Below are 144,179 nucleotides of genomic sequence, written 5' to 3' on the forward strand. Positions count from 1 at the left end.
GCACCAACATGGATTTGTTAAAGAGCAATTGTGTCTGACCACCTTGATTGAATTACTTGATGAGTTAACAGGGAAAATTGATCAAGATAGTGCAGTAGATCTTGTATATTTGGACTTTCATAAGACATTCAACAAAGTGTCACACAGGAAGCTTTTTAAGAAGATGGAATTCCATGGAATTAAGGGGAAAGTAGTGCTATGGATACAAAATTGGCACAGTGACGGGAACCAAAGGGTGGTGGTGGATGGATGTTTTTCAGACAAGGAAGTGGTTTGAAGTGGTGGTCTCCAAGGGTCACTTTTGTGCCTGTTACTCTTTTCAATTTTTATAAACAGCCTAGACTCAGGTGTAGGGAGCAGTATTATAAAGTCTGCAGATGATATGATATTTAGCAAAGTAGTAGATAGTGATGAGGATCATTATTGGCTTCAGGATAATATAGACAGGATGGTGAAATGAGCGGAAACTGGCAGATGGAGTTCAATGTGGAGAAGTGTGAAGTGATGCACTTTGGGAGGACTAATATGGAAAGACGATGTGCTATAAATGGCACAATTTTGAAATGTGTAGATGAGCAGAGAGACCTTGGTATCCGTGGACACAAATCCTTAAAGTTGGAAGGACAAGTTGATAAGGTGGTTAAAAAGCAATCTGCGTTACCTGGGTTTTAAAATAGTGGAATAGCATATAAAAGCAAAGAGATCATGTTAGAACTTTATAAATCACTGGTTAGGCCTCAGTTGGAGTATTATGGACAGTTCTGGGCATGATACTTTAGAAAAGATATAAAAGCCTTAGAAAGGGTACAGAGGAGAGGCATCAGGGATGAGCGACTTCAATTATAATGAGAGGTTGGAAAAGTTAGGACTGCTCTCCTTGGAACAGTGAAGGTTAAGATATGACCTAATAGAGGTTTTCAAGATGATGAGAGTTTTGATAGAGTAAACAGAAAAAAATTATTCCCTTTGGCAAGTGGGTGAATAACTAGAGGTCATAGATTCAAAATCATTGGCAAAAGATCTAGAGGGAGATGGAAAGAAAGTTTTTCATTCAGAGAGTTCAAGGGATCTGGAATGCTCAACTTAAAAATGTGGTGGAAGCTGATTCTGTAAATAATTTTCAAAGGGAGTTGATCGGGTACTTGATGACGAGGAACTTTCAGGGTTACTGACAAAAGGTGGGATGTGGGACTAAGTACAATGCTCTTTCAAAGAGCCAGCACTGCATGAGGGGCTGAAAGGCCTCCTGTAAGGTTCTATGATTCTATGAAGACGATGTCAAAGCACTGTTGCAAAAAATTACGTTTTTGTCCATGCCTTCATTTTTTTTTAATCACTTAGTGTGCCACTTAGTATAACTTAGTTTTAAAGATACACATTCAAAATGGAAGTTACACTATTGAGCCTGTCTGTTCAAAAGCTGCTCTAAGTGGCTGCCATAGTAACTGTTTGAAGGAAATGTATTTTGACATGCTAATATTTTAATTGCAAAGTTGTTGTATGTCAATGTTCCACTTCAGCACTTCTTGATTACTATTCATATGAGTTGCCTATTAGTTGATAGCTACTCAAGTGTTAGCTCGATTCCCTGTTGGGATGCTTTGTGATAGCATATCTATCCTGTAAATTTCATCGAGATGGGCTGCTGAGAATTAACCAAAATGCAACTGCTGTTAGATCAAAGAGGAATCCTGGGTATAAATATTACAGAATTATCCCATTCTTTATTTCATTTTTTGCCTTGCCATGAAACATAATGAATTGATTTAAATTCTGTTGGCTTGTGCTCAGATAATGCCTGCAATGACTACATGCTGCAGAATAAGACCGTTATTTCCTTTAGAGAAGTATTTCACTAACCAGGTTCAGCCAGAAGGTTTCAAAGGATCCAGTCTGGCTAGCTTGTCTATTTAACTCTTGTGAAGTGGTTCCAGATTGCTGTATTTCAAATGGTTCAATATCTTATTTGTATTGCTCCTTTCGCAAGTATTTCTATCCATGAATAAACCTGTTTGATAGTTTTGGCTATTATGGAAAGTGTCTGGTGTGGCTGATAATATTAATCTCTGAAGTGATTTGAGGTGCAGTGGAACTTCCAGCAGTTTCCAATAGAAAGAAAAAGGTTTGCAGGTAACATTGCATTTTGGTTCATAGGGACTGACTTTGCTTATGGAAGCAGGCTTTTTGCGTTGGACCTGAGGAATATATATCTGGAGTGAGCTCAAATTGTAGTGAGCATCTTGATGTTCATTGAAGGCTTAGGGCTGGATTTTATCAGCCTTCTGGGGAATGGTGTAGCGTTGGGCCGGGGGGGCTGTAAAATGATGAGGGGTGGGGGCGGGGACGTGGAGTGCCATTTTGCCAGGGCAGGGAAGGTGGAGGACGGCCCTCCTGCCGAGAGGCCAATTGAGTCACTTAAATGGTGGGGAGGGCCCTCTGTCATGCGGGGAGATTGCCAAGTAAATCCTGGCAGCCTCCCTGAGGTCGGGGCAGCCCTCCTATTCGGGCACTCTTTGAGCCCAAGGCAACGGCACCACCTGCCCTCAAAAACACAACCCCCATATCGTCGGGCCCTGCCTGACTGGCCCTGATGCCCCCAGACCCCACTTACCTGGTTGGGAGGTAAGCGTCCTTCCATGGCATCCTCTTCTTCCAGTTGCAGTCCAGCCATCACTCTCAGTGGCACCTGCGAGCTGCCAGCCCTCCAATTGGCCAGCAGCTTTTGGGGCAGGCGGCCGTCGTTTAAAGGGGTTTCCATCCAATGGGCTGAATTTTACGCCACCCCAATGGGTCAGATGGTGGCTTAGGGGTGGCGTAAAATTAGGCGGGAGGCTCCGGAATGCCTAGCCGCGCCGCTTCCACCTCCGGTCAAGTTTATGGCGTTGGGTGGGGGGGTGGGAAACGGCCCCCCGCCCGAGGCCAATCGAGGCCCTTAAGTGGCCACTTAACAGCCACTTGAGGGCCCGCGCCCGCCTCCACGGGTACTTTACCTGTGGCAAGCGGATGTGCTGGGGATGTGAAAGGTCACCCAGCGATAGCTGCCAGCCTTTCCCCACCCCAGGGGGGCCATGGCAGTCAGGCACAGGGTGCCCGATTGAGGGCCACCCCCGCCTCCCAACCCACCCCCGGGACCCAAGACGCCCCCCCCCCCCCTCTTCTCCCAAACAACCACTCTAGCCTCACCAGGGAAGGACCGATCCGCCTGGTGAGGCTACCCCAACTTACCTTCCCTCCAGGCTCCCTGGTGTCAGCAGGGCTGCTGGTCCCGGTGGCACTGCTAGGACTAAGAGCTGCCGGCCCGCTGATTGGCCGGCAGTTCACTGAGGTGGGACCTCCTCCCTCAAGCGGGTTGAAGTCCCACCTCAGGACAATTAAAGCCCGGAGACCGGTAAAATGCGGGACGAATCCCCGGGCTAGCCAGAAGCGGTTTTGCCACCAACTTTCACGTCGGTGGTGAATTCCCGTCCGCCTAAGGTAAAATCCAGCCTAAAGTTCCACCCCAAACCACCCGAGAAGTTCGACTAAACCAGTGAAAAGATTTTTCTTCGTGTCTCTGTGCATTGCAAGATTAAATATTTATTTTTCATTCTTTCATGGGATGTGAGCATCACTGGCAAGGTTAGCATTTGTTGCCCATCCCTAATTGCTCTTGTGAAGGTGGTGGTGAGCTGCCTTCTTGAACCGCTGCAGTCCATCTGGTGCAGGTACACCCACAGTTCTGTTAGGGAGTTCCAAGAATTTGATCCAGTGACCGTGAAGGAGTGGCAATATATTTCTAAGTCAGGATGGTGTGTGGCTTGGACAGGAACTTGCAGGTGGTGGTGTTTCCATGCGTCTGCTCTCCTTGTTCTTCTAGGTGGAAGAGGTCGCGGGTTTCGAAAGTGCTGTCGAAGGAGGCATGGTGAGTTGCTGCAGTGCATCTTGTAGATGGTACACGCTGCTGCCACTTTGCCTCAGTGGTGGAGGGAATGAATGTTTAAGGTGGTGTATGGGGTGCTGATCAAGCAGGCTGCATTGTCCAGGATGGTGTTGAGTTCCTGAGTGTTGTTGGAGCTGCACTCATCCAGGCAAGTAGAGAGTATTCCATCACACTCCTGACTTGTGCCTTGTAGATGGTGGAGAGGCTTTGTGGAGTCAGGAAGTGGGTTACTTGCTGCATAATTCCCAACCTCTGACCTGCTCTTATAGCCACAGTAGTTATGTGACTGCTGCAGTTCAATTATCTTAACTCTCCCTGACAAGAGCTGTGCTATATACCAAAAACCTTGTTTTCAGAGTGTGCTGCTGTGAACGCTACGCACAGGTAACACGATGGATATTAGGGTCTTAAAAGCGGTGGCTAATGAGATAGTAGATGTGTTGGTGTTAATTTTTCAAAACTCACTAGATTCTGGAAAGGTTCCATCAGACTGGAAAATAGCAAATATAACCCCTCTATTCAAGAAGGTGAGGAGACAGAAAACAGGTAACTATAGGCCAGTTAGTGTGTCGTCTGTCATGGGGAATTTGTTGGAGTCGATCATTAAGGAAGTTATAGATGGGCACTTAGAAAAACTCAAGGTCATTGGGAATAGTCAGCATGGCTTTGTGAAAGGGAGATCGTGTTTAACCAATTTATTGGACTTTTTGAAGGAGTAACATGTGCCATGGATAAAGGGTAGCCCGATGACAAACTGTACATGGATTTCCAGAAGGGATTTGACAGCCAGGCGCTGCCGCTGCGCTGCGCAACACCTATGCAGTCATATTCAGCTGGCCTCTGACACCGGAAATATCAGAGGAATGTATGATGGCATTAAGAGGGCTTTTGGGCCAACCATCATGAAGATTGCCCCCCTCAAATCTAAATCAGGGGACACAATCACTGACCAACGCAAGCAAATGGACCGCTGGGTGGAACACTACCTAGAACTGTACTCCAGGGAAAATGTTGTCACTGAGACCGCCCTCAATGCAGCCCAGTCTCTGCCAGTCATGGATGAGCTGGACGTACAGCCAACAAAATTGGAACTCAGTGATGCCATTGATTCTCTAGCCAGCGGAAAAGCCCCTGGGAAGGACAGCATTACCCCTGAAATCATCAAGAGTGCCAAGCCTGCTATACTTTCAGCACTGTACGAACTGCTTTGCCTGTGCTGGGACAAGGGAGCAGTACCACAGGACATGCGCGATGCCAATATCATCACCCTCTATAAGAACAAGGGTGACCGCGGTGACTGCAACAACTACCGTGGAATCTTCCTGCTCAGCGTAGTGGGGAAAGTCTTCACTCGAGTTGCTTTAAACAGGCTCCAGAAGCTGGCTGAGCGTGTCTACCCTGAGGCACAGTGTGGCTTTTGAGCAGAGAGATCCACCATTGACATGCTGGTCTCCCTTCGACAGCTACAGGAGAAATGCTGTGAACAACAAATGCCCCTCTACGTTGCTTTCATTGATCTCACCAAAGCCTTTGACCTTGTCAGCAGACGTGGTCTCTTCAGACTACTAGAAAAGATTGGATGCCCACCAAAGCTACTACGTATCACCACCTCATTCCACGACAATATGAAAGGCACAATTCAGCATAGCGGCGCCTCATCAGACCCCTTTCCTATCCTGAGTGGCGTGAAACAGGGCTGTGTTCTCGCACCTACACTGTTTGGGATCTTCTTCTCCCTGCTGCTCTCTCATGCGTTCAAGTCTTCAGAAGAAGGAATTTTCCTCCACACAAGATCAGGTGGCAGGTTGTTCAACCTTGCCCGTCTAAGAGCGAAGACCAAAGTACAGAAGGTCCTCATCAGGGAACTCCTCTTTGCTGACGATGCTGCATTAACATCTCACACTGAAGAGTGTCTGCAGAGACTCATCAACAGGTTTGCGGCTGCCTGCACCGAATTTGGCCTAACCATCAGCCTCAAGAAAACGAACATCATGGGACAGGATGTCACAAATGCCCCATCCATAAATATCAGCCACCACACTCTGGAAGTGGTTCAAGAGTTCACCTACCTAGGCTCAACTATCACCAGTAACCTGTCTCTCAATGCAGAAATCAACAAGCGCATGGGAAAGGCTTCCACTGCTATGTCCAGACTGGCCAAGAGGGTGTGGGAAAATGGCACACTGACACAGAACACAAAAGTCCAAGTGTATCAAGCCTGTGTCCTCAGTACCTTGCTCTACGGCAGCGAGGCCTGGACAACGTACGTCAGCCAAGAGCGACGTCTCAATTCATTCCATCTTCGCTGCCTTCGGAGAATCCTTGGCACCAGGTGGCAGGACCGTATTTCCAACACTGAAGTCCTCGAGGCGGCCAACATCCCCAGCATATACACCCTACTAAGCCAGCGGCGCCTGAGATGGCTTGGCCATGTGAGCCGCATGGAAGATGGCAGGATCCCCAAGGACATATTGTGCAGCAAGCTCGTCACTGGTATCAGACCCACCGGCCATCATTGTCTCCGCTTTAAAGACGTCTGCAAACGCGACATGAAGTCCTGTGACATTGATCACAAGTCGTGTGAGTCAGTTGCCAGCATTCGCCAGAGCTGGCGGGCAGCCATAAAGGCGGGGCTAAAGTGTGGCGAGTTGAAGAGACTTAGCAGTTGGCAGGAAAAAAGGCAGAAGCGCAAGGAGAGAGCCAACTGCGTAACAGCCCTGTCAACCAATTTTATCTGTAGCACCTGTGGAAGAGTCTGCCACTCTAGAATTGGCCTTTATGGCCACTCCAGGCGCTGCTTCACAAACCGCTGACCACCTCCAGGCACTTACCCATTGTCTCTCGAGACAAGGAGGCCAAAAAGAAAAAAAAGAATATGACAAGGTGACACATAAAAGGTTATTGTGCAAAATAGGAGCTCATGGTGTAGGGGGTGACATATTAGCATGAATAGAAGATTGGCTGGCTGGCAGAAAACAGAGAGTATGCATAAATGGGTCCTTTTCTGATTGGCAGGATGTGACGAGTGGAGTCCTGCAGGGGTCTGTGCTGGGGCCTCAACTTTTTACAATTTATATCAATGACTTAGATGAGGGGAGCGATGGCATGGTAGTTAAATTTGCAGATGACACAAAGATAGGTAGGGAAAGTATGTTATGAAGAGGACATAAGGAGGTTGCAGACCGATATAGATAGGTTGAGTGAGTGGGCAAAAATCTGGCAGATGGAGTATAATGTGGGAAAATGTGAAGTTTTTCACTTTGGCAGGAAAAAAAAAGCAGAGTATTACTTAGATGGAGAACGACTGCAGAACTCCGAGGTGCAGAGGGATCTAGGTTTTCCAGTGCATGAGTCACAAAACGTTAGTACAACAAGTAATAAAGAAGGTTAATGGAATGCTATCCCTTATTACGAGAGGAATTGAAAATAAAAGTAAGGATGTTATGCTTCAGTCAGGGCATTGGTGAGACCACATCTTGAATACTGTGTGCAGTTTTGGTCTCCTCATTTAAGGAAGGATGTGAATGCATTGGAGGCGGTTCAGAGGAGGTTCACTAGATTGATACCTGTAATGAGCAGGTTGTCTTATGAGGAAAGGTTGGACAGACTGGGCTTGTTTTCACTGGAGTTGGGAAGAGTGAGGGGGGGACTTGATTGAAGTACATAAGATCCTGAACAGTCTTGACAGGGTAAATATGGAGGGGATGTTTCCTCTTGTTGATGAGTCCAGATCTAGGAGGCACTGTTTGAAAATTAGGGGTCGCCCTTTTAGGACAGAGATGAGGAGAACTCTCTGCCTCAGAAGGTGGTGGAGGCGGGGTCATTGAATAATTTTAAGGCGGGGGTAGATAGATTCTTGTTAGGCAAGGGAATCAAAGATTATTGGGGGTAGATGGGAGTGTGGAATTCGAGACACAAACAGATCAGCCATGACCTTATTGAATGGCGGAGCAGGCTAGAGGGGCCGAATGGCCTACTTCTGCTCCTAATTCGTATGTTCGTATACTGTCTCTCAATGTGTTCACTACTTTATTACACTTTGCAGCCACTTCACTAAACCAGATCAGCAATAATTAAGCAAGAGTTGCCGTCAACAATGTGTAAATACTACTTAGTAGCACCAGTACTTGAAGATAAATCCAAGTTTACACACATTTAAAAGGAACATATAGCGACCATGTGAGCCGCATGGAAGATGGCAGGATCCCCAAAGACACATTGTACAGCGAGCTCGCCACTGGTATCAGACCCACCGGCCGTCCATGTCTCCGCTATAAAGACGTCTGCAAACGCGACATGAAATCGTGTGACATTGATCACAAGTCGTGGGAGTCAGTTGCCAGCATTCGCCAGAGCTGGCGGGCAGCCATAAAGACAGGGCTAAAGTGTGGCGAGTCAAAGAGACTTAGTAGTTGGCAGGAAAAAAGACAGAGGCGCAAGGGGAGAGCCAACTGTGCAACAGCCCCGACAAACACATTTCTCTGCAGCACCTGTGGAAGAGCCTGTCACTCCAGAATTGGCCTTTATAGCCACTCCAGGCGCTGCTTCACAAACCACTGACCACCTCCAGGCGCATATCCATTGTCTCTCGAGATAAGGAGGCCCAAAGAAAAGATAGTGACAGCATTTAAACAGATAAAATAATGCAGTCCATAATTTATGTGCAGGCAATAATTGGCTGTGTGGGAGTGGTAATTTCTCTGGTGTTTTGTTTCTGTTCAAAACTGGAAATCTGTTTGAATTTAGCAAGTTTTTAACAGCCATGTACTTGATAAAAACAAGGTGACATTATCAAGAGTGTATTTGTCCCAGATAAGATTATGACTAACTCTGAGTAGTTCATTCGGGCAAATGGAGGAAACAGCATACAGTATCGTAAATACTTACCTACTATACTTGTGATACATTAGTAGCAAAAGATGCACCTGTAAGGGTTAGAATACCTTACTTTCTATTGCAACATTTGAAGATGGTTGTGATTGTTGGAGGCCAATCATCTCAGCCTCAGGACATCATTGCTGGTGTTCCCCAGGACAGTGTCCTATGCCAACCATCTTCAGCTGCTTCATCAATGCTCTTCCCTCCATCATAAGGTCAGAAGTGGGGATGATCGCTGATGATTGCACAGTCTTTAGTTCTATTCACAGATCCTCAGATACTGAAGCAGATCATGCCTGCAAACAGTAAGACTTGGACAACATTCAGGTTTGGGCTGATAAGTGGTGAGTAACATTTGTGCCATATGTTAAGAAAGTGCTTGCATTATTTTTAATATTTTAATTTTTTTGAGAAAATGTGTTAAAACTGAAAAGATTCCATGGATATGTTTTTTTTTACCAAGATTACCTACAGGATAAGATGTTGTTTGAAAGCCACCTATGCTGGAGGCCACCTGTGATTTGGGCTCACAAAACAGCAGAAGCCTTGGTGACCTGGAAACAAAATGGTTACAGAGAAGCCACATGTCAAGGTTCATGGAGGTCAGGAGGTCGACTCACTGTTTGGGGTTTGCACATTGGTTTCAGTTTTAGTTGGACAGTTGGTGTTTCCCTGCCAAGGAGAAAATAAATCACCCGGCTCACCTCCTTCTCTACCTTTTTGAAGAAATCCTGCCAAGATCCAGTGTGGAAAAAAAATCCCTGGTGCCATATAGCTCCTGAGGAGTTGAAAAAAAAATCCTGCAATTCAAGTGTCTGTTGGCAGAAAAACCTTGGTGCCACATTTCTCCTAGAAAGCCTACTAGAATAATTCTCAACATCTCCAGAACGATCTTCTGAAACGATCCTAGTGACCCATCTCCGTATACCCGGATGCCGGACCAAAAAAGGAACAATTGACTTTTTTCATCAAGAATTAGCAAGTATTTGGCCAAAGTAGATTTTTTTTGTCTTTTTTTTTGTAACAGACCTCTGCAGAGTGAATTTCTGTCTTTTTCCAGTGCGTGTGAGTGCAGATGGGGAATTTTTAAAAAGGGAACTTTCATATTTTAATCGGTGTGTTAATGCTTTGCTTTGTTACTGGTTACATCTTGTTTTTTAATAAATTGATAATTTTGTTGTTTATTAAAGAAACCTGGTTGGTGTATTTTGTTCTAGGATAAAAGAAGAGTATATGATTGGCTGTATCGGTAATTGGGTAAACATTTAAATAGATGTTGTGACCTGTGGAGAAGTGGAACTAGAAAAGACTGTGCACTCCTCCTGCCTTGGTTGTAACACATAAGTGCCAGGTAATAACCATCTCCAACAAGAGCGATTCCAAGTATCTCCCCTTGAGATTCAACAGGATTACCATCACTGAATACCCAACATCAATATTCTGGAGGGGATCACCATTCACCAGAATCTTTATTGGACCAGCCACATAAATATGGTTGTAGAGGAGCAGGTCTGAAGGTGGGTATTCTGTGGTGAGTAACTCACCTCATGACTCAGCAAAGCCTTTCCACCATCTACAAGGCACAAGTCAGGACTGTGGTATGAACATAAGAAATGGGAGCAGGAGGAGACCATACCCTGGGAGGAGACCCTGGGGCCTATTCTGCCATTCAATGTGATCATGGCTGATCTTCTGCCTCAACTGTATAAAATTTAAACAGTTCTAGCATAACTTCCCCGTCCTTATATTCTATGCCGCGGTTGAGAAAGGAAAGTATCCCATATGCCTTCTCAACCACCTTATCTACCTGTCCTGCAACCTTCAGGATCTGTGGACATGCACTCCAAGGTTCCTCCGTTTCTCTGGACTTCTCGCTATCCTTTCATTTCATGTGCATTCTCTGTCTTGTTTGCCCTCGCCAGTTGCATTACCTCACACTTCTCTGGACTGAATTCCATTTGCCACTTTCTGTCCACCTGACCAGTCCATCTAATATCTTCCTGCAATCTACAGCTTTCTTCCTCATTATCAGCCACACAACCCGTTTCAAGCCGCCCGCTTGATTGGCACCACATCCACCGCCTTAAATATTAATTCCCTCGACCATTGGTGCACAGTGGCTGCAGTGTGTACTATCTACAAGATGCACTGCAGCAACTCACGAAGGCTGCTTCAACAGCACTTTCCAAACGCATGACCCGTACCACCTAGAAAAACAAGGACAGCAGGCACGTAAGAACACTATCACCTGCAAGTTCCCCTCCAAGTCACAAAACATCCTGACTTGGAAATATATCTGCGTTCCTTCATTGTCGGTAGGTTAAAATCCTGTAACTCCCTATGTAACAGCACTATGGGAATACCTACACCACACGGACTGCTGTGGTTCAAGAAACCAGATCGCTACCTCATTCACAAGGGTAATTAGGGATGGGCAATAAATGCTGGCCTTGCCAGCAATGCTCAAATTCTATGAACGAATAAAAAGAAAATATTTCTTGGCTATTGATTATTAGATTGTATCGGTAATAGCTAAAGAAGGTAGAAAATATTTGAAGGAAACTGGAAGACGGTTCACATGGCTAATACACGGAAGAGAGTTCATTTGCACAATTGGTGGCATAATGAAGCCAATGCATCCAGAGCTAAATATTTTAAATTTAAATTAATTAACCATTAAAATTAAGAAAATGAAACAAAGATTAGATTGAAAGATTTTGAGCTGAAATAGATGCACCAATGTAGCAAACTAACAGTGTTCTTAAAGCCAGGAATTGAGTCTGTCCAAATCGCACCAGTGAGAAAACAATGGAGCTTGAAACATTCAGAAAATTGGAGAATTTCTGCAGTAAAGGATAAATGTAAAAAAAAAATCTCAGATAAAAGGGATTATTTCAATTTTGTGTGCTTATCTAAACATTTATTTGAATCCTGAAATACCTAAATCCAATCAATCTTCCTTTTTTTTGAAAATTGTACAATATAATTGGGTTTTCCTTTAATTGTTCATTTCTAACATTTCAATCGTATACTCAATATTGACAGTCAACAGTTATGAATCAGAAATCAGGGACAAGGTATCTTCACTTGCAGTGCAGGCAGGGATTATAATGGTGTGGTGGTACAGTAATGTGTAATGCCATCAAGCCATTTCATCTGCTCAGGAACTTAAAAACTAACAGATCAGTTTTGACCACTATCTAAAAGCACATTTTGTGCACGGCAACTGAGTCACAAAATCGTGGTACATACCACATTAGGGTTGTCAATCTCCAGAACTGTCTTGGAGTCATTAGGAGTTTCATGAAGTATCTAGGAATTAAGGGCTAATCTACTGGACATTGCTGTGACTAACCTGGGAAAAATCATGGTAGCATTAATTAAAGTGAGTTTCTTTTTCATTTTCTTTAAACATTCATGTTTATTAGGTAGAAAAATATTGGAAATAGGGAAAAGACTGTTTATATATGAATAGGTGGGAGATCATCTGATGAAGCTTTCAGGAATATGTCCAACCATAGTTGGTAACCCTAGTTGCATGTCAGTTATCTGGGCCATCCTGCTTGTCACACCTGAAGTAAGAAATTAATATAGCAATGGAAAGTTACTAGAGAAAACCTTAAAAGTAATGTTAAAGAAAACAAAACGGAATGAGAGATGAGGAAATCAACATATTTCGCTTTAGCTATAATGATGTCTCTAGACATCACTGAGACTGATATAATCATTAATACTGCCCAGGCAGTCTCATTCTGCTTGGCGTTAGAGCCAATTTTTTAAAAATTCGTTCATGGGATATGGGCCAGCATTTATTGCCCATCCCTAATTGCCTTTGAGAAGATGGCGGTGAGCTTCTTTCTTGAACCGCTGCAATCATGTATGCTAGGTACACCAACAGTGCTATTAGGAAGGGGGTTCCAGGATTTTGACCAGCGACAGTGAAGGAACGGCAATGTAGTTCCAAGTCAGGATGGTGTGTGGCTTGGAGGGGAACTTGCAGGTGGTGGTGTTCCCATGCAACAGCTGCCCTTGTCCTTCTAGGTGGTAGAGGTCGTAGGTTTGGAAGGTGCTGTCGAAGGAGCCTTGGTGAGTTGCTGCAGTGGATCTTGTAGATGGTACACACTGTTGCGTTGATGGTGAAGGGAGTGAATGTTTGTAGATGGGGCGCCAATCAAGCGGGCTGCTTTGTCCTGGATGGTGTCGATCCTGAGTGTACGCACCCATCCAGACAACTGGAGAGTATTCCATCACACTCCTGACTTGTGCCTTGTAGATGGTGAACAGTCGGGAGGTGAGTTATTCACCGCCAGATTGTTAATTTTTTTGGTAAAGCTAATAGTAGAATTAGAGGAAGGAAAACATAATGAAAAGTTGTCCATGTACACATAGAAGAGTTGGTACCTGGAAAGTGGTATGAACTGGGTTGAGAACGTTGGTGGCATTTCCCTTTTAATAAGTCCTTTGGCCAGCCAGTTTAAAGCTCTGTCTGCCTGTGGAGGAGGGGCGCGGCTGGCCCAGTGGCTGACGTCAGTTCCGGCAGTCTCACGCCTCGCGCAGTAAAATGGCGGCGCAGTTAACGGACGCGGAATTGTATTCCGAATTGAAAAAATTGGGTTTAGTTCCGGGCCCCGTGACCGAGAGCACGCGCCCCGTCTACCTGAAGAAGCTCAAGAAGCTGCGCGAGGAGCGCGGTGCGCGGCCTAAAACCAGGAACGGCGGCGGGACAGGCCTGGGCCTCGGCGGGGCCAACACCACCACCACCACTCCTCCCCCTGCAGCTCCGAGCAAGCTGCTGGGCTTCAGCTCGGACGAGTCGGACGCCGAACCCAACGGCCGAAGCGAGGCTGGCAAGAGGGCCGGCAGAACGGATAAAGCTTCGGCCGACTACCCCCGCCCGCGGCCTAGTCACAGCAAAGGGAGGAGCACACCTCAGAGAATAGTGAACAGCAACAATAACAGCAGCAGCGGAGACGGGGCTTCGGCCGGGAAAAGCAACTCCACCCCCTGGTGGAGGCCGAATCCGAGCGGTGGGATCCAGCAGGCGCCGGAGGAAGAGGAACAGTCTCTGGGAACCGAGCTCTACACCAATAGCAGCAGTCGAATATCCTATGTAAGAGACGGTAATTACTCCGACTCCGAGGATGAACGTGAAGAGCGGAGCCGGAGGCTCAACTCCAGGCGGTGTCAGTCCAAGAAGTTGCTAACCAGGTCGGGCACCGTTAACAGTCATAACCCGGAGGCGATGGTGGAAGAGAGCGGCGCGGGCAGGAGAGGCGGCGCCAGGCGGATCCACGACGTCGCCGGCGGTCCTTACTGTCTAGACACAAGGAGAGACCAGCTGGAGGAGGATCAGAGGGAGAAAGACGCCACAACAGAGCCCACCATGTTATTGCGGTTCCGTAATTCCTCTTCCAAAAAGATTGGCCCAGGAGTACTGACAGCAGAGAGCGAGAGTGTTTATAAGAGTAGCACCAGAAACAACAATCACGTCGGCGCGACAAGTCTATCCATTCACAACAGCAATGTTATCAGTAGTAGAAGTAGCCCCTCGCCCTCCCTTCTGATCAATGCCAATCACTCAAACCATACGGGCAGTAACCACATTTACAGTACTTACAATCGTAAAAGCCCTAGAGAGCCTGAGGAGGAACTGCTGCAGCAGTTTAAAAGGGAGGGGGGTTCGGCAACTGGTGGATTCAGTGCACACTACCTATCCATGTTTCTTTTGACTGCTGCATGTCTGTTTTTCCTCATATTGGGACTTACCTATATCAGGATGAGGGGCTCAGGAGGAACAGAGGAAGAAGTTCTTAACGGTAAGTGTTGCAACAAAAGGATCCGGGTATCCAGTGTGGTAATTGCAGTGCGCCAGACTAATCTTTTAATCTGTTCAGAAAAAATGTTTGTCTGTCTTCTGGCTATAGCACAGTAGGTGTATTGCATTACCAGTTTCTCACCTGATTATGGTGAGCTGGTTCTTGTCCTTGCACAGTTTGATTTGTAACCATGATTATAACAATAGTTTTAAAGTCTAATCATATTTAATCAGATTAAATGTCAGTTAAATGTTTTGCAAGATGCAGTCTGACACAGCAATTCATGCATGTATTTTGTATTAAAAAAATTAAAATTGCATTGAAAAACTGCACCCTACAGCAGGTCTGATCCCATACAAGCTTCCCTTTCTGGCTGTCCAAATATGGCAACATAATAGTCTTAACAATATGGTTCCCTTTGTACCATCAGTGAGTTTTATTATGGTATTCCCAATATAGCTTTACATTCTTTGGTCTAATTTCTAGTGAGAATCAAACATTCCAAGGACAGATGAGTGCTTTCATCTTTCCTTTTAACATAGTTGTAGATAGTCTTTCAGTTTATGTTAAAAACTAGGAGAGTAAGTTCCTTGTGCTTAAACATAAGGGAGCTTTTATAACCTGGCACTATATTTTTCAGCTTCACAAATTGTTACAATATTCATTCTGTCTCTTTTGGACTACATTGTGTAGTATTTTAACAGGCATTTCTGCCCCCATAGTATATGCACATCATTTCTGACATTGCCTTCACTGTCTCCTGAGCAAAGGGAGACTTTTCTTCTGCAATTTATGACCATATGCAGAGGAAATCTCAATGTTAGCTGCATTTTGGTAGAAAAGTTTCAGAAAAATACCCAGACTTTGTGTATACATTTGAACTGTTGTAGGATGTGCTCTTCCTATTTCCCATTGAAACAATTTTTGGTTGATTTTTTTCTAGCAACACAAAGCATTGTAAATTATCAATGTTTCATATTCAATTATTTTTGTCAGCTGTTATGTAATTCTAGGCTCTGGTCACTACTTCGCTGTGTGAAATAAGTTTCTCAAGTCTCTGCTTGGTTACCATCTTGTTTATATCTGTGCAAAAACCTGTAGTGGTCCCACCTATTTTTCATCTATATGCTGTGCCTTGGTAATGTTATCCCAAAGACATGGGGCCAGAATTTGCTGTAGCAGGGCATCTAATGGTAGCTGCTTTCCTACTTCCTCCTGTACCCTTCAGCTCAAAATAGAATTTGTCCACAAAGTTAGTGCAAGCTGATAAAAACACAGTGAGGGAAACGGGACGTCTGGGACCAGAGTGAACAGGATGACTGATATGATATCTCCTTAACTAATAGGATTTAGGGATTGGGAAATAAACACAGGAAAGATTGAGAAGGAAGGAGAATTGAAGACGATGAATTCAATGTCAAATCTGATCTGTTGCAGAAAGAGAAGGAAAGAAAGATTGGATTGAGAGAAAGGAAAAGTAAGAATATTTTGTCATTTTTAAAATCCCCTGAAAAGTTAAACCTGAAGGAATGAGACTCCATATGTGTAATAGTTACTTTTTGGTGCCAGAGGTTGATTGGCAGTCATTAACACATCACATCATTAAATGGGCTTATGCTTGTAATACCAAGACATTCTGTGGTTAGATTAATGGGCAGATACAGCAATATACTTTAAGAAAAAAGCAGGGCAGCTAAAGACGCGATTCCATTTTCACGGGGCTATCTTCAATTTTTGGATAACAGCAACTTGCATTTTTATAGGACCTTTAACGTAACACAATGCCTTAATGCACTTTACATGTGGTATCAAACAAAAATTTGACATGGACCCACAATACCAGATGACCAAAAGCTTGGTCAGAGGTAGATTTAAGGAGTGTCTTAAAGGAGGAAAGAGAGGTGGAGGTAGGCGGAGAAATTTAGGGAGGGAATTCCAGAGCATAGGGCCTTGGCAGCTGAAACCATGGCCACCATTGGTGGACCAATTAAAATTTGGAATTCCCAGGAGACCAGAAATGGCAGAACACAGATCTCCGAGCTGTGTGGCTGGAGGAGATCGCAGAGATAGGGAGGGATGAGGCCATGAAGGGATTTGAAAGCAAGGGTGAGAATTTTAAAATTGAGGCATTTGGGGCCATTGTAGGTCAGCGTGGTAGAAACTGGAGTGAGCTAGACACCCAGCTGTACCTCACTACCACCTCTCAACCCTCCACTGTCTCTATAAATTGTCAAACTGCTTGCCCGCCATCCAGTACTGGATGAACAGAAATTTCTTCCAACTAAATATTGGGAAGACCAAAGCCATTGTTTACGATCCCTGCCATAAACTCTGTCTCTAACTATTGACTTCATCCCTTTCACTGTCTGAGGCTCAACTAGGCTGTTTGCAACTGTGGTGTCATATTAACTTAGAGATGTAGTTCTGACTACATATCAGCGGCATCTCTAAGACCTCCGCTGACCTACAACGGCTCCTGGTTAAGCAACGCCTCAATCAGTGAGATAGGGAGGGATGAGGTCATGAAGGGATTTGAAAGCAAGGGTGAGATTTTTAAAATTGAAGCCTTGCTTAACCAGGAGCCGTTGTAGGTCAGGGGAAATAGGTGAGTAGGACCTTGCGTTAGGACACAGGCAGCAGAATTTTGAGTGATCTCAAGTTTACAGAGGGTAGAACTAAGGAGGCCAGCCAAGAGTCCATTGGGATAGTGAAGTCTAGAAGTAACAAAAGCATGGATGAGGATTTCAGCAGTAGGTAAGTGGAGGTAGGGGTAGAATCGGGCGATGTATGGAGGTGGAAATAGGTGGTATTAATCATGTGGATACGTGGTCGGAAGCTCACCTTGGAGATTTAGCTTCAGACAGTTGGCAGGCAGAAGGATGGAGTAAGTGGCAAGGGAACAAAGTTTGAGGTGGGGACTGAAAATATTTGCTTTTCACCACGCATCAGCTCACCTGAAATTGTTGTATGATTTACCCATAAATAAGGTGAACACCATTAGCCCCCTCTTCATTTTCACAGCAGCTTCTGGCATATTGTATCAGGTTCCATGGATACCCTGGCGACACCCAGCTCAACTTCACCAATGCCTCTGACTTGTCAGGTTGCTTGTCTTTGGCCCCTGCCACAAATCTGTTCTTGAGCTTCTGATTTTACCCTCCTTGTTTACTGTTTCCGGGTGAACCAGACTGAAACCTTGGTGTTCTATTTGGCCCTGTGCTGAGCTTCCTACCCCATATCCTTTCAATTCCAAGGATGCCTACTTCCTCCTCCATAACATTCCATGCCTCCATGCCTGCATCAGCCCATCTGCTAAAACCCTTATTCATGGCTTTTGCCATCTCAAGACTCTTAGTATTCAGATGCTTTCCTGGCTGGCCTCCCATCTTCCACACTCCATAAACTTGCATTCATGCAAAACTCTTTTTGTATCCAATCCCATGCCATGTCTTGTTCAAGCATCTCTCCTGTCCTCACTGATTTACATTGGCTTCTGGTCCGCTATTGCCTCAAATTTAAAATCATGTTGAAGTCCTGCCATGACCCTGCTTCCATGCTTATCCCTAATTCCGTAGCCTCCAAAAATTCCAACTCTGACTTCTTGTGTATACCTTACTCTCTTCCTCCCATTATTGGCAACAATGCTTTCAACTGTCTAGACTTTAAGCTCTGGGATTCCCTCTTTAAACCATTCTTTCTCTCCACCCCTGTCTGCTCCTTTGGGATCCTCAAAATCTACGTTTTTGACCAAGCCCAGCCTAATATCTCCTCCTTTGGTCAGATTATGCTCCTGAGAAGTGGCTTGGAGTGTTTTCCTAAATTAAAGGCAAAATGTAAATGTATGATCTTGTTGCCTATGGGAAATGCCACAAGCAAGTTACTAGTATGTCCAAAATGTAAATTTGGTGAATGAGACATTCTTTATACTCTTTCTCCTCTCTTTTTCTCCCCTCCCCCCCCCCCCCCCCCCACCAAAAAAAAAGGTTACTGTACCATCTAAGTGGCACAAGAACAAAAGGCAGTGCTTGATCCCTGGAATTGCTATAATTGGCATTCTAATAACTGAATTATTTTGTCTCCCTCCTGTTCACTCCACTCTTTTTCTATTTCTCCTTCTCCCTATGCTTCTACCTCTGACTTGTCTCTTTGTACTTCCACGTTAACCCTGCCAGTCTTGTGTACTGCATGTGTCTGTTTCTTCCATTTCAGTGCAAGATTCAGGCAATACTTAGGGAGCTTCAAAACATGGTAGAAACTTGAGTGAGCTATACGTCCAGTACACCCAGCTGTACCTCACTACCGCCTCTCTCAACCCTTCCACTGTCTCTAAATTGTCAAACTGCTGGTCTGACATCCAGTACTGGATGAGCAGAAATTTCTTCCAACTAAATATTGGGAAGACCAAAACCATTGTTGACGATCCCTGCCACAAACTCCGTCCCTAGCTACTGACTTCATCCCTTTCACTGTCTGAGGCTCAACTAGACGGTTTGCAACTGTGGTACCATATTTAACTTAGAGATGTAGTTCTGACTACATATCAGCGGCATCTCTAAGACCTATTTTCACCTCTAAAACCGCCTCAGGTCATCTGCTGAAACCCTCATCCATGCCTTTGTTACCTCTAGACCCGATTATTCCAATGGATTCCTGGCCAGCCTTCCACGTTCTACCCTCTGTAAACTTGAGGTCACCGAAAACTCTGCTGCTCGTGTCCTAGTTCAACTCATTCACCCGTCATTCCTCTGCTCACTGGCCTACATTGATTCCTAGTTAAGCAATGCCTCAACTTTCCAAATCCCTCCATTTTCCTATCTCTTTATCAGCCCTACAGATCTCATATCTGCACTCCTCGAACTCTGGCCTCTTAAGCATCCGCAATTTTAATCACTCTACCTTTGGTAGCCCTGTCTTCAGCTGCTAAGGCCCTAAGCTCTCAAATGTTTTTTTATTTCTTCATTTAAGAGTCTCCTTAAAACCTACTTCTTTGACCAAGCTTTTAGTCATCCACCCTAACATCATCTTATGTGGCTCAGTGCCAAGTTTTATTTGATAATGCTTCTGTGAAGCACCTTGGAACGTTTTACTGCATTAAAGGCACTATATAAATACAATTTGTTATTGTAACCCTGGCTCCCTGTCCATGTTCCCTGTAAAAAAAAAATTGTGTTCTGTTGTGGCAGTTTTTTACAATGCACAGTACCTTTAAATTCTTTTGCGTGGCCTAGCGGTGTGGTATTTAACTGGGGCAAGGCCTATGAGGTACCTACCAGGCTCCTGTGCAGCCACACATATGTGCTGCTTAACAGGAATATTGTTCACTCTATAGTTCCCTAAAATCTTTCGGATAAGTTGTTAAACTGAGGCTTCATCTGGCCTTTCGGGTTATTTGAAGAGTACTGGAATTTTCCCTGATGTCCCGGCAAGTATTTATCCTTCAACCAACATGGCTTAAAAAGCATTATCTGGTCATTATCTCATTGCTGTTTGCAGGATTTGCTTTATACAAATTGGCTTTTGCATTTGCTACATTGCAACAGTGACTCCACTTAAAAGTAATTCATTGATTGTAAAGCGCCTTGAAACGTCCACAGGTTGTGAATGGCACTATATAAATACAAGTTACTTTTTTTGAGTAGCACCCTGATTGGGTAGTAGTGGAGAAGGTTGTTTGTGAAAGTGCTTCAAATACTCCCAGGTGTCTGGCAGTACCATGTGGTGCTGTGGGCACCTGCTAATATTGACCCTGTCGTCATGAATGCTCATTATGTTGAGACATTCTAGCAAAGTTGATGAACTTTATGTTGGGATTCCATTTTGTTAGCACTGTTCTTTGCAGTGTATGTATTTAATGTCAAAGTTTATTTTAGATAAAATTTCATGTTATATGTGCAGACATAGTATAATTTCAATCTTGACTGAATTGACTAATTGGGAAAGTAACATTTTTGAAGTAAATTGGTTAGATTAATATTGCACACTATTGCCTGTGTGCTACCAATAGCCTGATACAGTAGTCTACCAGTAAGCAAGAAGTAGGAAGTAAAGTTCATGCAAAGTGATGATTGAATATCCAATTTCTGATATTGAAAATCAGCCAAATACTCTTGCAGTTTATCAGGTCATGAGCGGCCCTTCTCCTCAAAATAATTATTTCCATGCATCTCTCGGTGCCTCAATCTAATATCTTTGGCAATTAATTGGAAATTGACTAGCATATTTAAAATTGAGGTTACATTTGGCAACAATTCCTTGCGTGATGATGGAGTAAACTCCAGCTCACCATAATGGCTCAATTTGACTAAAAGTGTTAAACCAGAATAAGGAGCCATTCTGAGTACAATGTTGGGTATGTGGGTGAGAATTTGTATATATGTATTTATATATCCTTGAAACTGCTTCTCTATGTGTAATATTCTGACATTCAAGGCCAGGCACACACAATTTATGTAAGTAGTATTGAAAAGCTTGCTGAGAATTGATTGTTCCTGCTAATTTTTGACATCATTACTTGACAAATGGATGCACTCTGGCATTTAGATTATCATGCTTTATATCATTTCAATCAATCATTTAACTCAGATTTTAGTAAGATGTAATGCACATGAGAAATGTTGGCACTATATTCATATGAACTGTGGAAACAAGTACAATTAAATATTTTAAACTTCCAAACTTAGGTGTGCTTTGAGAATATTTTGAGTTTTATAGCACTTGGGCCGAAGCACAGTAGTATTAGAACTGTTGTAGCGTGAACTAGTTGATTTTTTTATGAATTTCATTAGTACAATATTTAAGTATATACACTATTTGTTTTAGTATTTTTCTTTAAGGGCATTAGTTCATTTGGAATTCTAAAACACTTTTTCTTAGGAAAAATGGAATTTATATCAGGAAGGGGGGTTGATGGTTCTTTACTCTTGCCTTAAGTCTTGTCAGCTTAATTCAGTGGTACTTGCTCTCTGAGTAAGGTACTGTTGGTCCTAGCCTGTGTCTTAAGCGTCAGTATAGTACAGAGGGAGTGCTGCATTGTTTGAGTTGCTGTTTGTTAAGTAATTAAAGCGAGACCCCGTGCTTTTTTGGATGTAAAATATACCATGTCACTTGTACCTGTTAAAAATAACCAGTGTCGTGTCATTTGCAATATTTTATTTTTGACCTACCCTGAGGCTAACTGTACTGGGGAGTAGGGAGTTCTTCCAATGTCCTGGCCCATCATTCATTCTCTCAACCAACACCAGTGGAAATTCATCTCATTGCTGTTTATAGGATGTTGCTGTGTGTAATTTGTCTGCTGCAAATGCTTACAAAGTAACACTAGCTACATTTCACAACCAATGAATTACTTTTGAATGGTTTTGGAGTTTCCTGAAGTTATGAAAAATGTTGCATAAATGTAAAGTCTGTCATTTTAGAATTGTAGAATTGGCTTATACTTAGAAATATTTCTGTACTTAAGGTGGATTGCCACAGAAAGAATAAAGTGGCTCAAGTCATAACATCTTGGCTTCAAATAAGTTTAAACAAATGTACTAAACAATTCAGTTGTGGAAATTCTGCTTAGACGAGTGCATTTTATAATGTAGTAGTCTGAGACACATTTTGCAGTACATTATAAACAGGCTTCACAATGCTGAGATACTGAAGTGTCGCTGTCACTCAGTCATCACTGAAATTCATTTTGTAACTGTGTTGAAGTAGGTATAGTTTTGATACTGGCTCTTGATGCTTAGAGTTGTCCTATAATAGATCACTGGTGTATCATGCTTTTATTAATTCCTGAAATTGTTGAGTGTACTCTCCTTTATTCATCCTTGTTAGTAAAATAACTTTTTAGGCTTCATGTGTTTCTGTGCGTAATACATTTAGTGGTGTATTTTTGTAGTTTTAATTTTCCTGACTGTGGTGAAATCGGTGAAATATATTTGACTATAATTTGTCCAGGACTGTTCCATAGTTACATAATGTGCACAATTCACCTTCATTCTCAAGTGGAAAAAGCTAATGAGACTTCACAGCATTCTAAATGTTACAGTTCGCACATGCCCAGTACAGGTGTGGTTTCTTATCAGAGTTCTTCCTTCCCTGTCGCCAATGAGTCTAGACAAAGGATCCCTTTAAAACCACGCAGAGAGATTGCTCACTCTTCAGTCTCATGCCTACTTCCTTTTTCCCCTGAGAGAAGCTGCTGCCACAGTGACCAGATCATAAAGTGCTGTAGTTTAACATTGCACAAGGTAGTTTTCACAGCATAATGTAAAATAACTTTTTATGTTTTGAGCTTGTCCCAGTAAACTTATCGTACTACACTTGTCTAAGGAGGCTGTAAAAGAAATCTTATCACATTTCTCCTTTTTCTGAAGCTACAATTATCATTGCAATGAATCATCATAATTCAGCATTGAAGGGGACCATTCGGCCCATCATGCCTGTCCCACTAACCTGCACTTCCCCCTGTAGCTCTATATATTCCCTTCATTTATTTATCCAATTCCCTTTCAAAAGTTACTATTGGATCTGCTTCCACCATCCTTTCAGGCACTGCATTCCAGATTGAACAACTCACTGTTTTGATTTTAAAAAAATATCCTTATGTCTTTGTCTTATATGTCTTAAGTGTGTGTCCTCTGGCTACTGACCTTCCTGCTGGAAACCATTTCACTTCACTCACCTACTCTATCAAAACGGTATATGATTTTGCACATCTTTATCAAATCTCCTCATTACCTTCTCTGCTGGAAGGAGAATAATCCTAGCTTCTCCAGTCTCTCCACATAACTTAAATTCCTTGTCCCTGGTATCTAGTAAATCTCTTCACCCTCTCTAAAGCCTTGACACCCTTCTGAAAATGTGCCCACAATACTCCAGCTGATGCCTAACCAGTGTTTTATTAAGGTTTAGGACAACTTCCTTGCTTTTGTGCTTTATTCCTTAAATAATAAAGCGAAGGATCCCATATGTTTTTACATCCTTCCAAACTGGTCCTGCCACCCTCAAAGATTTGTTTACCTACACCCCCAGGTCTCCCTGGTCCTGCAGCCCTTTAAAACGATGTCAATTAGTTTATATTGCCTCTCACTATTCCCAGCATTAAATTTCATGCCATACATCTTTCCATTTCAACAGTCTGTTAGTTCCTCATTGTTTCCTATATTTACGAGTTTCATGTCATTGGCCTACTTTGACATTATACCCTGTAAACTAAATCCAGGTCATTAATATAAATCAGAGTAGTGGTCCAAATTCTGACCCCTAGTGAGCACCACTGTACACTTCCCTCCAGTCTGCAAAACCGCCATTCACCACCACTTTGCTTTCTGTTCCTTAGTCAGTTACGTATCCACAATGTCGCTGTCTTTTTTTTTTAATCCTATGGGCTTTAAATTTGCTAACAATTCTATGATGTACTTTATCAAACACCTTTTGAAAATCCATATTTACAACATCAACTCTCTCTGCAACTCCATCAAAATTTCTGTTCCGCTTTCATAGGTGCTGTCAAAATGGAGGTTACACAGTTGGGATAGTTCATTGTTGGGTCTATGATTGAGCACTGGAAGATTGCAGGGCTTTTTTTTCCTTGTGAGGAAATTGAGGTGGTATTGTTACACATTGGTGCCACATCTATTGATTTTCATGTTTATTGAAAGTTAGATGGTTGTACAACTGTTAACATCTCCCTCCATTCCTTTTATTACCCCCCCCCCCCAATCAGTTTACGCTAGCACTATTCCTACTCACCTCATCACACCACCAGCCAAGTGCATGCTGGTGTTTTTCTCCTCCTTCCCCAACCCAGATCTCACATTGGAACAGAGGTAGGCAATTCAGCAATTGAGCCTGTTCTGCCATTGTGAGATTGTAGCTGATCTGTATCTCCATCCACCTGCCTTGGCTAAATATCATCTTATACCCTTATCTTATTCTCCTCTGCACCTCATTCCAATTCATTGGGTCAATCTTGGTCATTATTGGATGATCAGCTTGGTGAGTCTGAAAACAGTTTTCCCTGCGCTTCTTTCCCCACCCCCCTCCCCTCCCCATATTGTACCATCTAACTGATCCTTGAATGATTCCAGAAGTTTTGTTTCCATTCCAGGTAGTAATTACTCCTTGCACGAAGCAATTTTTTACAACATCACTCCTAAACTTGGTTTTTGCTAATGTTATGTTCTGTTTCTGGAATAATACTGTAACTTGAAATTGTTTAAAGAAAGGGCACTTTTTGATTTATTTAGTTCAGTCAGATTCTCATTCATTTGCTTCCTTTCAAGATTAAAGTGTCTGAGTTTTCCTAACCTTTCCTCATAACTCAGTTCTCTGATACTAAGGATCAGCCTCCTGGTTCTTCCACCTTTCGAGGCGTTTTGTTTCTTTTGTGTCTGTGACCGGAATTAAAGACTGCAGTCAGGTTGTTCCCTGACTGGAACACCATTCAGAATCAACATGACTACCTTGGACTGATTATCAGAATTTGCAATCTAATAATTTTGTTCTTTGCTGCATCCCATGGTTCTGTGATCTCTTTCAGTCTGTCTCCTTTTATACTTCAATTTTGTGAATTGAGTAAGCGTGCCTTGCACTTTTTTTCTTCCAATGTGTATTTCATCTGCTATGGATGGATCTGCCAATTTAGACAGTTTATCTGAAGCCTTCTGTTGTCCCAAAAATTACAGCACGGAAGAAAGGAGGTTGTTTGCTAGACAAATCCCACTGTCCCATGCTCTCCCATAGCCTTGTGTCTTTTGCTGCTTTGAACACTTTATAAAGTTGAATATGGTGCAGTAGTCTCTGCCTCAAATGCTTCTTGTGCAAAGTGTTCCATGTTCCCAAAAAGTCTCTGTATAAAGACATTTCTCCTAAATTCTTCTTACTCTGACAGTTTTAAGTTAATGGCCTCTCTTCATTGACTACCAAAATAGAGGAAATAATCTTTCCCTAGTCAGTCCATTAAAGTTACGAAGGGTTTTAAAAGCCTCTATTAAAGCTCCACTTGGTCTTCTCTATTCTAGTGCAAATTGTCACAGTATCTATTATTTCCCATCCCCTTACTTAATGATGAGACTAGTTCTTTCTCTTCCCGCTCCCTTAAGTTTTTTTTTATCTTCTCAAACATGATCAACTTGCTTTACACTGAATCTAAATCATTTATGTAAATCTGAAATAGGAGGGAATCTCAGCACTGATCCATGGGACATTCCGCTAAACTCATTCCTGGCTTGCTAACAAGTTTCCTTTCTGAGAGCTGCTTATCCATCTCCAAGTTTTACATAAGATATCCACTGTTTTAAGAGCCTTATATCTGGTTCAATATTTTTTGGAAGCATCAAATAACTTTCCAATATCCACTTGAGAGTCACATCCTCAAATGGTCAAGGGGATTGGTCAAGCATGATCTCCCCTTTCTGAGATTATCACTTAGTAGATTATTTTCCAATAGATACTTGGGTTTGATCCTAATGGTTCCATTATTTTGCCAGTCATTCATGCAAGACTAATTGATCTGTAGTTACCTGTATTTGTACTGTTGCCATTTTTTGTTTTGAAAATAGCTATGAAAGTGGAGTGTTTCTAATCTCATGGGACAGTTTTCTATTCAACTCCACTGTGATGACTTGAAATTTTGTGTCTCCATTTCTAATCTCACCATGAACCAAGTATGCACTGTCTATTGAGATTTATTGGTTTAGAAAGAATGGACCACCATCCTTATAGTGTCATATCCACAGGACATGTCATGCTTAACTGGCAGTTAAGCAACTTTTGAAGTATAGTCACTGATGTAATGGCAGCCAAAAAGTACACAGCAAACTTCCACCAAACAGCAATGAAATAAGTTGCCATATAAAATGTTTTCCCATAGTAATGTTGGGTAAAAAATAAATACTGGCCAGAACTGGGCCAGTGTGGAGTTTGCAAGTTCTCACTGTGTCTGCGTGGGTTTTCTCCGGGTGCTCCGGTTTCCTCCCACATGGCAAAGACTTGCAGGTTGATAGGTAAATTGGCCATTATAAATTGCCCCTAGTATAGGTAGGTGGTAGAGAAATATAGGGACAGGTGGGGATGTGGTAGGAATATGGGATTAGTGTAGGATTAGTATAAATGGGTGGTTGATGGTCGGCACAGACTCGGTGGGCCGAAGGACCTGTTTCAGTGCTGTATCTCTAAACTAAACTAAGAACAGGGAGTTTCCCTTGTTGCTCTTCAAATAGTGTCATAGGGTTCTTTGCATCCACTTGAGAATAAAACCCTGGCTGAATGTCTCATCCAAAAGTGCTTATGATAATGTAGCACTGTGCTGAAGTGCCAGCTTAGGTTATGTGCTTGAGTTTGTTAGAGTGTAGCTTGAATGCATAACCATCAAACCCATGGCCCTCTGAAGTATGGCTGATGTGCCAGCCTAGGTCTTTTATGTGGAAGTGATATTACTTGCTATAAACATTTCTATTTTTGTTTCAGATTTTCAGTACTTTGTTTTTATGCCAGCTTCTGTAACTAATAATCATGTTGGAAGGCGCAATTCTTGTGTCTGTTCTAATGAGTTCTTTTTAGGAGGTCATCACTTAGTACATTAACGTTTTAGTTCTGTTTTAACCCCATTGTTTTTTTTATTGATGTAGCTTGCACAGAAATATTTTGGTTCCTTTTGTAATGCGTGCCAATCAGTAAATTAATACTAGTAATAACGGACTGTACTGTTTAAGTGTTGCTTCGTTCGGGCAACTGGTAGAACAGCAGAACAGAAAGATGAATGAAATTGTATTCCCATAGTTAGTGAATCGAGCACCTAGCCCCTACATTCTTATATACATGTAATGCATTGACAACCTTGTTGAATGTACAGTGCATGCACGTGAACATCTTTGCTATCGACAGCACATTATGGGTATATCTTGGCAGGACAAAATCACAAATGCGGCAGACCTCTCAAAAGCAGAGTTCCCAAATGTGTTGGTACTAATCAAACTGAGGCGGCTTTGGTGGATCAGACACATCCACAAGATGGAAGATGGTCACATATCCAAGGACCTTCTGAATGGTGAGGTAGCTGGGGCCAGATGACCAGAGGGGCGCCCAAAGCTCTGCTTTAAGGATGCTTGCAAACAGTGACATGAAGGCCCTAAATGTTGACTATCAAACCTGGGAGTCACTAGCTGGTGAAAGGGGGAAATGGCAACACATGCTGTGCACTACCATGGCGACCAGTTGCTACAGCAGCTTTGCAACGAGCACCATTGTCGAAAACTCAGTGTCACTTGGCAGCTGCACATGAAGCACTTGTGGCAGAACCTGCTGTCAAGGATTGGCCTTCACAGCCATCAAAGGAGCACCAAAAGCAGACACCCTACCTAAATAGATCGTTTGCTGCATGTCCATCTTTTGTAAATGGAAAGATGCCAACCAACCAGCACATGTGGAATTTCTCTGTAATCTAACTTTATATAAAGCTACAGTAATTGCATTACAAAGAAGTGCAGTGCTTTTCAGTGAAAGTCCAATGTCAAATAACAATTGAAAAATTCCATAAATTGGCTAACATTGAAACATTCCATAAATGTGTTTAACTTGAACAGTTAAAATATTAATTTACTTTAAATGATTGTCTGAGGGTTGTGGCTTGAAACATTTCTCCAAGACTTGAGCATGTAATCTTGTTGACATTTCAGTGCACTCAAGGAGGTCCTGCATTATTTCAGGTGTTACATTTTGATGAAATGTTAAGTCAAGGCTGTGTCCACCTATTTAGCTGTACCTGGCACTATTCAAAGAAGAACAGGAAGTTCTTGTGTTGTGGTTATATTCTTTTCTCGCCAACAAAACATGTTAACTGGCTATTTATCACAGTGTTTGTGGGGCCATTCTGTGCAAGTTGGCGCTGCAGGAATGATTGCTACATTTCCCTACAAAACAGTGATTGCGGTTCAAAAGTAATTAATTGGCTGTGAAGTGCTTTGAATGTTCAGAAGGTGAAAGGAAATGGCAGTTCTTTCTTGGCTGAACTTCATCTCTTGACATTAGAGGCAGTGAATGTTTCAATTTTAATGCTAATTCGGGGCATTAGATACATGCTTCCTCATTGAGTTAGAACTTGAGCCTGAGAGGAAGCCCTTTGCAGTATTCAATTTCCCTTTCTTGTTCCCTATTGTGATCTGATGATTTTTCTGTTATCTATCTATTAGAGATTAGACTGCAACATTCCATCTTCATGAATGCTGGTTGTTACTGGTAGTAATAATAGTTGCCTATATATAACCCAGTTAGAAAATTTTGGCTGGAGTGTAATTTTATGTGCTTATGACAAGGTTTTTGAAAATGCTGACAATGTTGTTGAAGTTGATTCAATTAATAAGTAATTTGAAATATTGGACAATGCTTGAATATAAAATGTTGGCTTTCTGTTTCCAAATTCCTTAAAGATAGAGAGATGCAAAGTGAGTTTTTTGAATTCATTCATGGGATGTGGGCATTGCTGGCTCGGACTGCATTTATTGCCCATCCCTAATTGCCCTTGAGAAGGCGGTGGTGAGCTGCTGCCTTGAACCACTGCAGTCCACGTGGGGAAGGTACACAGACAGTCCTGTTAGGAAGGGAATTCCAGTATTTTGACCCAGCAACAAGTGAAGGAATGGCGATATAGTTCCAAGTTAGGATGGGGTGTGGCTTGGAGGGAAGCTTGCAGGTGGTGTTCCCATGCATCTGCTGCCCTGCGCTTCTAGTTGGTAGAGATTGCGGATTTGGAAGTTTCTGTCGAAGGAGCCATGGAGCATTGCTGCAGTGCATCTTGTAGATGGTGCACACTGCCGCCACTGTGTTGGTGGAGGGAATGAATGGCACCCCATTTACGAACAATCGAGCAGCGGCTTTGTCCTGGATGGTGTCGAGCTTCTTGAGTGTTGTTGGAGCTGCACCCATTCAGGCCAATGGAGAGTATTCCATCTCACACCTGATTTGTGCTTTGTAGATGGTGGCTAAACTTTGGGACTTTGACCTTTGTTGCTGGGTCAAAATCCTGGAACTTCCTAACAGCACTGTGGGCGTGCCTACCTCACATGGACTGTAGCAGTTCGAGAAGGCAGCTCACCACTACCTTCTCAAGGGCAATTGGGGATGGGCAATAAATGCTGGCATAGCCGGTGACACCCTCATCCCATGAATGAATTTTTAAAAAAAAAGTCTGGAGGTGAATTACTCGCTGCAGGATTTGTAGCCTCTGACCTGCTCTTGTAGCCATGGTATTTATACTGCTACTCCAGTTCAGTTTCTTGTCAATGGTACCCCCCCCCCCCCCACCCCCACCACTGCCTCCGCAGGATATTGATAGCGGGGAATTCAGCGATCGTAATGCCATTGAATGTTGAGGGGAGATGGTTAGATTCTCTCATTTTATAGTCATTGCCTGGCATAAGTGGGCAACAAGATTGCAGATGGAGTATAATGTAAGGAAGTGTGAAGTTATTCACTTTGGCCATAAGAATAGAAGAGCAGACTATTTTTTTTTAAAAGGTGTGAAACTTGTAAGTGTGCACAGAGGCTTCGGTGTGCTTGTCCAAGGAACGCAGAAAGTTAGCATGCAGGTACAGCAAGCAATTAGGAAGGCCAATTGGCATGTTGGCTTTTTTGCAAGGGGATTGGAGCGCAGGAATAAAGAAGTCTTGCTACAATTGTACAGGATTTTGATGAGACCACATCTGGAGTACTGCGTGCAGTTTTGGTTTCCACATTTAAGAAAGGATATACTTGTATTGGACGCAGTACAGCGAAGGTTCACTAAGTTGGTCTCTGGGATGAGGTGGTTGCCCTCTGAGAGCCTGAGTAAATTGGACCTATATTCTCTGGAGTTTAGAAGAATGAGAGGTGATCTCATTTGAAACATACAAGATTCTGAAGGTGCTGGATAGGGCACATACTAAGTTTGTTTGCGCTGGTCAGGCAATCTAAGTTGGGGGACAGTCTCTGGATAAGGGGCAGATCATTTAGGACTGATGAGAAATTACTTCACTCAAAGGGTTGTGAATCTTTGGAATTCTCTACCCCAGAGGGTTGTGGATGCTCCATTGTTGAATACATTTAAGGCTGTGTTAGATGGATTTTTGGTGTCTCAGAATCAAGGGATATGGCAAGCCGGAGGGCGGCGCAGTGGTTAGCACTGCAGCCTCGCAGCTCCAGCGACCTGGGTTCAATTCTGGGTACTGCCTGTGTGGAGTTTGCAAGTTCTCCCTGTGTCTGCGTGGGTTTTCTCCGGGTGTTCCGGTTTCTTCCCACAAGCCAAAAGACTTGCAGGTTGGTAGGTAAATTGGCCATTATAAATTGCCACTAGTATAGGTAGGTGGTAGGGAAGTATAGGGACAGGTGGGGATGTTTGGTAGGAATGTAGGATTAGTATAAATGGGTGGTTGATGGTCGGCGCAGACTCGGTGGGCCGAAGGGCCTGTTTCAGTGCTGTATCTCTAAACTAAACTAAAGCAGAGTTGAAGCCTAAGATCAGCCATGATCGTATTGAATGGCGGAGAAGGCTTGATGGGCCATATGGTCTACTCCTATTCTGTTGTGTTCAAAGCTACCCTATTTTACATAAAAGTTGCAAATATTAAAAACATTTGAAAGACTGAGTTATTCAATTTGTTAAAATTGTAAATTTTTTATATTTGTTGTCTGAAGCTACACTTTTTCGCAGCCTTATTTAGTTTCCCTTTCAGCTTTATAGAGACTCCAGCTGGTTTAGTACTTGTCTTGATTTTAAAGAAGTGGTGTGATCCAGTCAAATGTATCTATTATATATGTGGCTGAGCATAGTTGCTTAAGGTTAAAGAAAACTTGGGCAAAATTTGAAGCTTGCTGGTTAATTCTACAAGAGAGGGAACATAAATATGGTTTGTGTGTTACCTGTTTTATTTTCTGTCTTTTTAGTCCACTTCCCTCCCTTTTAATAAAAACAAGAAATGCTGGAACCACTCAGCAGGTCTGGCAGCATCTGTGGAAAGAGAAGCAGAGTTAACGTTTCGGGTCAGTCAGTGACCCTTCTTCGGAACTGGCAAATATTAGAAATGTCAACGGTTATAAGCAAGTGAGGCGGGGGTGGGGCAAGAGATAACAAAGGAGAAGGTGTAGATTGGACGAGGCCACATAGCTGACCAGAAGGTCATGGAGTAAAGGCAAACAATATGCTAATGGTGTGTTGAAAGACAAAGCATTAGTACAGGGTGTTAACAGACTGAAGATTGAACAGCAGCAAGTACAAACATGAGAAAAAAACAGTGGGTAAGCAAACTGAACAAACTAAAATGAAATGAAATGCCGATTAGGCACACTATAGCCTGCCGGACTGAACATTGAGTTCAATAATTTCAGAACATGATGGGGCCCCCCATTTTACTTTGATTTTTAGTTATTTTTTCTTTTTTACATTTTTTACAATGTTTTTTTGTTTCATTTCATCTTAGTTTGTTCAGTTTGCTTACCCACTTTTTTTTATCATCTTTGTACTTGCTACTGTTCAACCTTCAGTCCGTTAACACCCTATCTGTAAAAATGCTTTGTCTTTCAACACGCCATTAACATATTGTTTGCCTTTGCTCCATGACCTTTTGGTCAGCTATGTGGCCTCGTCCAATCTACAGCTTCTCCTTTGTTATCTCCTGCCCCACCCCCACCTCACTTGCTTATAGCCTTTGACATTTCTAATATTTGCCAGTTCCGAGGAAGGGTCACTGACCCGAAACGTGAACTCTGCTTCTCTTTGCACAGATGCTGCCAGACCTGCTGAGTGGTTCCAGCATTTCTTGTTTTTATTTCAGATTTTCAGCATCCGCAGTATTTTGCTTTTATCCCTCCCTTTTAATGTGTTCAGAAGAGCACTCCTTGGTAGGGTACAGATGTACTGGTGTAATTTACTTTTCTGTATCTTGTGTGTGGCTGTTGTTGATGTGCAAGCTTTGAGTGCTGGCAGCCTATTCAACCATGAAGGTGTTGCATCTGGGCCCAGTCACTCCCAATGTTGAGACAAGATAGTGGTCAGCAACAGATCTATGGATTTTTATTTCCCTCACCAGTGAGTTTTGTGTATGAAAACTCGTGCACTAAATCTCTCATCAGGTGGCTCAGCATTTAGCGCACTAATTTTGGAAGGGATATTGGTGGTACAGACACTAACCTTTTAACACTCCAACCTGGATTAAAATTCAGTCTAGACTGATGGAATAAAAGTCATGTCTGTCAGCTGGAAATGCATTTGGATCGCCTACATCCAGTTACTCATGGTCACAGCACAAAACTCTCCCTAATTTGGCTCAGATTGGCAATCTTCTAGAGAAACCACAGAAGAGGAAGACGGGCTTGTATTTTTCTGACCTCAGGATGTCCCAAGTGCTTTATAGCCAGTAAAGTACTTTTGAACTCTAGTAAAGGTTATAATATAGGAAATGTCACGGCTAATTTGCGCACAGAAAACTCCCAAAAACAGCAATGTGATAACCACCTGATAATCTGTTTTTTTAGTGATGTTGATTGAGGAATAAATATTGACAAGGGCACTTGGGGATAAATCCCCTGCTTTTTGAAATTGTGCCATAGGATCCTCTATGCCCACCTGAGAGTTGACTGGCCTTGATGGCTTTAATGTTTCATCCAAAAGACAGTACCTCGAACATCGTAGCACTCATTCAGTACTGCACTGGAGTGTTAGCCTAGATTTCTGTGCTCCCGTCTCGAACGGGACGTGTATCCACAACCTTCTGACTCGGGCGAGAGTGCTACCAACTGAGCCACAGCTGACCTGCCTGAAAGGGTGACAGAAGCAGATTCAACAGTAACATTTTTTTAAAAAAAGGAATTGGATATATACTTGAAAAGTAAGATTTTGACAGGCTATGGGGAAAGATTAGGCAAGTGAGACTAATTGAATTTCAGAAGGGGCGGCATAGGCACCATGGGGCAAATGACCTCCTTTTGTGCTGCAAGTTTCTGTTCTATGATGAGAGCACTGGCTTAAGCAGTAATGTACAAGAACATAAAGTAAGAAATAGAAGCAGGAATAGGCCATAATGACCCCTCGAGCCTGCTCTGCCATTCAGTAAGATCATGGCTGGCCTGCTGTGTCAACTCCACTTTCCTGCCCATGCCATTTTTTTTATTTCTCTGGATGTGAGCATTGCTGGTTAGGCCAGCATTTATTGCCTATCCCTAATATCCCTTAGTGTCCAACAATCAGTCTCCGTCTTGAAATATATTCAATGACGGAGCATGCGCAACCCTCTGGGGTTGAAAATTCCCCAAGTTTCAAAGAAAAAAGAAAATTACAGCACAGGAACAGGCCCTTCGGCCCTCCAAGCCTACGCCGATCCAAATCCTCTATCTAAACCTGTCGCCTATTATCTAAGGGTCTGTATCTCTTTACTTCCTGCCCATTCATGTATCTGTCTAGATACATCTTAAAAGACGCTATTGTGCCCGAGTCTACCACCTCCACTGGCAATGCGTTCCATGCACCCACCACCCTCTGCGTAAAGAACTTTCCACGTATATCCCCCCTAAACTTTTCCCCTTTCACTTTGAACTCACGTCCCCTTGTAATTGAATCCCCCACTCTGGGGGAAAAAGCTTCTTGCTATCCACCCTGTCTATACCTCTCATGATTTTGTACACCTCAATCAGGTCCCCCCTCAACCTCCGTCTTTCTAATGAAAATAATCCTAATCTACTCAACCTCTCTTCATAGCTAGCGCCCTCCATACCAGGCAACATCCTGGTGAACCTCCTCTGCACCCTCTCCAAAGCATCCACACCCTTTTGGTAATGTGGCGACCAGAACTGCACGCAGTATTCCAAATGTGGCCGAACCAAAGTCCTATACAACTGTAACATGACCTGCCAACTCTTGTACTCAATACCCCGTCGGATGAAGGAAAGCATGCCGTATGCCTTCTTGACCACTCTATTGACCTGCGTTGCCACCTTCAGGGAACAATGGGCCTGAACACCCAAATCTCTCTTCACATCAATTTTCCCCAGGACTTTTCCATTTACTGTATACTTCATTCTTGAATTGGATCTTCCAAAATGCATCACGTCGCATTTGCCCTGATTGAACTCCATCTGCTATTTCTCTGCCCAACTCTCCAGTCTATCTATATTCTGCTGTATTCTCTGACAGTCCCCTTCACTATCTGCTACTCCACCAATCTTAGTGTCGTCTGCAAACTTGCTAATCAGACCTCCTATACTTTCCTCCAAATCATTTATGCATAATCACAAACAACAGTGGTCCTAGCACGGATCCCTGTGGAACACCACTGGTCACACGTCTCCATTTTGAGAAACTCCCTTCCACTGCTACTCTCTGTCTCCTGTTGCCCAGCCAGTTCTTTATCCATCTAGCTAGTACACCTTGGACCCCATGCGCCTTCACTTTCTCCATCAGCCTACCATGGGGAACCTTATCAAACGCCTTACTGACCATGTATATGACATCTACAGCCCTTCCCTCATCAATCAACTTTGTCACTTCCTCAAAGAATTCTATTAAGTTGGTAAGACATGACCTTCCCTGCACAAAACCATGTTGCCTATCACTGATAAGCCCATTTTCTTCCAGATGGAAATAGATCCTATCCCTCAGTATCTTCTCCAGCAGCTTCCCTGCCACTGACGTCAGGCTCACCGGTCTATAATTACCTGGATTTTCCCTGCTACCCTTCTTAAGCAAGGGGACAACATTAGCGATTCTCCAGTCCTCCGGGACCTCACCCGTGTTTAAGGATGTTGCAAAGATATCTGTTAAGGCCCCAACTATTTCCTCTCTCACTTCCCACAGTAACCTGGGATAGATCCCATCCGGACCTGGGGACTCGTCCACCTTAATGCCTTTTAGAATACCCAACACTTCCTCCCTCCTTATGCCGACTTGACCTAGAGTAATCAAACATCTGTCCCTAACCTCAACATCCGTCATGTCCCTCTCCTCGGTGAATACCGATGCAAAGTACTCGTTTAGAATCTCACCCATTTTCTCTGACTCCACGCATAACTTTCCTCCTTTGTCCTTGAGTGGGCCAATCCTTTCTCTAGTTACCCTCTTGCTCCTTATATATGAATAAAAGGCTTTGGGATTTTCCTTAACCCTGTTTGCTAAAGATATTTCATGACCCCTTTCAGCCCTCTTAATTCCTCGTTTCAGATTGCGCCTACAATCCCGATATTCTTTCAAAGCTTCGTCTTTCTTCAGCCGCCTATACCTTATGTATGCTTCCTTTTTCCTCTTAGCTAGTCTCACAATTTCACTTGTCATCCATGGTTCCCTAATCTTGCCATTTCTACCCCTCATTTTCACAGGAACATGTCTCTCCTGCACGCTAATCAACCTCTCTTTAAAAGCAGCCCTTTGAGTGAAGAAATTTCTCATCTCAGTCCCAAATGGCTGATCCGTTATTTTGAGATTATGACCCCCTAATTCTAGACACTCCAGCCAGGGGAAATAGCTTCTCTGCAACTATCCTGTCAAGCCCCCTCAAAATAATGTTTCAATGAGATCACCTCTCATTTCTTCCTCTAAATTGCAGAGAACATAGGCCTATCTGCTCAGAACAACCTTGTCATCCCTGGAATCTAGTGAACTTTTGTTGTACCCTCTCTAAAAACAAGTATATCTTTCCTTGCATAAGGAAACCCAAACTCTGCACAGTATTCCAACTGTGGTCTCACCAAAGCCCTATATAATTGCAGCAACACTTCCTTACTCTTATACTCCAACCCCTTTCTCTAAATACTAACATACTGTTAAATTCCAGAAAGCTTGTTGTGGAAGGATAATGCTAGAGCCTATCTTTACTCAGTTTCACATTTATTGTACAGAGTAAAAGGATTAGAAACGTAGTTCCTCACTCAAACCCTCCTCCAGTTTCAGTAAGAGTCTCCTTATAAGTGCTCAAGAAAGACCCCAGTTAACACCCTCCACATGTATATAATTAAACAATTGATACATAATTAACAGATTCTCTTTTCTTTTGTAATAGAGTAATATATTTAAACATTTCAAAATAAATTCCATGTTATGTACAAAGTATTAACATGTTCAAAGAACATTTCAAAATAAATTCTATTAGGTACAAAGTATTACATTAGGAGATGCTCTAAATGCTGATCCGATAGTTGATAACTTAAATGGGTAGATGTAAATTTGGAGATTTCCTTTCTGTCCAGCATTTGTTTCAATCCAGTAAGGTCAATACGTAGTCATTTCTCTCTCTCACTTTTTGTAGAGTGTACATTGTCCCACAAAGAATGATTATCCACATAACATTCAATGGGTGTCCTCTCTTCAGTATGTCCCTTGTTCAGAATTTCGCCTAAAATATTTGACAAATAGAATCAGATATTCACTGCCTCCACAAGAGCCAATGTTTCGCAGCTGAAGTGCTTTTAACGACCCTTTTTATTTTCTTAGCTACCCAAGCTAAAGGACAACATTTTCCATTTTCATGCATCAGGAAGAGTAGCATTTGAAGCATCAAGTAAAAATGACTAGCCTCATATTCTTTGGGTCAGCAAAGGTTGGGAACTTCAGTACACATTTCTCCAGATTTAATTTTTTTAATGTTTTATTTGTCCTTTAAAACGTCCTCAACTTTCAGGTGCATCATCATCGTATTTGGCTTCACATCAAAACTAGCATCAGGTCTAAGCTGAGTGCACAACCAATTTAATTGACCAATCAAGCTTCACAATTTCTCAGTTTCTACTTTAGATATATCCTCTTTCTGAGATGACCTAGCACGATTTGCTGGGATGGGAGTAACACTCTCTTAACAGGAGTGAATATTTAAGGTTATTCCAGACTTAGTCTGCTTAATATCTAAACCAATATATTTAAAGGCCCCAAAAGCCTGACTCCCAATCTTAAGTTCTGCCCTGATCTTAATATATTTCTCAATTCGCAGTACCACGCCATAAATCATTAGTGTGCATCATGAAGATGCCTGAAAGTGTCCCTTTATGACATCAAAACATGATGGGATCTGCTTTTAGTTGGACACAAGCAATTTTCAACAAAACTGATCTTTCTGAGAAATGCCACCTCGGAAACACCATTAAGGCCGTAGATGAATTTGTTCAGTTTCCATAGTTTTCCTCCTGCATCTGCTGCCTCTTTAGGTGGTTTCAGAAATACTTTATCACCCTGCAGAAATGTGGCTTTTATGTCAATGAATCTATACTCCCAATATGATTATGTGGCCAAAAGAGCTAAAAGGATTTAAGATTACTTTTCCAGCTGTGGGAGAGTCCACTCTGACATCGGTATCACCCAGTCGCTGTTCAAAACCCCTTGCAACTAGCCTTGCTTTAACCATACAAGTCCCATTGGGATGGACTTTTTCAGTACAAATCCATCTATGTGACGAGGCTGGCTGGCCCCTATCTTGTACCTCAATAAACACCAAACACTCTCCAAGTCTCTCATTCCTTGATGTTTTGCTTCTCTTAATAGTTTATCCTCAAGTTTATGGGCTGCCACAAACTTCACGATCATGAGGACTTGTGCTTCTAATTCTATTCCAAGTCTGCTCTCTAGTCTTCATTTCATTGTGGAATTTGTTCAAACTACAGCCTCTATTAGCACTGTGATGTCTTTCAGCACTACTGCTTTAAGATCTCCCTCGCGCACTTTCGGAGGCTCTTTTTCCAGTATGGGATCGTTTCTTGATGCAAGAGTCACTTCCAGACCCACTATTAGAACTTGCATTTCACTTTCTTACTCTCCATTCTTTCATCCCATTCTGCCAATCCATGGACCTTGCTTCTTGGCCGTCATGAACATTCCACCAATATTTAAACTTTCCAGTAGATTTTCCTGCATGTCCCTCCATTTATTAGACCTCTCTAGAATATATGTTACCCAAGTACCTACTTGGGGCAATTGTCTATCCAACCCTTGATGTACCTCATTCTGTTCCTCAGGACGTTCACCACAAAACACATGTTCATTTGAGGTCCCTCTATCAGCTGCTCAGATTCTGAGATTTTGTAATCAACCCCGATTAATTGTGAGGAATGAACCTTAACCGTTTGATTTCCATGCTTGATAACTACTGTCTTACCATCACGACCTATTACATTACCAGGGCCCTTACATTCCATATGACCCTCTCTCGGTATAATACGCCAAATCTCCTAAATTAAATTCCGCCTCAGATAGCCTGATATGCCTCAGAGCTCTCAAATTTTCTCAGATCTCAGCCTTGATGAAAGCCCTGCAGGTAAAGCATTCAAATATGCAGAAAAATTGAACTATTGTACCTTCTAGAGCAGATGGACTGTTGCACAGTACAGTAGGGAATTTGGGTTTCCGCCCATAGACCAATTGATTGGGACTATATCCCCCAGCCATCTGAAGCGAATTCTTTGCATGGACTACCAATGCCAGGACCGTTGTCAACTTGCATTTGGTTGGTCAGCTAAGATTTTATGCAGTATTTCATCAATCACTGCACTATTCCTTTCACATTGCCCATTGCTGAAAGGACTTTCAGCTGCAGTATTGGTAACCAGAATATTTATGTTTTCACACATGTCTCTGAACTCATCATTGGCAAATACCTCTCCATAATCTGTCATAATCTTAGCTGGTGCCCCAAGTGCAGTCCCTATCCATTTCTCCATGATTTTATCTAAAATCACCCTTTTGTCCTTGCTGAATATTATTATAGAAAGACCAAATCTAGTTGCTAGGTCTATAAAATGTAGAATGGAAATATTCTTAACTTTATCCCATATCTTTAAATCCATGGAAGCTACCTCATTAAGGTCACGTGCCAATGGAAGGCTTACAGAAGGACGTGATGACGTTCTCCAATGCTTTTTGCACTTTTCACTAATCTCTATTATCCTCGTATACTCTTCATCCATCACACCTGCGTCCTTTAGCCGGGTTTTTAATCTTTGACAAGAAGGGTGAGCAACGTTTCTAATTTTAATACCATTTGCTTTTTATCTCTGATTCTTATCACCTGATGCCATTAATTCCTCTTTAACACTGACTAAATCTTCAGGTTTTGTTAAGGGGATACAATAATGCCCTGACTGGATAAACTGCAAATGCACTGCCTTTCCATATCAAGTTTCATTTGTGCCCTTTTCATTGAAGGTTTGCTCAACAGTAAAGGTATCTCACTGGAGACTACATCAGTACTGATGGTGGCTTACTCCAACTATTTTACATGGAATTACTACTTTCTTCAATTACTTCAATATGTTGTCACCAAACCTAAAGCTTGTAGTACTTTTATAGTCCTTAACCTTGCGTCAATCTTCACTGGATAATGCTGGAGCCTATCCTTACTCTGTTTCACATTTATTGTACAGGGTAAAAGGGTTACAAATATGTAGCTCCTCACTCAAACCCTCCCAGTCTCGGTGAGATTCTCCTTAAAAAGTGCTCAACTAGGGCGGCGCAGTAGTTAGCACTGCAGCCTCACAGCTCCAGCGACCCGGGATCAATTCTGGGTACTGCCTGTGTGGAGTTTGCAAGTTCTCCGTGTCTGCGTGGGTTTCCTCCCACAGCCAAAGACTTGCAGGTTGATCGGTAAATTGGCCATTATAAATTGCCCCTAGTATAAGTAGGTGGTAGGGGAGTATAGGGACAGGTGAGGATGTGGTAGGAATATGGGATTAGTGTAGGATTAGTATAAATGGATGGTTAATGGTCGGCACAGACTCGGTGGGCCGAAGGGCCTGTTTCAGGGCTGTATATCTAAATCTAAGACCCCAGTTAACACCCTCCGTCTACACATAATTGAACAATTGATACACAATTAACACATACCATTAACTTTGCTCATCGCATGCTGTACCTGTATGTTATCTTTCTGTGATTTGTATTTGAGGACATACAAACCCTTTTGCATATCAACATTTACCAGTCTCTTGCCTTTTTTTTTAAAAAAAACTTTCCTACTCCGCCTACCAACTACCAAAGTGGATAATTTCACATTTCCCAGTGCTGCTGACCCTGTGGGTTTTGTCATTGGATCAGCGCTCACTGCTCCTCTATGCTTCTCCCTGTAGAATGTCACTTCACTTGTGAGCAAGTTGTTTGCCATCCATGAACTTTTTGTAGATGATTGCATCGACATTATGGCCTTAACAGAAACCTGGTTGAGGGTGATGACATCTTTCCACTTACTGAAGCCTCCCTGCCTAGCTATAGCTTCCACCACTTGCCCCATCAATACTGTGGTGGTATGGTGCTAATCACCAGATTGCACCTTGGCCTGACCCCCTACTCATCTGGCACTTTCTGCTGCTGAAAGAGCTATCCAGTTAGTCCCATTACTTGCTCTTTCCCCATATAGCCCAGCAAAATCTTGCTGAAACTGTCCCTCTCGCCTCTCATTCAAAATCAACATTCTCTACCACCCTCCCAAATACAATAAACATTTTTCTCATTTACTGCTTTCCTCACTCAGCTTCTGCGTGGACGACTTCTCATCCTTGGTGATTTCAACCTCCATCTCAAGTCGTCATGTCCTCTCTCTTCTGAGTTCACTTTCCTCTTATCCTCCCTAAATATATCTCTCCATGTCAACCCACCAACCCATATTCATGGCTACCCCTTTACCTTGCCTTGCTAGTCCCATCGTATCAATCACATCTCTGATCACTTCCTTGTATCACTTTGTAACCCAAATCCCCCCCTTCCATGCCCCAACCCTACCACCTCCTGTATTCATCTCTGGCAAAAAAAAACCTATTCCCCAATTCACTTACGACTGCACTTTCAAATCCCCACTTGTCTAGCCTTTGGCCCTGTGTTTGCCTCGGCATTTCTGCAGCTATTGATTTGCTCAAATACACCCTCACCTCCATCTTTGCCCCAGTCCCCAATAAAATCATTACATTCTCTTACCCTGACCACCCCCTTAAGTCCAAGAGACACAGAAGTGAAAGGATATGGTGGATAACTGGTTTAGCCATCCATGCCAGATCTGTCTGGACTATATAAAGCATTCTGGGGTCCTGCTCTCTCTCCTGCTAAAACGGCTCACTATTCTTTGATAACCCCGGCTTCTTTTCTCTACTGCAAACTGTCTTAAATCCCGCTTGCCTGTCTCCTGTTCCTTCACCTCCAACAATAGGTGTGAGGAGCTCCTGCGAGATTCTGTCACTAAGATCAGACCATCTGATCAGCTGCCTCTGCCACGTCCCTCCCTTCCACAGGGCCAAACTTCCTCTAAAGCTCTCACTGCCCTAGCCTGAAGTTGCAGCTTTCTCTTGTTTCTCTCCTATCTGCTCAGCATGTCCATGAGAACCGTTGTCCTGCTCAGTCAACCTTATTCCTACTAAACTGCTGACCACTCAACTCCAACCCAACCCCCCCCCCCCCGGCTGCTTCCCATGTTAGCCAATATTGTTAATGGTTCTCTTTCTTCAGGTTTTGTCCCCCTCCTTTTAAATATACTGTCCTCAAAAATCCAATCCTTGACCCCACCGTCTTTGCAAATTACTGCCCCATCTCCAACCTCCCTTTCCTCTAGACGTGTTATCGCCCCCAAATCTGTGCCTATCTTTCCCAGAACTCCATGTTTGAATCTCTCCAATCTTATTAAAGCTGCAAGTGGCATCCTACATGACTGTGACAAAGGTAAACTATCCCTCCTTATCCTTCTCAACCTGTCTGCAGCCTTTGGCACAGTTGATCTCTCAATCCTCCTCTAACACCTCTCCCCTGTCGTCCAGCTGGGTGGGACTGCTGGTTCCATTCTTATCTGTGATCATAGCCAGAGTATCACTTACAGTGACTTTTCTTGCCGCCTCACCGTTGGCTCTGGTGTTCCCCAAGGATCTACCCTTGGCTCCTTTTTATTTGTCTTCTACATGCTGCCCCTTGACGAAATCATCCGAAATCATGATGTTTGTTTTCACATGTACATTGATGACACTCAGCTGTGCTTCACCACCACTGCTTTCGACTCCTCCACTGTTGCTAAATTATCAGACTGTTTATCTGACATCCAGTACTGGATGAGCAGAAATTTCCTCCAATTAAATATTAGGAAGACTGAAGCCATTGTTTTCTGTCCCTGCTCCAAACTCTGTTCCCTAGGTACTGATTCCATCCATCTCCCTGGCAACTACTAGAGACTAAACCAGACTGTTTGCAACCTTGGTCTCCTATTTGACCCTGAGATGAGCTTCCGACCACTTATTTGTGCCATCACTAAGACTACCTATTTCTACCTCTAACATTGCTTGACTTTGCCCCTGCCTCAGTTCATCTGCTGGACCAATTATCTAGTCATTTACAGTTATGCCTTATTCAATATTTCATAATGGCTTTGATTATTTATCTTTGAATCATGTCATTGAGTTTTAGATGGTTGAGAGTGGATTATTTGCTTTTCTATGTTAAACATGTTCCAACACATGGCTTACTTTTTCACCCTGCTCTGAGTAGGCAAAATATTGCCTGTTTAACCACATCTGGCTTTGGGGATGGAACTGTTATATTGATTTCCAGCAAGTTGGGATACTTTTGTTAGAGAATTTCTGGGATAAATGTGGTAACGGGCGCATTATCATTGTCTTTAGTGTCTTCTGACAGTCCTACAATAAGTATGTCACTTGTTGGCACCTCAGGATTGTCAATTTCATTTGCTACTTGTGCTCATGCTCTTATTTTTCTGTAGTGTGAAAATGGTTTATTGCTCTGTCCCCAACTCCAATTTCAATGTCACCAAGTATATTTGTCCTGTTGAGTATCTACTCCATATGCATTGTAATCAGGTAAATAGTGTCTCCTGTCAGATCAATCGCCTACGTCATCAGTGCATCTGAACATTTGCCAGCTTGCAAGTATGAATCTGCGCATGCGTACGGCAGTGTCATCACATCATAACGCCACGCGTATTGACTTTCGAGTGTTGCCTCACCCCTCAATGATCACGATTGCTGCCTCCGTTCACCCAGCAGGACCCCACTCCTTCCTGCGATCGCCACCTCAGTCACCGCTTCTTTTCCCTGCTTCCTCCTGCGATCGCTTCCTCAATTGCCACTTCTCTTCCGTGCTTCCTTTCAGGCCTGTCTGCTTGCCGCTTCATCCCGCCATTATCTCCCGCTCACTTCCTGCCTTGCTACTTCCTTTCGCCACTCGCGCCTCCTCCCTGCCACTTCTCCGGGCAGCAAGGCCAGGATGGAGCGGCTAGCAATTGGGCACGGGAGGGAGCGGCGAAGGGAAGCTGTGCTCGTGCGAGTGAGCGGGAAGCTGAATGTGGCGATTGAGGCAGGAGGGTGTGGGGAAGAGAAGTGGTGATCGCGGCAGCAATCGCAGGATGGAGTAGTGTACTGTTGCCGGGGAGGGGGAGGAATTGGGGCCATGGTCGCAGCTGTGGAAGGGTGAGGGATTTGGGTTCAATTCTTTTCTTGTGTCAAATTGAGCAGCACCATATTTTTTACTGGCAGCTGCCTGAACATCACAGTGACATTTCAATCAATGAGGCTGCATTTGCTCATGTACCGGTACTGCACCAGTACTACCTAGTGGTTGTGTTGTCAGCAAATGCAGCCTATAATTTGACAGTTGCAGACATCATCTTGAGAACAGTGGTGTCAAGTCACTCCATTATACAGTCTGGATGCTTTTTTTTTAATAGACATTGACTCCCATTGTTATTTGCTGTTTATTTGCAGTGTTATTTAGCTATTTGTGTGGTAGAGTCCAGGAAAGAAACAATGAAAATCCCTCACCAGGTCTGTATTTTTGTGTCTTGCACCCACATACTCGTTCAATCTCTTTGGAGACTGACTAAGTTAACATTGGGTACAGTGAAGTTTGATTTGAAACACAGAACAGTAAGATTGAGAGTCAATTGATGAGAATAACTTCTGGTTGTGTATTGTTACAAAAATAAAGAACGTACAGGGGCTAGCTCACTGTGGTGGGTTGTCTAACTCAGTTTAGGAGTACAATCTCTGTGCCATGTTCTACCTCAGCAACTCTCTCTTTGCTGTTTCTTGTTTGATTCTTGGTGTTTGTGTTTTCATTTCTTTAAAGCTTCTTCCTCTGACTAGCTGAAGTCAACGGCCGCATGCTAGGGTGTCTTCTCAAATAACTAGATGTATTTGCAAATTGTATAATCTGAGAAGCAGCTTCCCGTCTCACATTTTAATCACCTCTCATCTGCTTATGGATCCAATATGCAGCATGTGTGTAAGACCCCTTTTATGTTTTTAGGGATATCTGCATTGCAACTGTAACTCCAATTATATAAAGTTTTAAAGTATAAGTTGTGAAATCTTAGTATTAAAATAATTACTATGTGCACTAGAGAGGATGAAGTTGGATTAGAAGGGGGGCATTTGGGATTAATTGTTTAATTGTTCATTTTGGTAATTTCAATAGACTGGAAGGTCCTACATTCAAGCTTTAACCTCTGCTTAATTAGTTAATCTTTGCTAGGATGACTACAGGAAAGTTACAATTGGCTTTAGCACCCCTAGTTTCAGTAGAGAAAAAATGGCAGCTGTTCCTGATAACAATTGTATGACTAGCTGGAAAATGTGTGCCAGCATTCACTGTATACTCACTCACTCACTCCTAACATGGCCACTTGGATGAGGTGCCAGAGGACCGTCAGATCCTCTGGAACCATCATCCAAAATAATTCAGTGTCTTCAGTAGGTGAAAGGAAGAACTTAGTTATGCACAGTGTTACGTAAAAACATATGGTAACAATGTTCTGTAGTATTCAAGCATATAATTGAACTTTAATTCAGTACAGTTTATAAGATTCAAACCAAATGCAAGCAGTTTTGGCAGATTTTGATGAATGTTCTTGCATTTTAAAAAAAGGTGTAGAAAAGCCGAAAGGAAGTTTTACTTTCTCTTTTGGATGTCATTGCTCCACGCATTGTGAAATTCCCATCAATTTAACAAATAATTCTCCTCTCAAACTGTTTCAGTAAGAGATTTCCTGCTCTGTAGTGTTCTCCTCCACCTATTGAGCTCTAGAAGAATCAAGGGAAATGGAAAATGGAGTGTTAGCAGAATGGAGCAAATCAAACTGAAAAAGGTTATAACCATGTACAAACCATCTTAAATCGCACACATTTGAGTTAATGCATTGTAATATTGAAATTGAATCTTTAATTAGACAGTCACATATGTTGGTGTATTTACACGCTGCACATTGATATGGTGTGAGGTCATATTTGCAGTTTCACCATGCTCTCTATCTTATCTTGGCCAACTGGGAGAGGTGGACGTCCGTAGGAAATTGCAGGGAGATCTCAATCTATCAAAAATTAATACCCCCCTCACTCTCTGTTAACTATCTCTATCTCTGTCAATTTTTTCTTTAAAGGTTGAAGTAAGGAAGGTAGGACAAATCAACCTGAAGTACTCTTGCCCTGGGAGCTGACAATGATATCTAATTGTCAAGTTGATCTTGTACAATTGGACTTTTAAAAATATAGATTGTATTTTTTTTTTATGCTTTTGCTGCTGAGCCAGTAACCTATTCTTTAAATGTTCATTGTCATTCATGATTTTTTTCTTTTTCAGTAAAATCTCAGCCATTTGGAATAGATGATAAGGTAAGTGTTACTCACCTATAAATATTGCTTGTCACTTGAAATATTTTTCCCAAAGTAAAATTGTGTATGTGGAAATAAAAACCCATTGTCTCTCCAAAGAGCCACCTTTTCCACACTTATGTAGTTTGCAAAAACAAAGCATTTTTCATATGACATGGATTAGATTTACATCCTGATCAGTTTTAAGCTGCTGAGGACTTAATCTCATTTCATTTTCTGGGAAAATCATCACTGTCTGTTGCCAGGTAAAGATCCCAATAAATGTGGCTCTAAACACACTTAACGTCCATTATTGATACTGAGGGTAATAGGTTAATGTTGTTGCTTCAGTAAAACATAATTGATGCATGACATTTTCTTTAACTACTTTAACTGAAAAAATACCAACTGTAGAGTTGGAACTATTCTTGAAAATATGGGTTGTTTTGAGAGAACACTATGAACTTGATAATGCTGAAAGATGAGAGCAATGTAAAGAAGTGAATTAAGTGCATCATGCAAAGAGTATGAGAGCACATCAGCTTAAATTCTAATCAGTTCTCTCTTTCACATCTCCACCCCCCCCCCCCCCCCCCAAACTTTAGTGTATTGTTACAAATATACCATTATCACTTAATGGCACTCTCTTTTATGTCTTCAAAATGTGCCCATTTAGGGATATTGAGGGTGTGCTGAGATTTGTAATGATATTCTACAATTATATGAAGAAATATAGCATTTTTCTTTGCATATTGCATCTCTTTATTGGGACATTTTCTGGCTTTTACTCTTAGCAATTACTGATGTCAGGTTCCTGTTTGGGGAAAATTGGATAAAAATGTTTTAAGAAGTACTTTTTTAACCTACAGTTTACACATTCAGCCTACCTGCTTATGTATTTTCCAAAACAGTACACTGCAAGTATAGTTAGATATCATGTACTTAAGTATTGCTTGAGCTCAGGAGAAGAGAAGTGAGTGTAGAGAAGATGCACCTATTAATGCTGTGGAAAGGAAAATTGCATCTGAACTTTTACTGTGTGACTTGAGTGTTTTTTTAAAATCTCTGGAGTTCTTCGCAATTGGTTTCCCCTCTAAAATGCAGCCTCAGTTTTCCTTCAAAAAAGAACTAGCATTGTGTGGAGTGGTTGCAAGCTGTAGAGAACTGCCAGATAATTAATTTTTGAACTGTATTTCATTTAGGGTGAAGAAAGAAGGGTAATTTTGATTATTCTTCATAGACTGCATGATCATCTAGCAAAAATAGCAGGTAAGATCTTAACGTTTTTGAACATTTATTTGTATCATTTGAATCATTGGCTTTTATATGGATACTGTGGCATAGTGGTTATGCTACTAGACTAGTAATCCAGGCCGCTCCATGGCAGCTGAGGAATTTAAACTGAATTAGAGCCATACTCATTTACAGCACAGAAGATGGCCATTCGGCTCATCGAGTCCATGCCAACTCTCCGCCGCTCCCTGGCTTGATCCCCATAGTCCTGCAAGTCTGTTTCTCTCAGGTGGCCATCCAACTTCCTCTCTCAGTCATTGATCGTCTCTGCTTCCACCATCCATCTGGGCAGTGAGTTCCAGGTCATTACGATCAGCTGTGTAAAAAAAAAAAGTGCTTCCTCATATTCCCCCTGCATCTTTCGCCCAAAACTTTAAATCCGTGTCCCCTGCTGTAGTATTTATTAATGGGAACAGTTTTTACTTGCCTAACTTATCTATGCTTGTCATAATCTTGTATACTTTATTAAATCTCCCCTCAATCTCCTTTGTTCTAAAGAGAACAACCCCATCTTTTCCAACCTAACCTTGTAAGTAAAATCCTCCATTCCTGGAATCATTTTGGTAAATCTCTGCACCCTCTCAAGGACCCTCGCATCCTTTCTGAAGTGTGGTGACCAGAATTAGGTGCAGTACTCCAGTTGGGGCCTAACCAGAGCTTTATAAAGGTTCAGCATAATCTCCCTGCATTTGTACTCATTGCCTCTATTTATGAAGCCCAATATTCCATATGCTTTAAGAACCACTTTCTTGATATGTCGTGCCACCTTCAAAGATCTATGCATATGCAACCCCAGGTCCCTCTGTTCCTGCACACTCTTTAGAACTATGCCATTAAGTACATATTGTCTCTCCCTATTCCTTCTACCAACATGCATCACCTCGCACTTGTCAATATTAAATTCCATCTGCCATCACTCTACCCATTCTGCTAGTCCATCTATGTCCTGTTGAAGGTTCACTTTGCCACACCTCCAATTTGGTATTGTCAGCAAATTGAAATTCTACTCTGTATTCCGAGATTAAAGTCATTTATATATAGCAAAAAAAAGCAGTTGTCCCAACACTGACCCTTGGGGAACACCACTGTCTACCATCCTCCAGTCTGAAAAGCAACCATTTACTACGACTCACTGTTTTCTGTGCTTAAACCAATTTTTTTTATCCAATTGGACACTGAATCTCCTATTCCATGAGCCTCAATTTTCTTAACCAGCCTTTTATGTGGTACCTTTATCAACTACTTTATTAAAATCCATATAAACAACATCCACTGCATTCCTTTCATCAACCTTCTCTTACTTCATCGAAAAATTCATTTAGATTAGTCAAGCATGATCTGCCCTCGACAAATCCACGCTGGCTATCCTTAATTAACTCTAACCTCTCCAAGTATCCATTGATATTTTCCCTGATTATTCTAAAACCTTGCCCACCACTAATAAACTAACTGGCCTGTAATTGCTGGGACTGTCCTTACACCCTTTCTTGAATAAGGGTGTCACATTTACCCCACTCGCCAATCCTCTGGCCCCTCCCCGGCATCCAGGTAAGATTGGAAGATTATGGCAAGCCCTTCCGCTATCTCTGCCCCAATTCCTTTAGCAACCTGGGACGCAAGCCATCTGGACCAGTTGACTTATCTACCCTAAGCAAAGCCAGCCTTTCTGGTACTACTTTCCCTCGCACCCCACTCTCGATTTTTATCCTATCCATTGCCTCTGCTGTCTCTGCTTTTACTGATCTATTTTGTCTGCCTCCATTTCCTTAGTGAACACTGATGCAAAGTATTTAAGTACTTGTTGCCCTGTACGTCTGAGCAAATATTACCATATTTGTCCCTTATAGGCCCCACTCCTCTCACTACTCGCTTGCTATTTACATGCCGATAAATGATTTTTGGGTTCCCTTTTATGTTGACTGCAATTCTATTTTCATATTCTCTTTTTGTCAGTCTTATTTCCCTCTTCACCTCACTTTTCAACTTATTGTATATGGCCTGGTTCTCACTTGATGAGTTCACCTGACATGCAGTGTGCACCTTTTTTTTTTTTGTTTCATCATCTCTATCTCCCTCATCAACCAAGGAGCCCTATTTTTGGTTCCCCTACCTTACACCTTTGTTGGAATGTTCCTAGCCTGTACCTGAAGCATCTCTTAAAGTTAGCCCATTGTTCCAATACAGCTCTTCCTGCCAGTCTTTGATTCCATTCTACCTTGGTTAGATTCCTTCTTATCGCATTGAAATTAGCCCTCTTCCAATCTAGACATTCTACCTTATTTTGTTCCTTGCTTTTCTGAATTACTAATCTAAACTTTATGATATGATGGTCACTATAACTCAAGTGTTTCCCCACAGACACTTGGCCCACCTCATTTCCCAGCACCAGATCCAGCAATGCCTCTTTTCTGGTTGGGCCGAGAACATACTGATCAAGGGAGTTCTCCTGAATACATTTTAGAAATTCCTCTCCCTTCTTAGCTTTTACTCTAAAATTAATCTAATCAATATTTACTTCACTAAAGTCCCCCAACTACTGAGTAGTTCTTGCAGATCTCTGTGATTTCCCTGCAGATTTTGAGATTCTACTCTGTATTCCAAGATCCAAGTCATTAAAGCAAATAAAAAGCAGTGGTCCCAGCACTGACCCTTGGAGAACACCACTGTCTACCATTCTCCAGTCTCAAAAGCAACCATTTACTACAACTCGCTGTTTTCTGAGCTTAAGCAAATTTTTTATTCAATTGAACACTGACCCTCCTATTCCATGAGCCTCAATTTTCTTAACCAACCTTTTATGTGGTACCTTATCAAATGCTTTATCTCCCTCTCACTATTTGGAGGCCTATAGAATACCCCTAGTAGTCTGATCATACCCTTTTTGCTCCTCAACTCTAACCAAATGGATTCTGTCCTTGCCCCTTCAAGGACATCCTCCCTCTCCAGCACTGCAATGTCTCCCCTAATAAGACTGCCACCCCACCTCCCTTTTTTTTTTTTTTGCTTCTTTATCTTTTCTGAACATTTTATATCCTTGTATATTAATAGTCCAGTCCTCACCATTTATAAGCCGTGTTTCCGTTATTGCCACGACATCAAATTCCCATACTACTTACTATTTGTGCTTGTAGCTCACCAACCTTATGCACCACACTTTGTGCATTAACACGCATGCATTGTAATCCTGTCTTAGCATTCCTGAACTACTCCCTTCTCTAGTACAGTCTAACACACTCATTCTGACCCCACCTAATACTTCGCTATTTCCTACTCTGTTATCTCTCTCCCAATTCTCTCTGCACCTTGGTGTTCCTCTCTTGTATTATCTCCTGGTTCCCACACCCCTGCCAAGTTAGTTTAAACCCTCCCCAATAGCACTAGCAAATCACCTGGCAAGGAAATTTGTCCCAACTCTGTTCAGGCGCAACCCAACCAGCCTGTACAGGCCCCATATTCTCCAGAACTGATCCCAGTGCCCCAGGAACCTAAAGCTTTTCCTCCTGCACCATCTTTCCAGCCGCACATTCTTCTGCACTGGTCACCTATTTCTATACTCACGTGGTAATGAGAGTAATCTGGAGATTAGTACATCTAAGGTCCTGCTTGCTAATTTCTTATCTAGCTCACTAAACACTTCCTGCAGGACCGCATCCCTCCTCTTACCTATGTCATTATTACTAGTGTGGACCACGACTGCTGGTTGTTCACCAACCCCCCCCCCCCCCCCCCCTTTCCAGGGTGCTCTGCGGCCATTCATTGACATCCTTGACCCTGGCACCAGGGAGGCAACACGCCATCCTGCATTCACGTCTGTGCCCACAGAAAAGCTTGTCTGTTCCCCTGACTATCTAATCTCCTTTCACTATTGTTCTTCCAGTCTTCCTTGTACCCCCACTGTACAGCTGATCCACCCATGGCGGTGTGGCCTTGTCTGTGGCTGCACTCTCCAGATGATCCATCACTTTCCAAAGTATTCAGAACTGAATACCTGTTGAAAAGTGAGATGCACTCGGGGGTCTCTTGCACTACTTGCCTGTTTCTTGTTGACTGGTGGTCACCCATTCCCTCTCTGCCTGCATACTCTTGAGCTGTGGGGTGACCACATCTATAAATGTGTTATCCACAAATCTCTCAACTTCATGGATGCACCGCAATGACACCAGCTGCTGCTCAAATTCTGAAACCCGGAGCTCAAGCTGCTGCAACTGATGACACTTCCTGCACATATGGTTATCCAGAACACACAAAGCTGGAATAAATAGCTAGTATTGGTAACGATCATGAAACAATTGGATTGTCGTAAAAACAAAACTGGTTCACTAATGTCCTTACCCTGTCTGACCTGTATATGACTCCAGATCTACAGCAATGTGAATCTTAACTGCCCTCTGAAATGGCCTAACAAGCCAGTCAGTTGTATTCAAGAAGGTGGCTTACCACCACCACCTCGATGGCAATTTAGGATGGGCAATAAATGCTGACCTTGACCGCATCCCGTGAATGAATATTTTTTTTTAAATTGTCACAACGCATTTTTGGCTGTAGTCAGCTAACAGATGTATTGTACAAATATGAATAACTGATGAGATTAGTATTTGTACTTTGGATTTCAAAGCCGTGATGCAGACTTGCAACTAAGATTATGTGAGGTACTTTAAATGTTTGATATGAATTTACATCTGACCAATTTGTTTTAATTTGACCAACATTCAGGAGTACATAGGCAAGTTAACAGTTCCTGTTACCAAAAGCCCAGTTCTGATGCACAATGTAGTTCTTAAGTTTTTCTATAGTGTACGCGCTAAATTCCTCCTTTAGGACGTTAATGGTCATTTCTGTGTGTGCAGGAAGTTTTCATAGGCAATCATGTATAAGAGAATATTGTCTAAATTGGATCTAATTTACAGTAACTCCACACTAAAATTATCTGATCTGAAGACGTTTTTCTGCCACTGCATTTCTGACATATTTTGAAAATATTCTGTTTTATTGTAAGAGTGGTAATCTACTTCATTATCAGTCGATCAGATAATGTGATTGATGTTAAATTTAACTTCCGAATTAATGGAATTCCAGATCAATTCGAATTTGTCTTCCCGGTGCAGCTACACTGAATATCTAGTAAACTACCTCACTTCACAGTACTGTAATATGTAGCAACATTTCTGGCTTTCCTGGTTAGTGTGCATTGTGATTCACGATCTCTGAGTACTGAGAAAATACTGAAAATTTTAAGTTAAATTTTCAACTAAATTATGCATAATTTACCACCCACCAACATGGGTGGTAAACTTATTCACAATCTGGTGTGGTGGTGTTGGGGAGCTAAATAGATGGTAGCATGTTTTGGGTGCTACATGATATGATAACTCCACACCCAGAATATTTTCCCCTGCACACTTCGCCTCATTCTAGTGGTAAACAAGATAACAGCAGCAACACAAGACTGCTGCAATACCATGTGCTCTACCAGTGCTCTATAGCTTTGTATATGCTTTGTCCTTACTGTTTTGCATTATAGCCTTGATCCATTTCCAGAGATAAAAGGTAATTTCTCAAATGTACCAAATAGTTGAACCCAGGTTAAAAATGCCACAAATTACCAGAATGTATCTTTGTAATTTCCTTGCAGAGTACTTAACAATTATTTGATGTAAACTGTGGCAAACATTATAGCCCTCATGAGACCATGTAGTGCAATCAGCCTATAGATTTTAATGTTCACCGAGTGGTAAACTTGCAGTAACAGATTGATCCTCCCCATTCTACATCTCGCCCTATAATCAGTGTTATGACCGAGGTGAGGGTAATGCAGCGTCAATTCAGTCCCAATACTCCACAGGTCGCAGCATATTATTAAAGATTTCCCACCTACCAGAAATTAGCCAAATTAAACACTTTAGTAACCCCCAGAATAAAACGGACCAAACCCCAAGTATCTTTAAATAACACATTAATTAATTAAACTAAATCTTAAACATTATTAAAATAAACCTATGTCTACAGACCTTATAACTTATTTAATCTAAGCCTTCCAATGCGTGCACATGCACGCATTCAAAACTAACAATGGATAACCGGTTTTTAAAAAAATAGTATTTCTAAGGAATAAAATAAGTAGCTGGGTTGTAAGTCCTGGTGAGTTACATTCCTGGTTGGTGAGCTGTCCCAGATTAGAACAATCAGATGCCACTCAAAGTTTTCAGGTGAGTTCGATGAAACAGTCTTTTAATAGACATTTGAAGCACTTCGGTTGCAGCAGGTATCACACAGTTCTTTTAACAAGGAGTGTAGCCACAGGTCTATTTGGATTCTAAAATTAGTAGTTTTTCAGTCGAAACTTTACTGAGAATTCCAGCAAACACAAACAAATGACAGAGTCCCTCTTGAAGGCATATGTTTTTTTTTCCCCCAGGTTTTTTTATTCTCTCCTTAGGCAATACAGAGCTGAAGATAAATGTAGATTTTCCTGTTAAGAGAAATAGATAGCTTCTTCCTTCAGAGCACGCTTTGCTGGACCCTAGTTCAAACCAGTTGAAGCCAGTTTTGATTCACAGTTAAAAGTTATAGTACAGCATGTGACCACCTCTCTCCTGCTGTGGCCTAGGAAACAGCTGCTGGTGTGCTGTGCTCAGTCTTAAAGGCACACTCTTTTCAAACAGAGAAGAAAAAACAGTTCTGTGACACCAAGAACCTCTTGTTGACTGTCTTTTTTTTAAAAAAAGCATCTATCAAGTTCTGCTATCGCCAGATGTTTCAATGTCCATGAAATCTATTTTAGTTTTGAAAAAAAGATTCCCAAGTTTTAACACAAATAAATGGAAGTTCTGTAACACAATTTCAAAATTTGCAGGTGTGAACTGAGGACGATACTGATAGACCTGAGTACATAGGCTGGTGGAACGGGCGGACACGCAGCAGATGAAATTTAATGCAGAGAAGTGTGAAGTGGTTCATTTTGGTAGAAAGAATGAGGAAAGGCAATATAAAACATACAATTCTAAATTTGGTGTTGGAGCAGATGGACCTGTGGGTGTACGTGCACAAATCGTTGAAGGTGGCAGGGCAGGTTGAGAAAGCAGTTAATAAGGCATACGTGATCCTCAGCTTTATAAGTAAGAGCATAGGATGCAAAAGCAAGGAAGTTATGGTGAACCTTTATAAAGTATTGGTTCAGCCGCAACTGGAGTATTGTGTGCAATTCTGGGCACCACGCTTTAAGAAGGATGTGAAGGCATTAGAGAGGGTGCAGAAATAATTTGAGTGGTTCCAGGGATGAGTTGTTTTTATGATAGAAAACCTGATAAAGGTTTTTTGTATAATAGGCAGTAATTACATTTTGATAGCAAATGTCAGTTTAAAAAAAAAAGACCTGTTTGTAGAAGTAACATACTGTATCTTGGGCTTTTCTAATGGATCAGCTGGTTATTATTGTGACCAGAAAGGTATTAAAGTTTTATCTGAGTTATGCTGATTGCCTGAGCTTGGTTAGGATTGCAACAGAAGCACTACAATTGTTTCAGTACCCCTAGTCTTGGGAGGGGGTGGGGCTGGGGGCAATTATCCAAGGCTTCATACCTGATCAGTATAAAGTTATAACTGCGAGAAAATCAATTCTGTGAACAACAGATGAGAAATGGATCAGCTCAGTAATGCTGTCTGTCCCTGTGGTAAAATAACCTGCATCAGAATCTCGTTACATGTATAATGAGTTCCTCAAAATCTTCACACCAATACTTAATATGGTTGTTAATTTTTTTTTGTAATTGTCAATTCTCTTTCTGGCTTAATTTTAAAGGGGTTAGTTTATGTTGATTCCTGTGAACATCTCAAATTTAAAAATGCTCTTTTCAGTTCAGTGTTGTAAAGCACCCCTCTTGGACTCTTGTTTTGTTTTGGAGCTGGGCCTGCTGTAGACTACATACCTGTTTTCCTAGTCATGCAAATAATGACTTTTAGTAACCAAAGCTTTGCTTTGAGTTTTCGGCTATCTTGGGCAATTTCCTCTTCTCTGGGGTTCAATTTTTAAATAATTGTAATAGAAACTGTTGGCTCACTTATCATAAATATTCTGTACTTAACACAAGGTTGGTTTTTGCTTTCTATCAAATTATGGGGTACTTTTATTATTTATGACAACACAAATTGATTTTATTTCAGTAAGTTAATCTTTGTTAAATGTTAATCAGTTGTTTGATAACCTTCCCTCATGCCTCATTGGATTAGTTTTTAAAAAGCTGCATGGTGAAATTTATTTGCAAGTGTGATTACTAACTCCAGCCTGACCTATGTACTTCAAATTTTGATGCAACAACTTTCACACCAGTTTTTTTTGGAAAGTGTGCCCATTATTTTGTTATACTGAGATATTTGCTCTTTTTCTAATTGTATGCTTATGCATTGAATCCACAGCCACTTCTGCATGGGACTTTTCTGATGGACGTTGTTCACATTTCTAGTTACTTTGGATTTTTTTGGGCTAATTTTCTTTGATTTTCTCCGTCTATTTTGAAAGCACTAACTATTGCCAGAGTATTATTTCTCAGGCACCCAGACATCTTGTACCTCCCCTAAGTGGCTCTTTTTTCCCCCCATATGTGAATCTAAACAATGAATGTGGATGGGTATTCAACTGTGGGGGACATCACAGTAAATATTGTCCACGCCAGAGGCTGAATTTTATTAATGTGCCACACATTACCGAGGCCTCGCTGCTGGTGGTAAAATGCACGGGACCGTGTTGGTGTCGGGGGGTTGTGGCGGCCGCTCCTGCAAGTATTTTATGTGCCCCCCCCCCCCCCCCAACCAGGACCCCCGACGTTGAGGGGCTGGTAAAATTCAACCCTAGATGTCAAAAAAATGCACATTCCATTAGGAATCACTAGATAAGGAATCAGAAGCCTGATTTGTGACAGAGCTCTTTCTCCCTTCACACCCCCAACAGTTCCAGCTCCGATGCGCTGAAGCAAATTTTAGTACCTGAAATGCTGCTTGGCTGAGATTCACTAACTAGTTTAGTATTGACCAGAAATTAAGCCTGGAATCTTTTATCTGAACGTCTGAGTGCTACTTTTACCCATTAAACCATTGGAGCTCACATTATTGAGGTTAATGCTGATGTATTGAACATTGATTCAGTTTTGGCAAGTAAAAATTTATTTCATTATCTAAAAAGTTTGATCGTCCATGACATTATGTCTATGCAAAACTTTTCAAAGATGTTTGGATTTGCACATTGATCCTTTGCAAGCCCAGATATAAGCATTGCTGATTGTATCTAGCCATGTATGATAAAATTACTATCAAATTTAGCACCTAAATGCTGTGGGTTGGGTGTTTGGGATAAGAGGGTATGTGGCAGATAGTATTGGATTGCAACCTGGGATTAAGTATGAGTACATTATTTATAAAGGAATTTTTCTTTAAAAAGAGAGGCCATAATTTTGTGTGGGAAAGAAGTGGAGCTAAGTGAAAAACAAGAATGAAAGACAGCAGTTAATGGGAGAATTAAAATAAGTGACCAGAAAACTCAGGTGATCAAGTAAATGAATTTTTAAAAATTCGTTTCATGATGTGGGCATCGCTGGCCAGGTCAGCATTTATTGCCCATCCCTAACTTCCCATGAGAAGGTGATGGTGAGCTGCCTTCTTGAACCACTGCAGTCCATGTGTGGTAGGTGCTATTAGGAGGGGAGTTCCTGGATTTTGACCCAGCGACAGTGAAGGAACGGCGATCTTGTTCCAAGTCAGGATGGTGTGTGGCTTGGAAGAGAGCTTACAGGGTGGTGGTGTTCCCATGCATTTGCTGCCCTTGTTCTTCTAGGTGGTAGAGGTCGTGGGTTTGGAAGGTGCTATCGAAGAGGCCTTGGTGAGTTGCTGCAGTGCATCTTGTAGATGGTGCACACTGCTGCCGCTGTGCATCGGTTGGTGGAGGGAGTGAATGTTTGGATGGGGTGCCAATCAAGTGGGTTGCCTTGTTCTGGATGGTGTTGCACTTCTTGAGTGTTGTTGTCTGGGCTAATAGAGATGAATTGAAGGATATGAAAGAAGTTTAAAAAATGTCTAGAAACTGTGAAGTAGTAATTTAAAATGTCAAGAAAAAGATTGAACTACTTTTATATTTTTGACCTGTTTAAAACGTCTGCAGAATTGAAGTCGAAGGCATTCAAAACTGTCAGCACAATGGGTGTTGCACCTTGTAATTGCAAAACAGTGTGTCTTTTTTCTATTTAATTCTATTTTGCATCATTAGCCTTTTTAAAAAGGCTCTATACCAACCTGATTTGTATTGCTGATGTTTTTCTCTAATTCCAGGAGACTATGATTGTGGAGATCATGTCCGTTATAAAAACAGAAGTCTGTCTGTCCAAGATGCTGCTGAATATGTAACTGTAAGTTATTTCAGGCCTATCTTTTGTTTTATTACATAAATTGATTAAGCCAGTTCTGTGCTGCAGAATGCTTTGCTCTTCTACAGTTATGTAACTGCTGAGAGACTAGAAAAGCTGTAACCTTTAAAATGGAAGAAAAAAATTACTGTAATTGTTTTTGCCAAATGTTGGAAGTAGCATCTATATTACATGACCATCACATCCACTTGCGAACTAATCATAATTCGTGCCCACAGCAGATCTATTTAGAGTTCACTTCTTTAAAAAAAAAAGTTTTGATCGGGAACTCTCGTGTGAACAATAGTCATGAAGGTTTCCTCGAAAAATTGCATGCAGGCTTTATAACTAAGTTGAAATTAAAATGACTACTCATGAAATTATTGATCAGAATAAATGCACAGATATGAAAATTATAAGCAATTGGATTCGTGTCCTGATCTAATTAGAATGGAAATGACTATTGGAAAGTAGCTGCAACCATGATATATTCTGTTGGTATTTAAGATAATATTTTTATGAAGTGGGCAAGTGAGACCAAGGCAGAGTAGAAGAACTAAGCAGCTAGTGCAGGAGTCCCCTGGGTCCATCTCCCTATCTAACACATTTTCCACTTTGGATGCTGTTGGGGGAGATAGCTTCTCGGGGGAATGCAGCAAGAGCTGGGAAAAGGAGTGGGAGAGCTATAGTGATAGGGGATTCTATCGTAAGGGGTACAGATAGGTGTGTCTGTGGCTGCAAATGTGACTCCAGGATGGTATATTGCCTCCCTGGTGCTAGGGTCAAGGATGTCATAGAGCGGTTGCAGGACATTCTGAAGGGGAAGGGTGAACAGTCAGAGGTAGTGGTACACATTGGTACCAACGACCTAGGTAGAAAGAGGGATGAGGTCCTCCAACAAGAATTTAGGGAGTTAGCAGATTAAAAAGCAGGACCTCAAAGGTTGTAATCTCTGGATTACTCCTGGTGCCATGTGCTTGTGAGTATAGGAATAGGAGGGTAGAGCTGATGAATGCATGGCTGAGGAGATGATGCAGGAGGGGAGGGTTTTAGTTTTCTGGATCACTGGGTCTGTTTCTGGCAAAGGTGGGACCTGTACAAGTTGGACGGGTTGCACCTGAACCGGAACGGGACCAACATCCTTGATGGGAGGTTTTCTAGTGCTGTTGGTGGGGGGGGTGGGGGTGGGGTTAACTAATTTGGTAGGGGGATGGGATACAGAGTGGAGGTACAGTAGGGGGTGGTGCACAGTCAAATATAGAAGAGAAACTGAGTCAGTTTGGAAGGCAGAGCAAATATAGACCTGTTAAGGCACAAGTGAAAAATGCAAGGTTGGATTGCATCTATTTTAATGCAAGGAGTCTTGCTAGTAAGGCAGATGCATTGAGGTCGTTGATTAGCACATGGGAATATGTTATTGCTATCACAGAGACATGTTGAGGGAGGGGCAGGACTGGCAGCTCAATATTCCAGGGTATAGAATCTTCAGGGGTGACAGGGGAGGGGGTAAAAGAGGAGGTGGCATTGCACTGTTGATTTAAGGAGTCAATTACTGCAGGAAGGAGGGATGGTATCCCTCCAATCGCTGTCCTCCAATGAGGCCATATGGGTAGAAGTTAAAAACAAAAAGGGGGCAATCACTTGGCTGGGAGTGTACTACGGGCCTCCAAACAATCACGGAGAGATAGAGGAGCAGAATATGTAGGCAAATTTCAGAGGTGTAAAAATAATAGGGCATTTCAACTTCCCCAATATCAACTGGGATAGTCTTAGTGCAAAAGGCTTAAAGGGGGCGGAATTCTTAAAATGCATACAGGAGAGCTTTTTGAGCCAGTATGTAGAAAGTCCTGCAAGAGAAGGGGCAGTACTGGACCTAATCCTAGGGAATGAAGCTGGACAAGTGGGAGAAGTGTTAGTGGGGGGGGCATTTCAGGGATAGTGACCATAACTCTGTAAGACTTAAGGTAGTTATGGAAAAGGACGAAGATGGACTGGAAATGAAGGTACTGAATTGGGGGAAGGTTGATTTCAATATGATGAAACAGGATCTGGCCAAAGTGGACTGGGACCAGCTACTAGTAGGAAATTCTACATCAGACCACTGGGAGTCATTCAAAGGGGAAATAGTAAGAGTTCAAAGCCAACATGTACCCGTTAAAGTGAAGGGTAGGATCAACAAGTCCAGGGAACCCTGGATGTCAAGGAATATAGGGGATTGGATAAGGGGGGGAAAAAAGGAGGCTAATGGCAGATTCAGAGCGCTGAAAACAGTGGAGGCACTAAAGGAGTATAGGAAGTGTAGGGGGGTACTTAAAAAAAAAAAATAAATAAAGTAATTAAGAGAGCGAAGAGGGGACATGAAAAAACACTGGTGGGCAAGATAAAGGAAAATCCTAAGGCATTTATAAGTATATTAAGGGCAAGAGGATAACCAGGGAAAGAGTAGGGCCCATTAGGGACCAAAGTGGCAATCAGTGTGTGGAGTCGGAGGACAAAGGTGAGGTTTTAAATGATTACTTTTCATCTGTGTTCTCTATGGAGAAAGACGATGTAGGTATAGAGATAAGGGAGGGGGATTGTGATATACTTCAGCATATTAGCATTGAAAGGGAGGAAGTATTAGCTGTTTTAGCGGGCTTAAAGGTGGATAAATCCCAGGCCCAGATGAGATGTATCCCAGGCTGCTATGTGAGGCAAGGGAGGAGAAATCAGGGGCTCTGACACAAATTTTCAAATCCTCTCTGGCCACAGGAGAGGTACCAGAGGATTGGAGGACAGCGAATGTGGTACCATTATTCAAGAAGGGTAGCAGGGATAAACCAGGTAATTACAGGCCGGTGAGTCTAACATCAGTGGTTGGGAAACTATTGGAAAAGATTGAGGGGCAGGGTTAATCTCCACTTGGAGAGGTGGGGATTAATCAGGGATAGTCAGCATGGTTTTGTCAGGGGGAGATCATGTCTAACTTGATTGAATTTTTCGAGGCGGTGTCTGGATGTGTTGATGAGTGTAAACCAGTTGATGTAGTCTACATGGACTTCGGTAAGGCTTTTGATAAGGTCCCACATGGGAGATTAGTTCAGAAGGTAAGAGCCCATGGGATCCAGGGCAATTTGGTAAATTGGATCCAAAATTGGCTTAGTGGCAGGAGGCAGAGGGTAATGGTCGAGGGTTGTTTCTGTGAGTGGAAGCCTGTGACCAGTGGTGTACCACAGGGATCGGTGCTGGGACCCTTGCTGTTTGTAGTGTACATTAATGATTTAGACGTGAATATAGGCGGTATGATCAGTAAGTTCGCAGATGATACAAAAATTGGTGGTGTCGTAAATAGTGAGGAGGAAAGCCTTAGATTTCAGGACGATATAGATGGGCTGGTAAGATGGTTAGAGCAGTGGCAAATGGAATTTAATCCTGACAAGTGTGAGGTGATGCATTTTGGGAGGACTAACAAGGCAAGGGAATATACAATGGATGGTAGGACCTTAGGAAGTACAGAGGGTCAGAGGGACCTTGGTTTACTTGTCCATAGATCACTGAAGGCAGCAGCACAGATAGATAAGGTGGTTAAGAAGGCATATGGGATACTTGCCTTTATTAGCTGAGGCATAAAATATAAGTGCAGGAAGGTTATGATGGAGCTGTATAAAACGCTAGTTAGGCCACAGCTGGAGTACTGTGTACAGTTCTGGTCACCACACTATAGGAAGGATGTGATTGCACTGGAGAGGGTGCAGAGGGGATTCACCAGGATGTTGCCCGGGCTGGGGCATTTCAGCTATGAAGAGAGACTGAAAAGGCTAGGGTTGTTTTCCTCAGAGCAGAGAAGGCTGAGGAACATGATTGAGGTATACAAAATTATGAGGGGCATTGATAGGTTAGCTAGGAAGAAATGTTTTCCCTTAGTGGAGGGGTCAATAACTAGGGGGCATAGATTTAAGGTAAGGGGGAGGGGATTTGAGGAAAAATGTTTTTACCCAGAGTGTTTGGAATCTGAAACGCACTGCCTGAAGAGGTGGTAGAGGCAGGAATGCTCACAACATTTAAGAAGTATTTAGATGAGCACTTGAAATACTGCAGCATACAAGGCTATGGGCCAAGTGCTGGAAAATGGGATTAGAATAGTTAGGTGCTTGATGGCCTTCACAGACACGATGGGCCAAAAGGCCTGTTTTTGTGCTCTATAACTCTGACTCTAAAATATTGTGCATTAGAACCTTTTGATTGCCCATGTAAATCTAATCATTTTAGATAAGTAACCTGCATATAATCGATTAGGTTTTGGTTGTTCAGAATTGACTTTAATCTACTGTCAGCCTCTAATTTATTTTAAAATGGAGAAGCAGTCAAGAGCATACACTGAGTTTGGATTTTATGTGATTAAAGGCAATTTTCATTGCTTTAAGATATGTTTCATTGTTGCTCACAAAAAGATGGGCATTTTGATTTTTATTACAGTACTGTTTAACATTCATACAAATTCTTCCTGTCCTCCTCCTGATAGAATAAAATATCCAATTTTTAAAAAAAAGTTTTTTTTGTCTTGAGGTAGGGCTTTTTGATAAATGGGGGAGAAAACAAAATCAATGTTAATCAAGATTGGAGCTGTTGTGAGAATTTGAATTTTGTCCACTCTTTACAACCACTTTCGTCAATCATTTGACCTTTACTCTTTCTTTAACAACACTGAATTGTTATTCATTTGTGACAGTTTGTTTGCAATTTTGTGACCCACGTTCTTTAAACAAAGCTTGTAATCTGTGTATCGCTCATTATTCTACATTCAGTACAGTGCTGTGAACTCTCAAAGACAAATTTTTTGTGTACTCATGGTTTATGATCTAATTGATGTGATTCCTCCTGTAATTTGCTTGTATAATAGTAGAAACCTGATATTGGTGCAGTAGTGCCACTTGGTTGTTTGCAGTGATTTTTGGCTACCTTGGAAAAGCTGCATAGTATATTGAATATTGCACAATGAAGTCACTCGTTATTGGGTATGATTGAGCAAAGTGGTGGTGGATTTTTGGTCTCCCATGTTCAGTAGATTTTTTTTTTTAGGGGGATGGGGGTGGTGAGAGAAATCAGGTTCTCTCTTTAGTTCTGTACCTAACTGGTTAATAAGCATATATTACTGATTTAAACACTACAAATGTGGTCGATGGCCTGCTAAGGTTGAGCTCTGAATTCTAAAGGTATATGTCTTATATAATTTAAGATGTTTTTTTATTGATTTATGCAGGTCCTTGATCCCAATCATGAAGAGAAATTTAATGGTTCACTACAGTGGATTTTACAGAGTACAGATGACTTTGGTATAAAGTGAGTGAGTTTGTGCATTTTCCTGGTGGATCGTGAGCCCAAAACCCATTTGCAGTTGCAAAACGAATCTTTGGAGAAACAGGACTATAATAATTGGGTCTTGTGTTTAATGCACAGGTTGCTTGGCAGTGACTCTAATGTAGAGGTAAATGATGTGAGTAAAGTACAGTACCTGGAATCTACCCATCCACAGATGTCATTCATCTGCCGCTTTCGCCGTGCATTTTTAACTGTCCTGCACAGAATGTTTATATTCCTTGTGGGTGAGTCTCACAAATGCAATCATTTTCCAATGCTGTTAAGTATCTTGTACATAGTGCTAAAAATCCGTCCTATTTTTCTGGTGTCTGCTTTATCTGTTTAATGTGAAGGAGTATATTGGATAAACTGTTGTACTTAAAGGCAGAAATATACAACAATAATTTTGTGGGATACCCAGATTGTATGACAGACATCATTTTGTAATGAATAGTAGCAACATTTACAGAATAATAGAAATTAATTGCACGTTACCTGCCTGACCATCTTTACTGTATTTAAATTGCGTATTTTCATTTCAAAAGTGGGCCTCACCATGAACTTTTTTGAGCAGACTAATTGGGGAAATCATTAATAAATTTGACCTGGAAAATATGTTAATGAATTTACACCATTGTCTTTACATCCACTTTTTCGCCTCCCTTGTTGGGGTTATGGTTCCAATGATCCCAGCATTCCTCTAATACCTCACAAAATGAGCCCCTCTCTCTGTCAGTGACCATATTTGTTTTGGCCCAACCCACACTTAATTTGCCAAGAGGAATTGTTGGACAGTGATCATGTTTCCTTGCTCTGACCCAGAACCTACTGAGAATAATTCTTGGACTCTCACTAACTCCCTCAGCTAATTTAGCCTGGTGTAGGAATCAAATGTCTCCTTGCACCATCCTGGTGATCTACTTTCCTCCTCATCTATTTTATATCTTCACTTTACTACCCTCAATCTTTTTGTACGTGCTAATGTTTTTCAGCAAGAGAGTTGGAAATACTATTGGGAGGTAATACTTTTCTGGCTTCCTTGAATTCTGAAACAATTCCATTCCCACTACTGAGAATAGAGCACATGAAGCTGGGATTGCAATCCTTGCTTCCCTCCCACCCCATTCCTATCCAGTAGTGTACACTGACTCATTATAAGAACAGAAAGGAGAAATGCCCATCAGGTGACTAAGGATGTTGGAGGGTGGGGGTGGTGCCGCAGCCAGTGGGCAGTATGCAAGCAAGGGATTTCATTGTTTATTGATGCTTGGGTGATGAGGAAGCTGGAGGAAGTCGAACTTGAACATGCTTTCATATAGAATCATACAGTAGTACAGCACAGAAGGAGGCCATTCAGTCCATTGAATGTGTGGCAAGTTTTTCAAAGAGCAAGCTAGTTAGACCACTCCCCTGCTCCTTCCCTTGTCTCCAATATTTTTCCTCCAAGTAATTTGCAATTCCCTTTTGAAGGCGACTATCAAAGCTGTATCTGCCACCCTTTCAGGCAGTGCATGCCAAATCCTAACGACTTGTTGCGTTAAAAATAGTTTTTCTTCATGTCGCCTCCGGTTCCTTGCCAATCACTTTGTATCTGTGACTGTTGGTTATCGTCCTTTCAGCCATTGGGAACAGTTTTCTATTTATCTAAAACCTTCATGATTTTAAACACCTCTATCAAATCTCTTAGCCTTCTCTGTTCTCGGGAGAACAGTCCCAGCTTCTCTCAGCCCTGGGACCATTCTGGGTAAATCTCTTCTGTACCCTCTCCAAAGCTGCCTTGTCCATGAGGAAGAACAGCGCAAAGTTACTAACATATAGCTACTATTTACAGGCATGATGCTAAAGTAATGCAAACCTGACCCCATGGCCATAAGGGAAATACTTGACACCTCCTTATTTTCTCCCCTTCATCCCTCTCAGCCCCCTGCTCAAATTACTTCTGGGTGCCCTAAGTATTTGGACAGCCCTGTTTAAAGGGGAGGAATGCTGTACTGAACCGTCACGTTGTAAATGTTCCAACAAGATAGGTTCACACACTTGCTGATCTGTTAAATGTTTTGCCTGTTAGAACCTTTCTCAGTGTAGCTGATCATGAATAATGTAAAAAGAGGGTACTGACTAACCAGTAGAGCAGAATTGTTCTTGTATTCTTAGACATTATTGAGTAATAGCTGGGGAGCAGATATTTTTCTATAGGAGTTCTCTTCCTTTACCACTCTAGTGATGTGAATGGTATGTGGTGAACTGTGAGCATTATTCAACTCATATTGAATTTGAACTTCAGGTTTTTTTTTGGATGGTTGATGAGTGGGCTGAGCTAGAGCTCTACATTAAATTCTTCTCTGGCTATGAATAAAAGCAAAATAATAATCGAGCAAGAGTGTAGGCCAACAAAGTGTTCTTGATTTAAAAACAGAAAATGCTGCAAATGCACAGGAGGTCCATTAACATCTGCAAATAAAAGACAGGTTAATGTTTTGTGCCTCCTCTGTGGCAGATAATGCAGTGCCTGCCAATTATAGCAGGAATATAACCTTCTGCCCTTGATGTTCAATGACCTTAGCATTGCTGAATCCCCCACTGTCAACATTCTGAGGGTTACCATTGACCAGACACTTAACTGCCCCAACCATACAAATACTGTGGCTACAAGAGCAGGTCAGAGGCTGGGAATTCTATAGCAATTAACTGTCCTCCTGGCTCCCCAAAGGCTGTCCAACATCTACAAGGCACAAGTCAGGAGAGTGTTGGAAAACTCTCCACTTGCCTGGATAGGTGCAGCTCCAACAACACTTACGAAGCTCGATGCCATCCAGGACAAAGCAGCACATTTGACCAGCACCCCATCTGCCACCTTTAAACATGCACTTGCTCCACCACAAGTGCACAGTGGCAGCAGTGTGTTCCATATGCAAGATGCACTGCAGCAACTCGCCAAGGCTCCTTCTACAGCACCTTCCAAACCCATGTCATCTAGCACCTAGAAGAACAAGGGTGCAGGCGCATGGGAGCACCACCATCTGCAAGTTTCTCACCACCCTGACTTGGAACAATATTACTGCTCCTTCACTGTCTATCAAAATCCTGGAACTCCCTCCTTGACAGCACTGTGGGTATACTGACACTGCGTGGAATGCAGCAGTTCAAGAAGGCAGCTCACCACCACCTTAAAGCCAGTTGTGGATGGGCGACAAATGCTGGCCTTGCCCGTGGCTTTTGCATCCCGTGAATGAACAAATAAATTAATTAATGCAATTTGCCCCCCCCCCCATCATAAGAGATGACCAGTATAATGAAGTCTCTTTCTTCAACTATATTTCTCTCTCTTCATTTTCATTGCAGTCTAACAGGTTGGTTGTGTCTCATTGTTGTTGCAGCAAGGATGGCTTTGTTGTTTGGCAAACCGGACTCCACCTTGTGGAGACTGAAGGGCAACTCTGACACCACCACCTGCCAATGCTTCCTCGAAGCTGTGAGGCCAGGCAGCAAACCAGAAGTTTCCGCACAGGTTGAGCACAAGTCTGCCCCTTTAGGTTACCCAGGATTCTCCTCCACTGTAGTTGACAGGGCCCTTGACCATATCTTCATCCTATTTCCCACACTTCTGCTCCCTCCCTTTCCCTCCCACAACCACAATAGGGTTCCCCTTATCCTCACCTTCCTCTCAACTAACCTCCACATTTAATGAATCATCCACGACCTTTTCCACCGCCTGCAGCATGATTCCACCGCCAGAGACTTCCCCTCCCCTTTCAGCATTCTGAAGGGACCGTTCCCTCCATGACACCCTGGTCCACTCTTCAATCACCCTGGCATCTGTTCCCTTTCCATGGCACCTTTCCCTGCAAGCGCAGAAAATGCCCTCCCCCTTCCAGGGTCCCAAACACTGCTTTCAGGTGAAACTGCAATTTACTTGTCCCTTCAATTTAATCTACTGCAGTCAATGCTCATGAGGTGGTCTGTTCTGCATGAGGGTTAACCAAAAGTTGAAGTCTGCCGTTCAGTCTGCAGGTATGGTACTGAGCTTCCAGTCATTTGCCAGTATAATTTCCTGTTCCACTCTGAGCTTTCTCTCCTTGGCCTGCTACGCTCTTCTAATGAAACTCAATAGAAGCTCATCGAGCAGCAACTCATCTTTCAATTAGGTTCTTTTACAACCTTCTGGACTCCACATTGAGTTCAGCAATTTGACATGATTTTCACTGACAGCTGGTGCTGGACTCATTTTTATTCTTTACTTGTCTCATTACCACACTCTTTTTGCACCATCATGCCTTTTGCCATTTAATCACTCCTGCCTTCCACCCCATCATAGATCTTCCCTTTTGTTCTTTTTGTGGTAGATTGCTTACAGAATGAACCTTGTACTATCAATCCCCAGCTGCACGAGTATAAATGTTTCCATTTCCCACGGCAGCAAATAGGTTTTCAGTTAAATTGCAGTTTTAACCAAATGCTCACTAAGAACAGAATTGAGACTGACCAAACTAACTTCACAAGGGATTGTTACAGGATTTGAAAGGGCTGTAATGCCTCTGAGTCTCCAGATATTTAGGAGCTTTTGCTTTGTGTTTTTCAAGCGAGGAGTGTTGTACCATTCTGCAGAAACTACTTGTGCTTTTTCTGTCAGATGTCACGTAAAAATGGAGCTTAAAATTCTAGCGACAGTTCATAAAACCTATGAAAACCTGTGTCTTTACCAATACCACAATAAGTCAGGCAACTTATTCTAAGTAGAACTTAGATATAGCCATGCATTTGGTGTTTGCTGCAATCTTGTAACTTAAATGCTTAAGATGTTTACTTATTTATAGTTGTCTGAGGTTTCAAGTGTTTGTGCATATGGTAATTCACAGTGTAATATAACTTTTTAAATGGTAAATTACTGAATTCAAATAAATTTATTTGTAATACTGGATGTATATTTTTTTTAAATTCAGAATAGGATGTTCAATTTTATTGGTTTGATTTTAATTTGTATTTATTTGTAGGTGTGGGAATTGTGTGGGGTGTGCTTCATTATATGAAGTATCGTTGGCGGAAGGAAGAGGCAGAAACCAGACACATGTATGACATGGTGGAAAGAATCATAGGTACCTAGCACTTGATTTGCAAATAGGTTGTGCTTAAAGGCTAGTGAAATTCACTAATAAAACAAATTGATGCCAAGGCATTATTTTCAATTTCTTGCTATCAAATGTCAATTTTAGATTATTTATACTGATAGTGCTTCTAAGTAAATGGCAGCTGACGCTGGTTTTTTTTTTTTGGTTAGATGTGCTGAGAAGCCATAATGAAGCCTGCCAGGAAAATAAGGACTTGCAGCCCTATTTGCCTATTCCCCATGTACGTGATTCTCTCATACTGCCCCAGAATAGGTAAGACAAGTTAATAGTGTTGAACGTTCAGCTAATAACAGTTGAAAATACGTTTTCACTGCATTTTCTGCATTCTAACTTTTATTTGGAATTTTACAGGAAAAAAATGAAAAAGGTGTGGGAGAGAGCTGTGGTTTTTGTTGAAACTAATGAGTCCCGTATTCGGAAAGAAATCCAAAGAATAGGAGGAGGAGATTTCTTAGTTTGGAGGTGGATTCAACCATCTTCAGCTTGTGATAAAATAACAGTTGTGCCGTCCAAAGTCTGGCAAGGAAAAGGTATGAATTTGGCATCCAGTGTATATTTTTTATATATATTTTGAAGTTCTCTAAATGTGATTCTGACTTTTGACAGAAAATTACAGTAAATTGTTGAGTGGCATGGTCCATATAGTTGATTGCATGATTTGGTGGTTCATAACAATTAAACACATTGCGCAGATTTGACTTTGCATAAATATTTGCAAATGACTGATTTTAAACTGAATTGCAGTTTGTCTGAAACCATGTGACGTGCATAGTGCTCCATGTCATAGCTATCGAGGTATAGGCAATTTTTATTATCATTATGGATGATCCCCATCTACTTTTTTTTAAAAAATTGGTGTGACACGCCTGTCCATCCAGCATATGCACCCTAATCCCATATTTCTGTGTTGTACTTAACAGGCTTCTGTGAAATAAATTATTTAAAATAAAAAGTTCCCCCATATATCACTGGAATCAGTTTGTAACTGGATAGATAAATTCTTCTTTCAGCCTCCACACACCATCAGAGTTGAGCCTAGCTTGGTTTATATCCGGAGAACCTGCTTGTATACATTGCATGTAAAAATGTCATGAGTTTACAGATCAGCATCAATGAACACAGTCTATAAAGCTCCAAGACCAATGCCATTGCACCAGTTTGTTTTCCTATGTTCTTTCCCAGCTTAAAGGTACATTTCTGCCCCTTTCATTGCACTACTTGTTGGATTCTGTCCCAAATCCAGTCTCCCCATAGATCTAGATCAGATAAGATGGTCCTTGCACTTTATAGTTGCAGCTTTATTTTTGTTTCCAAACTGACTTGCATCCCAGGAATTGAGCATTGGCACTGATAGGTGCAGGACAACAACAAAAATAGTAATGTTCAAGATAGGAACTACATATAAATAAAACAAATCAGTGCAATAAAGGGACTAAGGCGCAACATCTGGGATTTTAACACACCACAATATTTCTGCCTCTTCCCCCTTCCCCACTAAAAGCTTGGCTGCTTGTTATTTGGTACATGAGTAATCCATGGAACCGACTGAATAAAAACAAGCTAATTGCCTTCATAGTTGAGACAGTATATTGACACCAGTTTCTGTCTAAAGTTTGAATGGTGTTAAAATATAATCCATTAATAATTATAACAATGCTGCTCATTGCATTTGTTTTGCCTTCTCAACCAGCACCTGCAAATAGTGGCTAAGATAAATGTCTCATATTAATCAGAGCAAACTTGAAAATTAGCTAAAAGCAGTAGCTGAGGTATTGAATTAGCAGTCCTACATCACAAATAGTGACTACACTTCAAAAATACTTCATTGACCGGTGGTGATGGAAGTGCTATATAAATGCAAGTCTTTTTTTTTCTTGCAGGCAGTATGCAGCAAAAAAATTGCTGAGAATTGTAAAAAAAAAAAAAAAAATTTGAGTTGCTCTGAAGTTTCCATTACTATTTGGCTTTTTGAGCCATACATGCAATGGTGGTTCAAATAACAGTAAAACCACAGTTGAGACCACTAAAGCCATGCCTCCAAGCAAAAGCACTTCTACAAACCCTGAATCAGTAGCACCCCCCCTCTTCCCCTCCCCCCACCCCCCCCCCCCCCCCCCCCCCCCAGCCACCACCACCTTATCTGGAGGAATGGTTAACCCAAGACAACCCATGTGATCTCCACACTTGAGAGAGAAGTTGTGGTTGATCTGGTAGAGCAGTGTTTCTTGCCTTCAGCAATAGTCTTGGTTAGTTTGTACAGTAAGAGTGCCTGTAACACAAATGGCGGGGTGGGGTGGAAATTGTACAGTTACGTTTTATAAAGTTGGTTACTACTATCACGTGTGATCCCTTTATATTGTGGAGCACCTCTGGCATTTAAGGTGAAATTTATTGAACAACTCCTGTTTCTTTCATATTATTTCAGGGTAGTTTTATGTGCAATTAATTGCAAGATTAACTTTCGGTTCAGCTCAGAGTTTGTGAAATACAAGCTTTTGTTCAGTCATCTATGATTTAGCATTGGGTGCTAATGTCTTTCAGGGAAGGAAATCTGCCATCCTTACCTGGTCTGGCCTATATGTGACTCCAGAGCCACAGCACTGTGGTTGACTGAAATGGCCGAGGAAGCTACTCAATTGTATTTAGCTGCTACCAAAAGTCAAATATAAATAAAAATGGACAGACCACCCGGCATTGACATAGGCACTGGAAAGAGCAAAGACACACCCTGCCCAGTTGATCCTGCAAAGTCGTCCTCACTAATATCTGGGGACTTGTGCTAAAATTGGGAGAGATGTCCCACAGACTAGTCAAGCAACAGCCTGACATTGTCATGCTCACCAAATCATATCTTACAGCCAATGTCCCACACTCCTCCATCACCATCCCTGGGTATGTCCTGTCACAAAGGTATACATTTAGGAAGCGGTGGCCCTTGGAGTCCTCAACATTAACTGCGGACCGCATAAAGTTTCATAGCATCAGATCAGAAGCAGACAAGGAAACATCCTGTGATTATTAGTAACAGACCTTTGTCAGCTGATGAATCAGTGCTCCTGCATGTTGAACACCATTTGGAAGAGGCACTGAGGGTAGCAAGGGCGCAGAATGCACTCTGGGGTGGGGGACTTTAATGTCCATCACCAAGTGGCTTGGTAGCACCAGTAATGACTGAGATGGTCAAGTCCTGAAGGACATAGCTGCTAGACTGGGTCGGTAGCAGGTGGTGAGAGATCCAGCAAGAGGGAAAAGCCTACTTGACCTCGTCCTCACCAAATCTACCTGTCACAGATGCATCTTGCATGATGTATTGGTAGGAGGGACCATGTCCCATATTTACACTGAACACACTCCATCGTGTTGTGCGGTACGACCATTGTGTTAAATGGGATAGATTCAGATCAGATCTGGCAGTTCAAAACTGAGCATCTGTGAACAGTTATGGGCCATCAGCAGAATTGTATTCAATCACACTCCGTAATCTCATGGCTTGGCAATTCCCTCACTTACACTACCATGGAGCCGGGGATCAACTTTGGTTCAATGAGGAGTATAGGCGCGCATACCAGGAACAGCATCAGGCATACCTAAAAATTATATGCCCACCTGGTGAAGCCACAACACAGGACTACATGCATGCTGGACAGTGGAAGCAGCATGCGATAGAGCAAAGTGATCCCACAACCAATGGATCAGATAAAAGCTCTGCAGTCTTGTAACATCCAGTCATGAATGCTGGTAGAATATTGAACAACAAATGGGAACAAACATCCCCATCTTCAATGATGCAAAAGACAAAGCTGAAGTATTTGTACCCATCTTCAGCCAGAAGTGGCCAGTGGGTGATCCTAAGGTCCCCGGCATCACAAATGCCAGTTTTCAGCTAATTTGATTCACTCCGCGTGATAGCAAGAAATGGCTAAAGGCATGGGATACAGCAAAGGCTATGGGCCCTGACAACATCCCAGCTGTAGTACTGAAGACTTGTGCTCCAGAACTGGCTATGCCCCTAGCCAAGCGTTTCGAGTACAGCTACAATACTGGCATCTACCCATAATTTGAAAAATTCCCCATGTATGCGCTACCCATTTTTTTTTTTTTTAAAAGACATCCATTCCAGCCAATTACCACCCCATCAGTCTACTCTCAATCATAAGCAAACTGATGGAAGGTGGTGTTGACAGTGCTATCGAGCTGCACTTAACTCGGCAATAACCTGATCACCGATGCACAATTTGGGTTTCGCGAAGGCCACCTGGCTCCAGACCTCATTACTGCCTTGTTCCAAATATGCACAAAAGAGCTGAATTTCAGAGGTGAGGTGAGAGTGAGTGCCCTTCACATCAAGGTAGCATTTGACCAAATGTGGCATCTGGAAGCCCTGGCAAAATTGAAGTCAATGTGAATGGGGGAAAACTCTCAACTGGTTGGAGTCATATCTAACACGAAGGAAGTTGGTTGTCATTGTTGGAGGACAAACATTTCAGCCATCGGATATCACTGCAGGAGTTCCTCAGGGCAGTGTCCTAGACGCAACTATCTTCAGCTGCTTCATCAGTAACCTTCCCTCCAACATAAGATCAGAAATGCAGATGTCTGCTGATTGCACAGTGTTCACCATTTTCGACTCCTCAGATACTTAAGCAGTCCGTTTCTGCATGCAGCAAGACCTGGGACAACGCTCAGGCTTGACTGATAAGTTGCAAGCAACATTCACACCACACGAGTGCCACGTAATGACCATCTGCAACAAGAAAATCTAACCATCTGTCTTTGACCTTCAACGACATTACTATTGCTGAATCCCTTACCATCAACATCCTGGAGGTTACCATTGACCAGAATCTTAACTGGACCAACCATTATAAATACTATGACTACAAGAAGCAGGTCAGAGGCTGGGAATTCTGCAGCGTGTAACTCACCACCTGACTCCCCAAAGCCTGTCCACTATCTACAAGACACAAATCAGGAGTGTAATGGAATACTCTCCATTTGCCAGGATGAGTGCAGCTCTGGCAATCATCAAGAAGCTTGACACCATCCAGGGCAAAGCCGCCCGCTTGATTGGCACCCCATCCACCACCTTAAAGATTCGCTTCTTCCGCCACCAGCGCATGGTGGCAGCAGTGTGTACCATCTGCAAGGTGCATTGCAGCAATTCACCAAGGCTCCTTCTATAGTCTCTTCCCGCAGTCTCTACCACCTGGAAGCACGAGGGCAGCAGGCGCATGGAAACCACCACCAGCAAGTTTCCCTCTAAATCGCACACCGTCCTGTTATGGCCACATGGTGTGATGTGGGTGGCTCCCACTGTTCAACTCCCCACTTGACTGCAGCAAGTGTGTGTGTTATTAGGGTTTAACCCCTTGATTTATTTGTCAAATAAACAGACAGTCACATGTTTTCTTGTAGGTTTAAAACAGAAAATCGATTATTTGTTGATCAATACACCTTATTCTGAAATTGTCACAACCACATCCACTCATACATTCACACGCACGCGTGCGCGCACAAAAACACACACACACACACACACACACACACACACACACACACACACACACACACACACACACACAAAAGAGACAGAGAAGAAAGAAGAGGAAAACTTTGTTATATAAGTGGAGGAGGGGGTCACAGTAAACCTGTTGAATTCTCTTGGAGATTGAATTCTAGGTTGTAAGCCTGAGGTGATTGTAGATTTCTCTCTTGGTTGAAAGTTCAGTTGAAGTCAGCGGATTGCTTCGAGTTCACTGCTGTATAGTGTAGATGCAGATTTCTACAGCAGGACACATGCCTTCTGGTTTGCTGGGAACGAGCTTCTGAATGCTGCTTTTCTGCTCTGAGGATATCTGTCTCTCGACTGCTATTTTTTTTTAAAGGTAAAGCTGTGTTACTTCTCTCCACCTGGGAGGAGACGCTTTGGTCTCTTTTCCCCCATGGTGATTGCGCAGTGGTCCAGGACGTGGCTACTTCACCCCTTTGTTTCAGAAGAAGACATTGAATTCTGGAATGTTTCAGGATGGATGCAATTGACATCTCTTAGCTTTAAAAACTTTCCTTTGTCCCTGTCAGACAGTTTGAATGTACAAAGGCCCAGCCCTTTTTTTTCTTCGGCCATTTTGGAGCATTGATCACTTTTTAAAAGAAAGGTTCATTTTTAAAAGACGGTCAGTTTTTATTATTCAGATTTTGTTAATAAATTTTGTACCATCGTGTGTGTGTGAGAGAGACAGGGTGAAAAACACAGCAGAACAAGCTGTGGCTTTAACTGTAGTAACAGTGAGTAACAAAGCTTAAAGTTTACTAAAGTTGCTTCCAGGAAATAGTGATGCAAAGGGAGGGGGCAAGTTACCTGGACACTGTTTCCGGAGACAATCACACCCCTTACATTAATTACATCAAATATGGACGGTCGCTGGGACAGGAGGGTGTGAATGCGAGTGGGGCAGGTATGGGGATCCAGAATTTAGCTTTGCAGGAGCCTCAGCCAGTGCCCCTATCCAATAGGTACGAGGTCTTGCTCCCGGTGTGGACGAGGGCACAGACTGCAGGGAGGATGAGCAATCTGACCGGAACACCGTGGTTCAGAGTGCCAATCAAGTGGGGGGAGAAAAGAGAAATGTAGTAGTAATAGGGGATAGCATAGTTAGGGGAATAGATACTGTTCTCTGTAGCAAAGACGGAGTCCCGAAGGCTGTGTTGCCTACCTGGTGCCAAGGTTAAGGATTTCTCTTCTGGGCTGGAGCGGAACTTGGAGTGGGAGGGGAAGGATCCATTTGTCGTGGTCCACGTAGGTACCAACAACATAGGTAGGACCAGGAAAGAGGTTCTGTTGAGGGACTATGAGCAGCTCTGGACTAAATCAAAGGCAGAGCCACAAAAGTAAAAATCTTTGGATTACTACCTGAGCCACGTGCAAATTGGCGTAGGATAAATAAGATTAAAGAGGTAAATGCGTGACTCAAAGATTGGTGTGGGAGAAATGGGTTCCGATTCATGGGGCACTGGCACCAGTATTGGGGAAGGAGTGATGTCGTTCCGTTGGGACGGGCTTCATTTGAACCATGCTGGGACCAGTGTCCTGGCGAATCGTATAACTAGGGTTGTAGATAGAACTTTAAACTAATTAGTTGGGGAGGGCGGGTTCAGTTGAAGGGAAATTTAAAAAATCAAAAAGAAACGAGAGAGCAGAAGTGCAGGGTAGTGAAAAGGCAAATGGTAATCAAAATGTGACAGGAAGGGGCTGAAATATAAGCAGAAGAGTGCAGCTGAAATTAGAACCAGAATGAGTAATAATGGTAAAAAGTCAAAGCTTAAAGCTCTTTATCTGAATGCATGCACCATTTGTAGCAAGATAGATGAGTTGACGGCACAAATAGAAATGAATGAATATGACTTGATAGCTATTGCAGTGATGTGGTTACAGGGTGACCAAGACTGGGAACTGAATATTCAAGGGTATTCGATGTTCCGGAAAAATAGGCAAAAAGGAAAAGGAAGTGGGGTAGCTTTGTTAATAAAGGAAGCTATCAGTAGTGATATAGGTGCAATAGATTGTGATGTGGAATCCGTTTGGGTGGAAATAAGGAATAGCAAGGGGAAGAAGTCACGAGTGAGAGTCATCTATAGGCCCCCGAAGAGGTGCCTCATTGTAGGACAAAGTATAAGTCGGGAAATAATGGAGGCATGCAAGAAGGGTGCTACAATTGTCATGGGTGATTTTAATCTGCAGATTGGCAGAGGTAACATAGAAGAGGAATTTGTAGAGTGTAGATTGTTACTTAATGCAGTATGTTGCCGAACCCACCCAGGAACAGGCTATTTTAGATCTTGTGTAATGGGGTAGGATTAATAAGAGATATCGTAGTTAGGGATCCCCTAGGGGGTAGCGATCACAAGATGGTAGAATTTCAGTTTGAGGGCAAGCAACTCTGGTTTCAAACCAGTGTCCTCAACTTAAACAAGGGCAGTTTCTGAGGTATGAAGAAAGAGTTGTCCAAAGCGGGCTGGGAAATAGACTAAGAGGAAGGTCAGTGGATGAGCAGTGGCAGACATTTAAGCAGATATTTCATAATGCTCAGTAAAAATTTATCCCAGTCAAAAAGAAGGACTCGATGAGCAGAATGAACCACCCGTGATTAACAAAAGCAGTCAAGGAGAGTATCCAATCAAAAACTAAGGCATATAAAGCAATGCAAACTAGGTAGGTCAGAGGATTGGAAATTTTTTCAGAACCAGCAGCGGATAACTAAAAAGCTAATAGAGGGAGAAAATTGATTACGAAAGTGAATTGGCAAGAAATATAAAAACAAACAAACTATAAAAACTATTAATTTTTTAAAAAGTAGCTAAAGTGAGCGTGGGCCCCTTGGAGAATGTGACTGGAGAATTGATAACTGGAAACAGGGAAATGGCAGACAATTTAAACCAATATTTTGCATCAGTCTTTACAGTGGAGGACACTATAAACATCCCACAGATATCAGATAAGCAAGGAGCTAATGGGAGGAAAGATCTTGTAACAGTCTCGATCACGAGGGACAAAGTATTTGACAAATTAATGGGACTAAAGGCAGACAAGTTGCCAGGGCCTGGTGGCCTACATCCAAGGGTTTTAAAGTAAGTGGCTGCAGAGATGGAGGCATTGGTCGAAATATTCCAGAACTCACTGGATTCCAGCAGATTGGAAAACCGCTAATGTGACTCCCCTGTTCAAGAAGGGAGGGAGACAAAAAGCAGGAAACTATAGGCCAGTCAGCCTAACATTGGTCGTTGGGAAAATGCTAGAGTCCATTATTAAGGAAGAAATAGGACATTTAGAAAAGCTTAACGCAATCAAACAGTCAACATGGTTTTGTGAAAGGGAAATCATGTTTGACAAATTTGCTAGAGTTCTTTGAGGATTTAACAAGCAGAGTTGATCAAGGGTATAAAGGTTGATGAACGGTAGATGTAGTACAAAGAACAAAAGAACAAAGATAATTACAGCACAGGAACAGGCCCTTCGGCTCTCCAAGCCTGCGCCGATCCAGATCCTCTCTCTAAACATGTCGCCTATTTTCTAAGGTTCTGTATCTCTTTTCTTCCTGCCCATTCATGTATCTGGCTAGATACATCTTAAAAGACTCCATCGTGCCCGCATCTACCACCTCCGCTGGCAATGCGTTCCAGGTGCCCACCACCCTCTGCGTAAAGAACTTTCCACGCATATCCCCCCTAAACTTTTCCCCTTTCACTTTGAACTCGTGTCCTCTAGTAATTGAAACCCCCACTCTGGGAAAAAGCCTCTTGCTATCCACCCTGTCTATACCTCTCATGATTTTGTACACCTCAATCAGGTCCCCCCTCAACCTCCGTCTTTCTAATGAAAATAATCCTAATCTGCTCAACCTCTCTTCATAGCTAGCGCCCTCCATACCAGGCAACATCCTGGTGAACCTCCTCTGCACCCTCTCCAAAGCATCCACATCCTTTTGGTAATGTGGCGACCAGAACTGTACGCAGTATTCCAAATGTGGCCGAACCAAAGTCCTATACAACTGTAACATGACCTGCCAACTCTTGTACTCAATGCCCCGTCCGATGAAGGAAAGCATGCCGTATGCCTTCTTGACCACTCTATTGACCTGCGTTGCCACCTTCAGGGAACAGTGGACCTGAACACCCAAATCTCTCTGGACATCAATTTTCCCCAGGACTTTTCCATTTACTGTATAGTTCACTCTTGAATTGGATCTTCCAAAATGCATCACCTCGCATTTGCCCTGATTGAACTCCATCTGCCATTTCTCTGCCCAACTCTCCAATCTATCTATATTCTGCTGTATTCTCTGACAGTCCCCTTCACTGTCTGCTACTCCACCAATCTTAGTGTCGTCTGCAAATTTGCTAATCAGTCCACCTATACTTTCCTCCAAATCATTAATGTATATCACAAACAACAGTGGTCCCAGCACGGATCCCTGTGGAACACCACTGGTCACACGTCTCCATTTTGAAAAACTCCCTTCTACTGCTACCCTCTGTCTCCTGTTGCCCAGCCAGTTCTTTATCCATCTAGCTAGTACACCTTGGACCCCAAGCGCCTTCACTTTCTCCATCAGCCTGCCATGGGGAACCTTATCAAACGCCTTACTGAAGTCCATGTATATGACATCGACAGCCCTTCCCTCATCAATCAACTTTGTCACTTCCTCAAAGAATTCTATTAAGTTGTATTTGGATTTCCAGAAGGCATTCGATAAGGTGTCACATAAAGGATTCTTTTCTTTTGGGCCTCCTTATCTCGAGAGACAATGGATACGCGCCTGGAGGTGGTCAGTGGTTTGTGAAGCAGCGCCTGGAGTGGCTATAAAGGCCAATTCTGGAGTGACAGGCTCTTCCACAGGTGCTGCAGAGAAATTTGTTTGTTGGGGCTGTTGCACAGTTGGCTCTCCCCTTGCGCCTCTGTCTTTTTTCCTGCCAACTACTAAGTCTCTTCGACTCGCCACAATTTAGCCCTGTCTTTATGGCTGCCCGCCAGTTCTGGCGAATGCTGGCAACTGACTCCCACGACTTGTGATCAATGTCACACGATTTCATGTCGCGTTTGCAGACGTCTTTATAACGGAGACATGGACGGCCGGTGGGTCTGATACCAGTGGCGAGCTCGCTGTACAATGTGTCTTTGGGGATCCTGCCATCTTCCATGCGGCTCACATGGCCAAGCCATCTCAAGCGCCGCTGACTCAGTAGTGTGTATAAGCTTATACAGCTTATACATAAAGGATTATTGCACAAGATAGGAGCTCACAGTATTGGAGGTAATGTATTAGCATGGATTGATTAACACACACAAGACAGAGTTGAATTAATGGGTCTTTTTCAGGTTGGAAAGATGTAACTAGTGGAATGCCACAAGGATCAGTCCCAAGGCCTCAATTATTTGCTATCTATATTAATGACTTGGAGGGTGCAGAGTGTAATATATCCAAATTTTCTGCTGATACAAAAAGAGGTGGGAGGGCACGTTGTGATGAGGACATAAGGAATCTGCAAAGGAATATAGATAGGTTGAGTGAGTGGGCAAAAACTTAGCAGATGGAGTTTAATGTAGGAAAGTGTGAGGTCATGCACTTTGGTAGGAAGAATCAAAAGGCAGACTATTATTTAAATGGCGAGAAACTCCAAAAAAAAAAGTGCATGAAACACAAAAAGTTAGCATGCAGGTGTAACAAGTAATTAAGAAGGCAAATGGAATTTTGGCCTTTATTGCTAGGGGATTGGAGTTTAAAAATAGGGAAGTCTTGAGTTAGTGAGGCCGCACCTGGAGTACTGTGTACAGTTTTGGTCCCCGTATTTCAAGGATTTACTGGCATTGGGGGCCGTTCAAGAGATTCACTAGGCTGATTCCTGGGATGAAGAGGTTGACTTATCAAAAACGGCTAAACAGGTTAGGCCTTTATTCATTAGAATTTAGAAGAATGAGGGGTGATTTTATTGAAATATAAAAGATTCTGAGGGGGCTTGATAGGGTAGGTGTTGAGAAGATGTCTCCACTAGTGGGGGAATCTCGAACTAGGGGACATATTACAGAATAAAGGGACACTTATTTAAAACTGAGATGCGAAGGAATTTCTTCTCTGAAGGTAGTGAATGTCTGGAATTCTCTACCCCAGAGAGTAGTGGAGGCTAGATTACAAAGGATTTAAAGAGGAAGTAGATAGATTTTTTAAATATCGGGGAGTTGAGGGCTATGAGGAGCTGGCACGAAAGCGGAGTTGAAGTCTGGGGCAGATCAGCCATGATCTTATTGAATGGTGGGGCAGGCTTGAGGGATCGAATGGCCTACTCCTGCTCCTATTTCTGATCTTGTATGCCACTACATCAATTGCAGTGGAGTATTGTTTTAAATTTGTAAGTATTCTTAAGTTTCTTTGTGTCTGAGCTGAAGCAATTTTGGAACCCTTAATTGTTTATGGTTGAGAAGCCCAAAGGAAATTAGTGGTGAGGCAGTGGTAGCAAAGTGGATGGTGGGATACAATCTGCACTGTTAACATCTTGTCGGGAAGAATCTTTGAGCAGGTTAAAAGGTTATTCTACTTGTTTCTTTGGAATTTCAATCAAGTTTAAATTATATTGTAGTAGACATGAGACTGCCACATGACAATGCTCACAGGTTTACTTAGCAATACTATTTAGATTTGACTATATGTGGAAATTCCTTTGTCTGGTCTGTCCTGGCAGCTGGTGTTATGTGCTTCTGTGGGCATTCATGCTCTGAATTTGGGCTACTTTGGAATGCTGCTACATTATGCAGAGAAGAAAGTTTACCCATCTTGTGGGATTTTTTTTTTTTTGAATAGATGCATCCTCCACACACTGCATTACCACTCAACCATTTCTTCTTGTCCTGCAGTGCTGTAGTTTTTTAGGGATAGGAACTTGGTAGCTAATCACTTCAACTTTCGCTTGAGGTCAAAACCAACTGACTCAGTAGCCAAGGTATGCGAGCTTTATAGGATATGGTAGCAGACAAGAGCCTAACACTTTATCTACAGTGTCACAGTAGAATACTTTGTGTGTGCTAAGCAAGATGTTTTCCCAGAATCAGTGAAGGTAGTCTTGACTCCATTGTGTGGAAGGTGCAACAATTTAAATTATGAAGTTCTTACAAAGTATGTTAGCATTTTTTCTTCTTTTCTCCCCTCAAGATGACTTGTGCTGGGGTGCAGTCATCAACATTTTGGTACCCTAATATAGTGGACATTCTTGAGATTTAATTATAGTAGTTGCAATGCTGCCATGTGGAGTAATGCTCACAAGCGAGCCTTGATAGCAAGTGGCAGCAGACATTTGGAAAATGGGGTGGGAGACATTACAGGCAGATCTGATCCTGCACTCATCTGATGTCCACACATGGATTTAGTGCTGTCCAGCAATCAGAAATGTAAATCCTCTAATATCTCCTCCAATTGAGGGCAGTTACAATGGCCATTGACTGTTAACAAACTCAGCACAGAGGACAATCTTCAGGAGCACATCTCGCAGTACATATACCTACTGAGACATTAGAACACGAGTTCTAGACAAAAGTTTTTTTTGCCCTGGCAAATGAGCTTCGAACCTAAATCAGCTCATTTAAAGGCGTGAGAGCTTCCATAGTTCTTTGTGCAGCTGGATGGGGCCAGTTTTTGTAGCAAAATAGAGAAATTGTATGTTAGTGTAACGTTAAATAGATTCTGAATTTTTTCTTATGTAGCCTTCCACCTTGATGGTAGAAATTCACCACCTAACAGTTTGACACCCTGTTTAAAGATTCGCAACATGTTTGACCCAGTCATGTAAGTATCTGAGTTATGGTGATTCGATTGAATTGCGCAAGAAAGCCAAGTGATCAGATGTGCTAGCATGTTAAAGATGCAAATGTGTAGTCAGTATTATGTTGTAAATTTTAAAATGGTGAGCAAATTGTAATTCAAAAGTTTTAGTTCCATAATTTGACTTTGCAACTATTGAAACTAGTACAAATTGTTCAGTTTAGTGTTCAACTGTCACATTTTTATTGATTATTAAAGTTATAGAGGTAATAGCAAGTTCAAAATCAAACTTTCAGGTTTCTGCTGCTCTATCATTAGGTCAGAATTGGGGACGTTCACTGCTCAATATTCACCATTCGCGACGACTCAGATACTGAAACAGCCCATGTCCATATGTAGTAAGACCTGTACAACATCCAGGCTTGGACTGATAAGTGGAAGTAACGTTCGTGCCACACATGTGCTAGGCAATGATTCTCTCAAACGAGAGAATGTAACATAGAAAATAGGAGCAGGAGTAGGCCATTCGGCCCTTCGAGCCTACACTGCCATTCAGTACGATCATGGCTGATCATCCAAACTCAGCACCCTGTTACCGCTTTCTCACCGTATACCTTCATCCTTTTAGCCCCAAGAACTATATCTAACTCTTGCTTGAATATATTTAATGATTTGGCCTCAATTGCTTTCTATGGTAGAGAATTCCACAGGTTCACCACACTCTGGGTGAAGAAACCCCTCCTCATCTCAGTCCTAAATGGCTTACCCCTTATCCATAGACTGTGACCCCTGGTCCTGAACTCCCCCGCAATTGGGAACATCCTTCCTGCATCTAGTCTGCCCAGTCCTGTTAGAATTTTGTTGGTTTCTATGAGATCCCTTCTCATCTAAACTCTCATGAATACAAGCCTAATCGACTCAATCTCTCTTCATATATCAGTCTTGCCATCCCAGGAATCAGTCTGGTGAACCTTCGCTGCACTCCCTCCATAGCAAGAACATCCTTCCTCAGATAAGGAGGCCAAAACTGCACACAATACTCCAGATGTGGTCTAACCATCTTCCCTTGATGTTCAATGGCATTACCATTGCTGAATCCCCCACTATCAACATCCTGGGGATACCACTGACTAGAAACTGAACTGAATCAGCTACATAAATGTTCTGGCTACAGGAGCAGGTCAGAGGTTGGGAATTCTGCAGCAAGTAACTCGCTACCTATCTCCCCAAAGCCTGTCCACCATCTATAAGGCATGAGTCAGGAGTGTGATGGAATACTCACTACCTGTCTGGATGAGTGCAGCTCCAACAGCACCTCAAGAAGCTCGACACCATCCGGGGCAAAGCAGCCCACTTGATTGGCACTCCTTCCACCGCTGTCTCAGTGACAGCAGTGTGTACCCCATACAGGATGCACTGCAGCAACTCACCAAGGCTCCTTTGACAGCACCTTCCAAACCTGCAACTTCTACCACCTAGAAGGGCGAGGACAGCAGATGCATGGGAAAACCTGCAAGTTCCCCTCTAAGCCACACACCATCCTGACTTGGAAATGTATCGCCAATCCTTCACTGTCAATCCTTCAATGTCAAAATCCTGGAACTCCCTCCTTAACAGCACTGTTGGTGCAATCCTTGGGGTGTATGTACACCTTCTCTCGGACAATTAGGGATGGGCAATAAATGCTGGCCTGGCCAATGATGCCCACATCCCACAAGCTAATAAGTTGATCATCTTGGGCGGCGCAGTGGTTAGCACCGCAGCCTCACAGCTCCAGCGACCCGGGTTGGGTTCTGGGTACTGCCTGTGCGGAGTTTGCAAGTTCTCCCTGTGACCGCGTGGGTTTCTGCCGGGTGCTCCAGTTTCCTCCCACAGCCAAAGACTTGCAGGTTGATAGGTAAATTGGCCATTGTAAATTGCCCCTAGTGTAGGTAGGTGGTAGGAGAATTAAGGGGTGGGAACGCGGTAGGGGATATGGGATTAATGCAGGGTTAGTATAAATGGGTGGTTGATGGTCGGCACAGACTCGGTGGGCCGAAGGGCCTGTTTCAGTGCTGTATCTCTGACTCTATGAATCTTTTTGTTAATCCAATTTCTTTCATTTATTACCTTTCTAATGCATTATATTAGTGTATCAATACTTCTGCATTGGAGTGACCAGGGAGGGGGTTTTTAGCTGCTTTTCTAAACACTATTACCAATTTGTAGCAGACAAAGGCAAGGGGATTAGCACAAAATAATACTGTGTGTAATTAACCTTTATAATACAGTAATCAACTAAGCATCCCTTGAAAGTTCTGTTTTAACCATTTTGTTTGAATGTATGAGTTATATTTGTAAGATTAGTGATGTGAAATGTTTTCATTGCCCATTCTGTCATGTTGCTTCAGTATTTTGTAATCTCGTGATTGGTTCAAGAGTACCCAAGTAAAACTATGCTCTTTTTAATTTGCAGTATCAACTGTTTTCAAACTCTGCTGTACTGCCAAATCTCAAATTGGGGCTCTTTAATAGGCCTATCATTTTTCATACTAGAATGGTACCAAATTAAAGTGACACATGGGTAGCCCCTTAGTGTATGTGGATTTTCAAAAAGCATTCAATATGGTGTGACAGAAGAGGTTATTACACACAATTAGGGCTCATGGTATTGGGGGTAATAAGTTAGCATGCATTGAGAATTGTTTAGTGGCCCGAAAACAGGGAGTAGGAATAAATGGGCCATTTTTTCTTTCGGCAGGCTGTAATCAGTGGGTAACCACAAGGATCAGTGCTTGGGCTGCAGCTATTTACAATCTATCAAACTATATCAATATACCAATTTAGATGAGGGGACAGTGTATAATGTATCCTAATTTGTTGATACAAAACTAGGTGGGAGAATAAGTTGTGAGGAGAATGCAGAGAGGCTGCAAAGGCATATAGACAGGTCAAGTAAGGGGTCAAGAAGGTGAAGTTATCCACTTTAGTAAGAAATATAGAAAAGCAGAATTTTTTTCAGAGGCTGGGAATGTTTAGTATGCGGAGGGATCTGGCTATCCTTTTATACAAATCACAAAGTTAACCAGCAGGAACAGCAAGCAATTAGGAAAGCAAATGGTATGTTGGCCTTTATTAAAGAACACGAGTATGAGTAAAGAAGCCTTACTGCAATTATATAGGGCCTTCGTGAGACCACACCTGGAGTAGTGTACACCGTTCTGGTCGTCTTACCTAAAGAAGGATATACTTAACCTTAGAGAAAGTGAAATGAAAGTGCAGTAGAGTGATTCCTGGGATGAGAAGATCGTCCTATGAGGAGAGTTTGAATAGGCTCAGCATATATTCCCCAGAGTTTAAAAGAATGAAAGGTCGTCTCATTGAAACATGTATAAAATTCTTAAGGGGCTTGACAAGATAAATGCTGGGAGGATGTTCCCTCTGGTTGGGGGAATCTAAAACTCTGAGTCACGGTCTCAGGATAAGGGCTTGACCATCTAGGACTGAGGTGAAGGGAAATTTCTTTACTCGAAGGGTGAACTTTTAGAATTCTGTACCCCAGAGAGCTGTGGAGGCTCAGTTATTGAATATATTTGAGAAATCAATAGATTTTTGGATACTAAGGAAATTGAGGTATATAGAGATGGTACAGGAAGGCAGTTTCAGCCGCAATCTCATTGAATGGTGGAGCAGGCTCATTTGGCGGAATGGCCTACTCCCATTTCTTGCCTTCTAATGTAATAGTGCTAGTGCTTAATGGGCCCGCTGCTACTTTAGTTTTTTAACTATGTGCTCACAAGAAAATAAATCCAAAGATAGAAATGCACAAATGGAGGAGGACGATTTGGAAATGTAGCTGATTTGCGCTAACTGGTTATTTTAAGTTTCAGTAAAGGAGATAATGCCTAGTTAAGTAACAACTTATGTAGCACCTTTAATGTAATAAAACATCCCAATGCGCTTCACATAATGACACTGAGCCGCATCAACTATTAGGCCAGATGACCAAAAGCTTGGTCAAAGAACTAGGTTGTAAGGAGTAGCTTGAAGGAGAAATGTAAGGCTGAGGTCTAGGGAGGGAATTGCAGAGCGTTGGGCCTAGACATCTCAGATAAAACTCCTAAGCGTAATAATAGAAAGTAAGATATGATGCATGTTCGGGGTTGTTCATACCAATCATTGCTTAAGCTGCATTTAGATAGTCATAGGTCCAGAGATAAAAGGCCAGTGTCTGTCCCACTGTCCCATCCAGTTCCCGAACTTGATATTTTTGGGTACTTTCTATTATACCTGAAATCTACATTTTTTCCATTTACTTTTTAAAAATATATCATTAATTCCTTATTTTACAGGGAGATTGGGGATGACTGGCATGTTGCAATTCAGGAAGCAATCCTAGAAAAATGCAGTGACAATGAGGGAATTGTTCATATTGCAGTGGATAAAAACTCACGTGAGGTTGGGAGTACTACCTTTTATATGCAGATATTCTGATTTCATTATCTTGGTGTCTTACTGTGTGCCTAACTGTTAAAAGTCTGAGAATTTTTCTTGTAATTGATGTGGTTTCCTTGTTTTTGTTCATATACAGTAATTTTCTCTCTGCTGTAGGGTTGTGTGTACGTAAAGTGTCTGTCTCCAGAATATGCTGGCAAGGCTTTTAAAGCGCTTCATGGCTCATGGTTTGATGGTAAGATGCTTTAAAGTTGCACATACACATTTAAGTTTCACATTTTCAGGTTCCAAAATACAAAATGACTTGCTAAATTCAAAGCAGGAAATTGCAAAAACAATATATAGCTTTTAATTCAGCAACCTATTATAACGAACTACTAATGCCAGGAACTTTTCACAAGGAATGCAGATTAACAGGCAAATCAGTCATGCTCTTGTCACCCTTTGATTGTTTTTACATGTCTGCTAGCAGCTAGAGTTGTATTTGGGAGCTGGTGGCAGGGGGAGAGTTGGTGGATACAAGGGCTTTGCATTGTGCTTTGGAACCAGTACACTGCTACAGAAAACATGATAGAGATTTACTTTTACAGTCCCACCTCTTGTAAGTTAACTATCTTAGCCATGCTATTATTTGGAAGTGTCGTGTAGAGGCCCAGTATTTTACCATAGATGGGCATTGCCAAAATCTGCTACTGAGCATCAGTGGAACAAATATTACCTTTTAAAGTTTACTTAAACTGTTGCTTTTCCCTCGAATTACAGTATGTTGAGGCAATTAGGATTAGTATTTTTCATAAATATAATTTCTTATAAAATAAAATGCTGAAAATACTCAGCATGTATGGCAGCATGTGTGGAGAGAGAAATAGTTAACGTTTAAGGTCGATGACATTTCTGATGAAGGCTCATCACCCACAGGTGCCACCAGACCTGTTATTTCCAGCATTTTCTGCTTTTATTTCAGATTTCCGGCATCCATAGTATTTTGCTTTTATTTTAATATTTCTTAGTTATGCTAACATAATTGCACTGTGCTTGTGGATGGTAGCTGTGTTTATTAAAAATATGGCAAAAGTAGCCGAGATGGGGTTTTTTTGTAGGCAATTACAACTAATTGCAGAAGAATGTAAAATTCACCAGAATGTGTATTTGCAAATACATTATAGTGAATATAAACAATTTTTTTCCATAGTGCTTGCTTGAGTCTTTTAATTACCTTTTTGTTTTTTCAGGAAAACTAGTGACTGTAAAATATCTGAGACTAGATCGTTACCATTATCGTTTCCCTCAGGCTGTCCATTGCAACACTCCCTTAAAGCCATCAAATAGGTACATGAATTCAATGTCGCATCTGCGTCTCCTGACCAACACAGCTAACTCACAAGGAGCCTCATGAGACCTCTCCTACCCCTGCAAGTACTGTTACACAGCAGAAAGAGAAGTCCTGCTTGAATGCTCTGTCTTCCTTTTTATTGCTTTTATATGTACACTTTTTGTATTATAAGGAGTGCATCTTTTGTGTCGAGATGCCAGGAAGCTGGAGAAAATTTCCAAAGGAGCTATCTGTAACATTGGTGTATTGGGGTAAAAAGTAGTGACGTAGAAGTAAAACAAGGTATGGTTTTCATACAATGATTATTAATTCTTAAGCTATGGACTGGGCATGAACAGTTTTGTTTACTGAAACTTAATATTTTTTACGTATATTAGACATTAATCATGTACACTACAGTCCAATCAGTATTTGACCACAGAGCTAAAGGAGAGGATGTCAACAGGTCTGACATGACTGCTCAAAACCTTTGCATTTTTGGAATATTGAATTGCAGTGGTTGAATGCAAATTTGCAAGTGTCGTTTGGCACAGGACATCTGACAGCTACAGATAGCACTGTGGGGAAACATTTTAGGTAATAGCAGGGAGTGAGTACACAAAAAATATAGGGCACATTTCAAAAGAGCTGTTTTGGATGAACTTGAAAACCAATAAGGACAGCTTTATGGTGGAGCTGTCTGCTTAACAATAAGATCAGATTTTATTTTGTGCACTAAACATGTCTGGATTAAATGTGGATTAGAATAGCACTATCATGCAGAATGGAGTAAACCAGCAGTGTTGTGTGCAGTGTCATAACTTCCAGAATGACAATGTGCAGGTTACTCAAATAATCCAAGACACAATATTTACTTATTTTGATTAGCAACTTGATCTATCTTTCATTAATAAGTAAATACAAGCAATCTGAATGATGGAACCATTTGCAGGATGAGTATAGTTTTACACATTCATTTAATCCTGTTTTTATTCACTGTTTATTCCAAATTTAGGTTGTAATCTGCAGTTAAGAGCGTTTCAGCATGGAATTGCACAAATGCACAATTTACTCAGTAACATGATGCACACTGCCTGCAGCAGAGCCTTACTGTGCCTTAACTTTGTGTGCTTGATACAGGCACTGTATTGAACAGGAATGTAGTTAAATTCCCAGTTTTAAAGTGTTCCACTTAGAAAACTAGCCAGTTTGTTCTATACAGCTTTTTGTTGCACTTTGGTTAAAAAGTTGTACTAAAAGTAAAGCAAGGAATCTTGCTGTACCTTGTGTGCATCGTGTGATGGTGTTGATATTCATGTTTTTGGGCCAACCCTTGGTGCACCTGATTGTTCTGTTGTAAGAGTGAATGTATAAGTGGATGTGGCATTTTTTAAGAAAAGGGGCACCGTTCGATGCAGATGCATCTTTGAATTTTCCAGCTTCTATGATGTATTTCATTTTATGTAAACATTGTACATTTATATATTGTAATATGTACCATTATGCAGCTTATTTTGCTTATAACTGTTAAGATTGACGATATCCCTACCTGCAAGACAGATGGGAAGGTGTATAATATCCAGAAGTTCAAAAAGTTCAGATGTTTAATGTAATTTGTCATTTGTCTTGTAAAAACACTCTAATTAAAGGTTTACTAGGGGTTTTTAAAATGCTGGTATTTGCATCTCTTTATAATCCTCTTTTCAGTTGCTACAGTTAAGGTTTATCTTGCTTCAAGCACCTGTAAACTGAATCATATCCAAATCATTATTCCAGTGATTGCTGAGCAAACTACGTTTTAAACCCTTTTCATTTAACAAAACATTCCAGGAGTGAGAAAATTAGCATTTCAATAGCACCTCATTACATCAGGATGTCCCAAAGCACTTTTACAATCAATAGATTACTTTTGAAATGACTGTAGGCAAATGCAGCCGGCAATTTATGCAAGACCTTGCAAACAACAATGAATAAATGACCAGATCATATGTGGCAATGGTTGGGGAAGAAATGTTGGCCTGCGGGTTGAGAGAACTCTTTGAATAGTGCATTAGGATATTTTACAGCCACATAGGCAGGCATACGGGGGCATCAGTTTAACATCTTATCCAAAAGACTACCTCTGACAATGAAGCACTCTATCAAGGTTGTGGAAAAGATCATAGCGGAGCTTGAAACCTCGTCCTGCCGAATCAGAGGCAAAAGTGCTACCAACTGAGCCAAGTGTTCTAAAGCACTTGATGGGAGTAGCAGGCTCTGAACAGTATGTCGAAGAGAGGTTCGGAGAAGTGGTCAGAGATCCGTTCGAGGAGACTTTTAAAAATGGGTCTAGAGAGAATAGAGGTAGCAAAGCTGTACTGGATAAGAATTCTAGGGAACAAAGCTGAGGTGGTTGAAGGCTTTGTCACCAATGGTGGGGTAAATGTCAGTTCGGGGGCATATAGTAGAACTGTAAAATTCTTTTCATCAATATTAAGTTTATATATTTGAATCTTAAGGTTCTAAAGATTCAGTACTTTCTGGTTCTCCATAATATTCAAAGCCAAGAAAATGCTTTCATTTATCCTCCAGTAGGCTATACTGTAGAATTGTTACATGAAATGAGTAGTGTTAAATTTTCACAATTGCTAAATCAGGATTTTTAAAAAGGGCAAAAAGCAAGTGCAATTGTATGCTCTGGCTGTGTTCAACATACTGTTGAGCTGTTAGGAATATTAGTGGTCTGCCTGTCTGCTTTTTCAAGAAATTTCTAGGTACTGCCACAGTGCTGTTAGGGAGGGAGTTCCAGGATTTTGACCCAGCAACGATGAAGGAATGGCGACATGCATTTCCAGGTCAGGATGGTGAATGATTTGGAGGGGAACTTGCAGGTGATGTCCTTGTCCTTCTGGGCAGTAGAGATCACTGGTTTGGGAGGTGCTGTAACTTGCTGTGGTGTTTCCATTATACGTTTCCCCATTGCCCACGGTTCAGTTGTAATGCAAGTTCTGTTATGTAAATTGGCTGACTACAGTTTGCAACTTAAGTTTTAAAACTTAAGTTCCTCTTTAGTTATGAGGAATTATCTGCCTGTACAAGGTGTGCTAAGTGTTTCCAACACCTGACATCTGTAGTATGTTTTTGATTTATTTTGCAAACCGTGACTTTGTTGTTTAAGAAATGACTTGGCAAGACTGCTGAGTTATCAAATGGCTCATACAGCCACTAAAAACTGGTCATGGATGGTCTATGGATTTTACTGTACAAGTTCTTAAGAGCTAAGAAATATATGGTTTATCTTATTTTATATGCTAAATTGAGGGGTAATTAATGATATATGCAGAAAACCTTTTGATGAATGAGGTATAGTCTATATTTGACACTTTTGAAAGAAAGACTTGCATTTGTGAGTAGCTTTCATGACCACAGGATGTCCCAAAGCGCTTTACAGCTAGTCAAGTACTTTTAAAGTGTAGTCACTGTTGTAGGAAATGCAGCAGCCAATATGTGCACAGCAAGTACTTAAAACAACGTTTATAACCTGTTTTTGTGATGTTAATTGAGAGATAAGTACTGAACAGAACACTGGGAATATAACTCCCCTTCAAAATAAAGCCATAGGATCGTTTACATTCACTTGAGGACAGACTCGGCCTCGATTTTAATGTCCTGCCTAAAAGACTGCATCTCTGACACTGCTGCACTTACTTGGCCTGGACTTTTGTTATCAAGTTTCTGGGATGGGATTTGAGCCCACAACCTTCTGACCCAGGCAAAAATGCTACCTCTGAGTTATGGCTGACAATGTTTCCCCAATTAAGAATACTGTTTCATATTCTAACATGTCATTTCTGTTCTATTTTTTAAGTATTGCTGAAAATGGAGACATGTCGAAGCTTTTCGTCTTGCACTCATCAGGACAATCACAAGAATAACGAATGTAAGGGAAAACATCAACTTATACTGCATGAGAAGAGAGTGCTGATTGGTTGGCAAGTGAACTCTGGTAGAGGCGTTGCCATGGCGAATGTACCAGTTTACGGTGACTGACAGTTAACTGCCAAGCTTTGTTTAAAATTTGAACCAGGCAGCTTGACTCTGGTCAAGGCATTGCCCTGACGAATGTACCAGCGAATGGTGACAGCCATTTTCAGCAATACTCATATTCTGTTTTTTAACTTATTTTTGTTTCTTACAAGAGAAGTATTAATACTGGGGACAGTTGGAACATTTTACTTCTGCCATCAATACCAAATTTAACACAGCTGTGTCAGTTACAGCATAGGTCAGATGCAGAATAAATTTTCCTCAGCCATACTGCAACCACAGTTTAGGCATATCATGCAACAAACTGGGAAATTATTTCAAAGTGCCTTGTAGATAAACTTTTGGATTCCAAATTAAATTGTTTTAACAATCAGTTTGGCATCTCCATACATTTACTGTTGGTTTTAACCAGTTACCAGTGTTTCCAGTTCTCAAGAATATCAGAGGGATTTCTGTCTTTTTTAGCCTATTTCCTTCAGGTACACGGTTTAATAATATTTTGGTAGACAAATTTAATGTGGGGCCACAGCATCCCAATCTTGTCCTTGCCCGGCATTCATAATCAGACTTCGATGTCACTGGAAGTTCCATCATGTTTAGGAGCCCTGGCTGAGATGAGCTGGCAGCATAGACTGCTTCAAACCTGGCGCCCTCTGAAAGGTTTGCATGTGGTACATCAACTCTCTGAACCATTAGCAGGAGCCTTGCAACTCATTTTTAATTTCCACAGGAATTAAGAAACTAGGACTTGAAAAACAAAATCCCCATATGTTTGAATTTTTATTGAGAAATCAGTGAAGGAACAAGGTCTATAAATGCAGACTGTTTAGGACCGTCTATTTAGGAAGAGTAAGAGAAAAGGTGGGAAGGTTGGTAACGTAGAAGAACGAAAAGTTGTGATGGAAATTATCTGCGTTCCTAATAGACTGCCAGGCATGCAAAAAATACATTTGAGATCCCCTTCTCCAAGCTGCAGAAACAAAATTCAAATTTTGGATGGACTTGGCTTTGTTAGAGGTGAATTCTGCAGGGGAAAAGACATTTTTGGCATGCAAGAGGAAATTGATTTTGGAGGCTGCTTTCACAATGGAGTTGAGAAACTTGCATTTGCAATCAGAGGAGATGCTGAAACCAATATTTTCAATAGATTGAGGATGGAGCCATCAAAGATGAGTAGTAGAATTTGTTAGACTAGTGAAAGACATTCAGGAATTGTGTTTAGAGAAATAAAATTTACCTTTAAAGGGCATGGAGGAGATCAACTTTGTTCAGCTGCTGCAGTACAGGGAGTAGAGGTTGTGGCAACTGATGGGATGTAATATGAAGGAAGTTGATGACTGTAGATCTGAATCATCAAAAAAGTTCAGTTGCATGTTTTGTTTAGAAATGCATGGTGCAAGAACTTGTCAAAGGCTTTGGTGATATCAGATTATTCTTCAGTGTACTCGAGCAAAGTTGCATCATACAAGCAACAAATTCACCAGTGCAGTGGACATGCCAAAAAGCATACAGGCAATTCTGGGTTAGGCTCTTTCAAAGTGATGAATTCTATGGTTGCAAACTAAGGTATTGAATCAAATTAAATAGCCATTTACAAACATGATGTATCTCAAGAAAACAAACCTAAGAATCCGTGGTTTAAAGATGTTTCCTTGTGAAAGGAGTTTTAAGTAATTAAATTCGGACCTTATTTGTTGAAGTAGTACTCAAGTTCTATCAGAGGTTTGAAATATCTATTTGTGATGTCTTATTTTCTTCTTTTAGCTCTTGTTTTACTGAAACAAATCTTAGTGGTACTGACCAGAAAAAAAAGCAAGTCTTACTCATTGCAGTTGTAAACTTTGCCACTATGGGGCAACAAAGAACTATTTAATGAAAATGTGAATGTCTGAATATAGTATTTCAACTCTTCTGGTTTTTTTTTCCTTTGTCAAATTTCTTTCATCTCCTCTCCTGAAGGTTTTGATTTCTGCTGAGATGCAATTCCACAAGTGCCAGCAGGCCTCCAGCAATTCACCCAATAGGAAGATTAGGAGGATCAATGTGTGACTTGAGGCATGGCGCAGGAGGGAATTCTTCAGATTCTTGGGATATTGGGACCAGTTCTAGGGCAGGAAGCTCCTATTCAAAAGGGAATGGGTTGCACCTCAACAGGACTGGGACCAGTATTCTTGAGGTTCACTAGTATGGTTGGAGGTTTAAACTAAACTGGCAGGGAGGGGGATTGGCACCAGTATATAGAAGTAGAAATGAGGAATACGGTGCGTAAAGGAGTGAGTGTTGGATAGTACCAGAGAAGGAAGTAGTACATATTATAGTCCTTAATCTGCTCCTATGAGGAATACAAAGAGAGGTTTAGAATGCATTTGTGTAAACGCAGGAAGTGTGGTGAATTAGGTTGGTGTGTTACAAGCACAAATAGCTGTGTGGGAATACGATGTAGTTGCAATAATGGAAAAGTGGCTTAAAAATGGTGAGGACTGGGTGCTTAATATTCAAGGATACAAAGTGTTCAGAAAAGATAGGGAAGGAAAAATAGGAGGTGGGGTGGCAGGACTGACAGAAGATATTGTGTTGGAAAGGGAGGATATCCTTGGGGTGGGGGGTGGTGGGAGGGCAAAGACAGAATTCATTTGGTTAGAGTTGAGAAGCAAGAAAAGTATGATACTGGGGATTTTCTATAGGCCTCTCAAATAGTGAGACAGGAGTAAATCTGTAGGGAAATCACATGTGTGTGAACTATGAAGTCATCATGAAATGCTGGATTCACTCAGCAGGTCTGGCAGCATCTGTGGAAAGAGAAGCAGAGTTAACGTTTCGGGTCAGTGACCCTTCTTCGGAACTGACAAATATTAGAAAAGTCACAGATTATAAACAAGTGAGGTGGGGGTTGGGCAAGAGATAACAAAGGAGAAGGTGCAGATTGGACCAGGCCACATAGCTGACCAAAAGGTCACAGAGCAAAGGCAAACAATATGTTAATGGTGTTTTGAAAGACAAAGCATTAGTACAGATTAGGTGTGAATATACTGAATATAGAACATCAGCAAGTGCAAACCTGAAGAAAAACAACCTGAAAAAAACAGTGGGTAAGCAAACTGAACAAACTAAGATGAAATGAAATAAATGCAAAAAATGTAAAAAGGAATGCAAAAAAAAAAAGGAAGAAAAAATAACTAAAAATGACTAAAAATGAAAGTAAAGTGGGGGGCTGTCATGCTCTGAAATTATTGAACTCAATGTTCAGTCCGGCAGGCTGTAGTGTGCCTAATCGGTAGATGAGATGCTGTTCCTCGAGCTTGCGTTGATGTTCACTGGAACACTGCAGCAATCCCAGGACAGAGATGTGAGCATGAGAGCAGGGGGGAGTGTTGAAATGGCAAGCAACCGGAAGCTCAGGATCCTGCTTGCGGACTGAGCGGAGATGTTCCGCAAAGCGGTCTCCTCTACATTGGGGAGACCAAGCGCAGACTGGGTGACCGCTTTGCGGAACATCTCCGCTCAGTCCGCAAGCAGGACCCTGAGCTTCCGGTTGCTTGCCATTTCAACACTCCCCCCTGCTCTCATGCTCACATCTCTGTCCTGGGATTGCTGCAGTGTTCCAGTGAACATCAACGCAAGCTCGAGGAACAGCATCTCATCTACCGATTAGGCACACTACAGCCTGCCGGACTGAACATTGAGTTCAATAATTTCAGAGCATGACAGCCCCCCACTTTACTTTCATTTTTAGTCATTTTTAGTTATCTTTTCTTTTTTTTTTGCATTCCTTTTTACATTTTTTGCATTTATTTCATTTCATCTTAGTTTGTTCAGTTTGCTTACCCACTGTTTTTTTCAGGTTGTTTTTCTTCAGGTTTGCACTTGCTGATGTTCTATATTCAGTATATTCACACCTAATCTGTACTAATGCTTTGTCTTTCAAAACACCATTAACATATTGTTTGCCTTTGCTCTGTGACCTTTTGGTCAGCTATGTGGCCTGGTCCAATCTGCACCTTCTCCTTTGTTATCTCTTGCCCAACCCCCACCTCACTTGTTTATAACCTGTGACTTTTCTAATATTTGTCAGTTCCGAAGAAGGGTCACTGACCCGAAACGTTAACTCTGCTTCTCTTTCCACAGATGCTGCCAGACCTGCTGAGTGAATCCAGCATTTCTTGTTTTTGTTTCAGATTTCCAGCATCCGCAGTATTTTTCTTTTATGAAGTCATCATATTGGGGGACTTAAATTACCTAAATATCGATTGGGATAATGTTAGAGTAGAGGGAAAGTGGGGGGTGGGAATTTCTGAAATGTTTTCAGGACAACTTCCTTGACTAGTATGTTCTTGATCCAATTGGGAAGAAGGCATTGCTACTGGGGAATGAAGTGGGCCAAGTGGACAGAATGTGGGGGAACATTTGGGTAAGCATGATCATATCATAAGGTTCATATTAGTAATCAAGAAGAGCAAGGAACAATCTAAAGGAGAACTCTTAAATTAGAGGGCTAACTTCAACAGATGAGAGGGGATCTAGCCAGGGTAAAATGGAGCCAAAGGTTGACAGGAAAATCTGTAACGGAACAATGGGCGCTCTTTAAAGAGGACATGTTTTCAGGTACAGGCTAGGTACATTCCAACAAAGAGGAAAGGTTTGACAAGGGAGATAGAGATTATGATGAAACAAAAAAAGACCGTGTATGATGCATGTCAGGTAAATTCTTCAAACAAGAACCAGACCAAAAACAGTTGAGATAATGACGCAGTTCTAAAGAGTGTGCAGGGACAGAGGGACCTGAGGGTTCATGTGCCTAGATCTTTGAAGGTGGCAGGATATATTGAGAGAGTAGTTCACAAAGCATGTGGGATTTTGGGCTTCAGAAATAGAGGTATTGAGCACAAAAGCAGGGAAGTTATGCAGAACCTTTATAAAACTCTAGGACACCTCTAGAGTATTGTAACCAATTCTGGGCACTGCACTTTAGGAAGGATGTGAGGGTGCAGAGGAGGTTTACCAAAATGGTTCCAGGGATGAAGGATTTTAGCTGCAAGGCTAGGTTGGAGGAACTAGGGTTGTTTTCCTTGGAGCAAAGGAAATTTGATAGCAGTGTACAAGATTATGACAGGTTTTGATAAGTAGACAAAGAAAAGCTGTTCCCATTAGCTGATGATGCAAGGACTTGGGGACACAGATTTAAGGTTTTGGGCAAGAGATGCAGGAGGGGAATATGATTAACTTTTTTTAACACAGCGAGTGGTAGTGACCTGGAACTTTCTGCCTACTGAAGTGGAGACAAAGGAAATTGGATGGGCATTTGAGGGAAATAAACTTTCAGGGCTACAAGGATAGAGCGGGGGCATGGGACTGACTGGGTTGCTCTACAGAGAGCTAGCATAGACCAGATGGGCCTAATCACCGCCTCCTGTGCTGTTATGACTTTACCATACTGCAGAAATCAGTCCATGCCAAGTGCCTATAGTCGCAACAGAATCAAATTGGTTGGATACAACATAAAACAGGAAGAAAACCATTTGGTCCAACAAGCCTGTCCCAGCCACCATCTAACCCATCCATGCCCCACATACCTTTTCTTCCCCTGCTCTCTACTCCTCTCTCCCTATCTTCCTTAATTAATTGGAGATATCGTCCACTCACAGGAACTCATCCAGCTCTTTATAACATTTGCATCAAATCTGCACAACTTGTTCCACAAGTCAAAGGCTGTGAAAAGAGAAACTTCCTGATATATAACTTAACTCTGCCACTGTAGCTTATGCAGATGCCTCAAATCCTCTTATGGATAACTCAAGTAATCTATCCACCCAAATAGAATCTATTTTCTCCATAATTTTAAAGAGTTCAAACGTATCCTCTCAAAGTTGACACTTCTACAAGGTAAAAAGTAGCAATTCTGAGCCTTTCCTGATAACTAGGAACCCTTAAAGTATCAATCAAGTAGCCATCCTCTGAATCTTTGCCAGGACCTTGATATTTCCCATCATATGAAGGGACAAAAATGGGCAAAGTATTCTATATGCAACTGGACCAGGACCTTGTATAAGGTTAGAATTATACATTTAATCTTGTATTTAATTGTCCTACCTATGCATTTACACCTAATTCGATTTCACACTATCCTTGTGACACTTGTCATTCACGTATTTTGTAGAAGAATTTATTTTTAAATTCTTTCATCGGATGTGAGCATCACTGGCAAGATCAGCATTTGTTGCCCACCGCTAATTGCCTTGGAGAAGGTGGTAGTAAGCTGCCGCCTTGAACTGCTGATGGAATCTGATGGTCTTCAGTCTTAAATTGATGGCATTCAATTTTCAGGATGTCTTTTTAGTCTGTAAATTATCAAGTAGATGCTCATTTTGCATTTCAGTTATAGTGGGGTATAGTTTCATGAACAATTGACAAATCTTGTACCTTGTTTGCAAAATCACAGCAGAGTCTAAACTTGCCTTTTAATTAAGTGCATATGCGTTTACTTTCCAGCAGGTTTACTGGACAAAGATCAGGATTGGGCCTTTGTTTACTGAGGGATGCTGAGGTAAATTAGTACTCCCACTGCTTTGACAGTTCAACAAATTTAGCACAGAGCAGGGACAGAATGTTGACCTTGCTGAACGTCTTCACTCAACACTGCATCAGTACCAAGAAGGTTCAATAAAATTTGTGAAATATGTTCCATGTTCTTCCAATGACTGGCACAAAACCGAAGTGACACTGCATAACTGCACATGCAAATTTAGCCAATATAAAAAAAACTTCCCAATTGATGGCTGTTGCATTTCCTGCATAGAAGAATATCATCTGTATTCTGGTGATCTACATTCATTTTAATACCATCTGAAACCATGATAATGTTTCTACTGTGTGGTACATGGCCTAAATATTCCATTATTTATATATCAAGGGGCATTACTTGTGCATTGCTTACATTCTACGAAACACAGAAAAAAGTGCAGAAGGTGAGTTTTTAATCTTAAAATCTAGTTTTTAGAAGTTTGTTCCAATAGAATGAAATTATACAGAGTGGTTTGCCTTGGGAAGCTACTCATGATGACCTTTGTGCCAACTGATTTGTGATGTGTCAGTAAACACAACCTGAAACTGAGATTACTTTGTGCCTAATGAATACTAAGAACAGACCATTTACTTTTTGCATTGGTAATGAAATCAAAGGCCACCACTGTCTCATTGATCCATTAAGTAAGCAGTAATATCTACAGTATATGATAGTAAGCATTATCAATTGTACCAAGCAAACAATGACCTGAAAGTGAGTGCATTGACATCACGATTTCTGAACTTTTACCCAGTTACTCAAAAAAAATAAGCACACCAGTTGCTTCTACATTATGGTAGCCACTGCTTTCTGATACCTGGCTGGCAGCACCACTGAAAATAAATATACTTGACATGCCAAATCCAGTAGCATTAGTGATCCAGGTTTTGTTGGACATCTTTATCTGCTATTGGCTGTCTGAACAATGCGGATGTTCTGATATCTTTACTTCAAATGTACAGTGTGATTGACCCTTCCTTTGTGTCAATGATGGAAGAGGTTCTGTGTGAAGATAGGCACCATTGTAACAAGGTAAAGCACGAGAGCAGCACACGTTTCTCTCAAAACCTTGGAAGAGTTCCATTTCCAGTATAAAAGCAATTAGAGGTGTTTTATTTTTCCAGGAGGCAAGTGGGGGGGGGGGGGTGGTGGTGGTTTGGTGAAGAACAGGGGGATGTAACTGCGATTTTCCACTTTTATCCCCTCCTGTCCTGAAGCCCATTAGTATTTTGTCCAAGCGGTCATTTATTGTGCACGAGCCTAGGTCATGTCTGATGACAAATGTGGAAGACCATTACATCTGAGCCTGATTTCATGTGCATTTGCTCGCGGGCCACTCGAAAGTGATTTGGAACAGAAATCTGGTTGATTTGTGCTCCCTGACCTGCCATGCTGAGGCCAATTGCTGCCCTCACTGTGATCAGCTATCTCAGAGCAGGGCAGTGAGTTAGCTGGGATTCTCATCTCAATAGCTTTACTACACTGATTAATACCATTACCCAATAGGCCATCTCTGCAAAATAGTGCTTAATAGTAACTATTAAAGTTAAGCCACCACACTTTAAGACGGGAAGAATCCTTCATTTTTCTATACTTAATAAACCAATGCACATCTGACTTTTTTATATTTAATAAACCACTATTGGTTGCATTACAACAAAGAACAGTACAGCACAGGAACAGGCCATTCGGCCCTCCAAGCCTGCGCCGATCTTGATGCCTGCCGAAACTAACACCTTCTGCACTTCCGGGGCCCATATCCCTCTCTTCCCTTCCTATTAATGTATTTGTCAAGATGTCTCTTAAACGTCGCTATCGTATCTGCTTCCACCACCTCCCCTGGCAGCAAGTTCCAGGCACTCACCACCCTCTGTGTAAAAAAAAAAAAAAAACAACAACTTGCCTCGCACATCTCCTCTAAACTTTGCCCCTCGCACCTTAAACCTATGTCCCCTAGTAACTGACTCTTCCACCCTGGGAAAAAGCTTCTGACTATCCACTCTGTCCATGCCGCTCATAACTTTGTAAACCTCTATCATGTCGCCCTTCCACCTCCGTCGTTCCAGTGAAAACAATCCAAGTTTATCCAACCTCTCCTCATAGCTAATGCCCTTCAGACCAGGCAACATCCTGGTAAACCTCCTCTGTACCCTCTCCAAAGCCTCCATGTCCTTCTGGTAGTGTGGCGACCAGAATTGCACGCAATATTCTAAGTGTGGCCTAACTAATGTAGCTGGTCTGTACAGCTGCAACATGACTTGCCAATTTTTATACTGTATGCCCCGACCGTTGAAGGCAAGCATGCCGTATGCCTTCTTGATTACCTTATCCACCTGCGTTGCCACTTTCAGTAACCTGTGGACCTGTACGCCCAGATCTCTCTGCCTGTCAATACTCCTAATTGTTCTGCCATTTACTGTATACCTCCCACCTGCATTAGACCTTCCAAAATGCATTACCTCACATTTGTCCGGATTAAACTCCATCTGCCATTTCTCCGCCCAAGTCTCCAACCGATCTATATCCTCTGACAAGCCTCATCATTATCCGCAACTCCACCAACCTTTGTGTCGTCCGCAAACTTACTAATCAGACCAGCTACATTTTCCTCCAAATCATTTATATATACTACAAAGAGCAAAGATCCCAGCACTGATCCCTGTGGAACACCACTAGTCACATCCCTCCATTCAGAAAAACACCCATCCACTGATGCCCTCTGTCTTCTGTGACTGAGCCAGTTCTGTATCCATCTTGCCAGCTCACCTCTGATCCCGTGTGACTTCACCTTTTGTACCAGTCTGCCATGAGGGACATTGTCAAAGGCTTTAGTAAAGGCCATATAGATAACATCCACTGCCCTTCCTTCATCAATCATCTTCGTCACTTCCTCAAATTAGTAAGACACTGCCTCCCCTTCACAACGGCAATTAAAGATAATTTGATTTCAAATTTTAAATGTTATGAATAAAACATTTCAACTAATCTTTGGCCTCCTTATCTCGAGAGACAATGGGTAAGCGCTTGGAGGTGGTCAGTAGTGTGTGGAGCAGCACCTGGAGTGGCTATAAAGGCCAATTCTAGAGTGACAGGCTCTTCCACAGGTGCTGCAGAAAAATTTGATTGTCGGGGCTGTTACACAGTTGGCTCTCCCCTTGCGCCTCTGTCTTTTTTCCTGCCAACTGCTAAGTCTCTTCGACTTGCCATACTTTAGCCCCGCCTTTATGGCTGTCCACCAGCTCTGGCGAATGCTGGCAACTGACTCCCACGACTTGTGATCAATGTCACAGGATTTCATGTCGCGTTTGCAGATGTCTTTAAAGCGGAGACATGGACAGCCGATGGGTCTGATACCAGTGGCGAGCTTGCTGTACAATGTGTCTTTGGGGATCCTGCCATCTTCCATGTGGCTCACATGGCCAAGCCATCTCAAGCGTTGCTGACTCAGTAGCGTACACAAGCTGGGGATGTTGGCCGCCTCGAGGACTTCTGTGTTGGAGATACGGTCCTGCCACCTGATGCCAAGTATTCTCCGGAGGCAGCGAAGATGGAATGAATTGAGATGTCGCTCTTGGCTGACATACGTTGTCCAGGCCTCGCTGCCATAGAGCAAGGTACTGAGGACACAGGCTTGATACACTCGGACTTTTGTGTTCCGTGTCAGTGCGCCATTTTCCCACACACTCTTGGCCAGTCTGGACATCGCAGTGGAAGCCTTTCCCATGCGATTGTTGACTTCTGCATCTAGAGACAGGTTACTGGTGATAGTTGAGGCTAGGTAGGTGAACTCTTGAACCACTTCCAGAGCGTGGTCGCCAATATTGATGGGTGGAGCATTTCTGACGTCCTGCCCCATGATGTTCGTTTTCTTGAGGCTGATGGTTAGGCCAAATTCATTGCAGGCAGCCGCAAACCTGTCGATGAGACTCTGCAGGCACTCTTCAGTGTGAGATGTTAAAGCAGCATCGTCAGCAAAGAGGAGTTCCCTGATGAGGACTTTCCGTACTTTGGACTTCGCTCTTAGACGGGCAAGGTTGAACAACCTGCCCCCTGATCAGAGGACTTGAACGCATGTGAAAGCAGCAGGGAGAAGAAAATCCCAAAAAGTGTGGGTGCGAGAACACAGCCCTGTTTCACGCCACTCATGATAGGAAAGGGGTCTGATGAGCCACTATGTTGAATTGTGCCTTTCATATTGTCATGGAATGAGGTGATCTCTAATCTAGTTACTGAAAAATGCACGTGCAAATTAGAAGGTTCAGAGCACATATGTAAAAGTAGAGAAGTATCTGATACAATTACTGATGATCACAATTTCTGGTTTTACTTGGCTTCAATTACCAACCATTCCCAAAAGCAGACCTCATGACCCCCAACATCCAGAATTTGATTTTATCTGCCAAATTTCTGCATAAAAAACGGGGAGATGCATGGATCAAATAGAACCTGTGGCACTACACCAGCTGACCAAAGAGTACCACATGCTATCACATTATTCTCATAAGTAGGTGGATTGAATGTACACTATCGATTATACACTATTGATAAATAAATTGGCCATTGTAAATTGCCCCTAGTGTAAGTAGGTGTTAGGAAAATGGTGGGGATGTGGTAGGGAGTATGGGATTAATGTAGGATTAGTATAAATGGGTGGTTGTTGGTTGGCACAGGCTCGGTGGGCCGAAGGGCCTGTTTCAGTGCTGTATCACTCTATGACTATCAGATTGAGATTCAGGCTATAAAACAAGAGCTCAATTTGTCTGCTGTTACAGACTAAACTAATTGAGCTATGCAAATACAGATCTGTAATTAGAACTCACTGGTCCAGAATTATCATTCAAAAGGACTTTAGCCAATCATTGTACCTTCTCCCTTCTCTCAAGTCTCAGAGGCAGCGGTCAATCAAAAGCATTACCCTAAATTGGGCCTGATTCATTCATCTATGGCAGAAACATTAGAACTATCAGTGAAGACATGTCACAACAAAAAATCTTAATACCATTTTTCTCAATCATTCCAACAGAATGACAATAAAAAGACAAACCGGATACTAGATCATTTGTTGAATTGCTGGTGTAATAACATCAGCAAATTGATGCTGATATATTCACTCAATATTAACATGTTAATCTCCCCTTTAACAGAAACTAAAACTCATGTATTAATTTGCCTTTGTCAGTATTTCTGTTTCTTGTAGAAACAGCTGACACAAACAATAATTGTCCATGTGTGCACTTTCATTGGCAATATGGAATTCAAATCAATAATTTGAGACAGGAAAAATGTTTTTGTTGCACTGATATTCAGTAAACTCCATCACAGATTACTACTTCAGCTAACTTAATATTTTATGATGCATAAATGTCTTGTTGGCTATTCCAAAGAAATTTTTGACTATTTGTAATCAAATCCACCTCACCATCCACTTAGTATGTAGTACTTTTGATATCAGCTTCAAACCCCACCCAGGTCCCAATATATACAACTCAACCCCTTCTGTCCATGTGCAGCCTGAAACACTCATCGCTTGCCTGGAACTCTCCTGCCTTTCTTTTGTCTTTTTTAAGCATAGTATTCTTGAAACTAGTGTATGTTAGTGAAGAATATCTCATTGGCTTCATCTGTTAGCCAAGGATTTTGTGTCAATCGTGCGCCATCATTAGCTGAGATGGCGTAGATGGGTTTGTGTAACTGTCCTTTCCTAGCATATACTTTGCTGTTTCAAGACAACTTATCTAATCTAGGCTGAGTATAAATAAAACTTAACCACAAGTATGTAGTAACCACAGTCTCAAAACAGTTTAATGGCCTACATCTAATTCTGCTTCCTTAAAAAGGAATTGCAGATGAGTCAGTTGAACATTTCATTCCTAAAGCCTTTAGATCTTAACTGCCCAAGTTTGGAATTTCCAACAAAGTTTATTTGGGGGTGTGCTATTAGAAAGATGAGTCATTCCATTGCAATGGGGGTGAACAGGAGGAATGAACATCAGTGAGTTCTTTTCCATGGCAACATCAGCTGTGAACCTGGAATCACCTTCCATGCATATGCTGATAACATCCGGTTGAGCCTGTACCTATCATCATCTCTCGCATTTCTGCCACTGCCTTTGTGTTGCCAGATTGCTTGTCTAACATTCTGTCTTGGATGAGCCGCAATTTCCTCCTCACAAACGTTAGGCAAACCAAAGCGATCCTCTTTGACCCCCCCAGCTCAAACTCATAACCTTCTGCCAAATGTATCTCCCTCCTTGGCCATTTTCTCAAGCTCAGCCAGACTGTAAGAAACCATGGCATCCTACATTGTCATTGAGCTGAGCTTCTGACTTGTATCTGCACAAAAGGCACCTATTTCCATTGTAACATCACACACCTCTACCCCTATCTCAGATTATCTGTTGCTGAAATCCTGAAGCCAATTTTAATTTGGCTAAATCAGCATTAACATGGTGCAAATGGCCTCAAAGTGGGGTCAATATACCTACCATTTTGTGAACACTAATAATCCAGCTACCACCATTTTAATGAGGCCTCCTGCAGGGCAGATGAAGATCTCACCTGTATCAGGAGATAGCTCCTTTAATGTGAAGATTGGGGTCCTATGATGTACATAGAATGCTGATTGCCATTTTGGGAGACAGCTGGGTGGAGTATATGCTGGGCATGCCAAAGAGGAGCAAAAAAAAATAAATTTTAAATTATTTTCGTGGAGCCAAGAGGAGAATTCATGTTTTTCTGGGTTCCACAAAAAGAATTGGGCTGCCTCCCCCCACACCACACCATAAGTGCCAACCTCCCCAGGACTTACTGCTGCCAGCTGGGCATTCTCCAGGCCATCTGACATTTCACCACCCTGAATCCTGCATCAAGACATCTCGCTGGTTCTTGTTTAAATGAGGTCCAGGTCTTGAAATAACTCCAGCCTCTTTGTGTCTGCCAGGGCAGATGCAAATGTAAGCTGCCTGAAAGTTAAAATAAATCTCCCTCATCCATTCCTTTTCACCTCCAGAGCTATTATTCCAATGCTGTTGGTTCAGCCTCCCATCCTCCCTCCTCTATAAACCTCTGCTCATCCAAACCTCTGCTGCCTGTATCCCATTTAATACCAGTTCCTGGTACCCATCAACTTTATTCTTGCTGACCTACATTGGCTCCTGTTTACCCCCAAACCTCAAATTTAAAACTATAATCCTCCTATTTAAATCTCATCTTTGTGTCACTTTCCTTACCTCTACGACCCCTAGCCCCCAAACTTTCAGTTCCTCTGACACTGGCCTCTTGTGCTTCCCTCCTTCCCTTTGCCTGGCCAGCCTCCCACATTCCACCCTCTGTAAACTTCAACTCATCCAACTCTCTGCTGCCCGTGTCCTAACTCTCTCCAAGTTCCATTCACCCAACACCTCTGTGCTAACAGACCTACATTGATGCCTGGTCCAGCAACATGTCAATTTTAATATTCACATCCTTGTTTTCAAATCCCTTCATGGTCTCTCCCTTCCCTATTTCTGTAATCTCCTCCAGCCCTACAACCCTCCGAGATCTCTGCATTCTAACCATTCTGGATTCTTGCACATCACCACTTTTAATTGCTCCAGTGGCCCAGGAGTCCAGTGGAATAAAAATCATGCAACACTGACCTCATGGCCTTCACTGTGCTCCTCCCCTCCCCCACACTATCTCTTTTCCTTCTTAAAAATGTTTTTCTTTAATATCTCTGATCTAGTTTTGGTTCAGATTTCAGCAGCTTCAGTTTTTTTGTTTGCTTCATTATAAAACGTCTTTAAAGCCAGACCTGATTCAAAAATGCAATCCTGTCCACAAACTCACCCATCCTGAAGCTACCACTTTCTAGTATTAAACTCACATCATTAAATTCCTGTACAAATAGGATCTGTATCAGTGTTGGTGAGTTTTTGTTTAGACATCTATTTACCTATGCTACAATTTTTTTGTTTTCCTACCTAATTATTTCTAATCTAAGAATCCATAACAGAAAATTAATGCCCTTGTTTCAGACTTTAATGTTGCTTGATTCCATAAAGCTAGGTACTGTGTCAGTGGGAGAGAACCATCTGAATACAACTTTTCATTTTGTTCTTTGCTGCTTGTATTTATCAGACGATTACGGTTTGTTTTATGGTTAAAGCCCTTTTTAATTTTTTTTATTCTTTCATGGGACGTGAGCATTGCTGGCAAGACCAGCATTTGTTTCCCATCCCTAATTGCCCTTGAGAAGTTGGTGGTGAGCTGCTTTCTTGAACTGATGAAGTCCATCTGGTGCAGGTACACCCACGTTGCTGTTAAGAAGGGAGTTCCAAGATTTTGACCCAGCGACAGTGAAGGAACGGCGATGTAGTTCCAAGTCAGGATGGTGTGTGGTTTGGAGAGGAACTTGCAGGTGGTGGTGTTCCCATGCATCTGCTACCCTTGTCCTTCTAGGTGGTAAATGTCATGGGTTTGGGAGCTGCTGTCAGGGAGCTTTGTTAGGTTGCTGCAGTGCATCTTGTATATGATGCACACTGGCTGTCACTTAGTGTCGGTGATGGAGGGAGTGAATGTTTGCGGATGGGTTGCTGATCAAGCGGACTGCTTTGTCCTGGATGGTGTCAAGCTTGAGTGTTGTTGGAGCCGCACTCATCCAGGAAAGTGGAGAGTATTCCATCACACTCCTGACTTGTGCCTTGTAGGTAGAGGACAGGCTTTGGGGAGTCAGGAAGTAAGTTACTTGCTGCAGAATTTGCAGTTTCTGACCTGCTCTTGTAGCCACAGTATTTATATGGCTGGTCCAGTTCAGTTTCAGGTTAATTGTAACCCCAGGCTGTTGATGGTGGTGGATTCAGCAATGGTAATGCCATTGAATATCAAGGGGAGATGGTCATTGCCTGGCATAAATGTTACTGACACTTGTCAGCCCAAGCCTGAATGTTGTCCAGGTCTTGCTGCATGTGGATTAGGATTGCTTCAGTATCTGAGGAGTTGTAAATGGTACTAAACATTGTGCAATCATCGCTTCTGACTTTATGATGGAAGGAAGGTCATTGATGAAGCAGCTGAAGATGGTTGGGCCTCGGACACGATCCTGAGGAACTCCTGCAGAAATGTCCAGGGACTGAGATGATTGGGCTCCAACAACCATAACCATCTTCCTTTGAGCTAGGTATAATTCCAATCAGTGAAGAGTTTCCCCCCTGATTCCATTGACTTCAATTTTGCCAGGGCTCCTTGATGCCACACTCTTGTCATATGCTGCCTTGCTGTCAAATGCCTTGTGTTCATCTCCTTTGTCCATGTTTGGACCAAGGCTGTAATGAGGTCAGGAGACAAGTGCTCCTGGCAGAACCCAAACTGAGCATCTGTGAGCAGGTTATTGCTGTGTAAGTGCCGCTTGATAGCACAGTCGACGACACCTTCCATCACTTTGCTGAAAGCTGATGGGGCAGTAATTGGCCGGATTGGATTTGTCCTGCTTTTTATGGATAGAACATCCTTGAGCAATTTTCCTCATTGTCAGGTAGTTGCCAGTATTGGAACAGGTTGGCTAGAGGCGTGGCAAGTTCTGGAGCACAAATCTTCAGTACTACTGCCGGGATATTGCCAAGGCCCATAGGCTTTGCAGTATCCAGTGTCTTCAGCCATTTCTTGATATCACATGGAATTGAATTAGCTGAAGACTAGCATCTATGATACTGAGGCCCTCAGGAGGAGGCTGAAATGGATCATGCGACAATAACTCAATAAGCAAAAATGTCAACAATATATTTAATCTGACTGGCAACAAGGTTGCTTCTGCAGCAATCTTTTATTGAATCTAAATTTCAACAGCTCTTTGTAGCAAAGGTTAATTTTACTGGTTCCTGATCTCTAAGTACAAGGGTCATTTGTAATAATCTTGGTGGTTTTCCATTTTGTTTCCTCTACATGAAAGATTTGAATTGACACATAAAAATAAAGTTTGGATATACTCTTTAAATGAGGTCACTAGATGTTACATAAACAAGACCAGTGCCACATCGTTAACATCAATCTTATTTGTTTAAAAGGCTAAAAAACACTTCTGAACAAGATCTGAAAGAAAAAATATGAAATGGAAAGTGACTCAAATATTACAAACTCTTTTCAACTTTTCAGTCTTCAGCTTTCCTTCCCCTGTAACTAAGAATCACAAACACATCAAATTCTAGAGATAATGAAAAAACTTTTGTAACATATTTGATCATAGAAAAACAACTCTGTCAACTCCTATACTGCTGAATAAGCAGGAATTCTATATGGTAAGCACAGCAGATATCACAGGTTAAGAATTAACAAAAATTGTTCCAAAGAGGAGAACAACTAACTGGGAGAGAAATTCAACTTATGCTCACTTGTTTTGCTCCTGTAAAATGGGCATTATGTCTCTGGATTTTGCATCGCAATCTGTCTGGCCTGATCTGTATCAGCCGTACACCAGACTCCATATTAACTTGGGCAGTTTTTAGTTGTCCAGGATGTCTTAAATATGCAAATCAGTACCCCACATTTGTTGTAGGACTAAGAATATGAAATCAAGGTCTTCAGTGGCCTAGCCAACTGAGTTTAAAGGGATTGCTGGAAACCACTGAATCAAATGTCCTTCAGTATCTTTGCACTGCCTAATTTAGATTAAAATACAATTAGAAGATCTATTTTTAGTTCATACAGATTAGGTTTAAAAATCATCAAAATCCAACCAACTATACATTCACTTTAAGCTTAATACTAAAGAGACCACCTGAAAAAATGTGTTATGGATACCAGCGTTCCTTTTAGTTACTGAAATACTTTGAACATTTTAGACATGCAGAATTTTTTAAAGCTTCAAGACTTTTAAGCACTATTGTCTTTTGATTGTCTTGAGTTACAGTCTGGAATATCAAAAATACTGTGTAAAAAGCTAGATATGTAAATTTTCAATGTGACTGCTTGCATGAATTACCTATTGAATGATTTTTTTAAGGTCTTTTAAATGTTAAATTATAATCATGCCTGTTTAATCTTTGTAATCTGATCTATATAGGATCATTTATTTTTGTTGAAATGACTAATTTCCTACTTTATTTTGAAAAGAAATTCAGTATCATACATTAAACTTCAGTTAGTCTACATTATTTGTTGATCGCCACAGACTAATTCTAATTTTCCAGTTCAGGTAGGGTTAGAGGGTGAGGAATAATAGAACCAGTGGGGATAGGGGGAGCAAGAAGGGGCACATAGGATGGGGAGGAGTAAAACGGGGGAGAGGGAATTGGGGAGCAGGAAAAGAGGGGAAATGGGGGAGGAGAGGAGGAGGGGAATGGGGAAGGTGAACAGAAAGTTGAGCAGGAGGGGAGACGAAGGGACGGAGAAGACAGTGGAGACAGGAGGAGTGAGCAGAGAGGGAAGAGAAGAGGGGAGAGAGGAAGATAGGAGACAGAGTGGGACAGGAACAGAGATGTGAAGGGAAAGGGAGTGGCGGAGGGCAGAGAGAAGATGATGCAAGAAGAGGAGAGGGGACAGTGGTTGAGGGATGGTGTGCATCGGGGATTGGAGGAGGAAAGAACAGACTATCGGGGTGCTTAGAGAAAGCTTCAGAAATATTGGGGGAGTTCCTGAAAGGGTATGTTGTGAGGTGTAGAGAATCATAGGTCAATTGGTGTGTGCTTTATTCTTGACTGGGGAACAACATTGACTTAAACAGAAAGGAAAATCAGGTGGGGATACAACAGGCAACTCATCCAATAACATCAGGGTGGCGCAGTGGTTAGCACTGCAGCCTCACAGCTCCAAGGACCCGGGTTCGATTCCGGGTACTGCCTGTGTGGAGTTTGCAAGTTCTCCCTGTGTCTGCGTGGGTTTTCTCCGGGTGCTCCGGTTTCCTCCCACAAGCCAAAAGACTTGCAGGTTGGTAGGTAAATTGGCCATTATAAATTGTCACTAGTATAGGTAGGTGGTAGGAAAATATAGGGACAGGTGGGGATGTTTGGTAGGAATATTGGATTATTGTAGGATTAGTATAAATGGGTTGTTTATGTTCGGCACAGACTCGGTGGGCCGAAGGGCCTGTTTCAGTGCTGTATATCTAATCTAATCTAATCAGACTGTCATACCCTCTCAAGTTGAAAATGACCTCTTGTATGTCACAACTACTGTTGCTGGCCATTTCTTTTTAATGAAAAGAATAATGCACCCCCAAGTGAGAAAATGTTCATGGAATTGATTTATTACTTAAAGAAAATTTTTACTGTTTTTAAGTAATAAACAGAATAGTATGAACATGTTTTTCTTTAGTCCTTCACATACATCCTATCTAAGAATTGGAACTATATTGCCATTTCTTCAATGTTGCTGGGTCAAAATCCTAGAACTCCCTCCCTAACACTGTGGGTGTACCTACACATGGACTGCAGTAGTTCGAGAAGGCAGCTCACCATCACTTTCTCAAGGGCAATCAGGGATGGGTAGTAGTAAATGCTGGCCTTGCCAACAATGCCCACATCACAAGAGCGGAAAAAAAAATAGCAGAAAAGAGTCATAATTGCTTTAGGTTTACTATTGAAACAACTTCTTACAGACTTGTAAATATATGTATTTTTAAAAGACACACCAATATTTATGACAGACACGTATAATAACATGGACATACACAACTGGAACAAATTTAATTTTCTTGTCTGAAACAGATCCTGAGTTGAGGTAAAATTCTCAATGGAAAATGCAGTAATGCTGATTTTCATAATTAATGATGTTTTAGCAAAATCACGGAACGTGCAGCTTTGAAACATGGGCTAGAAACCTGACCATGCAGTGCTCATTTTTGGGGTGATAATTGGTCGTCTAAGGTCTCAATATGGCGAAGAAGGTTGCATGCATTTCCAGCCATAGGTGCACCACCCAACCCAGTGCTTCACTTGTCCCCTGCTGAACTCTCACTACACAATGTGGCATGAAACGGCAGCAAGGCCCCCGCGCCAGTGATATTTAAATGGATCATGCAGTACTTACAGGTTCATTGCTGGTTTCATATTTCTGGCTGCTGGATAACTGCTGGACATCTTTTGGTGTGTTTTATCACTCTGCAAAGTTCCATTTGTGTAAACAGAGAAGGGTTTTGCTGATGTACTGTTGTTGCCTGCCTCAGAAATTGGTTGTAGTCATGGGTGGTCTCATAGGGCTGTCTTCGGATAAGTGGGAGCAGCAAGGAAGACACCATAGAGCAAAAGCAGCTCGCAGAAGGAGGAATGCACTGTGCTGGAGACCAACCCCACAGTGGGTATTTGGAAAGAACTTCTCCTGGATTAACTTTATTCAGGAACAAAGTCTCAGAAGCCTTCACTGAGCCATGTTACTTGCTGCAGTCATAATTCAAGCCTCGAATCTTGGCATAGACAGTACTGTCTGTCACGGTCAAGGTCATTTTGATTGTCAATGTTTATACTGTAGGCTCCTTTCAGCCTGCAATAGGTGACATCAACCCTGCGTTTCACAGTTTACAGTACACCGCTATATTAGCGATGTCACTGAGGCTCACTGCACCAGGAGAAACACCTACATCACTTTCCCCATAGACAGAGTGAAGCAGGACAACAGAACAGTAGCTTCTCCAGGGTGCCATTGACTGCACCCATATTGCCTTGTGTGCTCCCTATCACCAATCTGTCATCTTTATCAATTGAAAGGGATTACACTTCCTCAACATACAGGTACTTTGCAACCACAGGCAGTGCATCAGGCAAGTCTGTGCACCCTATCCTATCAGCAGTCATGACTCATTTATCCTGCCCTAGTCCTCTGTGTCACCGCTATTCCAATCAAGCCACCAGATTACAGGCTAGATATTGGGTAACAAGGGCCTCTTTGAACATCACTCATTCTTCCTGTCAGGAACTGGTGCACAGCTGCAGAGCAGGCCCTACAATGAGAGCCAGGCTGTGACATAAAACAATCCTCCCCAAAAGATGCTGTTTTGAACAAATAGCTGGTGACATGACTTACCTGCTGGCCAGACTGGGAACTGTTGAACTGTGCCTCACAGAAAGGTTTGGGGCAGACTGCCATTTGAAGACCAAAGAGAAGGAAGGTACCTCTCTGTCCCTCTCTCAAGCCAAGTCCCAGGGACCCACAGAAGCAGCTTAAGCCTCAAGACAGAGGACCTCTTCAGCCTTCTGGTACCAGAGAAACAAGTTTGAATTTGAAAGTGTGCACTGGGCCCCAACGAGAACTGCAAGACTTCAACTCCAATCAAGGACTTTACAGCAAAACCAAAAACAGTAACTGAATTCCATTTACTACTCCAAACCCTCTCCCTTTAATTCTTTCTCCTCTGTATCTATTTGCGTGTGTGTGTTTATCACGTATGCATGCTAGCGTGGGTGCATTGCGTATTTTAGTAATTTTAACTAAGTTAGAGTGTTAAGGCTAAAAAACTTACATTTTTCTTGTTTAAGCTAAGAAAACCTGTCTGGTTGGTTCTTTTACAATTAGAGAGCAGTGAGCAAGGACTCAGAGGTGAAGCTAAAAACACCATGTTTTAAAAGTTCAGCTTGTTACGGCCAGACCAGGAAAGGGGCCAGAGGAGAGCCTGAGACCCCTTCCTCACCCGGTCGTAACACCTTCCTTCAGTCCAAAACCTATGGGTCTTGTCCTCAATTACCTACAAAGATAAACATCAATGCCAAATCCTGAACAAAAAAGTTAATTTATCAGTCAACTCAATTATATCCCTTTCTAATGGTTTATACCTTTGTGCCAGCCCTTAGTGTCTGGAGTGTTCCTTTCCCTACAAGGTGTTTCTCCAATAGCTACTGCTTGGGAGATGGAAGGTTGTTGAGCTTCCATTAAAGACATTTCATATGGTTGTATGTGGTATGGCTGTTAGCAGAGAGTAAGAGAACAGTCTTTTTACTTTTTAAAAACTCCAGATAGATGTTTAAATTTCTTTCAGCCACATTCTGAGTGCAATGCTTTGGTTTTGACATGATCAGCAATTTTCTTCCCACTGTCTCCTGAGTTGATGCTGAAAGGCCTCCTGTCCCTTAAGGGAAAGAGGATGTTTCTGTTGCTGTCTACTGCCTGCAGCAGGGGCCTCCAAGGCAGTATTAGAGAATGTCGGTGCCCACTTACTGGTCCTCCCCAGTTCACTCAGAACTGTTTCCTTGGGGTCTGCAGCCAGAATGCACCTCTCCATAAAAAGTGCTTCCTGCCTTTAAGTGGCATCAGGGGCGCCTGATACCCAGCCCCTTCTCTTACAGGCGTGCAGCCAATGTGTAGGTAGTGCTAGTTATATGCCTGACTCATGATAATGTATGCAGTACATGCCCCAACCCTGCATGCTCTATTCCAAGCACAATTAAATTTCTAGGTTGTGATTTCTGCAAATACAATTTTGTTAGGTCATTGATTTCAGAGAAAAACATCCATTTTTTTTCTTTAAAAGAGGTATTTCACTCCAATATTACTATGGTGAACATTTACTTATTCAGCACGGTAATGGATATTCATAATTTAGATATTCATTACATCTACAAGTCGATTTTCTAAAAGAGTCATCAAATATTAAGGAAGGTGATGAATATGTTATGTTACATTCAATCTGAGTAACGGTGAATGTTTAAGACCAAAATACATTGGCTGCCATTGTTTACATTATTGAACCAGTTTGACTGCCTAACATCTAGCCTTTTTCAGCTTTGGCCTCAACTACTTCAATAGCTGTTATGTCTGCAGTTTCCTGTCCTTGTCACTAGGCAGTCACCATAAGCATCGTTGCTTCCTGTGTTGGAATGCATGCAAAACCATTATCCTTGACGATGGCTTTGAGTTTCCACTGTATTCGGCATTTTCCTTATGTAATATATCATCGATTATTTCCCTCAATGTTTAAATAATGATCGAAATATATCCTTTCAAAGTCTTGGGGAAAAAAAAGAAAATAAATTAAGATTGCAGGCAGTGGCTTATGTTTGGCTACAATTGATGGTACAGTCATTCTTCATATTTAAGCCTTGACAGGAAGTGTTGGCAGTTATTTGACCATGGGGACAAATTATAACTGAGCTCACTCCTGTTCTCATTTGATCTCCACATCAATCCACGTTACTTCGGGCGGGGGGGTGGGTGTTGTCACTGGTATCAATCGGTAATGGGAACCCTGGCTGATTAACACTGCAACGCCCCCCAATCCCCACCATCACCTCAAACACAAAGGCCAATTGTAGAATTCCTACTGCCATCCCAGCTTAGATCATTTTAATCAACACAAAGCAGGAATGGAACCAGGGGCGGTTGTATTCTGAATGATCATGTACTATAGTGAGTAATGTACTTCATCACCAAACAATTGGGGGGAGTTAGTGGGAGTCTTTTAACTGCAGAGAAAAGCAATTCAAAATGTTATAGAAATATTAATAACTATGAAAAATGAGTTATGCTTTTTTCCACAGAGACTACTTATGGTTTCAATAACCCTATTGGTTGATGAAAACCTGAAAAATACCCCCATAAGTAGGGTCTCCAGACAAAACTGGAGGTCTGTGGCTGACTATAGGGGCTACAAATCTAACTACAGATCTATTTTTGAAGACAAGGTAATGTTAGAGTGTTGTGGAATATTATACTCCTGAGATCCTTCCTCCCTTTGGCACACAGCAATGGACTTCAGTAAAAGTAAGAGTGGGGGAATAAACAAGCTTGGTGGAGATGTTCTGATAAAGTTTAATTGGCAACTTGCAGGGCAGTTTAAGTTTATGTGGTATACTTACTACCAATTTCAGACTGATGTATGTATAACTGAATTAGTTATATACCAATAGATCACATTGAAATCAGCAACAAAGGAGCACTGTACAGGTATGGTGGAATGCATGAATAGTTCTGGGAAGTTAGATTTTAATATTAGTATTTCTCTGAAGACTATATTTCTCAAAGTTTTTAAAATGTCCAGAGGATCATAATGGATTGCATGAGTATTATTAAAATGCATTTTGCACTGTACTGGAGTTACACTGCACCTAATATGAATTCAAACTGATGTCAGACATCAATGGAACCTGATATTCAAGTTACATTGCCATTTTCAGTTTGGTGTACAACAAAAACCACTTCACGTTAATCTGGAAGTGGAGCAACTCCAGGTGTGAACCGTTACCCCCTTTCCTCTTTGTTCAGTTCTTGGTGGTGTTACGATCTCATTACTATATCATGTGACCATTAATGCTAAGATATGAACCCCCAGACCAATTTAAAGAATTACACAACAAGATTTCACATTTTAAGACTTTTATTATAGCAATTAAACTAAAAAAAACCATGAACCAAATAGTACTTTGTAAGTAGTTGATACTCCAAATTACAAAGAAAGGTATTTTATCTACTTATTAAAATACTTGAAAACCTTACTCCACACTTAAATGTTACACAGTTCTTTTTGATGGCAAAATCCTTTGCGTTTAAAAGTCACAAACTCCTCCCAGTAGCAATGGGTTGGATCTCCCAAACCTTTTCAAAAATCAATGTCCCCTTTGCTCACTTCTCCAAGCATTTCCGACCTGGACATCTGGGAATAAGGTGATTCCTGGTGATCCTGCTTGTCTTCTACTTCTCCACAAGCTTCAACTTTCAAAACAGGTTCAAGTTTTTGCAGCCTTTTACTGTATCAGGCTTCCAAGAGCAGGTGTCCCCTTTTACTCTCTCTCTTTCTCGGAGGCTGCAACCGCTGGTTGTCTTCCTTACAGCCTGTCTGCATTCAGAAAATCTGTTCAATTTATCTGAACTCAAAAGTCAATAGTTTATTGTCCCTTATCCAATATGCAGAGTCCAGAAGTCTGGTTTCACAGAGCCACTTGGGCCTTCCATTGTTCTCAGGTGTATTTGGTACATTTGCATCTTCAGAATCACTGACTCCTTGTTTTATAACCTGAAAGTCCGGGAGGGTGAAACCCATTATTCTTCAGGTGTTACTCCTACAGTCCCTTTTTTTTCAAAAATAAGTCTTTGATCCATCTTGTCCTTTAGCAGAGTGGATGTGAGATCACCTGACCTTCCAAACTCCTTAACAAATCACAATTTTTAAAAACATAATCATGGTACAAGGTCCAGCGTTCACAACACCAGCTAGAAGGAAACAGTCTTTGTCAGAACACAATTTGCACTGGTAGCAAAGGCAAATCATAAGTAGATCTGAAACAAATAGTTTTCCTGCCATTAATTTAAGATATGACTATTATCAGAAACAAAAGTGTGTTGATAGACTACTTTGCTAAACTATGCAGAAATACTCCAATTATGTATGTTTTTGAGATTACTTTACTCAGAGAGTAGTAGGGGCGTGGAACGCCCTGCCTGCAACAGTAGTAGACTCGCCAACTTTAAGGGCATTTCAGTGGTCATTGGATAGACATATGGATGAAAATGGAATAGTGTAGGTCAGATGGTTTCACAGGTCGGCGCAACATCGAGGGCTGAAGGGCCGGTACTGCGCTGTAATGTTCTAATTCTAATTTTCCAGTATGTCAAGTGATTTATCTATACTTTTTTAAAATTCGTTCTTAGGATGTGAGTGTTGCTGGCTAGGCCAGCATTTATTGCCCATCCCTAAATGCCCTTGAGAAGGTGGTGATGAGCTGCCTTCTTGAACCGCTGCAGTCCATGTTGGGTAGATACACACACCACGCTGTTAGGAAGGGATTACTAACCTCCTTTTCTGCCTTTCAATAATATACTTTTGTTGATCCAACTGCCACCATAACTCCATTTAAATTTGGCAATGAATGGTAGGCAAGGACAGTCCTAAGACAGGTCAATTACGAAGCTGTTACATTCTCCCATCAAACCTTGGCTTTCACAGCACATTTACAAAGTTCAGTAAAGACAGTTAAAGATTTTGCTTTGGTTTAGCCATTATTTTCTCTCTGCTCAGTAAATATAACATATTTTTCCTTATATGCTTGTTTAAATTTATCATCAAATGAAACTCAGGCCTAGAAATTGCATCGCGCCCAAATAGGGAACAGAATTGAAGCTAATGGTGAATAAAAAAGATCTGAGCATTATAGTCAGCGCTCTTTAAAGGTTCACAACGAATGCTGGGAAGCTACATCTAAAGCAGAGAGAGGTCCAGGTTGTATTTCTTACCCTGAATCTAAAATGGACAACTCCTTCTAAGTCGACTACAAAGTAGTTAGTGTTACAGTATTCTCTCCTTATCAGACACCTGGGGGGAGTTTTATGCAGTCCGCTGTGGCAGATTTGGTGACATGCAGGGTGATATAATTAGGTGGGAGGTGTTTTATTGGATTCCCAATGGTAGGATATTTTAGAGGAATTAAGTTGGCGGCAAGTTTGCGGCATTCCAGGGTTCCCCCAGCATGGTGGCAGATTGCAGCTTTACATTCATTTAAATAACATGAATACTCATTACCCTACGCATAGTTATAATTTAGTTCTACCTGCCAGATAAAGTGCATGGCGAGTGATATTCCCGTGTCACTCGCTCCACGAATGTTTCAACGTGGCGTGCAACAGTCGGATTTATGCAGTTGAGTCTCAGGACTGTGCTCTTCTCTCTTTAACTCCTAAACTAAATTAATTGCAATGGATGTTTACCTCCATGCCAGCACTGGAATGGATGTTTGCCTCCAGGCTGGGCACCAGCAAGGGTGAATCATCTCGGGATGGCAACGATGGCATGGGTGGGGGCTACATGGAGGAGCAGTGAAGGGTAGTCGGGGAGAGAAGGGTGGGGTTGACCAGGTGCATAGAAGATGAAGGAGCAAGGGAGGGTAGTAGGGGAGAGAAGGGGGGTTGCTCAGGTGCATGGAGGAGCAGGGGAGGGTGGAATGGAGCGTCTAGGTTGTTGAATGGTTGATGTTGGTGAAGATGCATTTTGTCGGTTGCGGGGGTGGTGGGTGGTTTAGATCAGTACTGTGTGAAGATATCTGGCAAGGGTCTCAAGGAAGGGATGAATGCTGTCGACTTTGGGACAAATTTGATGAGGCAAATTGAGGATAATAGCTAGTAGAGGGAACGGTTACAATCAATGGAACCAAATGGATTTTGTAGAGGGAAAGGTCAAGACTAATGGGTGGGTATTCAGCACCTTCATAGGGAGGGGAACAGGACTCAGCAACAGTGGTCAGGTCGATGTGAGGAGGTTCAAGGATAAGAGTCGGCATGTCGATAGTAACAGGAGTAGGAATGGGGGGTGGATAGCATGAATAAATTGATGATTACACTGTGCACAGTAATGGGAGGCTCAATGGTTATGGAGGGAAGGGTAACAGTAACATTGGGTGGGTCGAAGGTGATGGGTTCAAGCTGGGAGGTTGCAGGAGGAGGTTGGAAGGTGGGGAGACTTGCTCTGAATTCCACATGCACCATTTTCTCCAACAATAATGGAAACATGTGGACACTGAAAGATTGCAACGAGAATGGGGGCAGGCAAATGACAGTGGGTGTGTCTTCTACCTGGCTGCAATTTGAAGGCAGGTATAAGGGAGCTGTTCATTGCCTCGATGTTTCAGCTCACTAGCAACAGAGGTCTGAATCGTCGCACTCTGCTTATTTATTGTTCAGAAAGGACACAGTGACATGGTTCTCATACACCCAATTTATCTAGTACCACAGGAAGAAGAACAAAGAGAGAGATTAAGGTGGGCTCTTTTCTCTCAACTCATGATGCCTGAGAACAGCAACAGGCAGAACCGGAAGCTGAGGATCCTCCGAATGCTAACATCGAGGAACGGCCTTATCAATGATGGGCACTGGCACGTCATCGCATCGTCGAGACAAGGACAAATTACCTTTAAATGCCAGAGAGGCAATGTCAGAGACGCCTAAGGATGTCACATGAAATGGTCATAGAAATTTGTAGGATCCGGCTGCGTGACCTGCAGCTGCTCTCCTTCGGTGGGAATCCTGTGCCAGCTGCCCTCAAGGTGACTGCTGCATTCAATTTTTTCTCCAGCGGCTTCTTTCAGGGATCCACGGGTGACATATGTGGCATCTCACAATCTGTGACCCACAGGTGCATCAAAGAGGTGACCAATGCCCTCTTTCAATTTGTCAATGATTTCATCTACTTACCTGTGGATGAGGACAACCAAGGCAGCAAGGTCTGTGGCCTTCAGCACTGTTGCTGTTTTCCCTAGAGTGCAATCACCTGTACTCATGTCGCCATTAGAGCTGCCTAGGGCCAGCCTGCTGTCTTTAGTAATCGCAAAGGCTTCCCGTCTTTAAAAGTATTTTATCTTTTTTTTATTCATTCATGGGATGTGGGCGACGCTGGCCAGCCAGCATTTATTGCCCAACCCTAATTGCCCTTGAGAAGGTGGTGGTGAGCTGCCTTCTTGAACCGCTGCAGTCCATGTGGGTTAGGTACACCTACAGTGCTGTTAGGAAGGGAGTTCCAGGATCTTGACCTAGCGACAGTGAAGGAATGGCGATATAGTTCCAAGTCAGGATGGTGTGTGATTTGGATGTGAACTTGCAGGTGGTGATGTTCCCATGCATCTGCTGCTCTTGTCCTTCGAGGTGGTAGAGGTCGCAGGTTTGGAAGGGACTGTAAGGAGCCTTGGTGCGTTGCTGCAGTGCATTTTGTAGATGGTACACACTGCTGCCACTGTGTGTCAGTGGTGGAGGGAGTGAATGTTTGTTGAGTGAATGAGTGTGCCACTCAAGCGGGCTGCTTTGTCCTCGATGACGTTGAGCTTCTTGAGTGTTGCAACAGCACCCATCCAGGCAAGTGGAGGGTATTCCATCACACTCCTGACTTGTGCCTTGTAGATGGTGGACAGGCTTTGGAGAGTCAGGTGATGAGTTACTCGCCTCAGGATTCTTAGCTTCTGACCTGCCCTTGTAGCCACTGACTAGTCCAGTTCAGTTTCTGGTCAACAGTAGCCCCTAGGATATTGATAGTGGGGGATTCAGTGATGATAATGCCATTGAATGTCAAGGGGAGATGGTTAGATTCTCTCTTGTTGGGTATGGTCATTGCCTGGCACTTGTGTGGCGCGAATATTACTTGCCACTTATCAGCCCAAGCCTGGATATTGTCCAGGTCTTGCTGCATTTCTACACAGACTGCTTTAGGAACTGAGGATTCGCGAATGGTGCTAAACATAGTGCAATCATCAGCGAACATCCCCATTTCTGACCTTATGATTGAAGGAAGGTCATTGATGAAGTAGCTGAAGATGGTTGGGCCTAGGACACTACCCTGAGAAACTCCTGCAGTGATGTCCTGGAGCTGAGATGATTGACCTCCAACAACCACAACCATCTTCCTTTGCACTAGGTATGACTTCAACCAGCAGAGTGTTTAACCCCCGATTCCCATTGACTCCAGTTTTGCTAGGGCTCCTTGATGCCATACTCGGTCAAATGTTGCCTGAATGTCAAGGGCAGTCACTCTCCCCTCACCTTTTGAGTTCAGCTCTTTTGTCTATGTTTGAACCAAGGCTGTAATGATGTAAGGAGCTGAGTGGCCCTGGCAGAACCCAAACTGAGAGTCACTGAGCAGGTTATTGCTAAGCAAGTGCTGCTTGATGGCACTGTTGATGACACCTTCCATCACTTTACTGATGATTGAGAATAGACTGATGGGGCAGTAATTGGCCAGGTTGGACTTGTCCTGCTTTTTGTGCACAGGACATACCTGGGCAATTTTCCACATTGCCGGTTAGATGCCAGTGTTGTAGCTGCACTGGAACAGCTTGGCTAGCAGAGCGGCAAGTTCAGGAGCACAGGTCCTCAGTACTATTGTCGGAATATTGTCAGGGCCCATAGCCTTTGCAGTATCCAATGCCTTCAGTCATTTCTTGATATCACGCGGAGTGAATCCAATTGGCTGAAATCTAGCATCTGTGATGCTGGGGACTTCAGGAGGAGTCCAAGATGGATCATCAACTCGGCACTTCTGGCTGAAGATTGTTGCAAATGCTTCTGCCTTATCTTTCGCACTGATGTGCTGGGCTCCCCAATCATTGAGGATGGGGATATTTGTGGAGCCACCTCCTCCAGTTAGTTGTTTTATTGTCCACCACCATTCACGGCTGGATGTGGCAGGACTGCAGAGCTTAGATCTGATCCTTTGGTTATGGGATCACTTAGCTCTGTCTATTGCATGCTGCTAATGCAGTTTGTCATGCAAGTAGTCCTGGGTTGTAGCTTCACCAGGTTGACACCCCATTTTGAGGTATGCCTGGTGCTGTTCCTGGCATGCCCTCCTGCACTCTTCATTGAACCAGGGTTGGTCTCTTGGCTTGATGGTAATGGTAGAGTGGGGGATATCCTGGGCCGTGAGGTTACAGACTGTAGTTGAGTTCAATTCTGCTGCAGCTGATGGCCCACAGCGCCTCAAGGATGCCCAGTTTTGCATTGCTAGATCTGTTCGAAATCTATCCCATTTAGCACGGTGATGGTGCCACACAACACGATGGACAGTATCAAAGAACAGTACAGTTCCGAAGAAGGGTCACTGACCCGAAACGTTAACTCTGCTTCTCTTTCCACAGATGCTGCCAGACCTGCTGAGTGATTCCAGCATTTCTTGTTTTTATTTCAGATTTCCAGCATCCGCAGTATTTTTCTTTTATTAAAGAACAGTACAGCACAGGAACAGGCCATTCGGCCCTCCAAGCCTGCGCCGATCTTGATGCCTGCCTAAACTAAAACCTTCTGCACTTCCGGGGACCGTATCCCTCTATTCCCATCCTATTCATGTGTTTGTCAAGATGCCTCTTAAACGTCGCTATCGCACCTGCTTCCACCACCTCCCCCGGCAGCAAGTTCCAGGCACTCACCACCCTCTGTGTAAAGAACTTGCCTCGCACATCCCCTCTAAACTTTGCCCCTCTCACCTTAAACCTATGTCCCCTAGTAACTGACTCTTCCACCCTGGGAAAAAGCTTCTGACTATCCACTCTGTCCATGCCGCTCATAACTTTGTAAACCTCTATCATGTCGCCCTTCCACCTCCGTCGTTCCAGTGAAAACAATCCAAGTTTATCCAACCTCTCCTCCTAGCTAATGCCCTCCAGACCAGGCAGCATCCTGGTAAACCTCTTCTGTACCCTCTCCAAAGCCTCCACATCCTTCTGGTAGTGTGGCGGCCAGAATTGTACGCAATATTCTAAGTGTGGCCTAACTAAAGTTCTGTACAGCTGCAGCATGACTTGCCAATTTTTATACTCTATGCCCCGACCAATGAAGGCAAGCATGCCGTATGCCTTCTTGACTACCTTATCCACCTGCGTTGCCACTTTCAGTGACCTGTGGACCTGTACGCCCAGATCTCTCTGCCTGTCAATACTCCTAATTGTTCTGCCATTTACTGTATACCTCCCACCTGCATTAGACCTTCCAAAATGCATTACCTCACATTTGTCCGGATTAAACTCCATCTGCCATTTCTCCGCCCAAGTCTCCAACCGATCTATATCCTCCTGTATCCTCTGACAATCCTCATCACTATCTGCAACTCCACCAACCTTTGTGTCGTCCACAAACTTACTAATCAGACCAGCTACATTTTCCTCCAAATCATTTCTATATACTACAAAGAGCAAAGGTCCCAGCACTGATCCCTGTGGAACACCACTGGTCACATCCCTCCATTCAGAAAAGCACCCTTCCACTGCTACCCTCTGTCTTCCATGACCGAGCCAGTTCTGTATCGATCTTGCCAGCTCACCTCTGATCCCGTGTGACTTCACCTTTTGTACCAGTCTGCCATGAGGGACCTTGTCAAAGGCTTTACTGAAGTCCATATCGATAACATCCACTGCCCTTCCTTCATCAATCATCTTTGTCGCTTCCTCAAAAAACTCAATCAAGTTAGTGAGACACGAACTCCCCTTCACAAAACCATGCTGCCTCTCGCTAATAAGTTTGTTTGTTTCCAAATGGGAGTAAATCCTGTCCCGAAGAATCCTCTCCAATAATTTCCCAACCACTGATGTAAGGCTCACCGGCCTTTAATTTCCTGGATTATCCTTGCTACCCTTCTTAAACAAAGGAACAACATTGGCTATTCTCCAGTCCTCTGGGACCTCACCTGTAGCCAATGAGGATGCAAAGATTTCTGTCAAGGCCCCAGCAATTTCTTCCCTTGCCTCCGTTAGTATTCTGGGGTAGATCCCATCAGGCCCTGGGGACTTATCTACCTTAATGCTTTGCAAGACACCCAACACCACCTCCTTTTTGATAATGAGATGACTGAGACTATCTACACTCCCTTCCCTCGGCTCATCATCCACCAAGTCCTTCTCTTTGGTGAATACTGATGCAAAGTACTCATTTAGTACCTCGCCCATTTCCTCTGGCTCCACACATAGATTCCCTTCTCTGTCCTTGAGCGGGCCAACCCTTTCCCTAGTTACCCTCTTGCTCTTTATATATGTATAAAAAGCCTAGGGATTATCCTTAATCCTGTTTGCCAATGACTTTTCATGACTCCTTTTAGCCCTCCTGACTCCTTGCTTAAGTTCCTTTCTACTGTCTTTATATTCCTCAAGGGATTCGTCTCTTCCTAGCCTTCTAGCCCTTACGAATGCTTCCTTTTTCTTTTTGACTAGGCTGACAATATCCCGCGTTATCCAAGGTTCCCGAAACTTGCCAAACTTATCCTTCTTCCTCACAGGAACATGCTGGTCCTGGATTCTAATCAACTGACATTTGAAAGACTCCCACATGTCAGATGTTGATTTACCCTCAAATAGCTGCCCCCCATCTAAATTCCTCAGTTCCTGCCTAATATTGTTATAATTAGCCTTCCCCCAATTTAGCACCTTCCCCCAAGGACTACTCTTATCCTTATCCACAAGTACCTTAAAACTTATGGAATTATGGTCACTGTTCCCGAAATGCTCCCCTACTGAAACTTCGACCACCTGGCCAGGCTCATTCCCCAATACCAGATCCAGTACGGCCCCATCCCCATTTGGACTATCTACTTATTGTTTCAAGAAGCCCTCCTGGATGCTCCTTACAAATTCTGCCCCATCTAAGCCCCTAGCACTAAGTGAGTCCCAGTCAATATTGGGGAAGTTAAAATCACCCACCACTACAACCCTGTTACCTTTACATCTTTCCAAAATCTGTCTACATATCTGCTCCTCTACCTCCCGCTGGCTGTTGGGAGGCCTGTAGAAACCCCCAACATCGTGACTGCACCCTTCCTATTCCTGAGCTCCACCCATATTGCCTCGCTGCACGACCCCTCCGAGGTGTCCTCCTGCAGTACTGCTGTGATATTCTCCTTAACAAGTAATGCAACTCCCCCACCCCTTTTACATCCCCCTCTATCCCACCTGAAGCTTCGAAATCCTGGAACATTTAGCTGCCAATCCTATCCTTCCCTTAACCAAGTCTCTTTAATAGCAACAACATCATAGTTCCAAGTACTAATCCAAGCTCTAAGTTCATCTGCCTTACCTGTGATACTTCTCGCATTGAAACAAATGCACTTCAGACCACCAGTCCCGCTGGGCTCCACAACATCTCCCTGCCTGCTCTTCCTCTTAGTCTTACTGGCCTTCTTTACTAGTTCCCCCTCATTTATCTCACTTGCTGTCCTACTGCTCTGGTTCCCACCCCCCTGCCACACTAGTTTAAACCCTCCCGAGTGACGCTAACAAACCTCGCAGCCAGGATATTTGTGCCCCTCCAGTTTAGATGCAACCTGTCCTCCTTGTACAGGTCCCATCTGTCCCTGAAGAGATCCCAATGGTCCAGATATCTGAAACCCTCCCTTCTACACCAGCTGTTCAGCCACGTGTTTAGCTGCACTATCTTCCTATTTCTAGCCTCACTGGCACGTGGCACAGGGAGTTATCCCGAGATTACAACCCATAGGTCCTGTCTTTTAACTTTCTACCTAACTCCCTAAACTCCCCCTGCAGGACCTCGTCACTCTTCCTGCCTACGTCATTGGTACCGATGTGTACCACAACGTCTGGCTGTTCACCCTCCCCCTTCAGAATGCCCCCTGTCCGTTCAATGTGAAGGCGGGACTTCATCTCCACAAGGACTGTGCGGTGGTCACTCCTACCATTACTGTCATGGACAGAAGCATCTGTGGCAGGCAGATTGGTGAGGACAAGGTCAAGTATGTTTTTCCCTCGTGTTGGTTCCCCCACCACCTGCCGCAGACCCAGTCTAGCAGCTATGTCCTTTAGTATTCGGCCAGCTCGCTCAGTAGTGTTGCTACCGAGCCACTCTTGGTGATGGACATTGAAGTCCCCCACCCAGAGTACATTTTGCGCCCTTGCCACCCTCAGTGCTTCCTCTAAGTGGTGTTCAACATGGAGGAGTACTGACTCATCAGCTGAGGGAGGGCGGTAGGTGGTAATCAGTAGGAGGTTACCTTGCTCATGTTTGACCTGATGCCATGAGACTTTATGGGGTCTGGAGTCGATGTTGAGGACTCCCAGGACAACTCCCTCCCTACTGTATACCACTGTGCCGCCACCTCTGCTGGGTCTGTCCTGCCAGTGGGACAGGACATACCCAGGGATAGTGATGGCAGCGTTGGGACATTGTCTGTAAGGTGGATTCCGTGAGCATGACTGTCAGGCTGTTGCTTGACTAGTCTGTGGGACAGCTCTCCCAACTTTGGCACAAGCCCCCAGATGTTAGTAAGGAGGATTTTGCAGGGTTGACAGGGCTGGGTTTGTCGTCGTCGTTTCCAGTGCCTAGGTCGATGCCGGGTGGTCCGTTCGGTTTCATTCTTTTTTATTGACTTCGTAGCGGTTAGGTACAACTGAGTGGCTTGCTAGGCCATTTCAGAGGGCATGTAAGAGTCAACCACATTGCTGTGGGTCTGGAGTCACATGTAGGCCAGACCAGGTACGGACAGCAGATTTCCTTCCTTCAAGGACATTAGTGAACCAGATGGGTTTTTACAACAATCGACAATGGTTTCATGGCCATCATTAGACTGGCTTTTAATTCCAGATTTATTAATTAAATTCAAATTCCACCTTCTGCTGTGGTGGGATTCAAACCCATGTCTCCAGAGGAATACCCTGGATCTCTGGGTTACTAGTCCCGTGATAATATCACTACGCCACCGCCTCCCCTGGTTTGCAATTACAGGGGAAGAATCATGCATGTTTGCACATATTTCCCAGGGAACTGTCATTACTCCTACATTTTGAGGAACTCCCAGCTGCCAGCAGTTTTTGAGGAACCAGCCAAAGTGGACAGATGGATCCTGGGTGATGAGGGTTACCCACTTTATACATGGTTGATAACACCAGTGTGTCATCCCCAAAGCTCTGCTGAAGAGAGATATAATGCTGCATCTGCCAGAGCCATCACTGAGCACACCACTGGCATGTTGAAAATGCAATTCCATTGCCTTGACCATTCTGGAGGGACTCTTCAGTACGCGCCACAGAGAGTGTCACGAATAATCATTGTCTGCTGTGCCTTGCACAACGTTGCAACTGGACGCGGCAACATTCTGCAGACGGAGTAACAGGAGAAACACCAGTCCTCCTCAGATGAGGATGACTATGAAGAGGGCGAGGAGGAGGACAACAATGCCATCATCAATATGAGGGCCATAGAGAGACATGCAAGGGACACCAGGGAGAAACTCATTTATGCATGTTTCAGCCAGCAATAAGCCACATCAAGGAACATTGGGAGGAGAAACACAACAATTCCCCACAGAAATTCTCTTTTACATGAGGTCTTATTCATCTCAGAATTCTTAACGAAGTGTTGCTGCACATCCATGTGATTGGCATTTGAAATTATCTATGGGCTACGATGAATGCGACTACACACCACTGCAAGCAACATTAAGTTATGACCATAGAAAACAAAAGTAAGACATGAAAGTACTGGAAAAGGTTATTAATCATCGATAGGAAACCAGTCATCAATAAAGAGTGAAGGCTCAAATTCCAATGAGATATGGACGCTGGACATTTCCTGACATGCTTTGTAAACATCATTGCGTTCCTGCTATAGGCCTGCAAAAAACTTCTTTGTATCCATCTGTAACCAAGCAAAACATTACTGAGAATGGACCAAATTTTGCATGAAATAAAAATGTATGAATAAATCTTTTCAAGCATGACAATTTGTACAGCACCCGTGCCACCTTCGTGATCAAAACTCTTTCAATTTCCTTTCTCTCTCACTATGTCTAGGTAGTACACCGACATTAGCTGCTGAGGTGGAGGCAGTCTGCTCAGTGTGCTGCCCTGTTGCTGTGTATGACCATGGCAGGTGTCCTCTGGAGGAACGGGGCCTTGATGGCTCCATCCTACTGGGGGTCTGCAGCCATGGTGCTTGAGTATCCCCGTGTGCTCGCCTGCTGGAGGTAAGGCGGTTAATGTCAGGAGGGAGGACGAGATGCTGCTTCCCCTGTGGGTGTCCGGAGAGGAAGGTCCCGGGGCAGCTGACACAAGCTCCTCCTCCATCTGTGTGCACGATGGCATCTGCCTGTCTCCCTGAGGGGAAGGAGCAGCTGGAGGGAGGTCCAGGTTGCTCGTCCCCCCCTCGCTTAGATTCTGCTGCATGGACCCCACAGCAACAGCAATAGAGTGCAGGTCAGATTGCATATGGCTCGACTGCTCAACAGACTCACCACGGAGCTCACCAAACTCTCGACTGAGAAAGCCATATGCTCAAATGCCTGGGACATGGTAGACGTCATGGCTTGCATGGACTCCTCCATGTCACGCACAAAGCCACGCATGATCTCCGGCATTTCCGACATATTTTCCACATGGCTTTACTGCAATGGCTTTCTCGTAGCAACAAACAGAGGATCATCATGAGTGTGGGGCTGAGCAGGGGCCTGGTCCCCAGAATTCCTCTGATTGTCAGGGGATCCGGCTGGCACATGCTCCATCAGCTGCTGGGATGTGTCTGTGTCGTGACCACCAGGTTGTGACCCAGATTCTTATCTTAAACCCACTGTGGACTGTGTGGATGTCTGCGCTGGCAGAGGTGGGGGAAGAGGCAGGTTATCATGCACCCTCTGGGGCACTGGCTTCTTTTTCCTCCCCAGAGGAGGATTCTTGGGCCATGTGGTGTTCTGTGATTCTTGTGCGGGCACCTGCAATGGAGACACAAACAGAGACACTTTAAACATGTGTTTCACAAGAGTTCACACAATTTCCTTCAGTTTCCACATATGGCTGCCAGAGCAGAGATGACACTTCATCTTTACGCCTTGTGGCTCCTGCCTCGCCATCTCCGCTCATCCTGCCTCCCTCCTCTCTCGCGATTTCAGACACCTCCTCCTCAGCTGTGGTCAGCAGCCTGATGTCAGAGACCCCACCTCCCGTCTTAGCATGCTCACGCTGGTTGTAACTTTGTTTATCCTGCAGCAGACAATACAGATTTAATGACATGGCAAATGATGCATCACAACCATTGGATACATGCATCAACAGCACTCATTCTGCATTGGCTTTTGCACGACGCATCTAAGCACAAACAATGCCAATCTTCATCTTGGCTCAACATCATTTAGTGAATGGCACCAAGGCTGCTCACGCATTTCACAGCATTCATTGCGTACGCTCTGCCATAAAGACAGGGAGCCATGGATGAAAACAATGGAGCTGCTTTGCCAAGACCGCTTACCCTCGACAATCTGAGCAAGTCATTGATGCGCATGCGGCATTGCAGCCATGTTCTACAAGTGACTCCACGGTTTGAGACCACCTTGTTGAGGCAGGAGGATCTTCTGACTCCATTTCCCTGATGGCTTGGAGGAGAACCTGCAGGGAGGCATCACTGAACCATGGGGCGGGACGCTGCCTGCTGGCTGCCATGAGATTTACTTTAGCTGTAGGGAAAATAAATGACATGAGGTTGGTGGTGACTTTCACAAAATAAGGGAGGCAAAAATATTTTAAATAAAAGCTTCAATTTAAGTTAGTCTGAAGATACTTACATGAAAGGAAGGCTGCTGATCCTTGAGGCTGCAAGCATGGAATGTTTTATATCTGTGGCGATCATGGTGCTTGGGGCAGTGCCGGCAGGTTCCACCAATGAAAGGTCGCCCCTGCCGCATGATCCCACGTGTTCCCCATGCCCGTCGCCGCATGGCTAATTTAAATACAAAATCGCGTGGGAAACGGGATTTATGGCGGAGGTTACGACAACTTAAGGTCTCGCCGTTGGGAACGCCGCAGCACTCCTAAGGTTCCACCCCTAGTTTCTTTTAAAAATCATCATGCTTTGAACTTTTACTGTAAACCCATTTATGAATCTCTAATAATTGAAATATCATGTTAATAACTTTAAATATTTTACTGCAATTCAATCAACCCAGCAAGAAATTTACTCCAATCATGAAGTGACTTTATTTCAAAAACAAACATGAATTCTTTTTTCTTTTGGGCCTCCTTATCTCGAGAGACAATGGATACGCGCCTGGAGGTGGTCAGTGGTTTGTGAAGCAGCGCCTGGAGTGGCTATAAAGGCCAATTCTGGAGTGACAGGCTCTTCCACAGGTGCTGCAGAGAAATTTGTTTGTTGGGGCTGTTGCACAGTTGGCTCTCCCCTTGCGCCTCTGTCTTTTTTCCTGCCAACTACTAAGTCTCTTCGACTCGCCACAATTTAGCCCTGTCTTTATGGCTGCCCGCCAGCTCTGGCGAACGCTGGCAACTGACTCCCACGACTTGTGATCAATGTCACACGATTTCATGTCGCGTTTGCAGACGTCTTTATAACGGAGACATGGACGGCCGGTGGGTCTGATACCAGTGGCGAGCTCGCTGTACAATGTGTCTTTGGGGATCCTGCCATCTTCCATGCGGCTCACATGGCCAAGCCATCTCAAGCGCCGCTGACTCAGTAGTGTGTATAAGCTGGGGGTGTTGGCCGCTTCAAGGACTTCTGTGTTGGAGATATAGTCCTGCCACCTGATGCCAAGTATTCTCCGAAGGCAGCGAAGATGGAATGAATTGAGACGTCGCTCTTGGCTGGCATACGTTGTCCAGGCCTCGCTGCCGTAGAGCAAGGTACTGAGGACACAGGCCTGATACACTCGGACTTTTGTGTTCCGTGTCAGTGCGCCATTTTCCCACACTCTCTTGGCCAGTCTGGACATAGCAGTGGAAGCCTTACCCATGCGCTACATGAATACTGCAGTAAAAATGATATCAGTAAAGTTCTGGCAATTTTCATGGTCAGGCCCAGGCATTGAGTGTTCTCAGGATATTTGGGGTTGAGCCCAATCCTGTCCACACCTGACATCCACACACAGGAACTTTCAAGGGAGAAGGGACTTAATTTTTCCCATCTTCAGCCCAGGCATACAAAGGCCAATCATAGTGTTCCTACTGTTGTTCCAGCTAAGCTACTTGCAGCTTAAAAAGTTATCAATATTTTAATGGATTTTTAACAAACATGATGAGGATTTGTTTTCTCTACTCTTATGCCTCGATCATGCTGTGTGAATTTTATTGTGTGTGTCACCACTGGCAGTAATGCAATACTTACTACTGCTCTGTTCTTTCGACAAACAAATAAATCTAGCTGTAATAAAATGCCACACATTGACTAAAACACCAATTAAGCCAATTATTGAAATGTGGAACTGACTAAAATAGACTGGTATTTCCTTCCAACTTCTGTAACTGATTGGTTCATTCCCACTTTTTTTAGATGGTTCCTAGAATGACCTGTTTTTTTTCCATGAATTGGTTATAGCAATGATTATACAACAAAGATGGCATGCTCGTTGTAACTCTTCCTGGCTGTCTTATGCCTCTCATAATAATCTCCAAAGTTAACCTGCTGACTCTGCCTATTACTCTGAATCATTCAAGTTCTGATTCTTACGAGACATTGCAATGGGATTTTTGCATGATGTTTCAAACATTCCTTGACTTTTAGATGAATCGTTCTCTATTATGACTTTCTGCAATGCATCATTTGATTCTTAAAAGTAAAATTACTGCATTAAACATTATATTCTAATTACATAAAAACTTTTATGAATAAAAGGAAAATTGGTCAAGGTGTGCTGAATAAAGTTACATTGCTATTCATATAAAGTTGAAATAACTCATTTTATTATTGTATGCAGTGAATGAATATATATAATGTATTATGTTATTGTGGCGAGTCGAAGAGACTTAGTAGTTGGCAGGAAAAAAGACAGAGGCGCAAGGGGAGAGCCAACTGTGCAATAGCCCCAACAAACAAATTTCTCTGCAGCACCTGTGGAAGAGCCTGTCACTCCAGAATTGGCCTTTATAGCCACTCCAGGCGCTGCTTCACAAACCACTGACCACCTCCAGGCGCGTATCCATTGTCTCTCGAGATAAGGAGGCCCAAAAGAATTATGTTAAAGTAACTTTTCAGGATCTAAGGAGTCTATGATTTCTGCATCTTACAAAATGTTTAAAAATTATTGCCATTTTCTCATAGCAAGTCATTTTTAAAGGTTAGTATACTTCCAGTCCTGGTCTTTTCATCCTTTTATTGTGGGGTACTTATATATTGTCACCTTTCAAAGGTCCTCCAGCCAATATTTACATTCCTCCGCATCAGTGGTATATTCATCACTAGTTCTTTTTGGACTATTCCAGGATTTTCAACTCAAAATCAATTTCAAGAATTCCCCTTTTTAGTAAGTTGGTGAGATAGTACATATATTCCCTTTTCCATTAAACAGAGCATTTTGAAACCTTGGAACAATATTTCTACACTTTACACATAGGCCATACTCGACATTTAAGTAGCCAATTTATGGTAGTAAAGGTAGTCAATTTATATATTTAGTTTAACTTACTGTTGTGATAAGGGGAGGAGGGATCACAAGGCTCCCCTCTTGTCCTTCCTGTTATTTGGCCACAACAGGGTTTTATTCATTTTTAAACAGTGGTTGTGTTTACAACCTCAGCCAGTGCTTTACCTTTTACCTTTGTTGTGACCGCAAAGGACCAATCGGACAGGTTTTCTTGAGTTTAAACAAAAAAGAGATGAGCTTATTGTACTTCAAAAAAACGAAACCCTATTTTTTTTATTCGTTCATGGGATGTGGGCGTCACTGGCAAGGACAGCATTTATTGCCCATCCCTAATTACCCTCGAGAAGGTGATGGTGAGCCGCCTTCTTGAACTGCTGCAATCCGTGTGGGTTAGGTACACCTACAGTGCTGTTAGGAAGGGAGTTCTAGGATTTTAACCCAGCAACAGTGAAGGAACAGTAATATACTTCCAAGTCAGGATGGTGTGTGCCTTGGAGGGAAACTTGCAGGTGGTGATATTCCCATGCATTTGCTGCCCTTGTCCTTCTAGATGGTAGAGGTCACAGGTTTGGAAGATGCTGTCTAAGAAGCCTTGATGCGTCACTGCAGTGCATCTTGTAGATGGTACACACTGCTACCACTCTGCGTCGTTGGTGGAGGGAGTGAATGCTGAAGGTGGTGGATGGGCTGCTTTTTCCTGAAGGGTGTCAGGCTTCTTGAGTGTGTTGGAGCTGCACCCATCCAGGCAAGTGGGGAGTATTCCATCACACTCCTGACTCGTGCCTTGTAGATGGTGGACAGGCGCTGGGGAGTCAGGAGGTGAGTTACTCATCGCAGGATTCCTAGCCTCTGACTTGCTCTTGTAGCCACGGTATTTATATGGCTACTGCAGTTCAGTTTCTGGTCAATGGTAACCCCCCAGGATGTTGATAGCGAGGGATTCAGCAATTGTAATGCCATTGAAATGATTAGATTCTCTCTTGTTTGAGATAGTCATTGCCTGGCACTTGTGTGGCGCGAATGTTACTTGCCACTTATCAGACCAAGCTTGGATATTGCCAGGTCTTGAAGCATTTCTACACGGACTGCTTCAGTATCTGAAGAGTCGCAAATGGTGAACCAAGGCTGTAATGAGGTCTGGAGTTGAATGGCCCTGACGGAACCCAAACTGAGCATCACAGAGCAGGTTATTGCTAAGCAAGTGCCACTTGATAGCACTGTCGATGACACCTTCCATCACTTTACTGATGATTGGGAGTAGGCTAATGGGGCAGTAGTTGGCCAGGCTGGATTTGTCCTGCTCTGGATAAAATAATAAAATTACGCTACACTTTCACTCACACACACACACGAGAATCATAGACAGAAACAGAGTACAGAGAGATAAGAAATAGTTTGGTTTGGATTAGAGTCCAGAACAAATAAAAATAATACACAGTCTGTGGTGACTGGTGACTTTAGTCGTCTTTCGGTTGAATTCGTGGTCCTGAAATTCTGGTTGATAGTTGTTCATAGAGACAGTTGAGCAAAGGGCTTCCTTCTTGGTGTCTTTTTCTTGGATCTAGCAACCGGCAGCTAGGCTTCTCACGCCCCGCCAGGCCTTCTGGGGAGAGAGAGAGACAGCCCTTCTGGCTTCTGCACAGATTGAGTCTCTGGCTTGTCTACTTGTCCAAGGGAAACTCCCAGCTTTCACAGAGATGGCCAGACGGTCACATGACTCTCAGCGTATTCTCTGGTACCTTATAATGAGATTCAAGTTTAGGAATTTCAATCTCTCCAGCCTCATGGAGGGGTGTGCCCTTTCAACATTCATGTCCCAGGTTGGCTTTGAATGTCTTGCGAATGAAAGTTCCCTGGAGGGGTGTTCCCTTTTGACATTCATGTCCCAGATTGGCTTTGAATGTCTTGCTAATGAAAGCAATCTCAGGTAGTTCAATCAATAGGGCAAGCCATTGTTTTGGGTACAGGCTAATCAGACATGTGTCACCACTTTGATGCCTTGGAATGTACAAGGTTTTCAAATGTAAATGCTGGTGGCCATTTTTAGCTATGGCAGAGTCTTTGTAAAAGTTGTCTGTAATATTCCAGATTTCCTTTTTTAAGTTTAATGTACGTTTCCAACCGATGAATTAAAAATCCTCATTTGGCGTAGCATGTTTTCTTGACATTACTAATGGGTGGTTTAACTTAGTCGACCGTACTGAACACATAGAAAGGAGTTTTAAAATGGCTCAATAGTAAATGTATGCAGTTTGCAAATATTTACTGTCAAAATGCCTTAACACCAATATAGAGGACAAGCACACTATTATTATTTAGTAGCAGCTGGCAGAAGGTAATAAAGGTAACATGCACTAATGTTTGATGCTGTTCAAATGTCTCATTAACCTGCTTCACAGACAATCGTAGAGGAAAAAAAATTTGTTGTCGACCATTTGCTGGTGTTCAATCAGAGTATCCTAAATGATTCTTAACTTGAGTGTATGCTTACAGAGTCAAGGAACACAAACGGTTATGCACTGAAAAATTAGAAAAAAGACTTCAATTTATATAATGAATTGCTTTCATATGCATTACATATTAACATAAACAGAAGCCCATTTTGAACTTTATAAAAAAATATTTTTTGTTCAACAGAGGCATTCACACAGTGTTAACATTTTGCTGCTGGGAGTGAGGCAGGTTTGGGAGTGAGGTTGTTAAAATGCACTTAGTAAAAATGTTCAACTAAGATTGCTAAAATAATATGAATGGATCATAAGACATTCCCTTCTTTAGTTGATCATGATAAACCAATAGTTGCTATCCATTTTAAAAGCTTTAACTGAAATATTGAAGATTTTGTTTGCTTTTTTTCAATATGTTGAGGTTTTGCTGTAGATCATTGAACTGGCAAATAGCAATAGTGATGGAGAACACCCATCCCTTGTTTCTAAAAAGTGAAGAGATAATGCGTAGTAAAAATTTGGCTAAAATGAATGAACACAAAATTATGAGCTGATGGTGCACAATTTCATGATTTTATTCTTCCAGAGCACAGAGTAGAATTTTTTCTCCAAAGATGGGATACTAGAGGCACTAATTAGAATGCAGGGACACAATGTGGTAACCCTGATGGAAACAATTTCAGCCAGGGCAAGCCTTGGAATTAAATATTCCTGACTATAACATTTTTAGAAGAGTTAGAGGGGGAAAAAGGAGACCGTTACTGCCATAAAATGAAGTTTATTTTTATTGACTGGTTTTCAGACAGATTCTATTTGGTTTGAATTTTTTTAAAAATGAGAGATTTATTATCATGTTAGACTGCCAAATAGTGCAAGAAGAAATCAAGGATGAGATTTGAAAGCAATTACAAGTTTGCTAGTTCCCAAAAATAATAAAATTGAATGCTGACTAGTGAATCCATTCAGCTCAACCTTCCCATTCTTCCGTAGCATTTTACAGTTCCAAATTCCTTCCATACATCATCAGGCAGAACTCAGTTCAGCATCTCGATCACTTAAGCAACATTAATTACCAATGAGACACTCTATCATTTTAAACTCTCCCCTTCCCATCACAGTACCTAGACAAGTTTCAGTAAAAAAGTAAAAAAAAAAAGGTGTTGATTGAAACAAAAAGGGGTAATTCATTAAGAGTGCAAGAGAAATATTTGCCCGTTAAGATACTTTGTATTCTTATGTACTGTGTTACAAGAGTTTTGTTTTTGTATTGAAAACTTAGAATTCTGTGTGTTTTTAAAAACTGAGAAAAGGATTGTTCTGTGGACATTGATTGCTGAAACTTGGTGGGTTTGGACTGAGTGAAATACACAGACTGCAAGGCACCTGTTTCCAAACAACTCAGCAGGCGAATGACAGGTCAAGATTTATGATTGTCATGTGACTTGATTGTTGCAGTTAGTTTCACTTTTGGAATAACAAAGGACCAGTGTGTTAGATAAGGTACAGGCATTTGAATTTTGGCTGTGACCTGCCTGGAGATTAGAGAAAAAGACTTCTCTTTGTAAAGGAAACCTGCATCTCTTGAAAAGAAATCCTGCATTTAAAAGGTGGCAGATTCCTATTGCTTCCTGTCTCTGAAGAATTCCTGCATCCAGTGTGGTTCCTGTTGCTTCCTATATTTTGGGAAACCCTGGATCCTGCAGAAAGCTTTTACTGCTGTGTTTGCTGCTGTGTCCTAAGCAGACCAGTTGCAGTGCCCCTGCTGAAAGACCTGTGTGATGCCTGCTGCAGACAAATTCCCTTGAACGCCTACCCATCACAGACTGTTCATCAACCTCGCCTGCAGAGACTTTGAGTGGCAGCTGACTATTTGATTCTGGGACACCTCACTGTACAGAAAACATCCTACCAGAACATGATAAATTCATTCATTTTATTTTTTTTCCTTTTTATTCCTAAGAAACAGCTGTAAACCAAAAATCATTTTCCCCGGTTAACTGATTTTTTTGAATGCATGTGTGTGTGCACAAGGGCTAAGGAACTTTTCATGTATATAGATTTATCTCATTAGTAGTTAAGACTTATTATTTCTTTTCTAATAAAATAGTTAATGTTGTTTAAAGAAACCTAGTTTGGTATGCTTTATTCTGGGGGACAAATAGAGTGTATAATTTGGCTATTCTTCAGTAGGTGGGAAACTTTCTTGATATGCTGTGACCTATGGAGTAGTGGGACTGAATTAACAGTGCATACTCTCTCCTTGGTCGTAACAACTGAAATCAAGCCAAACATTATCATAGTAACTTTTGAAGAGCATTTGCACCCTGGCTGCAGTTAGGGTTATGGGTTTTGTGAAGGTTGAAAAATTGTGAAATGCTGTAAATGTGGCTTTTATGGAATTCCTATCAAATGTCAGAGGCGATTCCTATAAGCCGGAAAAGAATAAAGGGACAATCTTCATCTCCCAACACTGACTAGGAGCAATGTGAGAACATCATCTGTAGGGATAAAGTAGGATGTGCTTTTCCTATACGCTCTTATTTGTATGAAGAGGGCAGACTTCAGGTGCCTTTGGAGATACACAATTGGCAGAGGGCCCACAGGTGACAAGAGACCCAAGCACAATTCTGACCTTAAAGATAGGATTAAAGGAGCTCTTAAAACAACAAGCTCATGCAAGAAACTGCTAGTGATTGATAGTATTGTGGTTCTGACATTCATGGAAGCAAGTAAGTGAAGGTCAAAGTTGGTCCTGCATGTTCTAAAATCTTTAAATGTTGAAAGTGTTTCTTCTAAATGGTTTAAATATATTGTGAGCTGAAGTATTTCCTTGAATGTATTGGTTCTTGCTTTTCATGTTCTATCCCTTTGATAGTGTTTTATTAGTTCTTTGGAAGCATTCCATGGTACAGGACCTAAAGCAAGGCAAAGGGTACCACAATTTGATGACAAGAACATTGATATGTTGCTGCAGGCAATAAAGTGATGGACAGTTGTCCCATACCTTGCCCGATGGAGAAACGTGTTGGATGGGATATGTGGCAGGAAGTGGCAGGACAACTGAGATTTAGGTTGTATGCCATACATTGCTGCAGCCCTGCAAAAAAGGTCAATGCCCCACAACAAGACTGTCCAAAAGCCAGAAGGCAGCTTGACCAGGTTGTACCCACAGAAGCAGAATGTTCACAGTCTGTAGACAGACCCTTTGGGATCTGTGCTTAATGAGATTGTGGACCACCTCATCCCCAGCATCATATTTCAGAGACACAGCTGAATCCGCTCTACTTGCAATGAAAATTCACTTCGAAGCAGCACAAGGATATGTAGAGGTGCACTCCAAACACCAGCCTGGAAGAACATAGTAAAAGGAAAGTGTCACGGTGATAAACAGTAGATGGGCACATAGATGCTTATTTTTAACAATAATGTGCTATGGAACTCTATCATTGTTCTCTTTATGCTTTTTTAGTGTAGTTGAACAGGGAAAACAAGTGTTGGTTTACAGGCTGACGTGTGGGACTAGTAGGAGGAATTATCTTGCATGTTGGATGGAGCATTTGTATTGACAGATGGATGATGCATTCCGGTCCTTTGACAGGGAACCAGCTCGTGGTGTCTCTGGAGAGAGCAGAGTGATTTCTTTTTCCGTAGCTGTCAAGGGAGCTTATGGTTGTTGCTGCTCACCTGCCTCCAAATAGGCCATCCTGCAAAAAGGGGATCCACAGTCATGAATATAGCTTCATCTGAAGTGAAATGGACATTCTACAAGTAAAAAGCTGCAAAACAATTTTTTTTATTCCAAATATCAAAAAAGACCTATTTTGGCAATACCAGCAGTCCCTTAGGACAAAGGTCACCTGATCAGCTCAAGAAGCAATAATACAAGGTTTTATTAGGGCAGGTTGCAGCTTATATGCTTCCAGCGTTGTTAGAGGAAATCACTATACAGGCCCTTCTGATATTGATTTGCCCGTCATTTATGTTGCTGCAGTCTATGAAGAACCAGGAAAGCTGTAGAAGGTTGGATGCACTGCGATGGAGGTGTGGGATTGGAGAGAAGGATTAACACTCATTTTTCCTGTGATTAACCTATTTATTAGGATCTGTTTGGAAGTTGGACAGAGGAAACTCTAGTGTTAAAAGTACAGAATCATCCAGGAATAGTTCCAAAGCAACCATGTGTGCATCCCAAGTTGGTGAGCAGTACATTGGTGTTATATAAGCAAACCCCAAAATCCTATCTCTAGCAGCCAATTCCATCTCCCTCCCTGGCCAATATCTCAGGCTGAACTAGACTCTTTACAATTTCACCATCCTATTTATCCCTTTAGCTAAGCAGCCGACCCCATGCCCTCTCTATCACAAAGACCACCTACCTCCGTAATATCGCCCATATCCGCCCCTGCCACAACTCATCTGCCGCCGAAACACTCATCCATGCCTTTGTTACAGCTAGACTTGATTATTCGAACTCTCACCTGGCTGGCCTTCCATTCTGTGGAAATGTGAGCTGATCCAAAACTCTGCTGTCCTTATCCTAACTCACACCAAGTCCCGTTTACCTGTCATCCATGTGCTTGCTGACGTACATTGGTACCAATACCTCAATATTTAAAATCACATGTTCAAATCCCTCCATTGTCTCATCCCTCCTTATTTCTGTAGCCTCCTTCAGCTCTATAGCCCTCTGAGATCCTCCAACTCTGGCTTCTTGTGCATTCCCAACTTCTTTTGCCCATCCAATTGCCGTTGAGGCCCTAGGCTCTGGAATTTCCTTCCTAAACCTCTGTGCTACTCCACCTTTACAACGTTCCTTAAAACCACCACCTGTCTTAATGTCTCCTTTGGCTTCTTGTCAATTCTTGTCTGTTGTGCTCCTGTGAAGCACGTTGGGTTCTTTTGCTATGTTAAAGGTGCTATATCAAGGCAAGTTGCTGTTACAAAATTTTAAAATATATTTAAAAATCTTAACACTGCCATACAAAAAACACTGCCTCAGTGTCCATTACAACATCTTCAAAATTGAACTCTCAGACCAGGCTATTTCAAGAATTGAAAATTCGCCAAAGACTGTTTCCTTAATTTGTTTTCCCTTTACCTAGGAGTTTACCTTGCCGAAGTTTATAAAAGCACACACACTACTGGAGTAATCTGAACTGAAAATAACTTTTAGTAAGACCAGTAACAGGAATATATATATATATATATATATAAGGCGCAGAAGATTTTTTTGGAATTCACTAACCTTTTGCCTGCATTAAAATGAATCAAACTAATTTTGACACTAAAGCCTCTTCAGTAAACCACTCACAAAGTTGCCAGCAAATGTTTTTCCCTCACGACACATTAGCAAAAACGTTGGCAAATAAGAAGGCCATTAATGGTGGCTTCTGTCCAATGGTCATATTTGGAGTTGTAGGGCAGAGGAATTTCCCACAGTGCTTCTCGATGTATTATCTAACCAAGAAGAGAAGCTGAGGGAGAAGTCAATGAATCGGAGCGGGGCTGGTCGTCTTCATCCATTTGTCATTATTTTCCTGCTTTTGACCTTGTTTGCAGGGCAGGCGCCAGGTAAGGGTCCCCGAGATAAACACTTGAAACAAATTGGTCTGTGGAGCGAGCCCTGGCGGCTCCTGGACAACATTATTAACTGAGGGTGCTCGGGGAGTTGAGAAGATAAACAAGCGAGCCGACTTTGAAAGAGTGCGCAAATGTCCGGGCATGGCGCTTTTCTTCTTTTTCTAAAAATGTTTTTGTTTCTGATTTTCAGAGCTGGTTGAGTGCCTTCTGTTTCTGATTTTTTTTTCTTGCTCCGGTAACCTAGTTTCCTCCGCAGTTTGAGGACTTTTAGCAGGCCTAGTGCTGGAGCTACTTGCTCTCTCATCCTGTGGCTCCCACTGTTTTGCTCGGATGCTGCCAGTGCAGAGGATGAACTGCGTAACGCACTTGGAGACAGACAGAAGGTTGTTTTTTTGTGCTGCTGAAGCCTTTAAAAAATCTCCCCCCAAAAATTGCAAACGCTGTTGTACTGAAACGATCTAATTCTCAAAGATGGATATTAATAGAGGTTTTTCTTGTGTCTATCCTTGGCTGAAATCTAATATGAAAACTTCAAGCTTTTTTAAACGCAATACCTTTCGGATATAGGTTGTTCAGGCTAGAGTACCTAGTAGTTCAACAACAGACCACTACACCCCAATAGATGATTGTTGTCTTTGTCGAATTGTTGGCAAAGATTTTCCATTCCCATTAGAGGTATGCTTATGTTATTGGAGTTAAACCTAATTATGCTCGCAAAGATGAAATCCAAAATTTAGGTTAAGCAGATAAAACCTGAAATTGTGGACAGTTGGGACAAATGTGCATCTGACTCGGCCTGTTCCAAATTCCTCAACTTTGTCTCAGCCCATGTATAGTTAGTCAAATATGAATTACCTTGGGGAAAGGCTAAAGATTGTAAGTGAATAGAACATAGAGCTGCTTTCCTTAGTCCAACCCAATTTCAAAATTGTGACAGTATAAGAGTACACCTCCACTTTTTATTTTATAAAGTTCATTCCACTGCTAGTAATGCTAATTAAAACATACTGCTACTTAGAGATGGTGTTTCACATTAAATATTCATTTTAACATCAGATATTTAAAAACACTTTATGATTAACAGCCATTTTTTCCCTGAGAGTTTCTGTTTGTTCAGAATATCATTCAATAGTATATGTTTATAATGGGATAATGACTGTATTTGTTTCCCCCCCCCCCCACCCTTTCTAATTTTCTCTCCCTCTTTTCCTGAAGTCAGTGGTGGGATATGGTTCCATGAGTATTAATGACCTTCCAGTATCTTACTCAAGTGGCCATTCATAATCTGATGCCCCATGTGAATAGTCTGCAGTCATTGTCCGTAGGCTGTTCAGGTACAGCATGGGGCATCACAGCAAGCTTAACATTTTCTATGCCCTGTAGCATGTGTTTGTCCAACAGGCTTCAATTGATAGCAATGTGAAAAAGGAATCCTTGTTGGGGGTTTGTGTGATTTTATTTTTCTGCTCTAGGTATGCTAAAGCCAATTGCTGTGCTCCCATTCCCCACCTATGATTAGCTGACCCAACTCAGTCCAGAGATTCAATGTTAGATCTTCCAGGATTGGGTGGCACATCATATAATATATGAAGTTAGAGTCATCCAGATGCAAATGTACTTACTAATGCCTTCTCACACTATCGGGTTGTGTAATTTCTGCTGCCAGGTTATGCAGTGCTGTAGTCGCCAGCAAAAGTGTTTAAAACCTGCTTAGAAGTAGGGGAACAAAATTTGTTTTTTTAGAAGTACCAATGATGTGACTTCCCCTTGAAATATTTTTTCGTGCAGGTTCAAAAAAATTTGATGAATTTCCAAGGTAGTTTTACATGATGAAGTTTCTGGTTTGGAGCCATGCTACACACATCATAGAATCAGCTTGCCCCTTCTATTCAGGGACCCTGCTGGGAGCACACGCTTGCAGAATTAACCCAATACCGTATACCTATTATATATTAGATCAATGAGCACTATACTGCAGGGTAGATTGAATGTCAGTGTTGTCGCTAGGGTATCGGCAAAATGTAATGATGAATGAGTGAAATTTTCATATTACATACACTTTAGCTGGAAACATCCAGTAGTACAATTATAGCATTTGTCCTTCCAAACTTGAGTTGCATGTGGAGAGAGTATCTTGAGCTGTAAAACATTTGGCTGAAATACTGCTGGTATTAGTGGTATGGGCAGTTTGAGGCTATACATTAGGAATATTGGCTTAGAAATGTATTGGTTTACGTACAATTTTTCTTTCTCTTCATAACGTATTAATACCAATGTTCTAATTACTATTGATAGCACTAAAGTTTATGAAGGAAGTGTGCAATAAGCTGAAAAGGGAGCAGTGATACTTCACTTAAAAAAAAATAACTTTGATAGTTTACTGACGCTGCTGAATATTAGCCATCAGCTGGGGGTTGACATTTTTTGCTCTATCTTCTGTTTAAAATTACTGAAAGGCCATCCTCTGTGCAGTATATTTTATATCCCTTTAGAGTTCTGAATTAGTGCAGCTTTTAAAACTTCCATAATTTATTGTACATTTGTAAATATGCCTTTTTATGAAGATTTGATGTTGAGTATTGTGAATTATATTTGTAGTATTTAAGACCACATGAAATTTAAATTCACAATATTCCCTTCTTTCTTTTCTTCTTTTGGGCCTCCTTATCTCGAGAGACAATGGATACGCGCCTGGAGGTGGTCAGTGGTTTGTGAAGCAGCGCCTGGAGTGGCTATAAAGGCCAATTCTGGAGTGACAGGCTCTTCCACAGGTGCTGCAGAGAAATTTGTTTGTTGGGGCTGTTGCACAGTTGGCTCTCCCCTTGCGCCTCTGTCTTTTTTCCTGCCAACTACTAAGTCTCTTCGACTCGCCACAATTTAGCCCTATCTTTATGGCTGCCCGCCAGCTCTGGCGAATGCTGGCAACTGACTCCCACGACTTGTGATCAATGTCACACCATTTCATGTCGCGTTTGCAGACGTCTTTATAACGGAGACATGGACGGCCGGTGGGTCTGATACCAGTGGCGAGCTCGCTGTACAATGTGTCTTTGGGGATCCTGCCATCTTCCATGCGGCTCACATGGCCAAGCCATCTCAAGCGCCGCTGACTCAGTAGTGTGTATAAGCTGGGGGTGTTGGCCGCTTCAAGGACTTCTGTGTTGGAGATATAGTCCTGCCACCTGATGCCAAGTATTCTCCGAAGGCAGCGAAGATGGAATGAATTGAGACGTCGCTCTTGGCTGGCATACGTTGTCCAGGCCTCGCTGCCGTAGAGCAAGGTACTGAGGACACAGGCCTGATACACTCGGACTTTTGTGTTCCGTGTCAGTGCGCCATTTTCCCACACTCTCTTGGCCAGTCTGGACATAGCAGTGGAAGCCTTACCCATGCGCTTGTTGATTTCTGCATCTAGAGACAGGTTACTGGTGATAGTTGAGCCTAGGTAGGTGAACTCTTGAACCACTTCCAGAGCGTAGTCGCCAATATTGATGGATGGAGCATTTCTGACATCCTGCCCCATGATGTTCGTTTTCTTGAGGCTGATGGTTAGGCCAAATTCATTGCAGGCAGACGCAAACCTGTCGATGAGACTCTGCAGGCATTCTTCAGTGTGAGATGTTAAAGCAGCATCGTTATTTAAACTATAAAGGAGGTTGCTGAAGGACCTGAGTAGTTTCTTTTATTTCACTGTTGAGAATGACCTTTATAACCATGGTTCTCAAACTTTTTTAGGGTGAAGGACTCCTTTTCAAATGGATTAGTAATCACGGACCCCCCCCCCCCCCCCACCTAAATTATACTATATACTACCCATATATGAAAGTGTTGCACGTAAAGAGTGTTTCATTAATACTTTTAAGAAAATAGGTATTTACTTGCAGATATCAATGAGATGGGTATGCCTACTTCTCACTGCAGAGTCTGTCAATCCTTAACAGGAATCTGGAAAGAGAGGAGCCCAGGGAAAGCAGCACACAGAGAAATCTCTGGAGAAGCAGGGGGAAAGCAGGAGCAATGGGGAAGCACACCACGAGGAGAACAGGAGCACACATCTGCTGCGATTTACCCGATTACTGTTGACCATGACACCCACTCTTCCACTTTTATAGTAAAATAAACTCCCTTTCTCCCCCCGAAAATTCCTGCGGATGCCAACTCGTGCTAGGTATGGGTTCGACCATCCTTGTCGAAGTAGATAATTTGTCCCATGCAAGGCTGGAGAATAACTTAGGCTTTTTAATCATGTGATAAACACATCACAGATCAGCTCAAATCTGTCTTCAGCAAATATCCAAACGCATCCATTTTCAGCACCAAACATAGAATGAAAGCAGGAATCCTTTTCTCCCACCTCTCTCAAGCTCGGGAGTGCCAAGGCAAATCAGACCACCATCATTGAGAGCCTTGATGAGATCAGCTAACTCAACATATATCAGGTCTAAAAATTGGGACCTTCCTGTGGCATTGTATACAAAT

At 42.4% G+C, this 144,179-nt stretch overlaps 2 protein-coding genes across 2 annotated transcripts in view; both read left to right on the forward strand.

The window, feature by feature from the left end:
* The first annotated feature begins 13,315 nt into the window (after positions 1-13,315).
* On the forward strand, positions 13,316-89,037 carry lemd3 (LEM domain containing 3). Its single transcript, XM_068050474.1, has 13 exons — positions 13,316-14,613; positions 46,163-46,194; positions 47,376-47,442; positions 57,781-57,857; positions 63,094-63,173; positions 63,291-63,436; positions 68,183-68,284; positions 68,467-68,569; positions 68,669-68,847; positions 81,564-81,645; positions 85,953-86,058; positions 86,212-86,290; positions 87,288-89,037. The coding sequence occupies exons 1-13, from the start codon at positions 13,359-13,361 to the stop codon at positions 87,449-87,451; spliced, it is 2,472 nt and encodes an 823-aa protein (XP_067906575.1). The 5' UTR covers positions 13,316-13,358; the 3' UTR covers positions 87,452-89,037.
* Positions 89,038-139,612: 50,575 nt separating this feature from the next.
* Positions 139,613-144,179, forward strand: part of msrb3 (methionine sulfoxide reductase B3) — a 111,417-nt gene continuing 106,850 nt past the window's right edge. The window contains exon 1 of the mRNA XM_068051217.1: positions 139,613-139,691. The gene's annotated coding sequence lies outside the window, so the exon portion shown is untranslated. The remainder of the gene's footprint in view (positions 139,692-144,179) is intronic.

This window comes from Heterodontus francisci, chromosome 18, assembly GCF_036365525.1.
Source record: "Heterodontus francisci isolate sHetFra1 chromosome 18, sHetFra1.hap1, whole genome shotgun sequence".
NCBI classification, from domain to species: domain Eukaryota; kingdom Metazoa; phylum Chordata; class Chondrichthyes; order Heterodontiformes; family Heterodontidae; genus Heterodontus; species Heterodontus francisci.

Excerpts from the sequence above, each read along its gene's own strand:
- lemd3 (XM_068050474.1), top strand. The coding sequence starts at position 13,359 with ATGGCGGCGCAGTTAACGGACGCGGAATTGTATTCCGAATTGAAAAAA. Across the intron at positions 47,443-57,780 it reads TCATCTAGCAAAAATAGCAG|GAGACTATGATTGTGGAGAT; the intron begins GTAAGATCTTAA and ends CTCTAATTCCAG. Across the intron at positions 86,059-86,211 it reads TGGATAAAAACTCACGTGAG|GGTTGTGTGTACGTAAAGTG; the intron begins GTTGGGAGTACT and ends TCTCTGCTGTAG.